The sequence below is a fragment of the Somniosus microcephalus genome, chromosome 3 (assembly GCF_052327205.1).
Source record: "Somniosus microcephalus isolate GS21.2 chromosome 3, FLI_Smic_1.0, whole genome shotgun sequence".
Taxonomy (NCBI): Eukaryota; Metazoa; Chordata; class Chondrichthyes; order Squaliformes; family Somniosidae; genus Somniosus; species Somniosus microcephalus.
The window spans coordinates 3679259-3823437 of NC_140989.1; the positions used below are offsets into that span (position 1 = coordinate 3679259).

Consider the following 144179-nt stretch of genomic DNA (forward strand, 5'->3'; position numbering starts at 1 on the left):
ATAAACATAGTGAGGGAGGAAGTATTAAGGGGTTTAGCATTTTAAAAGTGGATAGTCGTCATGCCCGGATGGCTAACTTGATTGAATTTTTTGAGGAGGTAACAAGGAGGGTCGATGAGGGTAGTGCGTTTGATGCAGTCTATATGGATTTTAGCAAGGCTTTTGATAAGGTCCCGCATGGCAGACTGGTCACGAAAGTAAAAGCCCATGGGATCCAAGGCAAAGTGCAAGTTGGATCCAAAACTGGCTCAAAGACAATCTACTTACACTTCTAGCACCCCTCACAGCACAACTCACTGAAACCATAGCTGCGGGGAATTCACAACCCCTCCCGCCCCCTCAGTCAGGGTTCCTGCTCCTGATCACTGTCCAGTGACCCCTGGGTTAGAGAGAGGGGGAATCAGCCAGGGTTCCTGCCCCGGGGCGGAGTGCGGGGGTCCCCGGGGCGGAGTGCGGGGGTCCCCGGGGCGGAGTGCGGGGGTCCCCGGGGCGGAGTGCGGGGGTCCCCGGGGCGGCGTGCGGGGGTCCCCGTGTCCCAGCCAGGAGGTGGTGTGATCGGGTGTCTTGGCCCCAGTCCTGTCTCTCACTGGCTGGCGGTGTTGGGGTTAAAAATTGAACCCAGCACAGCTTTAACACAGCTGGACAGTGTCACTGAACTCAACCATCCTGCAGCAGCGGAGGGGAAGAAGGGAGGCCGCCTCAGTGCTGGTGAAAGGCGAGCTTTAATGGTGTTGCGGAGGAGGTTTGGGAAGTGTCACAATATGATTCGCAGTCTCCTCTGTCTAAGAGAGAGTATGTTTTGTGTGGTGAGTCAGCAGGGTGAGATTGAGACGTACTTGGACGGCACTATTTGCTGTTGGTGGAGTGGTAGAACCCTGGGCCTGTGCTGTCGAGGCCTGAGAGACGGGTGTATATGGAAGTGGCTCGGTGTGTGCTGCAATCAGCTGGTGGGTGTATGAAGCTGCGGCATCTGCTGTAGCTGGGGGCCTCAGTGTAAACACAGCAGGAGCCTGGGCCTGGCCACACCGTGAGCACTGTGCAGCAGTGTGGGGCCTCACATCACACACGCAGGCACACTCGCTGCTGGCTGCAGTAACTGTGATGAGGTAAGGAGCCTGTGTGTGTCTGCCTTTTTGTATGCGTGTCTGGTCGTGTGCGCCTCCGCCTGTGCCTGGCAGTCCGCGCCTCCGCCTCTGTCTGTCTCTCTCTCTCCCCCCCCTCTGTCTCTCTCTCTCTCCCCCCTCTGTGTCTCTCTCTTCCCCCCTCGGTGTCTCTCTCTCCCCCCTCGGTGTCTCTCCCCCCTCGGTGTCTCTCTCTCCCCCCTCGGTGTCTCTCTCTCCCCCCTCGGTGTCTCTCTCTCCCCCCTCGGTGTCTCTCTCTCCCCCCTCGGTGTCTCTCTCTCCCCCCTCGGTGTCTCTCTCTCCCCCCTCGGTGTCTCTCTCTCCCCCCTCGGTGTCTCTCTCCCCCCTCGGTGTCTCTCTCTCCCCCCTCGGTGTCTCTCTCTCCCCCCTCGGTGTCTCTCTCTCCCCCCTCGGTGTCTCTCTCTCCCCCCTCGGTGTCTCTCTCTCCCCCCTCGGTGTCTCTCTCTCCCCCCTCGGTGTCTCTCTCTCCCCCCTCGGTGTCTCTCTCTCCCCCCTCGGTGTCTCTCTCTCCCCCCTCGGTGTCTCTCTCTCCCCCCTCGGTGTCTCTCTCTCCCCCCTCGGTGTCTCTCTCTCCCCCCTCGGTGTCTCTCTCTCCCCCCTCGGTGTCTCTCTCTCCCCCCTCGGTGTCTCTCTCTCCCCCCTCGGTGTCTCTCTCTCCCCCCTCGGTGTCTCTCTCTCCCCCCTCGGTGTCTCTCTCTCCCCCCTCGGTGTCTCTCTCTCCCCCCTCGGTGTCTCTCTCTCCCCCCTCGGTGTCTCTCTCTCCCCCCTCGGTGTCTCTCTCTCCCCCCTCGGTGTCTCTCTCTCCCCCCTCGGTGTCTCTCTCTCCCCCCTCGGTGTCTCTCTCTCCCCCCTCGGTGTCTCTCTCTCCCCCCTCGGTGTCTCTCTCTCCCCCCTCGGTGTCTCTCTCTCCCCCCTCGGTGTCTCTCTCTCCCCCCTCGGTGTCTCTCTCTCCCCCCTCGGTGTCTCTCTCTCCCCCCTCGGTGTCTCTCTCTCCCCCCTCGGTGTCTCTCTCTCCCCCCTCGGTGTCTCTCTCTCCCCCCTCGGTGTCTCTCTCTCCCCCCTCGGTGTCTCTCTCTCCCCCCCTCGGTGTCTCTCTCTCCCCCCTCGGTGTCTCTCTCTCCCCCCTCGGTGTCTCTCTCTCCCCCCTCGGTGTCTCTCTCTCCCCCCTCGGTGTCTCTCTCTCCCCCCTCGGTGTCTCTCTCTCCCCCCTCGGTGTCTCTCTCTCCCCCCTCGGTGTCTCTCTCTCCCCCCTCGGTGTCTCTCTCTCCCCCCTCGGTGTCTCTCTCTCCCCCCTCGGTGTCTCTCTCTCCCCCCTCGGTGTCTCTCTCTCCCCCCTCGGTGTCTCTCTCTCCCCCCTCGGTGTCTCTCTCTCCCCCCTCGGTGTCTCTCTCTCCCCCCTCGGTGTCTCTCTCTCCCCCCTCGGTGTCTCTCTCTCCCCCCTCGGTGTCTCTCTCTCCCCCCTCGGTGTCTCTCTCTCCCCCCTCGGTGTCTCTCTCTCCCCCCTCGGTGTCTCTCTCTCCCCCCTCGGTGTCTCTCTCTCCCCCCTCGGTGTCTCTCTCTCCCCCCTCGGTGTCTCTCTCTCCCCCCTCGGTGTCTCTCTCTCCCCCCTCGGTGTCTCTCTCTCCCCCCTCGGTGTCTCTCTCTCCCCCCTCGGTGTCTCTCTCTCCCCCCTCGGTGTCTCTCTCTCCCCCCTCGGTGTCTCTCTCTCCCCCCTCGGTGTCTCTCTCTCCCCCCTCGGTGTCTCTCTCTCCCCCCTCGGTGTCTCTCTCTCCCCCCTCGGTGCCTCTCTCTCCCCCCTCGGTGCCTCTCTCTCCCCCCTCGGTGCCTCTCTCTCCCCCCTCGGTGCCTCTCTCTCCCCCCTCGGTGCCTCTCTCTCCCCCCTCGGTGCCTCTCTCTCCCCCCTCGGTGCCTCTCTCTCCCCCCTCGGTGCCTCTCTCTCCCCCCTCGGTGCCTCTCTCTCCCCCCTCGGTGCCTCTCTCTCCCCCCTCGGTGCCTCTCTCTCCCCCCTCGGTGCCTCTCTCTCCCCCCTCGGTGCCTCTCTCTCCCCCCTCGGTGCCTCTCTCTCCCCCCTCGGTGCCTCTCTCTCCCCCCTCGGTGCCTCTCTCTCCCCCCTCGGTGCCTCTCTCTCCCCCCTCGGTGCCTCTCTCTCCCCCCTCGGTGCCTCTCTCGCCCCCCTCGGTGCCTCTCTCTCCCCCCTCGGTGCCTCTCTCGCCCCCCTCGGTGCCTCTCTCGCCCCCCTCGGTGCCTCTCGCCCCCCCCGTCTGTCTCTCTCGCCCCCCCCGTCTGTCTCTCTCGCCCCCCCGTCTGTCTCTCTCGCCCCCCCCGTCTGTCTCTCTCGCCCCCCCCGTCTGTCTCTCTCGCCCCCCCCCGTCTGTCTCTCTCGCCCCCCCCGTCTGTCTCTCTCGCCCCCCCCGTCTGTCTCTCTCGCCCCCCCCGTCTGTCTCTCTCGCCCCCCCCCGTCTGTCTCTCTCGCCCCCCCCGTCTGTCTCTCTCGCCCCCCCCCGTCTCTGTCTCTCGCCCCCCCCGTCTGTCTCTCTCGCCCCCCCCGTCTGTCTCTCTCGCCCCCCCCGTCTGTCTCTCTCGCCCCCCCCCGTCTGTCTCTCTCGCCCCCCCCGTCTGTCTCTCTCGCCCCCCCCCGTCTGTCTCTCTCGCCCCCCCCCCCGTCTGTCTCTCTCGCCCCCCCCCGTCTGTCTCTCTCGCCCCCCCCGTCTGTCTCTCTCGCCCCCCCCCCGTCTGTCTCTCTCGCCCCCCCCCGTCTGCCTCTCTCGCCCCCCCCCCGGCTGGCCCTCTCTCGCCGCGCTCTCGCCCCCTCTGTCTCTCTCTCTCTCTCTGCCTGGCGTGCTCCCGCCCCAGCCTTTCGGTCTCCCGCTCAATCACGGTTTAATTTGAAGCTGTTGCTTCCCGTAATGTGTTTATTCTGCTGGAGAGATAATGGCATCTGCTGGGATCGACCTTGAAAATGCATCGGTGCATATTTGAACTTACTTCGGAACGGCACAGTAGCAGCCTGGCACTGTGCCAGGCACTGGCACACGTTAACTGTTCCAATGTTATGTCATAGTCAAACCTCACCATTAACAACACCATCCTCTACATAAGGGCACTGACTCTCACTGGGGTACAGTTCCACAGACACTGACTCTCACTGGGGTACAGTTCCACAGACACTGACTCTCATTGGGGTACAGTTCCACAGACACTGACTCTCACTGGTGTACAGTTCCACAGACACTGACTCTCACTGGTGTACAGTTCCACAGACACTGACTCTCACTGGGGTACAGTTCCACAGACACTGACTCTCATTGGGGTACAGTTCCACAGACACTGACTCTCACAGGGTACAGTTCCACAGACACTGACTCTCACTGGGGTACAGTTCCACAGGCACTGACTCTCACTGGGGTACAGTTCCACAGGCACTGACTCTCACTGGGGTACAGTTCCACAGGCACTGATTCTCACTGGGGTACAGTTCCACAGACACTGACTCTCACTGGGATACAGTTCCACAGGCACTGACTCTCACTGGGGTACAGTTCCACAGACACTGACTCTCACTGGGGTACAGTTCCACAGACACTGACTCTCACTGGGGTACAGTTCCACAGACACTGACTCTCACTGGGGTACAGTTCCACAGGCACTGACTCTCACTGGGGTACAGTTCCACAGGCACTGACTCTCACTGGGGTACAGTTCCACAGGCACTGACTCTCACTGGGGTACAGTTCCACAGGCACCGACTCTCACTGGGGTACAGTTCCACAGACACTGACTCTCACTGGGGTACAGTTCCACAGGCACTGACTCTCACTGGGGTACAGTTCCACAGACACTGACTCTCACTGGGGTACAGTTCCACAGGCACTGACTCTCACTGGGGTACAGTTCCACAGGCACTGACTCTCACTGGGGTACAGTTCCACAGGCACCGACTCTCACTGGGGTACAGTCTGCAGTCTGGGCCACATACGCAGTTGGTGGACTGTAGATGCAGTGGGAGAAAGCACCAGTTATGGTCAGTGTCTGTGGCCTGTGTCTCACTGCTGCTATCACCTGCTCCTCCTGCGTAACCTGCACTGTGTGCTGCCTCCCATGGGGGATTGTGAGCTTTGTATAGAGCTGGAGTCTGTGGGTCCTGTGAGGAATGAGCCTGTGTGTTATAATCTGCCCTCCCTAATCTCTGCTTTCAGGTGGGAAGTCAGTGACGATGAATGGTCTCGGGGATGGAGCAACAGACCCTGCGAACCCCGACCCTGCGAACCCCGACCCTCGCAAGCGGAAGATGTCTGTGTGTGACACCGCGGGACACAGGTATGGAAGGAGTTGGCGGGGTCAATAATTCAGTGGACCAAGGGAAGCAGCCAGCAGTTTGAAAGAAGCTGGTGGAATGGGCGAAAAGGCTGGTGATGTGGGGGAGCAGAGAAATTAGAGTACGGCACAGAAGGAGGCCATTCGGCCTATCAAGTCCGTGCCGTAGTCAGTCCCATTCCCCCGCTCTATCCCCGGAGCCCTGCAAGTTTATTTCCCTCAAGTGCCTATCCAGTTTCCTTTTGAAATCCTTGATCACCTCCGTTTCCACCACCCTTGTCGGCAGCGAGTTCCAGGTCATCACCACTCGCTGCGTAAAAAAGTTTTTCCTCACATCCCCCCTGTATCTCTTGCCCAAAATCTTAAATCTGTGTCCCCTAGTCCTTGTACCATCAACTAGTGGGAACAGCCTTTCCCCGTCTAGCCTATCCAAACCCGTCATAATCTTGTACACCTCTATCAAATCACCCCGCAACCTCCTTTGCTCTAATGAAAACAAATCCAGCTTCTCCAACCTGTCCTTGTAGTTAAGATCCCCCATCCCTGGAACCATTCTGGTAAATCTCCTCTGCACCCTCTCAAGGGCCTTCACATCCTTCCTAAAGTGTGGTGACCAGAACTGGACGCAATACTCCAGTTGTGGCCTAACCAGCGCTTTATAAAGGGTCAGCATAACTTCTCTACTTTTGTACTGAATACCTCTATTTATGAAGCCCAAGATCCCATATGCTTTGTTAACCACTCTCTCAATATGTCCCGCCACCTTCAGGGACCTATGCACATTAACTCCCGGGTCCCTCTGTCCCTGCACACTCTGTAAAACTGTGCCATTAAGTGTATATTGCCTCTCCCTGTTCCTTCTGACAAAATGCATCACCTCACACTTCTCTGTATTAAATTCCATCTGCCACTTGTCTGCCCATTCTGCTAGCCTTTCTATGACCTGTTGCAGTCGATTGGTATCATCCTCACTGTTTGCCACACCTCCAAGTTTGGTATCATTGGCAAATTTTGAAATTCTACTCTGTATTCCAATATCCAGGTCATTTATATATATCAAAAAAGCAGTGGCCCCAGCACTGACCCTTGGGGAACACCACTGTCTACCATCCTCCAGTCTGAAAATCAACCATTTACCACAACTCGCTGTTTTCTGTCCTGAAGCCAATTCCTTATCCAAGCTGCCACTGACCCACCTATTCCATGAGCCTCAATTTTGTTAACCAGCCATTTGTGGTATTTTGTCAAACGCTTTCTTAAAATCCATGTAGACAACATCCATTGCATTCCCTTCATCAATCCTCTCTGTTACTTCATCAGAAAATTCAGTTAGACAGACACGATCTGCCTTTTACAAATCTCTGCTGGCTTTCTTTAAGTAACTTAAACCTCTCCAAGTGCCTGTTAATTTTTTCTCTGATTATTGTTTCTAAAACCTTACCCACCACTGATGTTAAACTGACCGGCCTGTAGTTACTAGAATTGTTCTTGCACCCTTTCTTGAACAAGGGTGTCACACTTTCCAATGCTCTGGCACTCTTTCCTCCCCCCCCCCCCCCCCCCCCCCACTATTTAGGGAAGATTGGAAAATTATGACAAGCCCTCCCGCTATCTCCACCCCCACTTAGCAACCTGGGATGCAAGCCATCTGGACCAGGCGACTTGTCCACTCTAAGCATACCCAGCCTTTCTAGTACATCCTGTCTATCAATTTTCACCCCTTCCATTACCTCTACAATCTCCGCTTCCACTGATATTTTGTCAGCATCCACCTCCTTAGTAAACACCGATACAAAGTACTCATTGAGTATTCTAGCCTTGCCCTGTGCCTCTAAGCATATATCACCACCGTTGTCTCTAATAGGCCCCACCCCGCCTCTTAGTACCCGCTTACTGTTTACATGCCGGTAGAAGATTTTTGGGTTCCCTTTTATGTTAACTGCCATTCTACTCTCATATTCTCTTTGCCAGATTATTTTCATCTTCACATCCCCTCTCAACTTACTGTATTTGGTCTGGTTCGCCCTTGAAGAATTCACCTGACATTCATCATACACCCTCTTTTTTGTTTCATCATCTTCTCTATCTCCCTCGTCATCCCAGGAGCCCTTGCTTTGGTTCCCTTACCCTTCCCTCTTGTTGGAATGTACCTAGCCTGTACTTGGAACATCTCCTCCTTAAAGATCACCCATTGTTCCATTACAGTTTTTCCTGTCAGTCTTTGGTTCCATTTTACCCTGGCTAGATCCTTTCACATCCCATTGAAGTTAGCCCTTTTCCAATTTATAAGTTCTACTTTAGATTGTTCCTTGCTCTTCTCCATTGCTAATCTAAACCTTGTGATACGAAGATCACTCGTACCCAAGTGTTCTCCCACAGATACCTGGCCCACCTCATTCCCCAGCACCAGATCCAGCAATGCCTCCTTCCTAGTTGGGCCAAGCACATACTGGTCAAGGAAGTTCTCCTGAACACATTTCAGAAAATCCTCCCCCTCCTTTCCCTTTACTCTATTATCCTATTTGGGTAATTAAAGTCCCCCAATATCACCACTCTAAAGCTCTTGCATATCTCTCTGATTTCCCAGCAGATTTACTCCTCTATTGCTCTCAATTTGGAGGCCTGTAGAATACCCCCAATAGCGTGATCAGAGCCTTTTTGCTTCTCCGCTATAACCAAATGAATTCTGTCCTTGTCCCCTCAAGAACATCCTCTCTTTCCAACACCACAATGTCTTCCTTAATCAGCACTGCCACCCCACCTTCTCTGAACACCTTGTATCCGTGGATATTAAGCACCCAGCCCTCACCATTTTTAAGCCACATTTCCGTTTTTGCTACTACATCATATTCTCACACGGCTAATTGTGCTAGTAGCTCACCAACCTTATTCACCACACTTTGTGCGTTTATATATATGCATTCCAAACTTGTCTTTGTATTCCTCGTAGTCCTTCTTAGTCTGCTCCTATCTAATATGGTATTGCTTCCTTCTCTAGTACTATCCAACATTCTCCTTCCTTTATGCACCTTATTCTTCTTTTCTACTTCTGTAAGCGGGTGCCCACCCCCCTGCCAATTTAGTTTAAACCCTCCCCGCGAGGACATTGGTCCCAGTCTTGTTGAGGTACAACCCGTCCCTTTTGAATAGGTGCCTCCTGCCCCAGAACTGGTCCCAATGCCCCAAGAATCTGAAGCCCTCCCTCCTGCCCCATGCCTCAAGCCACACATTGATCCTCTCTATCTTCCTATTTCTACTCTCGCTGGCGCGTGGCACTGGGAGTAATCCAGAGATTACTACCTTTTGAGGTCCTACTTTTTAACTTTCTCGCTAGCTCCTGAGAGTCTGACTGTAAGACCTGAATACCTGCCCTCTCTGTGTCGTTGGTACCGACGTGTACCACAACTCCTGGCTCACTCCCTCCCCCCTGCAGAATATTCTGCACCCTCTCCGTGATGTCCTTTACCCTGGCAGCAGGGAGGCAACACACCATGCGGGTCTGATGGTGACGGTTACAGAAATGCCTGTCTGTCCCCCTAACTATGGAATCTCCTATAACGACTGCATTTCTACGCTTTGCTGTCGTTTCCCCCCCGCCTCGTGCAGGCCCTTGCCCATTGGTGCCACGGTCTGGACTGCACTAAATGTACACTCTCGGGAGCCGCAAGCCTACATTTCGTTGTACTGCACTTGTGCACTAACAATGACAATAAAAGTTGATTTGATTTGATTTGATTCAAGGTGTCGTCACTCCCAGCAGTTTCCAATGCTGCGTTACGGTTTGAGAGTGAGACATACCCCGAAGACTCCGGCACTTCCTGTTCTTCCAGTTGGCCACCCATTGACTATCCTGAACTCTCTGCCTGTGGGTTGCTTTTACTGATCCTGAATTGGGGGTTCAGATCATTAAAAGCAGCACCTCGGGTGGATGAGGCTGTAAAATCGCGAATGGAACCTTACTCGGACTACAGGGAGAGTCTGCGTGCAGTTCTGGGCTCCACTCTACAGGGACGATGTGGAGAGGGGACAGCCGTCACCAGGATGCTGCCTGGTGTCAGGAAATACAAATACTGAAAAATCGAGGCTGTTTTAATTAGAACAGAGATTAAGAGGTGATTTGATAGAGGTGTTTAAAATGATGATGGGCTAGGACATAAATAGACAATGTTTCCAGTGAGGGGTCTGGAACTGGGGGCGTAGATAGATGAGTAAATGTAGGAGATTTAAGAAGAACAGGAGAAACTGTTTGACGTGGAGTTGAGGATGTGGAATTCACTGTGGAGTTACTGAGCTACACAGAGCACCAAAAGCCCAGGCGCCATCGCGGCCTGTGCGGGCCAGGCGGGCACCCTGCCCTGAGCTAGGACAGCAGCTGGGGTTAAAGTGGGCCTGGGGAGGGGGGGGTCAGTGTGGCCAGGACGGCGTTGGACTGTAACATCCTCCTGACAAATCACTGTCCATATTCACTGGCCCGCACCCCAGGCAGGGTGCCCGCCTGGCCCGCACCCCAGGCAGGGTGCCCGCCTGGCCCGCACCCCAGGCAGGGTGCCCGCCTGGCCCGCACCCCAGGCAGGGTGCCCGCCTGGCCCGCACCCCAGGCAGGGTGCCCGCCTGGCCCGCACCCCAGGCAGGGTGCCCGCCTGGCCCGCACCCCAGGCAGGGTGCCCGCCTGGCCCGCACCCCAGGCAGGGCCAGACTCTTCAGGACAGGATGGGAGGCCCAGGGAGGGGTGAGAATTGGTGACGAGTCCGGGAAGAGCCGGGCCTGGCGATGACCCCGGGTTGGGAAGGGCCTGTGACTGGCGGCGGCTGATGATTCGCTTTACTCTACAGTGCTGACAAGCGTCGGCGGGAGCAGGAGACCAAGTACATCGAGGACCTGGCGGAGTTACTGTCCGCCAATCTCAGTCACATCGACAGTCTGAGCGTGAAACCTGACAAATGCAGGATCCTCCGCAAAACTGTCCATAAGATTCAGCTCATCAAACGACTACAACAAGGTAAAAGCTTGCCTGTGGCCCCTGGTGCGGGCGCTCTCTCTTTCTCTCTCTCTGGCCCCTGGTGCGGTCTCTGTCTCTCCGGCCCCCGGTGCGGGCGCTCTCTCTCTCAATTCAATTCAAATTGCTTTATTGGCATGTCAAGATACATCTTATGTTGCCAAAGCGTAGAAAAAGAACATATATAATTGAACACATAAACGCAGAACTAGACGTACAGTGTATAGACAAATATACCCATGTATACATAATTATACACACATATAATATACATATAATCTTTTAGATTCAATGGTCACTGGTTGTCCCTCTGCTTATGGCAAGCTGTAACATAGTTTGCCGCTAAAAAGATTGGTGAAGTCAAGCGTAGGTCCCTTACAGTCAGAATCAGGGGAATTTATAATGGGAAACAAGGATATGGCAGATCAACTAAATACATACTTTAGTTCTGTCTTCACAAAGGAGGACACAAATAACCTCCCAGAGATGCTGGGGAACATAGGGTCTGATGAAAGGGAGGAACTGAAAGAAATCAGTATTTGTAGGGAAATGGTGTTAGGAAAATTGATGGGACTGAAGGCCGATAAATCCCCAGGGCCTGATAATCTACATCCCAGGGTACTTAAGGAAGTGGCCCTAGAGATAGTAGATGCATTGCTGGTCACCTTCCGAACTCGATAGACTCTGGAACGGTACCCATGGATTGGAGGGTAGCTAACGTTACCCCACTATTCAAAAAAGGTGGTAGAGAAAAAGCAGGGAATTATAGACCGGTAAGCCTGACATCGGTAGTGGGGAAAATGCTAGAGTCTATTATAAAAGATGTAATAGCAGAGCACTTGACTTTGTCCGACCCTGTCACTGCTTTCAACATGAATTTACAAAAGGTAAATCACGCTTGACTAATCTACTGGAAATTTTTGAGGATGTAACTGGTAAAATAGATAAGGGAGAACCAGTGGATGTGGTGCATTTGGACTTTCAGAAGGCTTTCGATAAGGTCCCACAAGAGATTAGCGTGCAAAATTAAGGCACATGGGATTGGGGGCAAGGTATTGACTTGGATAGAGAACTGGTTGGCGGACAGAAAGCAAAGAGTTGGAATAAACGGGTCGTTTTCCGAGTGGCAGGCAGTGACCAGTGGGGTACCGCAAGGATCGGTCCTAGGACCCCAGCTGTTCACAATATATATTAATGATCTACCGAGGGAATTGGATGTAATATCTCCAAATTTGCAGACGACACAAAGCTGGGTGGGAGGGTAAGCTGTCAGGAGGATGTCGTGAAACTCCAGTACGATTTGGACAGGTTGGGTGATTGGGCAGAAACATGGCAAATGCACTATGATGTGGATAAATGTGAGGTTATCCACTTTGGTGGCAAAAACAGGAAGGCAGATTATTATTTGAATGGCAATAGATTGGGAGAAGGGGAAGTGCAGAGAGACCTGGGTGTTATTGTGCACTAATCGCTGAAGGTAAGCATGCAGGTGCAGCAGGCGGTTAAGAAGGCAACTGGTATGTTGGCCTTCGTAGCAAGAGGGTTCGAGTACAGGAACAAGGATGTCTTGCTACAGTTGTACAGGGCCTTGGTGAGACCACATCTTGAGTATTGTGTGCAGTTTTGGTCACCTTACCTGAGGAAGGACGTTCTTGCCATGGAGGGAGTGCAGCGAAGATTCACCAGGCTGATACCTGGGATGGCAGGAATGACATATGAGGAGAGATTGTGTCGATTGGGCTTATACTCACTGGAGTTTAGAAGATTGAGAGGGGATCTCATCGAAACCTATAAAATTCTGTCAGGTCTGGACAGACTAGATGCAGGAAGGATGTTTCTGATGGCCGGGGAGTCCAGAATCAGGGGTCACAGTCTAAGGATAAGGGGTAGGCCATTTAGGACTGAAATGAGGAGGAATTTCTTCACCCAGAGAGTGGTGAACCTGTGGAATTCTCTGCCACAGAGGGCGGTGGAGGCCAGTTCATTAAATATATTCAAGAAAGAGTTGGATATATTTCTTGAGGCTAAAGGGATCAAGGGATATGGGGAGAAGGCAGGGACAGGGTACTGAATTTGGATGATCAGCCATGATCTCATTGAATGGCGGAGCAGGCTCGAGGGGCCGAATGGCCTACTCCTGCTCCTATCTTCTATGTTTCTATATTTTCTCTGTTCCCCTAATAGATATGGGAGTTTTTGGTGGTCATTCAAATTTTTGAATTCTGTCTCTCTGTCTCTCCCTGTGTCTCTCTCTCTCTCTCTCTCTCTCTCTCAATTCAATTCAATTCAATTCAAATCGCTTTATTGGCATGACAAGTTACATCTTATGTTGCCAAAGCATCGAAAAACATTCATGTTTGTTCACAAAAATACAGACCTATCCATACAGTGTATAAACAGATATATCCCTGAGTGTATAAATATACTTTCATATAATTTATATATACTCTTTTCTTATATTTAGTGGTTGTCCCTCTGTTTATGGCAAGCTGTAACATAGTGTGCCGCTAGTGTTATACAATTTCTCTCTTCCCCTAGTAGGTATGGGAGTTTTTGGTCGTCATTCAAATTTCTGAATTCCGGGCATATTTTTGTGAATTTTGGGTAGAAATTCTCCCTTATGCCCTGATATTTTCTGCAAGCTGTGAGGAAGTGCATCTCTGTCTCCACCACTCCCTGACTGCAGTGAGAGCATATCCTGTCCTCTCTTGGTAGCCGGGTCTGCCTGTGTCTACCTTTTTCGATCGCCAGGCTATGTTCACTAAGTCTGTACATTGTCAAAGTTTTTCTCAGTTTGCTATCCTTTACCATGGTCAGGTCTGTCTCTGTCTCCGTCTCTGTGTGTCTCTCTCTCTCTCTCTCTGTCTCCCGTGATGCGGGCTCTCGCTCTCTCTCCCCCAGTCTCTCTCTCTCTCTCCCTCCCGTCTCTCGCTCTCTCCCTCCCGTCTCTCGCTCTCCCCCAGTCTCGCTCTCTCTCTCGCTCTCTCTGTGTGGCCCCTGGTGCGGGCTCTCTCTCTCTCTCTCTCTCTCTCTCTCTCTCTCTCTCTCTCTCTCTCTCTCTCTGTGGCCCCTGGTGCGGGCCCTCTCTCTCTCTCTGGCCCCTGGTGCGGGCCCTCTCTCTCTCTGTGGCTCCTGGTGCGGGCTCGCTCTCTCTCTGTGGCCCCTGGTGCGGCCTCTCTCTCTCTCTCTGTGGCCCCTGGTGCGGGTTCTCTCTCTCTCTGGCCCCTGGTGCGGTCTCTCTCTCTCTCTCTCTCTCTCTCTCTCTCTGGCCCCTGGTGCGGGCTCGCTCTCTCTCTATCTGTGGCCCCTGGTGCGGGCTCGCTCTCTCTCTCTCTCTCTGGCCCCTGGTGCGGGCTCTCTCTCTCTCTCTCTCTGGCCCCTGGTGCGGTCTCTCTCTGGCCCCTGGTGCGGGCTCGCTCTCTCTCTGGCCCCTGGTGCGGGCTCTCTCTCTCTCTGGCCCCTGGTGCGGGCGCTCTCTCTCTCTCTCTCTCAATTTCAATTCAAATGCTTTATTGGCATGAAAGTTTACATGGAACCATATTGCCAAAGCTTACATAACAAAAAGTACAGTTTTCCAACATTCTGTAGGTGTCAAACAATTTTGACCTTTGTTGGGTACAGACAATATTAATTTAAACAGTCATTGACCCTCGTTGGGTACATTCAGTATTAATTTTTAAACAGTCGTTGGGTACATTCGGTATTGATTTAAACATTCTTAATGTTTATATATGCTATGGGTGTGCTCGTTAGTCCCTCACTGTTCCTCAGGTTGTGACATGTTGTTACATATTGGGCACCAAGGTATGGTCTGTCTCCTTCTCCCAGGGCTAATCTTAATTTTGACAGGTCATCCAATTCTTTGAAATCTGGGGTTGTTTGGCTGAGCTTGTCAAAATATATGTTTCTTGTTTTGTTGAATTTTTCGCATTTTAGGAGGAAGTGCATCTCTGTCTCAACCTCGCCGGCCAGACATTGATCACATATTCTATTCTCTCTAGGCTGCCAGGATTTCTTGTATCTTCCTTTTTCAATTGCCAGTTGGTGGTCGCTTAGTCTGTACCTGGTGAGGGTCTGGCTCTGTTTTGTGTCTCTGATGGTCGAGAGATAGTCTGCCAGTTTATATTCTCTTTTTAGGGCCCGGTAACATTCTAATCTGCTTTGGCTTTTGGTTATTTTGTTCCAATGTTCCAGGTAGGTTTCTTTGCATTGTTTAATGATTTGGTTCACTCGGATTGGTGTTTGGAAGGCAGTGTTGGTCTGGGACTGGTCAGGGTCCGGCTGAGTAGGAGTACTTAATTTCAGTAGCAGCTGACTCAGGGGACTCATTTCTGGGTTCAGCTCTTGGGTCTGGAGGGCTTTAAAATGAAGGGTGTCTGGGGAACTAGATTTGAGGTGATTTAGAAAGTTTAGTGCTCGTTTTTGGATGTTTATTATCAGTGGGTATCTGCCTAGTTCGGCTCTACATGCATTTGTTGGTGTTTTCCTTTGGGTGCGAAGAATGCTTCGGCAAAATTCTGCATGTAGGGCTTCTATTGTGTGTTTTTCCCATTTAGTGTAGCTATGGTGATTGAGTGGGCCCCATACTTCACTACCGTACAGCGCAATCGGCAGGATTATGCTGTCAAATATTTTGAGCCAGATTTTGATTGGAATTTGGATGTTGTAGAATTTTCTTTTTATTGCATATAGGGCTCTTCGGGCTTTTTCTTTTAGTGCATTCACTGCTATGCTGAAGCTCCCTGATGCTGTGATGGTTAGACCAAGGTAAGTGTAGCTCATAGTGTGTCCTATGATGGTATCACTGAGAGTAAACTGGTATTTGTTTTCCTGACATCTGGGCCTTTTTTGAAAAATCATGATGTTGGTTTTCTTTAGATTTACTGTCAGGGCCCAATTTTGGCAGTATTTGTCGAGTAGGTCTAATTGTTGCTGTAATCCTTGTTCTGTGGGAGACAGCAGAACCAGGTCGTCCGCATAGAACAGGGATTTCACTTCCCCATGTAGGAGAAAGAGACCCGGTGACTCGCTTTGCTCCAGCATGTCTGCTAACTCATTTATGTATATGTTGAACAGGGTCGGGCTCAAATTGCAGCCCTGCCGGACGCCTCTTCTCTGGGTGAAGAAACCGGTGCGTTTGTCTCCAATTTTGACACCGCATTTATTTTTCAGATACATCGATTTAATAAGGTCATAGACTTTGCCCCCTATTCCACATTGAAGAAGTTTGTAATAGAGCCCTTCGTGCCAGATAGTCAAAAGCTTTCTTGAAGTCAATGAAACAAGTGAATATTTTCCCATTTTTTGTTTGGTGTATATGTTTTTCAATGAGAGTGTGAAGGGTATAGATATGGTCGGTGGTGCGGTGTTTTGGAAGAAAGCCTATTTGATTTTTTCTAAGGATATTATGTTTGTTAAGAAAATCCAGCAATCTACTATTTAGAATACTGCAGAATAACTTCCCTAGACAACTGTTGACACAGATGCCACGGTAGTTATTTGGGTCTGATTTGTTTCCACTTTTATATGTGGGAGAGATGAGTCCTTGGCACCAGATATCGGGAAAACAGCCTGAACGTAATATGATGTTGAATAATTTGAGTACAGCACCCTGCATCTCCATATTGCTGAACTTGAGCATTTCATTTTTGATGTTGTCTGGACCACAGGCTTTCTTTAGGTGGAGAGATTTTGTTTTTGTGGCCAGTTCTTTCCAAGTGATTGGGGAGTCTAGAGGGTTTTGGTTGTCTTTAATTGTTGCTTCTAATGTGTGGAGTTTTTCTGTGACATGATGTTGACTTGGGTTTGTTTCGTTTATTGGGATGTCTTTGTAGAGGTTTTCAAAATGTGTTCTCCAGATGTCGCCATCTTGGATTGGTAATGCTTGCAATTGTGTTGTACTCAGGTTATTCCACATATCCCAGAATTGATTTTGATTAATGGAGTTTTCAATTTCTTCGAGTCTTTTGTGGGTATAATTTTGTGTTTTGTTCCTAATGGTGTGTTTATATCTTTTGAGGGTCTCATTGTATCTAATACGTAGGTCTGGATTGTTTGGTTGGCGATGCTTTTGGTTTGATATTTTTCTCAGGTCTTTTCTGGCATTTTTGCATTCGTGATCAAACCATTTCTCTTTTTTTTTGTCTTTTGTAACGTTTCCTCTTCTGTTTCACAAGGTCGGCTTTTACAGCTGCCTCATGGAAGATCATATTTATATCATCTATGGCCATGTTTACACCATCTCTGGTGATCTCATATAGATTTTCTTTAAATTTTGATATTTTACTTGTGAGATCAGGTGAATTTAGTGCTGTGATGAATTTATCTCCACTGTCTGGGGCCCATTTGTATGTCTGGTTTATTTTATGGAGCTTACTGGGTTCCTTTTTTGTGTCTGTAGTTTGGGCAGAAAGTTTAAGGTACACATTTATTTGGTTATGGTCTGAGAGGGGGGATTGCTGCCTGACAGTGAATGCGTTGATATCGCAGGGGTCCAGGTCAGTGATTGTATAATCCACCACACTAGACCCAAGAGTTGAGGAATATGTGAGTCTCCCTAAGGAGTCCCCTCTGAACCTACCATTAACTATGTACAGGCCTAAGGCTCGGCAGAGTTGCACTACCTCCCTACCGCTTTTATTTATTTCACAGTCAAGGTTGTTCCGATTTGCGATGGCTGGTGTGACATATAGAGGGGTCTGGCCAAACACATGGTTGTTGCCCTGTGGGTCTATGAAGTCAGGTTCACATCCGGTCCTTGCATTTAGGTCCCCACATAGTAGCACCTTACCTTGGGCCTGGAAATGGCTGATTTCCATGTGGAGAGTATCAAATAACTCCTCTTCAAAATATGGCGATTCTATTGGAGGTATGTAGATCGCACATAAGTAAACATCTTTTTTTGCTATTCCTATATTTTTATCTAATTTTAGCCATACGTGTGATTTCCCCTGTTTTACCGGTGAGATCTCTCTCTCTCTCTCTCTGGCCCCTGGTGCGGGCTCTCTCTCTCTCTCTCTCTCTCTCTCTCTCTCTCTCTCTCTCTCTCTCTCTCTCTCTCTCTGGCCCCTGGTGCGGGCTCGCTCTCTCTCGCTCTCTCTCTCTCTGGCCCCTGGTGCAGGCTCTCTCTCTCTCTGGCCCCTGGTGCGAGCTCGCGCTCCCTCTCTCTGTGGCCCCTGGTGCAGGCTCTCTGCTGGCCCCAGCCCTTCCTCATTTACTAACGATATGGTTCCTCTCCACAGAGAAGGCAGCAGCACAAGCAGAAGATGAGGTTCAGAAGTCCGACATCTCATCCAGCAGTCAGTCCCTCATCGAAAAGGACTCCCTGGGCCCTCTTCTCCTGGAGGTATGGCCAGATTAGTGAGGTACATAAGGGGAGCCAATTGAGCGGGCGGTTCTCAGCCTGTGCTGAGTGAGCTGATCTCACCCGGTGTGGTACTGAGCCTCACACAGAGCAGGAAAAGCCCAGGCTCCATCCCCGGCCTGTGCTGACCTCACCCCCGTGTGGTACTGAGCCTCACACAGAGAAAAGCCCAGGCTCCATCCCCGGCCTGTGCTGACCTCACCCCCGTGTGGGACTGAGCAGGTCTGGGTGAGAGATTTTCTGAGCGGTGTTACTCTAGCCACCCTACCCCTGATAATGGAAAGCTGATCATGGAATCCAGGCTTCACTATGCTCCAAGTTTGCTGATGATACAAAGCTAGGTGGGAAAGTAAGCTCTGAAGAGGACACAGAGCCTATAAAGAGATAGAAACAGGTTAAGTGAGTGGGCGATAAGGTGGCAGATGTGGGGAAATGTGAGGTTATTCACTTTGGTTGGAAGAATAGAAAAACAGAATATTTATTAAATGGTGAGAAACTTTCAAATGTTGGTGTTCAGAGAGATTTAGGTGTCCTCATACAGGAAACACAAAACGTTAGCATGCAGGTACAGCAAGCAATAAGGAAGGCAAATGGCATGTTGGCCTATATGCAAGGGGGTTGGAATACAAGAGTAAGGAAGTCTTGCTACAATTGTACAGGGCTTTGGTGAGACCACACCTGGAGTACTGGGCACAGTTTTGGTCTCCTTATCTGAGGAAGGACATACTTGTCTTAGAGGCGGTGCAACGAAGGTTCACTAGATTGATTCCTGGGATGAGACGGTTGGAAGGTAGACAAAAGGCTGGAAACTATAGAGCAGCTAGCCTAACATCTGTGGTTGGTAAAATGTTGGAGTCCATTATTAAGGAAGCAGTAACAGGACATTTGGATAAGCATAATTTAATCAGACAGAGTCAGCATGGTTTTATGAAGGGGAAGTCATGTTTGACAAATTTGCTCGAATTCTTTGAGGATGTAACAAACAGGGTGGATAAAGGGGAACCAGTGGATGTGGTGTATTTGGACTTCCAAAAGGCATTTGACAAGGTGCCACACAAAAGATTACTGCACAAGATAAAAAATCACGGGATTGGGGGTAATATACTGGCATGGGTGGAAGATTGGCTATCTAACAGAAAACAGAGAGTTGGGATAAATGGTTCATTCTCGGGTTGGCAATCAGTAACTAGTGGTGTTCCGCAGGGGTCCGTGCTGGGACCCCAACTCTTTACAATCTATATTAACGATTTGGAGGAGGGGACCAAGTGCAACATATCCAAGTTTGCCGACGATACAAAGATGGGAGGGAAAGCAGTGAGTGAGGAGGACATAAATAACCTGCAAAAGGACATAGACAGGCTAAGTGAGTGGGCAGAGATTTGGCAGATGGAATATAATGTTGGAAAGTGTGAGGTTATGCACTTTGGCAGAAAAAATCAAAGAGCAAGTTATTATCTAAATGAAGAGAAACTGCAAAGTACAAAGGGATCTGGGGGTCTGGGTGCATGAAACACAGAAGGTTAGTATGCAGGTGCAGCAGGTGATCAGGAAGGCCAATGGAATCTTGGCTTTTATTGCAAGGGGGATGGAGTATAAAAGCAGGGAAGTCTTGCTTCAGTTATACAGGGTATTGGTGAGGCCACACCTGGAATACTGCGTACAGTTTTGGTTTCCATATTTAAGAAAAGATATACTTGCTCTCGAGGCAGTTCAGAGAAGGTTCACTCGATTGATTCTGGAGATGAGGGGGTTGACGTATGAGGAAAGGTTGAGTAGATTGGGACTCTACTCATTGGAGTTCAGAAGAATGAGAGGCGATCTTATCAAAACATATAAGATTGTGAGGGGGCTTGATCGGGTGGATGCGGGGAGGATGTTTCCACTGATGGGTGAGACTAGAACTAGGGGGCATAGTCTTAGAATAAGGGGCTGCCCTTTCAAAACTGAGATGAGGAGAAACTTCTTCACTCAGAGGGCAGTAAATCTATGGAATTTGCTACAGGAAACTTTGGTTTATCCGGAGGTTAACTGTCCGGAATGCTCGAGCCACCGGCAAAAATCAGGAGTCGGTTCAGTCAGTTTTTTTTCTTTTCATTGCTTTTTTTTCACCAGTCAGGCTCTGCAAGGTCTAGCTAAAGCTGTTGCTTAGCTACAGAGACGCTTGCAAGCTACGGCCGACTGTTTAGAAGCAACAGGGTTTGTTGCTAGATACGGAGCTCAAAAGCTACCGTATGTTTTAACATTAGCGCTGGTTTGTCCGGCAGTTTTGATGGGATGGCACCAGCTCGGTCCCGTCAGTGCCGGATAGCACAAAGTTTCCTGTACCTCAGAGAGCTGCGGAAGCTGCGACATTAAATAAATTTAAAACGGAGATAGACAGTTTCCTAGCTGATAAGGGAATTAGGGGTTACGGGGAGCGGGCAGGGATGTGGACGTGAGTCTAGGTTCGGATCAGCCATGATCCTATTGAATGGCGGAGCAGGCCCGAGGGGCCGTATGGCCTACTCCTGCTCCTACTTCTTATGTTTTTATGATGAGAGATTGAGTAGATTGGGCCTATGCTCTATGGAGTTTAGCAGAATGAGAGGTGATCTCATTGAAACATATAAGATTTTCTGGGGATTGACAGGGTAGACAGGGAGATTGTTTTTACTGGCTGGAGAGCCTCGAACTAGGGGGCATGGTCTCAGGATAACGGGTCGGCCATTTAGGACTGAGATGAGGAGGAATTTGTTCACTGAGGGTTGTGAATCTTTGGAATTCTCTGCCCCAAAGTGCTGTGAATGTGGAGTCGTTGAGTATATTCAAGACCGAGATCGATAGGGTTTTGGATATTAAGGGAATCAAGGGATAGGGGGGCAGGCAGGAAAGTGGAGTTGAGGTCAAAGATTAACCATGACCTTATTGAATGGCGGCGCAGGCTCGAGGGGCTGTATCACCTCCTATTACTTATGTTCTTATGTGCTGATACTCAAAATGGGCAGTGGGTGAGAGACTGGGCTGAAGCAAGACCCCAGAACTAGTCTGTCTTGGAGGGGGAAAGTGTGCGCGGGACAGTCTGTCTCGGTGGATTCGGGGTGGCGGGGATGGGGGGAAAGAGTTAGTGTGGGAAGGTATTTTGCGGCGGGGATGTGGGGGCGGGCTGAGTGTGGGACGGTCTGTGTTTTGGGGGAAGGGGGGGATGGTCTGTCCCTCCAGGAGGGGAATGTGTGAGGGATCCAGCCCTCCTGCCTACTGATGGTTTTGTGCTGTGTGCAGGCCCTGGATGGGTTTTTCTTTGTGGTGAATGGTGAGGGTCGCATCGTGTTCGTGTCGGAGAATGTCACCACTTACCTGGGATACAACCAAGAGGAGCTGATGAACACCAGTGTCTACAGCATCCTGCACCTCGGGGATCATGCTGAGATCGTTCGCAACCTGCTGCCGAAGTCCCTGGGTAAGGGATCCTCCTCCTGCATAATCTGTGCTTCTCTTGGGGAGGCGAGAGGGGTAAGCTAGAATCAGGGCAGCGCCACAGCTCAGTACGAAGCCGTTATTACCAGAGTGTCTATGGGGGGCGTGCTGTGCTCAGTGGTATCACTCTCCTCTCTGAGTGGGACTCCAGAGACTTGGCCCATAATCTAGGCCGACACTCCCTGTGAAGCACTGAGAGCGCCTCTGCTGCACCTTCGGAGGGGCCATACTGAGAGAGTATTGCACTGTCGGAGGGGCCGTACTGAGGGAGTGCTGCCATGTCGGAGGGGCTGCACTGAGAGAGCATTGCACTGTCGGAGGGGCCGTACTGAGGGAGTGCTGCCATGTCGGAGGGGCCATACTGAGAGAGTATTGCACTGTCGGAGGGGCCGTACTGAGGGAGTGCTGCCATGTCGGAGGGGCTGCACTGAGAGAGCATTGCACTGTCGGAGGGGCCGTACTGAGGGAGTGCTGCCATGTCGGAGGGGCCATACTGAGAGAGTATTGCACTGTCGGAGGGGCCGTACTGAGGGAGTGCTGCCATGTCGGTGGGGCTGCACTGAGAGAGCATTGCACTGTCGGAGGGGCCGTACTGAGGGAGTGCTGCCATGTCGGAGGGGCTGCACTGAGAGAGCATTGCACTGTCGGAGGGGCCGTACTGAGGGAGTGCTGCACTGTCGGAGGGGCCGTACTGAGGGAGTGCTGCACTGTCGGAGGGGCCGTACTGAGAGAGCATTGCACTGTTGGAGGGGCCGTACTGAGGGAGTGCTGCACTGTCGGAGGGGTAGTACTGAGGGAGTGCTGCACTGTCGGAGGGGCAGTACTGAGGGAGCGCTGCACTGTCGGAGGGGCAGTACTGAGGGAGCGCTGCACTGTCGGAGGGGCAGTACTGAGGGAGCGCTGCACTGTCGGAGGGGCCGTACTGAGGGAGCGCTGCCATGTCGGAGGGGCAGTACTGAGGGAGTGCTGCACTGTCGGAGGGGCAGTACTGAGGGAGCGCTGCACTGTCGGAGGGGCAGTACTGAGGGAGCGCTGCACTGTCGGAGGGGCCGTACTGAGGGAGCGCTGCCATGTCGGAGGGGCAGTACTGAGGGAGTGCTGCACTGTCGGAGGGGCAGTACTGAGGGAGTGCTGCACTGTCGGAGGGGCAGTACTGAGGGAGTGCTGCACTGTCGGAGGGGCAGTACTGAGGGAGTGCTGCACTGTCGGAGGGGCAGTACGGAGGGGCAGTACTGAGGGAGCGCTACACTATTGGAGGTGCTGTATTTCGAATGAGATGTTAAACTGAGGCCCGTCTGCCCTCTCAGATGGATGTAAAAGATCCCACGGCATTAGTGGAAGAGCAGGAGTCTATCGGCGCCCTGGGCAACATTACTTCCTCAACATGACCTAAAGCAGGTTAACTGCTCATTCATTCCTCACTGTTAGTGGGATCTTACTGTGTGCCAAATTGTGTACAAATGATTCAGGGTCTGTGAAAGCACTGGTCGGAAGTTACCTCGGAGCTGCTCCCACATCCCCGGTACGGTGCTCCCAGTACGATACCCCCGGTACGGTGCCCCCGGTACGATACCCCCCACCCCCAGGTATGTTGCTCCCTGACCGGTTGCTCCTCCTTTCAGTGAACAGCGTCCCGTGGTCGAAGGAGAGCACCAGGCGGAGCAGCCACACCTTCAACTGCCGGATGCTGGCGCGAATGCCGGAGGAGGCGGATGTGGATAGAAGGCAGGCGAGGCAGCGGTACCAGATAATGCAGTGCTTCACCGTGTCGCAGCCCAAGGCTGTTAAGGAAGAGGGAGACGGTAAGTGAGAGTTGGAGCACAGGATGGGACAGTGTGCTGAAGGTGGCTGCTGTCCCTCTTGTTCTATCTCAGGGTGTTGTCATCCACCTTCTCTTCTATTCTCCCCACACCAGCTTCTGCCATTTTCTGCCCAATCGGCTGCTGGGTGCTAGATGAGGCAGCCCCGAGGAGAGGCTGACTCTGAGAAGAGCCTGGGTTTGCAAGGTACATCCTGGGGCACGTGTCTCACCACAGGATACCACTGGGGGACGGAGAGAGAGGTTACCCCCAGGAGAGGGGACGGAGAGAGAGGTTACCCCCAGGAGAGGGGACGGAGAGAGAGGTTACCCCCAGGAGAGGGGACGGAGAGAGAGGTTACCCCCAGGAGAGGGGACGGAGAGAGAGGTTACCCCCAGGAGAGGGGACAGAGAGCGCGGTTACCCCCAGGAGAGGGGACAGAGAGCGCGGTTACCCCCAGGAGAGGGGATGGAGAGAGAGGTTACCCCCAGGAGAGGGGATGGAGAGAGAGGTTACCCCCAGGAGAGGGGACGGAGAGAGAGGTTACCCCAGGAGAGGGGACGGAGAGAGAGGTTACCCCTCAGGAGAGGGGATGGAGAGAGAGGTTACCCCCAGGAGAGGGGATGGAGAGAGAGGTTACCCCTCAGGAGAGGGGATGGAGAGAGAGGTTACCCCCAGGAGAGGGGATGGAGAGAGAGGTTACCCCCAGGAGAGGGGACGGAGAGAGAGGTTACCCCCAGGAGAGGGGATGGAGAGAGAGGTTACCCCCAGGAGAGGGGACGGAGAGAGAGGTTACCCCCCAGGAGAGGGGATGGAGAGAGAGGTTACCCCCAGGAGAGGGGATGGAGAGAGAGGTTACCCCCAGGAGAGGGGACAGAGAGAGAGGTTACCCCCAGGAGAGGGGACGGAGAGAGAGGTTACCCCCAGGAGAGGGGACGGAGAGAGAGGTTACCCCCAGGAGAGGGGACGGAGAGAGAGGTTACCCCCAGGAGAGGGGACGGAGAGAGAGGTTACCCCTCAGGAGAGGGGACAGAGAGAGAGGTTACCCCCAGGAGAGGGGATGGAGAGAGAGGTTACCCCCAGGAGAGGGGACAGAGAGAGAGGTTACCCCTCAGGAGAGGGGATGGAGAGAGAGGTTACCCCCAGGAGAGGGGATGGAGAGAGAGGTTACCCCCAGGAGAGGGGACAGAGAGCGCGGTTACCCTCAGGAGAGGGGACAGAGAGAGAGGTTACCCCTCAGGAGAGGGGATGGAGAGAGAGGTTACCCCCAGGAGAGGGGATGGAGAGAGAGGTTACCCCCAGGAGAGGGGATGGAGAGAGAGGTTACCCCCAGGAGAGGGGACGGAGAGAGAGGTTACCCCCAGGAGAGGGGACGGAGAGAGAGGTTACCCCCAGGAGAGGGGATGGAGAGAGAGGTTACCCCCAGGAGAGGGGACGGAGAGAGAGGTTACCCCCAGGAGAGGGGACGGAGAGCGAGGTTACCCCCAGGAGAGGGGACAGAGAGAGAGGTTACCCCCAGGAGAGGGGATGGAGAGAGAGGTTACCCCCAGGAGAGGGGATGGAGAGAGAGGTTACCCCCAGGAGAGGGGACGGAGAGAGAGGTTACCCCCAGGAGAGGGGATGGAGAGAGAGGTTACCCCCAGGAGAGGGGACGGAGAGAGAGGTTACCCCTCAGGAGAGGGGACGGAGAGAGAGGTTACCCCCAGGAGAGGGGACGGAGAGAGAGGTTACCCCCAGGAGAGGGGATGGAGAGAGAGGTTACCCCAGGAGAGGGGACGGAGAGAGAGGTTACCCCCAGGAGAGGGGACGGAGAGAGAGGTTACCCCCAGGAGAGGGGACGGAGAGAGAGGTTACCTTCAGGAGAGCGGACGGAGAGCGAGGTTACCCCCAGGAGAGGGGACGGAGAGAGAGGTTACCCCCAGGAGAGGGGACGGAGAGAGAGGTTACCCCCAGGAGAGGGGACGGAGAGAGAGGTTACCCCAGGAGAGGGGACGGAGAGAGAGGTTACCCCCAGGAGAGGGGACGGAGAGAGAGGTTACCCCCAGGAGAGGGGATGGAGAGAGAGGTTACCCCCAGGAGAGGGGACGGAGAGAGAGGTTACCCCCAGGAGAGGGGACGGAGAGAGAGGTTACCCCAGGAGAGGGGACGGAGAGAGAGGTTACCCCCAGGAGAGGGGACGGAGAGAGAGGTTACCCCAGGAGAGGGGACGGAGAGAGAGGTTACCCCCAGGAGAGGGGACGGAGAGAGAGGTTACCCCCAGGAGAGGGGACGGAGAGAGAGGTTACCCCAGGAGAGGGGACGGAGAGAGAGGTTACCCCCAGGAGAGGGGACGGAGAGAGAGGTTACCCCAGGAGAGGGGACGGAGAGAGAGGTTACCCCCAGGAGAGGGGGTGGAGAGAGAGGTTACCCCCAGGAGAGGGGACGGAGAGAGAGGTTACCCCAGGAGAGGGGACGGAGAGAGAGGTTACCCCCAGGAGAGGGGGTGGAGAGAGAGGTTACCCCCAGGAGAGGGGATGAAGAGAGAGGTTACCCCCGGGAGAGGGGACGGAGAGACCAGGCTACTCCCCCCCCCCCCCCCCCCCCCCCACAGGAGAACTAGCCTCGCCTCGTCCTGTTCCCTTGCTGCTAACTTCATGAAGTGTTCCTGATTCTAACTGCTCTCTTTAATTGCTCCGCAGACCTGCAGTCTTGTTTGATCTGCATCGCCCGGAGGTTGCCGAGACCCGCAGCTCACTCCCGTTTCTGAGACGTTCATTACCAAACAGGACACCACTGGTAAGGACAGCGAGACTCTGGCAAAGGCTTGGGGCAGTCTTCAGAAGTAAGGGGGAAGGGAGCCTCAACTATTCACTGTATTTAGTAATGACGTGGATGATGGGATAGAAAGCCACATATCCAAATTTGCCAATGACACAAAGATAGACGGCAGTGTAGATGAAAGCATAAAATTACAAAGGGATATTGATAGATTAAGTGAATGGGCAAAACTCTGGCAAATGGATTTCAATGCAGCCAAATGTGAGGTCATCCACTTTGGACCTAAAAAGGATCGAACAGGGCACTTTCTAAATGGTGAAAGGCTAAAAACAGCGACGGGCCAAAGAGACTTGGGGGTCCAGGTACATAGATCATTAAAAATGTCATGGACAGGTACAGAAAATAATCAAAAAGGCTAATGGAATGCTGGCCGTTATATCTAGTATACAAGGGGGTAGAAGTTATGCTGCAGCTGTACAAAACCCTGGTTAGACCACACCTGGAGTACTGTGAGCAGTTCTGGGCACCACACCTTAGGAAGGATATACTGGCCTTGGAGGGAGTGCAGCGTAGGTTTACCAGAATGGTACCCGGAGTCATAGAATGGTTACAACACAGAAGGAGGCCATTCGGCCTGTCGAGTCCATGCCGGCTCTTTGCAAGAGCACTTCAGCCAGTCCCACTCCCCTGCCCTTTCCCCGTAGCCCTGCAATTTTTTTTCCTTCAGGTACTTATCCAACTCTCTTTTGAAAGTCACAATTGATTCTGCCTCCACCGCCCTTTCAGGCAATGCATTCCAGATCCTAACCACTTGCTGCGTAAAAATGTTTTTCTAACGTCGCCTTTGGTTCTTTTGCCAATCACCTTAAATCTGTGTCCTCTGGTTCTCGATCCTTCTGCCAATGGGAACAGTTTCTCTCTATCTACTCTGCCTAGACCCATCATGATTTTGAACAACACTATCAAATCTCCTTTCAACCTTCTCTGCTCCAAGGAGAACAACCCCAGCTTCTCTAGTTTATCAATGTAACTGAAGTCCCTCATCCCTGGAACCATTCTTGTAAATCTCCTCTGCACCCTCTCTAAGGCCTTCACATCCTTCCTAAAGTGCGGTGCCCAGAATTGGACACAATACTCCAGTTGAGGCCGAACCAGTGTTTTATACAGGTTCATCATGACTTCCTTGCTTTTGTACTCTATGCCTCTATTTATGAAGCCCAGGATCCTGTGTGCTTTTTTAACCGCTTTCTCAACCTGCCCTGCCACCTTCAACGATTTGTGCACATACACCCCCAGGTCTCTCTGTTCATGCACCCCCATTTAGATTGTACACTTTAGTTTATATTGCCTCTCCTCGTTCTTCCTACCAAAATGTATCACTTCACATTTTTCTGTGTTAAATTTCATCCGTCCATTCCACCAGCCTGTCTGTCTTCTGTTATGGCCAGTCCCTCCACGATTTCCATCTTAACCTCCCTCAGCATCCTAGGATGCATCCCATCCGATCCTGGTGACTTATCTTCTTTAAGTACAGCCAGCCTTTCTAGTACCTCCTCACTGTTCACTATACTTCCAAGTTTTGTCTCATCTGCAAATTTTGAAATTGTGCCCTGTACACCCAAGTCCAAGTCATTAATATATATCAAGTAAAGCAGTGGTCCTAGTACAACCCCTGGAGAACACCACTGTATACCTTCCTCCAGTCTGAAAAGCAACCGTTCATTACTACAGGTAGACTATCCTTTATCCGAACTTCCGAAAACCTCTAAAAACCGAAAGTTTTTTCGTTCAGCGTAAGTCGTGCGCACGACATGACCAGAGTGGCGCACGACTTACGCTGAGCAGGGCAGAGGGTCACAGAGTTCCCTCCTGGGTAGGAGATTGCAGGCCGAGCCGGGCAGTGTGAAGGAGGTACCGGGAGAGTGAACCCGACAATACAGCGGCCCGTCCGATATTCTTTTCTCCCGCCCCCCACCCCACCCGACCCGACCCGCCCGATATTCTTTTCTCCCCCCTGACCCGACCCGAACCGCGGCCCGTCCGATATTCTTTTCTCCCCCCCCGTCCCCCGCCGACCCCTGACAAATTTCCCAATACCTTCTGAAATCCGAAAACCGAAACTCAGCTGGTCCCAAGGTTTTCGGATAAAGGATAGTCTACCTGTACTATGTTTCGTCACTTAGCCAATGTTGTATACATGCTGCCACTGTTCCTTTTATTCCATGGGCTTCAACTTTGCTGGCAAGCCTATTATGTGGCACTTTATCAAACGCCTTTTGGAAAGTCCATGTACACCACATCAACCACATTGCCCTCATCAACCCTCTCTGTTACCTCATCAAAAAACTCAATCAAGTTAGTTAAACACGATTTGTCTTTAACAAATCCGTGCTGGCTTTCCTTAATTAATCCACACTTGTCCAAGTGATTGTTAATTTTGTCCCTGATTATCGTTTCTAAAAGCTTCCCCACTCCCGAGGTTAAACTGACTGGCCTGTAGTTGCTGGGTTTATCTTTACACCCTTTTTTGAACAAGGGTGTAACATTTGCAATTCTCCAGTCCTCTGGCACCACCCCCGTTTCTAAGGATTGGAAGATTATGGCCAGTACCTCCGCAATTTATACCTTAACTTCCCTAGGCATCCTAGGATGCATCCCATCCGGTCCTGGTGACTTATCTACTTTAAGTACAGACAGCCTTTCTAATACCTCCTCTTTATCAATTTTTATACCATCCAGTATCTCCATTACCACCTCTTTCACTGAGTTTGGCAGCATCTTCCTTGGTGAAGACAGATGCAAAGGACTTCAAGGGTTAAGTTATGAGGGGAGATTACACAAATTAGGATTGTATTCCCTAGAATTGAAACGGTTAAGGGGGTGATCTGATCAAAGTTTTCAGGATATTAAGGGGAACAGATAGGATAAATGGGTCATTTTCAGGTTGGCAAACTATAACTAGTGGGGTGCCACAGGGATCAGTGCTGGGGCCTCAGCTGTTTACAGTCTATATTAATGACTTGGATAAAGGGACCGAGTGTAATGTAGCCAAAATTGCTGATGATACAAAGATAGGTGGGAAAGCAAGTTGTGAACAGGACACACATAATCTGCAAAGGGATATAGATAGGTTAAGTGAGTGGGCAAAAATGTGGCAGATGGAGAATAATGTAGGAAAACGTGAGGTTATCCACTTTGATAGGAAAAAGCAAATTATTATTTAAACGGCGAGAGATTACAAAATGCTGAGGGATCTGGGGGTCCTTGTACATGAAACACAAAAAGTTAGCATGCAGGTACAGCAAGTAATTAGGAAGGCAAATGGAATGTTGGCCTTTATTGTAAAGGGAATGGAGTATAAAAGTAGGGAAGTCCTGTTACAACTGTACAGGGTGTTGGTGAGACCACACCTGGAGTACTGCGTACAGTTCTGGTTTCCTTATTTAAGGAAGGATATACTTGCATTGGAGGCAGTTCAGAGATGGTTCACGAGGTTGATTGAGATGAAGGGGTTGTCTTATGAAGAAAGGTTGAGCAGGTTGGGCCGATACTCATTGGAGTTTAGAAGAATGAGAGGGGATCTTATTGAAACATATAAGATTCTGAGAGGGCTCGACAGGGTAGATGCAGAGAGGATGTTTCCCCTCGTGGGGGAATCTAGAACTAGGGGGCATAATTTCAGAATAAGGGGTCGCCCATTTAAAATGGAGATGAGGAGGAATTTCTTCTCTGAGGGCCGTGAATCTTTGGAATTCTCTACCCCAGAGAGCTGTGGCGGCGGAGTCATTGAATATATTCAAGGCGGAGATAGACAGGTCTTTGAGTCGAGGGTTATGGGGAGAGAGCGGGAAAGTGGAGCTGAAGCCAAGATCAGATCAGCCATGATCTTATTGAATGGCGGAGCAGGCTTGCGGGGCCGAATGGCCGACTCCTGCTCCTATATGTTATGTTCTTATGTAGATAGAGAGAAATTATTTCTGCTGGCTGGGGATTCTAGGACTAGGGGGCATAGTCTAAAAATTAGAGCCAGACCTTTTTAGGAGTGAAATTAGGAAACATTTCTACACACACAGGGTGGTAGAAGTTTGGAACTCTCTTCCGAAACGACAATTGATGCTGGATTATTTGTTAATTTTAAAGCTGAGATTGATAGATTTTTGTTAACCAAAGGTATTAAGGGATATCGGCCAAAGGAGTTAGATCTCAGATCAGCCATGATCCCATTGAATGGTGAAACAGGCTCGAGGGGCTAAATGGCCTCCTTATGTTCCTAAATCCTGGGAGTTAGGAGTAAGGGGGAAATTCGGGGGACCATTTACTTAAAAAGGAATTGAGCGGCGGAATGTTGCCCGAGAAAGACATTGCAGTGGATCGTGTTAAATGGGGTCAGAGAGTATTAAATGTGTCTCTGAAGAGAGAAGGGACTGAGGGAACAGGAGGAGGCCATTCAGCCCCTTGTGCCTGTTCGCCTTTCATGGCTGATCTGTACCTCCATTCCATCTAACCATCTTGGTTCTGCAACCCTTACTAACCTTGCCTAACAAAAAACTATCGCATCAGTTTTGAAATTTTCAATTGACCCCCGGTATCCACAGCTTGTGGGGGGAGGGAGTTCCAGGTTTCCACCACCCTTTGTGTGAAGAAGTGCTTCCTGACATCACCCCTGAACGGCCGGGCTCTAATTTTAAGGTTATGCCCCCTTGTTCTGGACTCCCCAAACCAGAGGAAATAGTTTCTCTCTATCTATCCAATTGAATCCTTTAATCATCTTAAACACCTCGATTAGATCACCCCTCAATCTTCTAAACTCGAGGGAATACAAGCCCAGTCTGTGCAACCTGTCCTCGTAATTTAACCCCTAAACCCCGGTATCATTCTGGTGAATCCGCGCTGCTCCCCCTCCGAGGCCAGGATATCCTCCTGCGGTGAGGGGCCCGGAACTGAAAGCAGTGCTCCGATGCGTTCTAACCAGAGCTTTATATCACTGTAACACAACTTACCCCCCTCTGTATTCCAGCCCCCCTTGAGAGAAAGGCCAACATTCCATCAGCCCTTTTAGTTATTGTGTGTGGAGGTGAGTAGGTGAATGATTCCGAGAATGATTCTTCAGTTACGTGGATAGACTGGAGAAGCTGGGGTTGTTCTCCTTAGAGCAGAGAAGGTTGAGGGGAGATTTGATAGAGGGATTCAAAATCATGAGGGGTCGGCGGAAGGGTCGAGAACCAGAGGACACAGATTTACGGTGATTGGCAAAAGAAGCAAAATCGACATGAGGAAAAACATTTTAAAGCAGCGAGTGGTTATGATCTGGAATGCACTGCCTGAAAAGGTGGTGGAGGCAGACTCAATCGTGGCTTACAAAAGGGAATTGGTTAAGTACCTGAAGGGGAAAAAATTGTAGGGCTGGGGGAAAGGGCAGGGGAGCGGGATTCGCTGAAGTGCTCCTGCAGAGAGCTGGCATGGGCGCGACGGGCCGAATGGCCTCCTTCTGTGCTGTAACCATTCTATGATTCTAGGTGGAGTGGGGGATATGGGGAGAAGGTGGATCAGTGGGGTTGGGGATATGGGGAGAAGGTGGATCAGTGGGGTTGGGGATATGGGGAGAAGGTGGATCAGTGGGGTTGGGGATATGGGGAGAAGGTGGATCAGTGGGGTTGGGGATATGGGGAGAAGGTGGATCAGTGGGGTTGGGGATATGGGGAGAAGGTGGATCAGTGGGGTTGGGGATATGGGGAGAAGGTGGATCAGTGGAATTGGGGATATGGGGAGAAGGTGGATCAGTGGGGTTGGGGATATGGGGAGAAGGTGGATCAGTGGGGTTGGGGATATGGGGAGAAGGTGGATCAGTGGGGTTGGGGATATGGGGAGAAGGTGGATCAGTGGGGTTGGGGATATGGGGAGAAGGTGGATCAGTGGGGTTGGGGATATGGGGAGAAGGTGGATCAGTGGGGTTGGGGATATGGGGAGAAGGTGGGTAGGTGGGGTTGGGGATATGGGGAGAAGGTGGATTAGTGGGGTTGGGGATATGGGGAGAAGGTGGATCAGTGGGGTTGGGGATATGGGGAGAAGGTGGGTAGGTGGGGTTGGGGATATGGGGAGAAGGTGGATCAGTGGGGTTGGGGATATGGGGAGAAGGTGGATCAGTGGGGTTGGGGATATGGGGAGAAGGTGGATCAGTGGGGTTGGGGATATGGGGAGAAGGTGGATCAGTGGGGTTGGGGATATGGGGAGAAGGTGGATCAGTGGGGTTGGGGATATGGGGAGAAGGTGGATCAGTGGGGTTGGGGATATGGGGAGAAGGTGGGTAGGTGGGGTTGGGGATATGGGGAGAAGGTGGGTAGGTGGGGTTGGGGATATGGGGAGAAGGTGGATCAGTGGGGTTGGGGATATGGGGAGAAGGTGGATCAGTGGGGTTGGGGATATGGGGAGAAGGTGGGTCAGTGGGGTTGGGGATATGGGGAGAAGGTGGATCAGTGGGGTTGGGGAAATGGGGAGAAGGTGGATCAGTGGGGTTGGGGATATGGGGAGAAGGTGGATCAGTGGGGTTGGGGATATGGGGAGAAGGTGGATCAGTGGGGTTGGGGATATGGGGAGAAGGTGGATCAGTGGGGTTGGGGATATGGGGAGAAGGTGGATCAGTGGGGTTGGGGATATGGGGAGAAGGTGGATCAGTGGGGTTGGGGATATGGGGAGAAGGTGGATCAGTGGGGTTGGGGATATGGGGAGAAGGTGGGTAGGTGGGGTTGGGGATATGGGGAGAAGGTGGATCAGTGGGGTTGGGGATATGGGGAGAAGGTGGATCAGTGGGGTTGGGGATATGGGGAGAAGGTGGATCAGTGGGGTTGGGGATATGGGGAGAAGGTGGATCAGTGGGGTTGGGGATATGGGGAGAAGGTGGATCAGTGGGGTTGGGGATATGGGGAGAAGGTGGGTAGGTGGGGTTGGGGATATGGGGAGAAGGTGGATCAGTGGGGTTGGGGATATGGGGAGAAGGTGGATCAGTGGGGTTGGGGATATGGGGAGAAGGTGGATCAGTGGGGTTGGGGATATGGGGAGAAGGTGGATCAGTGGGGTTGGGGATATGGGGAGAAGGTGGATCAGTGGGGTTGGGGATATGGGGAGAAGGTGGATCAGTGGGGTTGGGGATATGGGGAGAAGGTGGATCAGTGGGGTTGGGGATATGGGGAGAAGGTGGGTAGGTGGGGTTGGGGATATGGGGAGAAGGTGGATTAGTGGGGTTGGGGATATGGGGAGAAGGTGGATCAGTGGGGTTGGGGATATGGGGAGAAGGTGGGTAGGTGGGGTTGGGGATATGGGGAGAAGGTGGATCAGTGGGGTTGGGGATATGGGGAGAAGGTGGATCAGTGGGGTTGGGGATATGGGGAGAAGGTGGATCAGTGGGGTTGGGGATATGGGGAGAAGGTGGATCAGTGGGGTTGGGGATATGGGGAGAAGGTGGATCAGTGGGGTTGGGGATATGGGGAGAAGGTGGATCAGTGGGTTGGGGATATGGGGAGAAGGTGGATCAGTGGGGTTGGGGATATGGGGAGAAGGTGGGTAGGTGGGGTTGGGGATATGGGGAGAAGGTGGGTAGGTGGGGTTGGGGATATGGGGAGAAGGTGGATCAGTGGGGTTGGGGATATGGGGAGAAGGTGGATCAGTGGGGTTGGGGATATGGGGAGAAGGTGGATCAGTGGGGTTGGGGATATGGGGAGAAGGTGGATCAGTGGGGTTGGGGATATGGGGAGAAGGTGGATCAGTGGGGTTGGGGATATGGGGAGAAGGTGGATCAGTGGGGTTGGGGATATGGGGAGAAGGTGGATCAGTGGGGTTGGGGATATGGGGAGAAGGTGGATCAGTGGAATTGGGGATATGGGGAGAAGGTGGATCAGTGGGGTTGGGGATATGGGGAGAAGGTGGATCAGTGGGGTTGGGGATATGGGGAGAAGGTGGATCAGTGGAATTGGGGATATGGGGAGAAGGTGGATCAGTGGGGTTGGGGATATGGGGAGAAGGTGGATCAGTGGGGTTGGGGATATGGGGAGAAGGTGGATCAGTGGGGTTGGGGATATGGGGAGAAGGTGGATTAGTGGGGTTGGGGATATGGGGAGAAGGTGGATCAGTGGAATTGGGGATATGGGGAGAAGGTGGATCAGTGGGGTTGGGGATATGGGGAGAAGGTGGATCAGTGGAATTGGGGATATGGGGAGAAGGTGGATCAGTGGGGTTGGGGATATGGGGAGAAGGTGGATTAGTGGGGTTGGGGATATGGGGAGAAGGTGGGTAGGTGGGGTTGGGGATATGGGGAGAAGGTGGATCAGTGGGGTTGGGGATATGGGGAGAAGGTGGATCAGTGGGGTTGGGGATATGGGGAGAAGGTGGATCAGTGGAATTGGGGATATGGGGAGAAGGTGGATCAGTGGGGTTGGGGATATGGGGAGAAGGTGGGTAGGTGGGGTTGGGGATATGGGGAGAAGGTGGATCAGTGGGGTTGGGGATATGGGGAGAAGGTGGATCAGTGGGGTTGGGGATATGGGGAGAAGGTGGATCAGTGGGGTTGGGGATATGGGGAGAAGGTGGGTAGGTGGGGTTGGGGATATGGGGAGAAGGTGGATCAGTGGGGTTGGGGATATGGGGAGAAGGTGGATCAGTGGGGTTGGGGATATGGGGAGAAGGTGGATCAGTGGGGTTGGGGATATGGGGAGAAGGTGGATCAGTGGAATTGGGGATATGGGGAGAAGGTGGATCAGTGGGGTTGGGGATATGGGGAGAAGGTGGATCAGTGGGGTTGGGGATATGGGGAGAAGGTGGATCAGTGGGGTTGGGGATATGGGGAGAAGGTGGATCAGTGGGGTTGGGGATATGGGGAGAAGGTGGGTAGGTGTTAAAAGGCGTTTGATAAAGCGCCACATAATAGACTTGTTAGCAAAATTGAAGCTCATGGGATTAAAGGGGCAGTGACCGCATGGATACAAAATTTGCTAAGAGATAGAAAGCAGGGAGTAGTGGTGAATGGTACTTCAGACTGGAGGGAAGTATACAGTGGTGTTCCCCAGGGGTCGGTGTTGGGATCACTGCTCTTTTTGATGTATATCAGTGACCTGAACTTAGGTATAAAGGGCATAATTTCAAAGTTTGCAGATGACTCGAAACTTGGAAATGTAGTAAACAATGCGGAGGATAGTAACAGACTTCAGGAGGACACAGGCAGACTGGTGAAATGGGCAGACACATGGTGGATGCAATTTAAGTGTGAAGTGATTCATTTTGGAAAGAATGAGGAGAGGCAATATAAAGTAAATGGTACAGTTTTAAAGTGGGAGCAGGGAGAGAGAGACCGGGGGGTGGACGTCCACTAATCTGTGAGGTGGCAGGGCAGGTTAGGAAGACTGTTTAAAAAAACGATTTGGGCTTCTTGGCTTTATAAACAAAGGCATAGAACACAAAAGCTAGGAAGTTAGGCTAAACCTTTCTAAAACACTGGTTAGGCCTCAGCTGGAGTATTGTGTTCAATTCTGGGCACCACACTTTAGGAAAGATGTCAAAACCTTGGAGGGGGTGCAGAGGAGATTAACGGAAATGGTATCGGGAATGAGGGACTTCTGTTATGTGGAGAGACTGGAGAAGCTGGGGTTGTTCTCCTTGGAGCAGAGAAAGTTAAGAGGAGATTTGACAGAGGTGTTCAAAATCATGAAGGGTTGTGATAGAGTAAATCAGGAGAAACTGCTTCCACTGGTAGGAGGGTCGGTAACCAGAGGACACAGAGTGAAGATCATCGGCAAAAGAGCCAGAGGGGAGATAAGGAATTTTTTTTTTACGCAGTGATTTGGAACGCGCTGTCTGAAAGGGCGGTGGGAGCCGATGCAATAGGAACATTCAAAAGGGAATTGGATAAACACTTGAAGGGAAAAAATTTGTAGGGCTGCGGGGAAAGAGCAGGGGAGCGGGACTAATCTTTCAAAGAGCCAGCAACGGCACAATGGGCCGAATGAATTCCTTCTGTGTTGTATGAGTGAGAGAATCCCCCTCTTGAAAGGGAGTTATATGTGTGGCGGCCCCTTTGTGTTCTTCCCCAGTTATCCCTCCCCGCTCCGTGCCGGGGTGCAGTGTGATTGGTACTGGGCGCAGTCCAGTGTTTCTTTACCAACTGGCCTCTGCAGCCATTCGCCGAGAGCCAGAGAACGGAATATCTAACCACTGGGGTATCACATCCAACACACGCAGGCAGAGGCGCATGCACGCAGGCAGACATGCGCAAACCAATGTCCCCTTTAAGCTATGCAGCTCTCTGGACCTCCGGCGCAGCCGACTCACCAGCTTTTCAATGTGCGGTATTTTGAATGGGCCGTGCACCAAAAAAATTTAACAAGAACATTGGCACGGACCAGCTCGCACGGACCCGCTCGCGCACACGGACTCACTCGCATGGACCAGCTCGCACACACTGACCCGCTCGCGCACGCGGACTCGCTCGCATGGACCAGCTCGTGCACACTGACCCGCTCGCGCACACGGACTCGCTCGCATGGACCAGCTCGCTCACACTGACCCGCTCACTCACACGGACCCGCTCGCGCACACGGACTCGCTCGCACACACTGACCCGCTCGCTCACACGGACTCGCTCGCTCACGCGGACCCGCTCGCTCACACGGACTCGCTCGCTCACACGGACCCGCTCGCGCACACGGGCCAGCTCGCTCACATGGACCCGCTCACACGGACCCCCTCGCTCACACGGACTCGCTCGAGCGCACGGACCCGCTCGCGCGCACGGACCCGCTCGCGCTCGCACGGACCCGCTCGCGCTCGCACGGACCCGCTCTCGCTCGCACGGACCCGCTCTCGCTCGCACGGACAGAGTTTCCAGCAGGAACAGGATCCCTGGCTGAGGTCAGTTGTAATGGTTCTGATTGGTTTTTAACTTTGTTTCTGATTTGATGTTTTACTAGGAAAGATCATTTCCATCGATGCGAGCGCTCTGCGTGCCTCCGGGAGAGTGGGCTGGGAGGACCTGGTCAGGAAATGTATCTACGCCTTTTTCCAGCCCCAGGAGCGGGAGCCCTCTTACGCTAAACAGCTGCTGCAGGAAGGTAGGTCCTCGCTCCCCATTCCCGCTCCCTTTATTTATCCAATTCCCTCTTGAAAGTTACTATTAAAACTGCTTCCACCACCCTTTCAGGCCATGCATAGAAACATAGAAGATAGGAGCAGGAGTCGGCCATTTGGCCCTTCGAGCCTGCTCCGCCATTCAATGAGATCATGGCTGATCATCCAAATTCAGTACCCTGTCCCTGCTTTCTCCCCATATCCCTTGATCCCTTTAGCCTTACGAAATATATCCAACTCCTTCTTGAATATATTTAATGAATTGGCTTCAACTGCCTTCTGTGGCAGAGAATTCCACAGGTTCACCACTCTCTGGGTGAAGAAATTCCTCCTCATTTCAGTCCTAAATGGCTTACCCCTTATCCTTAGACTGTGACCCCTGGTTCTGGACTCCCCCGCCATCGGGAACATCCTTCCTGCATCTAGTCTTTCCAGTCCTGTTAGAATTTTATAAGTTTCAATGAGATCCCCTCTCATTCTTCTAAACTCTAGCGAATATAAGCCTAATCGACCCAATCTCTCCTCATACGTCATTCCTGCCATCCCAGGTATCAGTCTGGTGAATCTTCGCTGCACACCCTCCATGGCAAGAACATCCTTCCTCAGTTAAGGTGACCGAAACTGCACACAATACTCAAGGTGTGGTCTCACCAAGGTCCTGTACAACTGCAGCAAGACATCCTTGTTCCTGTACTCGAATCCTCTCGCATTCTAGATCACAACTCGCTGCTAAAATAAATTTCTCCTTATCTCCCCTCTGGTTCTTTTGCCAATCACCTTAAATCTGTGTCCTCTGGTTACCGACCCTCCTGCCACTGGAAACAGTTTCTCCTTATTTACTCTATCAAAACCCTTCATCATTTTGCACACCTCTATCAAATCTCCTCTCAACGTTCTCTGCTCTGAGGAGAACGACCCCAGCTTATCCAGTCTCTCCACATAACTGAAGTCCCTCATCCCTGGAATCATTCTTGTAAATCTTTTCTGCTCCCTCTCCAAGGTCTTCACATCCTTCCTAAAGTGCAGTGCCCAGAATTGAACACAATACTCCAGCTGGGGCCTAACCAGTGTTTTATGCAGGTTCATCATACGGAATTGGCTAAGTGACAGGAAACAGAGAGTAGTGCTGAACGATTGTTTTTCGGACTGGAGGAAGGTATACAGTGGTGTTCCCCAAGGGTCGGAACTAGGACCACTGCTTTTCTTAATATATATTAATGACTTGGATGTGGGTGTACAGGGCACAATTTCAAAATTTGCAGTTGACACAAAACTTGGAAGTACAGTGAGGAGGAGAGTGATAGACTTCAGGAAGACACAGACAGGCTGGTGGAATGGGCGGACACGTGGCAGATGAAATTTAACGCAGAAAAGTGCGAAGTGATGCATTTTGGTAGGAAGAATGAGGAGAGGCAATATAAACTAAAGGGTACAATTCTAAAGGGGGTGCATGAACAGAGAGACCTGGGGTATATGTGCACAAATCATTGAAGGTGTCTGAACAGGTTGAGAAAGCAATTTAAAAAAAATTATGGGACCCTGGGCTTCATAAATAGAGGGATAGAGTACAAAAGTATGGAAGTTATGATGAACCTTTATACAACATTGGTTCGGCCCCAACTGGAGTATTGTGTCCAATTCTGGGCACCGCACTTTAGGAAGGATGTGAAGGCCTTAGAGAGGGTGCAGAAAAGATTTACGAGAATGATCCCAGGGATGCGGAACTTCAGTTACGTGGATAGACTGGAGAAGCTGGGGTTGTTCTCCTTGGAGCAGAGAAGATTGAGAGGAGATTTGATAGAGGTGTTCAAAATCATGAGGGGTCTGGACAGAGTAGAGAGAGAGAAACTGTTCCCATTGGCAGAAGGGTCGAGAACCAGAGGACATGAGGAAAAACTTTTTTACTCTGAGTGGTTAGGATCTGGAATGCACGGCCTGAAAGGGGCGGTGGAGGCAGATTCAATCACTGCTTTCAAAAGGGAGTTGGATAAGTACCTGAAAGAAATGTGCAGGGCTACGGGGAAAGGGCGGGGAGTGGGACTAGCTGAAGTGCTCTTGCAGAGAGCCGGCACGGGCTCGACGGGCCGAACGGCCTCCTTCTGTGCTGTAACCGAGTTCTCCCCGGTGTCCTGGCCAATATTTATCCCTCAACCAACATCACTAAAAACAGATTATCTGGTCATTATCACATTGCTGTTTGTGGGAGCTTGCTGTGCGCAAATTGGCTGCCGCGTTTCCCACATTACAACAGTGACTCCACTTCAAAAACTACTTCATTGGCTGCAAAGCGCTTTGAGACGTTTGGTGGTCGTGAAAGGCGCTATATAAATGCTGGTCTTTCAAGTCCTTTAACTATTCTGTGATTCTATGATCATAACTTCCTTGTTTTTGCACTCTCTCCCTCTATTTACAAAGACAAGGATCCCATATGCCTTCTCAACTTGTCCTGCCAGCTTCAAAGACTAGTGTACATCCACCCCCCAGTCTCTCTCTCCCTGCTCCCACCTTAAAATTCTACCATTTACTTTATATTGCCTCTCATCATTCTTTCCAAAATGAATCACTTCACACTTAAATTGCATCTGCCATGTGTCTGCCCATTTCACCAGTCTGCCTGTGTCCTCCTGAAGTCTGTTACTATCCTCCGCATTGTTTACTACATTTCTGAGTTTCGAGTCATCTGCAAACTTTGAAATTATGCCCTACCTAGCTTTGTATCATCAGCAAACTTGGATATATTACATTTGATCTCCTCATCCAAATCATTGATGTAGATTGTGACCCACATTTACTTTTTTGCCTTTAACAAATCCATAGGATTACATAGGATATACAGTACAAAAGCAGGCCATTCGGCCCAACCAGTCCATGCCGGCATTTGTGCTCCACTCGAGCCTCCTCCTGTCTTTCCTCATCTAACTCTTATCAGCGTAACCCACTATTCCCTTCTCCCTCATGTGCCCCTTAAATGCATCTATATTATTCGCTTCATCCACTCTCTGGTAGCGAGTTCCACATTCTCACCACTCTCTGGGGAAAGAAGTTTCTCCTGAATTCCCTATTGGATTTCTTGGTGACTATCTTATATTGATGGCCTCTAGTTATGCTCTTCCCCACAAGTGGAAACATTCTCTCTGTATCCACTCTATCAAAACCTTCCATCATTTTAAAGACCTCTATTAGGTCACCCCCTCAACCTTCTCTGTTCATCCTTTCCTGATAGGTGTACCCTCGCATTTCTGGTATCATCCTTGTAAACCTTCTCTGTACCCTCTCCAGCGCCTCGATATATAGCCATTTTATAATATGGCGACCAGAACTGTAAGCAAGGTTCGATACAAGTTTAGCATAACTTCACTACTTTTCAATTCTCTCCCTCTAGAAATAAACTCTAGTGCTTAAGAACATAACATAAGAAATAGGAGCAGGAGTAGGCCAATCGGCCCCTCGAGCCTGCTCCGCCATTCAATAAGATCATGGCTGATCTGATCCTAACCGCCAATCTACTATCACAGAACCATCTCCTGAATCTAACAGAATTAGACACACGAAATAGGAGCAGGATCAGGCTACACGGCCCCTGGTCCCGCTCCGCTACCCACAGGGCCATGACCGATCCGAACCTAGACTCATGTCCAAATTCCTGCCTGTTCCCCGTAACCCTTTATTCCCTTTACTTCGAGGAAACTGTCTATTTCTGTTTTAAATTTATGTAATGATGTAGCTTCTACAACTTTTTGGGGCAGCATATTCCATGGACCTACCACCCTCTGAGTGAAGTAGTTCCTCCTCATCTCAGTTTTGAAAGAGCAGCCCCTTATTCTAAGACTATGCCCCCTAGTTCTAGTTTCACCCATCATCGGGAACATCCTCCCCGCATCCACCCGATCCAACCCCTTCACAATCTTATATGTTTCAATAAGATCGCCTCTCATTCTTCTGAACTCCAATGAGTAGAGTCCCAATCTACTCAACCTCTCCTCATATGTCCATCCCCTCATCCCGGGATTAATCGAGTGAACCTTCTTTGTACTGTCTCGAGAGCAAGTATGTCTTTTCTTAAGTATGGACACCAAAACTGTATGCAGTATTCCAGGTGCGGTCTCACCAATACCTGTACAACTGAAGCAATACCTCCCTATTTTTATATTCTATCCCCCTAGCAATGAAAGCCAACATTCCATTGGCCTTCTTAATCACTTGCTGCACCTGCATACTAACTTTTGAGTTTCGTGCACCAGGACCCCCAGATCCCTTTGTACTGCAGTACTTTCCAGTTTCTTGCCATTAAGATAATAACTTGCTCTACGATTTTTCCTGCCAAAGTGCATAACCTCACACATTCCAGTATTGTACTCCATCTGCAAAATCTTTGCCCACTTACTTAGCCTGTTTATGTCCCCTGCAGGTTTTTTATGTCCTCCTCACTCACTACTTTCCCTCCCATCTTAGTATCATCTGCAAACTTTGATATGTTACACTCGGTCCCCTCCTCCAAATCGTTAATATAGATTGTAAAGAGTTGGGGACGAGCACTGACCCCTGCGGAACACCGCTAGTTACTGATTGCCAGTCTGAGAATGAACCATTTATCCAACTCTCTGCCTTCTGTTAGATAGCCAATCCTCTATCCATGCCAGAATATTACCCCCAATCCCGTGATTTTTTATCTTAAGCAGTAATCTTTTGTGTGGCACCTTGTCAAATGCCTTTTGGAAGTCTAAATACACTACGTCCACTGGTTCCCTTTTATCCACCCTATACGTTACTTCTCAAAGAACTCCAGCAAATTTGTCAAACATGACTTCCCCCTTCATAAAACCATGCTGACTTTGTCCTATTAAATTATGATTATCCAAATGTCCTGTTACTGTCTCCTTGATAATGGACTCCAAAATTTTACCTACCACAGATGTTAGGCTAACCGGTCTATAGTTTCCAGCCTTCTGTCTACTGCCCTTTTTAAATAAGGGTGTTACATTAGCAGTTTTCCAGTCTGCCGGGACCTTTGCTGAGTCCAGGGAGTTTTGGAAAATTATTACTAATGCATCCACAATCCCTACCGCCACTTCCCTCAAGACCCTAGGATGTAAGCCATCAGGTCCAGGTGATTTGTCCCATTATTTTACCGAGTACCACTTCCTTAGTGATTTTGATCGTGTTTAGCTCCTCCCCCCCTATAGCCCCCTGTTTGTCCAGTGTTGGGATATTCTTAGTGTCCTCTGCTGTAAAGACTGATACAAAATATTCATTCAGTGTTTTTGCCATCTCCATATTTCCCACCATTAATTTCCCGGCCTCATCCTCTAAGGGACCAACATTTACTTTAGCCACCCTTTTTCTTTTTATCTATATATATAAAGCGGCTCTTCTGTCTGTCTGTCTGTCCCGATGTCTGTCTGTCCGTTCTCTATACGTTTGAAAGTTATAGAGCGTACCGACGCGCGCGTTGCCTCAAAAGAAAGCTTGCGATTCCGGACCGGTCATAGGCGTATTTACGTTTCGGCCGGACAAAAATCCCGCCCGCGGTATCCCAAAAACGTTCAGCGTTCCGCTCATTAGCATCTCATTAGCGACCGTGTGACGTCGAGGTCCACCAATCGGACGGCGGGTTCCTCCCTTCAGTTGAGTGTCGAGTGACTCGACGATTGACCAATCCTACGCTTCGGTGACCTGACCGGTCAACCAATCGGTGCGTGTGTGGGCGGGCCTTATCCTTCTGAACCGAGGTGAGTGGCCGCCATCTTGATTTTTCACAATTTTTCCCCCCACACTTTCTGTGTGTTAGGGAACTAAGGTAAATATTTTAATGATGTGTTAGGGAATTAAATAACAATTTAATGGGGGGGGGGGGAGAGCCTCGGGAAATCGCGGGGGGGGTGGAGAGCCTCGGGAAATCGCGGGGGGGGTGGAGAGCCTCGGGAAATCGCGGGGGGGGGGGGAGAGCCTCGGGAAATCGCGGGGGGGGGGGAGAGCCTCGGGAAATCGCGGGGGGGGGTGCGGGGGGGAGAGCCTCGGGAAATCGCGGGGGGGGTGGGGGGGGGGAGAGCCATGGGAAATCGCAGGGGGGGCGAGCCTCGGGAAATCGCGGGGGGCTCGCGCCGACCGCGCATGCGCTGACCGCGCATGCGCCGCCCGCACTGACCACGCATGCGCCGCCCGCGCATGCGCCGCCCGCACTGACCGCGCATGCGCCGCCCGCACTGACCGCGCATGCGCCGCCCGCACTGACCGCGCATGCGCCGCCCGCACTGACCGCGCATGCGCCGCCCGCACTGACCGCGCATGCGCCGCCCGCACTGACCGCGCATGCGCCGCCCGCACTGACCGCGCATGCGCCGCCCGCACTGACCGCGCATGCGCCGCCCGCACTGACCGCGCATGCGCCGCCCGCACTGACCGCGCATGCGCCGCCCGCACTGACCGCGCATGCGCCGCCCGCACTGGCCGCGCATGCGCCGCCCGCACTGACCGCGCATGCGCAGCCCGCACTGACCGCGCATGCGCAGCCCGCACTGACCGCGCATGCGCCGCCCGCACTGACCGCGCATGCGCCGCCCGCACTGACCGCGCATATGCGCCGCCCGCACTGACCGCGCATATGCGCCGCCCGCACTGACCGCGCATATGCGCCGCCCGCACTGACCGCGCATATGCGCCGCCCGCACTGACCGCGCATATGCGCCGCCCGCACTGACCGCGCATATGCGCCGCCCGCACTGACCGCGCATGCGCCGCCCGCACTGACCGCGCATGCGCCGCCCGCACTGACCGCGCATGCGCCGCCCGCACTGACCGCGCATGCGCCGCCCGCACTGACCGCGCATGCGCCGCCCGCACTGCCCGCGCATGCGCCGCCCGCCCGCCCACAGCGGCCGTCCATGAGCCGTGCGATACGCGGGGGACCTCAGCTCCGGACCTCGGGCGCTAGGCAGGGGGAGGGGCCGGAGAGAGGAACAGAGGGGAGTGGGGGAGGGGAGGGGTGGGGGTGGGCGAGGGGAGGGAGGGAGACAGGGGAGGGGAGAGGAGGAGAGCAGGGGAGAGGAGGGGAGGGGAGGGAGGGAGAGGACATGACAGGGAGAGGGGGGACACACGGGCAGGGAGACCAAGCGCCCCAAAATTGCCCTCGCAACGCGGGGCTCCCCAGCTAGTATAACTATATAAAAACTCTTACTATCTGTTTTTATATTTTTTGCTAATTTACTTTCATAATCTATCTTCCCTTTCTTAATCAATCTTTTTGTTATTTTTTGCTGTCTTTTAAAGTTTTCCCAATCCTCTATCCTCCCACTAGATTTGGCTACCTTATATGCCCTTGTTTTTAGTCGAATACTATCCTTAATTTCTTTACTTAGCCATGGTTGGCTGTCTTTTCTTTTACACCCTTTTCTTCTCAGTGGAATATATATTTTTTGGAAGTTGTAAAATAACTCCTTAAATGTACACCACTGATCATGTATCGTCTTACCCTTTAATCTATTTTCCCAATCCACTCTACTCAATTCCGCTCTCATACCTTCATAGTCTCCTTTATTCAAGCTTAGCACTCTTGTTTGAGATCCAACCTTCTCACCCTCTAATTAAATTTGGAATTCAACCATGTTATGGTCACTCATTCCAAGGGGATCCTTTACTAGGACATTTTTAATTAATCCAGTCTCGTTACACAGGATCAGATCTAAGGTTGCTTGCCCCCTGGTCGGTTCAGTTACATACTGCTCAAGAAACCCATCCCTAATACAGTCAATGAACTCATCCTCAAGGCAGCCCTGCCCAATTTGATTTGTCCAATTAATATGATAGTTAAAATCCCCCATAATTATAGCTGTTCCCTTATTACAAGCCTCAACTATTTCCTGATTGATACTCCATCCAACAGAGTTGCAACTGTTCGGAGGCCTATAGACTACGCCCACTAGTGTTTTTTTCCCCTTATTATTCCTTATCTCCACCCAAACTGTTTCATTATCCTGATCTTTTAACCCAATATCATTTCTCTGTATTACAGTGATTCCTTCCTTTATTAACATAGCCACCCCACCTCCCCTTCCTTCCTGCCTGTCCTTCCTGATCGTTAAATAACCTGGTATGTTTAATTCCCAGGCATTGTCACCCTGCAGCCATGTTTCTGTAATGGCCACAAGATCATACCCATATGTAGTTATTTGTGCCATTAACTCGTCTATTTTGTTACGAATGCTACGTGCATTCAGATAGAGAACTTTCAAATATGTTTTGTGACACTAAGTTCCTGCTTTTGCCCTTTTTATTACTTTACCTTTTACTCCATACCTTCTGCCCCTTCCTGACACGCTCTGGTTTTTAATTTCCCCACTGCTACCTAAGTCTATGACCTTCTCTGTTGTCATTTTTATTATTTGCTCTCTAGGAACCTCCCCCCCCACTAGTTAGTTTAAAGCCCTCTCTACAGCCCTAGTCATATGATCCGCCAGGACTCTCGGCCCAGCACTGGCCAAGTGAAGCCCGTCCCAACGGAACAGCTCCCTCCTGCCCCAGTACTGGTGCCAGTGTCCCAGGAAGCAAAACCCATTTCTCCCACACCAGTCTTTGAGCCACGCATTTAACTCTCTAATTTTATTTGTCCTAGCCAAATTCGCTCATGGCTCAGGTAATAACCCAGAGATTATTACCCTTGAGGTTCTGTTTTTTAATTTGACCCCGAGCTGCTCATACTCCTTTAACAGAACCGGCTTCCTAGTCCTATCTACGTCGTTTGTACCAACATGGACCACGACAACTGGATCCACCCCCTCCCACTGCAAGTTTCTTTCCAGCCCAGAGGAGATGTCCTTAACCCTGGCACCGGGTAGGCAACACAGCCTTCGGGACTCTCGCTCTCGGCTGCAGAGAACTCTATCTACCCCCCTAATAATACTATCCCCTACCACTACAACATTTCTATTTACTCCCCCCTCTTGAATGGCCCCCCGTTCCACGGTGCTGTGGCCAGGTTGCTCATCCTCCCTGCAGTCCCTGCTCCTGTCCCCACAGGGAGTAAGAACCTCGAACCTGTTGGACAAGAGCAAGGGCTGCGGCTCCTCCAACACTACCTCCTGGATCCCCGTACCTGCCTCACTCGTAGTCACACCGTCCTGTCCCTGACCATGGGCTACATCTGAATTAATTAACTTCATAGGCGTGACCACCTCCTGCAACACAGAGTCCAGGTACTTCTCCCCCTCCCTGATGTGTCGCAGTGTCTGAAGCTCAGACTCCAGCTCATCAACACGGAGCTGGAGTTCCTGTAGCAGCAGACACTTGTCACAGACGTAATCACCGTGAGCCTCAATGGGGTCCACCGGCTCCCACATCTCGCAACAGTAACACATCACCTGCTCCATTCTATGTAATTAATTAAAATTTTCATTGTTAGTTATGGACACCCTCTGCCCGATTTTAGATGCTAGTATCCCCTTTAATTAATTGGATTTAAATTAAATCAATCCCTCTAATTACACCAGTTAAATGGTTTACCAACAGTCACTCTGCACCAGAAAGGCCTTATTAACTACAACCCACAGAGTTAAAGTTTGAAAAGAGCACCTAACACCCCACTTACCCTAACTCACACTTACCCAAACTCACAGCACTCTCTGCTGACTCGCACTCAGTGCTTGCTCGCACTAGGACTGGTCTTTTTATACTTGGTTTGCTTTTTATGGCCTTATTAACCTGTGTCGATACGTTTAGTGGTTTGTGTATTTGAACTCCTAGCTCCCTTTGTTCCTCTACCCCATTTAGATTTTTATTTTCCAAGTGATACGTGACCTCCCTATTTTTCTTACCAAAATGTCATACCTCACATTTATCTGTGTTGAATTTAACTTGCCAATTATATTCCCATTTTGCAAGTTTATTAATGTTGTCTTGTAATTTGTTGCAGTCCTCCTCAGTATTGACTATCCTCCCCCCCCACCCCCCCCAAAATTTGGTGTCGTCCACAAATTTAGAAATTGTGTTTTTGATTCCAAAGTCTAAATCGTTAATATAAATTGTGAACAGCAGTGGTCCCAGCACTGATCCTTGTGGAACACCACCTCCCACCTTCTGCCACTCTGAATAGCTACCCTTTACCCCTACTCTCTGCTTTCTGTCTTGAAGCCAGACAGCTATTGATTCTGCGACTTGCCCCCTGACTCCGCATTCCCTGACCTTATTCATTAGTCTGTTATGTGGTACCTCATCGAAGGCCTTTTGAAAATCTAGCTAAATTACATCTACTGCATTACCCTTGTCTACTCTCTCTTAGCTCTTCAAAAAATTCAGTTAGGTTGGTCAAGCAAGACTTTCCCTTTTGACTATTTATTATATTTTTGGTTTCTAGATGTTCTTCCATTTTCTCCTTTAGTGTGGATTCCATTATTTTTCCTACCACCGATGTTAAGCTGATTGGTCTATAGTTCCCTGGACATGTTCTATCTCCCTTCTTAAATATAGGTATTATGTTAGTTATCCACCAGTCTTCTGGTATTGCACCTTTTTCTAATGAATTACTAAATATGTGTAGCAATGCCTCTGCTATTTCTTCCCTTGATTCTTTTAAAATGCGCAGATGTAATTCGTCTGGACCAGGGGTTTTATCCTCTGAGTTTCATTAGTTTATTTAATATATCTCCTAGTTTTATTTTAAATGGAGTTATCTCATTACTAATCTCATCATCCGATGTCATCTCCACCTGTTCTATTTCCCTAATAAATACTGAAGTAAAGTAATTATTTAATATCTCTGCCATCTATTGCTGCCTGTGGTATTACCCTCTCCATCCCTTAGTGGCCCGATTCCCATCCCAACCTTTTTTTTAATTTATGTGCCTGTAAAATATTTTACTATTTTTTTATGTTCCTTGATAATTTAATTTCATAGTTCCTCTTTACCTCCCTAATTGTTTTTTGACTTCTCTCCTAATCTCTTCATATTCTCCCTTATCATGCTCTCCCCTGCTGTCCATGTGCTTAATGTATGCCTCTTTCCTCAATTTTTCCCTTTTGGCTTTATTCATCCATGGTGTCTCATTCGTGTTTAGCTTGTTCTTGTTTTTTAGCGGAATATATTTTTCCTGGTCTCTGTTGAACACTGTTTTAAATGTTTCCCATTGCTGTTCTACATCACTGTTTGCCAATATTGTTGTCCATTTTATTTTCCCAAGTTCCCAGAATTGGGCACCACACTTTAGGGAGGATGTGAAGGCCTTAGAGAGGGTGCAGGAAAGATTTACAAGAATGATTCCAGGGATGAGGGACTTCAGTTATGTGACTAGACTGGAGAAGCTGGGGTTGTTCTCCTTGGAGCAGAGAAGATTGAGAGGAGATTTGATAGAAGTGTTCAAAATCGTGAGGGGTCTCGACAGAGCAGATAGAGAGAAACTGTTCCCATTGGCAGAAGGGTCAAGAATCAGAGGACACAGATTTAAGGTGATTGCCAAAAGAACCAAAGGCGACGTAAGAAAAAACTTCTTTACGCAGCGAGTGGTTAGGATCTGGAATTCACTGCCTGTAGGGTGATGGAGGAAGACTCAATCTTATCTTCAAAAGGGAGTTGGATAAGTATCTGAAGGGAAAAAATTTGCAGGGCTACGGGGAAAGGGCGGGGGAGTGGGACTAGCTGAGAGTCGGCACGGGCTCGACGGGCCGAATGGCGGCCTTTCATGCTGTAACCATTTTATGATTCTATTCTCAGCCTCGCAAATCAGCTTTTCTCCAACCTATTACCCTGGTCTTTGTCATACTTACGTCTTTCTGAATTATTATCTTAATGCGTATTGTATTATGGTCACTATTGCCTAGATGTTGCCCTACTTTTACTTCTCTTATCTGCTTTGGTTCATTCCCCATTACTAGATCCAATAGCAAATCCTCCCTTGTTGGGCTTTTTACATATTGGGTTAGAAAGGAGTCTTGTACATATTGTAGGAACTTCATTCCCTTATCCCTTTATCTACCTCTTCTGTCCAATTAATATCTGGGTACTTGAAATCCCCCATGATGATTATTCTATGTTTTTTTACTAATTTCCCTAGTTTGTTTGCGTATTTCTTCCTCCACCTCCCTTCCACTATTAGGTGGTCTGCAGACCACCCCTATTAGTGTGATTGATCCGTTGTTATCTTTTATCTTTTAAATCCGTGCTGGCTTTCATTTATTGGCCCATAATCTTCCAAGTGACAATTAATTTTGTCCTGAATTATTGTCTCTAAAAGTTACCCCACGTTAGGCTGATTGGCCTGTAGTTGCCAGGTTTATCCCTCTCCCCTTTTTTAAACAGGGGTGTAACATTTGCAATCCTCCAGCCCTCTGGTACCACCCCCATAGCCAAGGAGGATTGGAAGATTGTGGCCAGAGCCTCTGCAATTTCCACCCTTACTTCCCTCAGTAACCTGGGATGCATCCGGACCAGGTGCCTTTACTAATTTGAGTGCTACCAATCTTTTAAGTACCTCTTTATTTTTATCAGGGCCTGATAATCTACATCCTAGGGTACTTAAGGAAATGGCCCTAGAAATAGTAGATGCGTTGCTGGTCATCTTCCAAAATTCGATAGACTCTGGAACAGTACCCATGGATTGGCGGGTAGCTAATGTTATCCCACTGTTCAAAAAGGGCGGTAGAGAGAAAACGGGGAATTACAGCCTGACATCGGTAGTGGGGAAAATGCTAGAGTCCATTATAAAGGATGTAATAGCAGAGCACTTGGAAAAAAGTGACCGGATCTGGGATTGGGGGCAAGGTATTGACTTGGATAGAGAACTGGTTGGCAGACAGAAAGCAAAGAGTTGGAATAAACGGCTCTTTTTCCGAGTGGCAGGCAGTGACTAGTGGGGTACCGCAGGGATCGGTCCTTGGACCCCAGCTATTCACAATACATATTAATGATCTGGACGAGGGAACTCGATGTAATATCTCCAAGTTTGCAGACGACACAAAGCTGGGTGGGTGTGTGTGCTGTGAGGAGGATGCCGAGAAACTCCAGTATGATTTGGACAGGTTGGGTGATTGGGCAGAAGCATGGCAGATGCAATATAACGTGGATAAATGTGAGGTTATCCACTTTGGTGTCAAAAACAGGAAGGCAGATTATTATCTGAATAGCAATAGATTGGGAGAAGGGGAAGTGCAACGAGACCTGGGCGTCCTTGTGCACCAGTCGCTGAAAGTAAGCATGCAGGTGCAGCAGGCGGTTAAGAAGGCAAATGGTATGTTGGCCTTTGTAGCGAGAGGGTTTGAGTACAGGAACAAGGATGTCTTGTTGCAGTTGTACAGGGCCTTGGTGAGACCACACCTTGAGTATTGTGTGCAGTTTTGGTTGCCTTATCTGAGGAAGGATGTTCTTGCCATGGAAGGAGTGCAGCGAAGATTCACCAGGCTGATACCTGGGATGGCAGGAATGACGTATGAGGAGAGATTGGGTCGATTGGGCTTGTACTCGCTGGAGTTCAGAAGAATGAGAGGGGATCTCATCGAAACTTATAAAATTCTAACAGGACTAGACAGACTAGATGCTGGAAGGATGTTCCTGAAGGCCGGGGAGTCCAGAACCAGGGGTCACAGTCTAAAGATAAGGGGTAAGCCATTTAGGACAGAAATGAGGAGGAATTTCTTCACCCAGAGAGTGGTGAACCTGTGGAATTCTCTACCAAAGAAGGCAGTAGAGGCCAGTTCATTAAATATATTCAAGAAGGAGTTAGATATATTTCTTGAGGCTAAAGGGAACAAGGGATATGGGGAGAAAGCAGGGACAGGGTACTGAATTTGGATGATCAGCCATGATCTCATTGAATGGCGGAGCAGGCTCGAGGGGCCGAATGGCCTACTCCTGCTCCTATCTTCTATGTTTCTATCCTATCCAACGTCGCTACTGCCGCCCCCTACTGCGACATTGTCAGCATCCTCTTCTCTGGTGAGGACAGATGCAAAGGACTCCTTTAGTACCTCAGACACGCCCTCTGCCTCCACAAGAAGATCTCCTTTTTGGTCCCTAATCAGTCCCACTTCCTTTGAATACCCTGTTACTCTTTATATGGGCCAGAGCGGGTAAGGAGCGCAGGTTTCCTTCCCTCAACGACATTAGTGAACCGCTTGGGTTTTTACGACAATCCCACAGCTGACACCAGATTTATTTCCAGATTTTTTTAAACTGATATTAAATTTTCAGAGTGCCGTGGTGGGATTTGCACTGGCGTTCTCTGGATTACTGGTCCAGTGAGAGAAGCATGACGCCACCGTGGCCCTCTGTGGTCTGGCTACGGTTGGTGTGTTTGCAGTTGTTTAATGAGACTGGTTCTGTTACTTGTTTTGATTCTTCCACAGTTCTGACGAATGGGACAGCAGCAAGTGCGTTTTACCGATTCTCCTTGAGCGATGGGACGGTCCTGAGAGCTCAGACCCAGTGTAAGCTGTGCTACCCCGCCAACACAGACACTCAGCCCATCATCGTGGGCATCTACAGCATGTACAGGTAGGCACTGGGCTACTCGCCAACACAGACACTCAGCCCATCATCGTGGGCATCTACAGCATGTACAGGTAGGCACTGGGCTACCCCGCCAACACTGACACGCAGCCCATCATCGTGGGCATCTACAGCATGTACAGGTAGGCACTGGGCTACCCCGCCAACACAGACACTCAGCCCATCATCGTGGGCATGTACAGCATGTACAGGTAGGCACTGGGCTACCCCGCCAACACTGACACGCAGCCCATCATCGTGGGCATGTACAGCATGTACAGGTAGGCACTGGGCTACCCCGCCAACACTGACACGCAGCCCATCATCGTGGGCATGTACAGCATGTACAGGTAGGCACTGGGCTACTCGCCAACACAGACACTCAGCCCATCATCATGGGCATGTACAGCATGTACAGGTAGGCACTGGGCTACCCCGCCAACACTGACACGCAGCCCATCATCGTGGGCATGTACAGCATGTACAGGTAGGCACTGGGCTACTCGCCAACACTGACACGCAGCCCATCATCATGGGCATGTACAGCATGTACAGGTAGGCACTGGGCTACCCCGCCAACACAGACACGCAGCCCATCATCATGGGCATGTACAGGTAGGCACTGGGCTACCCCGCCAACACTGACACGCAGCCCATCATCATGGGCATGTACAGGTAGGCACTGGGCTACCCCGCCAACACTGACACGCAGCCCATCATCATGGGCATGTACAGGTAGGCACTGGGCTACTCGCCAACACAGACACGCAGCCCATCATCATGGGCATGTACAGCATGTACAGGTAGGCACTGGGCTACCCCGCCAACACTGACACGCAGCCCATCATCATGGGCATGTACAGCATGTACAGGTAGGCACTGGGCTACCCCGCCAACACAGACACGCAGCCCATCATGGGCATGTACAGCATGCACAGGTAGGCACTGGGCTACTCCGCCAACACTGACACGCAGCCCATCATCATGGGCATGTACAGCATGTACAGGTAGGCACTGGGCTACTCGCCAACACAGACACTCAGCCCATCATCATGGGTATGTACAGGTAGGCACTGGGCTACCCCGCCAACACAGGCACGCAGCCCATCATCATGGGCATGTACAGCATGTACAGGTAGGCACTGGGCTACTCGCCAACACTGACATGCAGCCCATCATCATGGGCATGTACAGGTAGGCACTGGGCTACCCCGCCAACACAGACACTCAGCCCATCATCATGGGCATGTACAGGTAGGCACTGGGCTACCCCGCCAACACAGACACGCAGCCCATCATCATGGGCATGTACAGGTAGGCACTGGGCTACCCCGCCAACACAGACACGCAGCCCATCATCATGGGCATGTACAGGTAGGCACTGGGCTACCCCGCCAACACAGACACACAGCCCATCATCATGGGCATGTACAGGTAGGCACTGGGCTACCCCGCCAACACAGACACGCATCCCAACATCATGGGCATGTACAGGTAGGCACTGGGCTACCCCGCCAACACAGACACGCAGCCCATCATCATGGGCATGTACAGGTAGGCACTGGGCTACCCCGCCAACACAGACACGCAGCCCGTCATCATGGGCATGTACAGGTAGGCACTGGGCTACTCGCCAACACAGGCTTGAGTCTCTGGGGAGCAGGCAGAGTGGGGGGTGGAGGAGCAGACAGACTGGGGTGGTGTCTGTGTGGGAGAGGGGAATGGACTGGTTGGGACTGTTTGATTGGCCTGTTCACACTGTGTACTCTGGGTTAAGGGGGTGAGAGAGATGTGGAGCGAGCTGTGAGTGATGGGAGGGCCTCATTAAAAACACTGGCGAAATCCAGCAGGTCGGTCAGTCAGTGTGTTAGGTGGGGGCTGCCTCAGATCCCAGTCCATGAACGTGCCCGTTCCATCTGCTCTGTATTTCCAGCATTCTCCCTTCCCTGGTGCACACACTCTCTTTCTTTCTCTCATTGTCTCCCTCTGTCTAGACTGTTCGCGACCTATTTGACCCAAGATGAGCTTCCAACCCCATATCCTCTCCATCACCAAAACCGCCTACTTCCACCTCCGTAACATCACCCGTCTCCGCCCTTGCCTCAGCCCATCTGCCACTGAAACCCTCACCCAGGCCTTTGTTACCTCCTGTCTCGACTATTCCAACATTCTCCTGGCCAACCTCCCACCCTCCATAAACTTGAGCTCATCCAAAACTCTGCTGTCCGTGTCCTAACTCTCCGTTTTTGTCTCTGTATCTCTGTCCCTCTCTGTCACTTGAGTTGAATCTGCTGTGGGGCGGGTATGGTGTGGGTTTGGGGTGGGGCGGGTTTGATGGAGTTTGGGGTGGGGCGGGTTTGATGGAGTTTGGGGTGGGGCGGGTTTGACTGGGGCGGGTATGGGGCGGGTTTGATGGAGTTTGGGGTGGGGCGGGTTGACTGGGGTGGGGCGGGTTGACTGGGGCGGGTATGGTGTGGGTTTGATGGAGTTTGGGGTGGGGCGGGTTTGATGGAGTTTGGCGGGGGGGCGGGTTTGATGGAGTTTGGCGGAGGGTGGATTTTATATGGGGCGGGTTTGATGTGGGTTTGATGGAGTTTGGGGTGGGGCGGGTTTGATGGAGTTTGGGGTGGGGCGGGTTTGATGGCGTTTGGGGTGGGGCGGGTTTGATGGAGTTTGGGGTGGGGCGGGTTTGATGGAGTTTGGGGTGGGGCGGGTTTGACGGGGGCGGGTATTGGGCGGGTTTGGCGGGGGGGCGGGTTTGATGGAGTTTGGGGTGGGGCGGGTTTGATGGAGTTTGGCGGGGGGTGGGTTTGATGGAGTTTGGGGTGGGGCGGATTTTAAAAGGGGCGGGTTTGATGTGGGTTTGATGGAGTTTGGGGTGGGGCGGGTTTGGTGGGGGGCGGATTTTATATGGGGCGGGTTTGATGTGGGTTCGATGGAGTTTGGCGGGGGCGGGTTTGATGGAGTTTGGCGGGGGGCGGGTTTGATGGAGTTTGGCGGGGGGGCGGGTTTGATGGAGTTTGGCTAGGGGCGGGTTTGATGGAGTTTGGGGTGGGGCGGGTTTGATGGAGTTTGGGGTGGGGCGGATTTTATATGGGGCGGGTTTGATGGAGTTTGGGGTGGGGCGGGTTTGATGGAGTTTGGGGTGGGGCGGGTTTGATGGAGTTTGGCGGGGGCGGGTTTGATGGAGTTTGGGGTGGGGCGGGTTTGATGGAGTTTGGGGTGGGGCGGGTTTGATGGAGTTTGGCGGGGGGCGGGTTTGATGGAGTTTGGGGTGGGGCGGGTTTGATGGAGTTTGGGGCGGGGGGCGGGTTTGATGGAGTTTGGGGCGGGGGGAGGGTTTGATGGAGTTTGGGGTGGGGCGGGTTTGATGGAGTTTGGGGCGGGGGGCGGGTTTGATGGAGTTTGGCGGGGGGCGGGTTTGATGGAGTTTGGGGTGGGGCAGGTTTGATGGGGTTTGGCGGGGGGCGGGTTTGATGGAGTTTGGGGTGGGGAGGGTTTGATGGAGTTTGGGGTGGGGCGGGTTTGATGGAGTTTGGGGTGGGGCGGGTTTGATGGGGTTTGGGGTGGGGCGGGTTTGATGGAGTTTGGGGTGGGGTGGGTTTGGTGGAGTTTGGGGTGGGGCGGGTTTGATGGAGTTTGGGGTGGGGCGGGTTTGATGGAGTTTGGGGTGGGGAGGGTTTGATGGAGTTTGGCGGGGGGCGGGTTTGATGGAGTTTGGGGTGGGGCAGGTTTGATGGGGTTTGGGGTGGGGCGGGTTTGATGGAGTTTGGGGTGGGGTGGGTTTGGTGGAGTTTGATGGAGTTTGGGATGGAGCGCGGGGCGGGTTTGGCGGGGGCGGGGGGCGGGTTTGATGGAGTTTGGCGGGGGGCGGGTTTGGTGGAGTTTGGGGTGGGGCGGGTTTGGTGGAGTTTGATGGAGTTTGGGGTGGGGCAGGTTTGATGGAGTTTGGGGTGGGGCAGGTTTGATGGGGTTTGGCGGGGGCGGGTTTGATGGGGTTTGGCGGGGGCGGGGGGCGGGTTTGATGGAGTTTGGGGTGGGGCGGGTTTGGTGGAGTTTGGCGGGGGGCGGGTTTGATGGAGTTTGGGGTGGGGCGGGTTTGATGGGGTTTGGGGTGGGGCGGGTTTGATGGGGTTTGGCGGGGGCGGGGGGCGGGTTTGATGGAGTTTGGGGTGGGGCGGGTTTGGTGGAGTTTGATGGTGTTTGAGGTGGGGCGGGTTTGGTGGAGTTTGATGGAGTTTGGGGTGGGGCGCGGGGCGGGTTTGGCGGGCGGCAGGGGGCGGGTTTGATGGGGTTTGGCGGGGGGCGGGTTTGATGGGGTTTGGCGGGGGCGGGGGGCGGGTTTGATGGAGTTTGGGGTGGGGCGGGTTTGGTGGAGTTTGATGGAGTTTGGGGTGGGGCGCGGGGCGGGTTTGGCGGGCGGCAGGGGGCGGGTTTTGGGTGTGACTGTTGATAATGTGCTTCTCTCCCTAGGGATCAGAGCCTGGCCACTCCTCAGCAAAACCTCAACTCTGGATCATCAGTGCCTCACTCGGTGAACTGCAATGTCACCCCTGCTCTGGCCTCTCCCTCCCCCAACACCAACAGCAGCATCTCTGGATTGGACTTCAATCTACTGCCTGGCTCCGGCCTACACAACAGTGGTGCTAGCAATCCCTCGAGCTTGGGGTGTTTGTCTGGAGTGCGAGTGGGGGTTCGTGGGCCTGTGAATCAAGGCTTGCCGACCCCTCAGAGTGCCAGCACGAGCAGCCCCAAGCCCAGCGGTACAGGAGTGACCCCGACCGCGCCAGGCTTCACAGCACCCCGAGCACAAGGCAGCCCCAGGAACCCCTTCTCCCCGAGCACTCCCTGTGTCCCATCACCAGCTGGACACCCCAACCTCAACCCATACCCCAAACCCAATCCCTACCCCAATCCCAATCTCAACCCCAACCCGTCCCTTCACCCTCTCCAGGCACTGAGTGAAGGTAGCAGGGTCTCGGTGAGTTTTTCTGGCACCTCAAGTGCTCAGAGCTCGCCCGCACGTCAGCCTCTGGCCAGCGCAGCGGAAGGGGCAGTGTCGGACTGCAAGGAGCTGCTCCAAGGGGGCTTCGAGCACACAGAGAGCAGCTCAGCCCCTGCGTGTGGGAACGAGACCCCAACCGGCACCAACAGCAAAACCTCCCAGGACATCATCAACGACAAACTCATGCAGCTGTTAACCAGCGGCCAGGAGCAGAGCAGGCCGTGTGAGCTGGACACTGGGAGCAAGGGTGGCCTCACTGTCTCTCCTGTAACGCCCGCAACAAGTGCCCCGTGCCACATGTTACACACCAGCTCCCTGACAGAACGCCACAAAATCCTTCACCGCCTGCTGCAGGAGGGCAGTCCCTGCGACATCCCAGCACTGCTGCTTCAGCACGACAGGAAGGAGGCGGCTCGCTGTGGGCTGGAGGGGGAGGGCCCCAGGAGGAAGGATGTGAAGGATCACCAGCTGCTGCGCTACCTGCTCGACAAGGATGAGCCCACGACCCCCGGCCTCAGTCTAGACAACGTGACGGTGAAGTCGGAGAGGGCAGGGAGCCACGGATCCTGCACACTCAGCACCAACAGAGCCCCACAGGACAAGCTGAACCAGGCGAGCCAGAGGGTGGGGGATGAGAGGTGTGGGTGGGACCGGGGGGAGGGATTCGGGGGTGGGGTCGTTGGGGGAGGTGAAGGAGCCAGTTGGGAGGGTTCTGAGGTGGGTGGGAAGGGGTCCGGGGAGGGGGCAAAGCCAGAGTCAGCAACTTGAGGATAGGAAACTGGGAAATGTAATAAACAATGTGGAGGATAGTAACAGACTTCAGGAGGACATCCACAGACTGGTGAAATGGGCAGGCGGGTGGCAGATGAAATTTAATCCAGAGAAGTGTGAAGTGATGCATTTTGGTGGGAAGAATGAGGAGAGGCAATATAAAGTAAATGGTACAATTTTAGAATGCGTGCAGGAACAGAGAGACCTGGGGGTGTACGTACACAAATCTGTGAACGTGGCAGGACACGTTGGGAAGACTGTTAAAAAAAAGCATACGGGATCCTTGGCTTTATTAATAGAGGAATAGAGTATAAAAGCAAGGAAGTTATGCTAAACCTTTATAAAACACTGGTTAGGCCCCAGCTGGAATATTGTGTTCAATTCTTGGCACCGCACTTTAGGAAGGATGTCAAGGCCTTGGAGAGGGTGCAGAGGAGATTTACTGGAATGGTTCCAGGGATGAGGGACTTCAGTTATGTGGAGGGACTGGAGAAGCTGGGGTTGTTCTCCTCAGAGCAGAGAAGATTAAGAGATTTGATCGAGGTGTTCAAAATCATGAAGGGTTTTGATAGAGTAAATAAGGAGAAACTGTTTCCAGTGGCAGGAGGGCCGTTAACCAGAGGACACAGATTTATGGTGATTGGCAAAAGAACCAGAGGGGAAAGAGGCGAAATTGTTTTACGCAGCGAGTTGTTGTGATCTGGAACGCGCTGTCTGAAAGGGCGGTGGAAGCAGATTCAATAGTAACTTTCAAAAGGGAATTGGATAAATACTTGAAGTGCAAAAATTTGCAAGGCTATTGGGGAAAAAGCAGGGGAGTGCGACTAATTGGAGAGCTCTTTCAAAAAACATAACATCAGAAATAGGAGCAGGAGTCGGCCATTCGGCCCCTCGAGCCTGCTCCGCCATTCAATAAGATCATGGCTGATCTTCTACCTCATCTCCACTTTCCTGCACTATCCCCCATATCCCTTGATTCCCTTAATATTCAAAAATCTATCGATCTCTGTCATGAATATACTCAACGACTGAGCCTCCACAGCCCTCTGGGGCAGAGAATTCCAAAGATTCACCGCCTCTGAGTGAAGAAATTTCTCCTCATCTCAGTCCTAAATGGCCGACCCCTTATCCTGAGACTGTGACCCCTGGTTCTAGACTCCCCCGCCAGGGATACATCCTCCCTGCATCGACCCTGTCAAGCCCTGTAAGAATTTTGTATGTTTCAATGAGATCACCTCTCATTTCTTCTAAACTCTAGAGAATATAGGCCTAGTCTACTCAATCTCTCCTCATAGGACAATCCCCCATCCCAGGAATCAGTCTGGTGAACCTTCGTTGCACTCCCTCTATGGCAAGTATATCCTTCCTAGGTAAGGAGACCAAAACTGTGCACAATACTCCAGGTGTGGTCTCACCAGGGGCCCTATATAATTGCTGTAAGACATCTTTACTCTTATACTCAAATCCTCTTGTAATAAAGGCCAACATACCATTTGCTTTCCTAATCGCTTGCTGCACCTGTACATTCACTTTCAGTGACTCATGTACAAGGACACCCAGGTCCCTTTGAGCATCTGCATTCCCCAATCTTTCACCATTTAGGAAATACTCTGCCTTTCTGTTTTTTTCTACCAATGTGGATAACTTCACATTTCTCCACATTATAATCCATCTGCCATGTTCTTGCCCACTCACTGAGCCTGTCGAGATCCCCTTGAAGCCTCTTCACATCCTCTTCACAACTTACATTCCCACCTAGCTTTGTATCAGCAGCAAACTTGGATATATTACATTTGGTCCCCTCATCCAAATCATTGATGTAGATTGTGAATAGCTGAGGCCCAAGCACCGATCCTTGCGGTACCCCACTAGTTACAGCCTGCCAACCTGAAAATGACCCGTTTATTCCTACTCTCTGATTTCTGTCCGTTAACCAATCCTCAATCCATGCTAGTATATTACCCCCAATCCCATGAGCCCTAATTTTGTGCAATAACCTCTTGTATGGCACCTTATTAAATGCCTTCTGAAAATCCAAATACAGGAAACTTTGTGCGATCCGGCACCCATGGGACCAAGCTACTGCCGTTGCCTCAAAACTTCCGGATAGACCAGCGTCAATGTTATCAGATAGGAGCTTTTCACCTCCGTATCTGACAACAAAGACTGTTGCTTAGCAACAGCTTGTCAACACTCGGCCCGTGACTTGGAAGCGTCTCTGAAGCTGTTGCTAAGATAGAGACGCTTTCTAGAGCCTACCATATCTGACCACAAACACTGTTGCTCAGCAACAGCTTGTAAACACTCGGCCCAGTAGCTTGGCAGCGTCTCTGAAGCTGTTGCTAAGCTACAAAGACGCTTTCCAGAGCCTGCCTGTGAAAAGAATGCTAGGAGAAGAAAAAAAACCTAACCAAAACGCTGCTGATTTCTGCCATTAGATCGAAGTTGCCGGACATTCAACCTCCGGATAGCACAAAGTTTCCTGTACACCACCTCCACTGGTTCCCCCTTATCTATTCTGCTAGTTACAACCTCAAGATTTGTCAAACACAATTTCCCTTTCATAAATCCGTGTTGACTCGGTTTAACATCAGTTGTGAGGAAGTGACTGGAATCTCAGACAGAGTGACTGAGCATTTTTATCAGTTATCATAGAATTTACAGCGCAATGGGTGAGTGCGGAGCACCACCTCACACTGATCAAAGAGTCAGTATGGCTTTGTGAGGGTAGTCATTGACTAAGCTAATTGAATTTTTTGAGGATGTCACCAGCATGGTGGATAGGGGTGTCTATCGATGTTGTCTACATGGACTTCCAGAATTACTTTAATAAGGTTCCGCACAAGAGATTATTAGCAAAAATGAGAGCGCATAGAATTGGAGGTAGCTTTGTGACATGGACAGGGAATTTTTTTTTTATATTCGTTCGTGGGATGTGGGCGTCGCTAGCAAGGCCAGCATTTATTGCCCATCCCTAATTGCCCTTGAAAAGGTGGCAGTGAGCCGTCTTCTTGAACCACTGCAGCCTGTGTGGTGAAGGTACTTCCACAGTGCTGTTAGGGAGTGCCAGGATTTTGACCCAGCGACAATGAAGGATCTAAGTCAGGATGGTGTGTGACTTGGAGGGGAACTTGGAGGTGGTGGTGTTCCCATGCGCCTGCTGCCCTTGTCCTTCTAGGTGGTAGAGGTCGCGGGTTTGGGAGGTGCTGCTGAAGAAGCCTTGGCGAGCTGCTGCAGTGCATCTTGTAGATGGTCCACACTGCAGCCACGGTACGCCAGTGGTGGAGGGAGTGAATGTTTAAGGTGGTGGATGGGGTGCCAATCAAATGGGTTGTTTTGTCCTGGATGGTGTCGAGCTTCTTGAGTGTTGTTGGAGCTGCACTCATCCAGGCAAGTGGAGAGTATTCCATCACACTCCTGACTTGTGCCTTGTAGATGGTGGAAAGGCTTTGGGGATGGTGGAATTGGTTAGGGGGCAGGAGACAGAGTAGGGCTAAAGAGAGCGTTCTCTGATTGGCAGGATGTTCCCCTGGGATCTGTACTGGGGCCTTCAAGAGCTGACACAGGCTTGATGGACCAAATAGCCTCCTACTGTGCTACACGATTCTACGACAGGTACACAAAATAATCAAAAAGGCTAGTAGAATGTTGGCTTTTACCTCAAGGGGGCTGGAATACAGAGGGGAGGAAGTGATCTTTAGTTGTATAGAGCCTTGGTCAGCCCCATCTGGAGTACAGCGTTCAGTTTGGGCACATATCAGGAAAGATGAGGAACAAGAGGAGACCATTCAGCCCCTCGAGACTATTCCACCATTCTACTATATCATGGCTTATCTGGCATCTTACAAAGGATTACATCGGATATACGGCACAGAAACAGGCCATTCGGCCCAACCAGTCCATGCCGGTGTTTATGCTCCACTCGAGCCTCCTCCCGTCTTTCCTCATCTAAATCTATCAGCGTAACCCTCTATTCCCTTCTCCCTCATATGCTTATCTAGTTGCTGTTTAAATGCATTTATACTATTCACCTCAACCACTCCCTGTGGTAGCGAGTTCCACATTCTCACCACTCTTGGGGTAAAGAAGTTTCTTCTGAATTCCCTATTGGATTTCTTGGTGACTATCTTATATTGATGGCCTCTAGTTTTGCTCTTCCCCACAAGTGGAAACACTCTCTCTGTATCCACTCTATCAAAACCTTTCATAATTTTAAAGACCTCTATTCGGTCACCCCTCAGCCTTTTTTCAAGAGAAAAGAGACCCAGCCTGTTCATCCTTTCCTGATATGTATACCCTCGCATTTCTGGTATCATCCTTGTAAATCTTCTCTGCACCCTCTCCAGTGCCTCGATATCTTTTTTATAATATGGCGACCAGAATTGTCTGCAGTTAATCTTAACTCCATCTACCCGCCTTGGTTCCGTATCCCTTAATACATAAGAACATAAGAAATAGGAGCAGGAGTCGGCCATTCGGCCCCTCGAGCCTGCTCCGCCATTCAATAAGATCATGGCTGATCTTCCATCTCATCTCCATTTCCTGCACTATCCCCATATCCCTTGATTCCCTTAATATTCAAAAATCTATCGCGCTCAGCCTTGAATATACTCAACGACTGAGCCTCCACAGCCCTCTGGGGGAGAGAATTCCAAAGATTCACCGCCCTCTGAGTGAAGAAATTCCTCCTCATCTCAGTCCTAAATGGCCGACCCCTTTATTCTGAGACTGTGACCCCTGGTTCTAGACTCCCCAGCCAGGGGAAACATCTACCCTGTCAAGCCCTGTAAAAATGTTGTATGTTTCAATGAGACCACCTGTCATTCTACTAGGTGTCAGAGATTTCTAGTGATAGACTGGCCTTGGAGAGGGAGCAGCGCTGATTCACCAGAATGATACCGGGGCTAAAAGGGTTAAATTATGAAGACAGGTTGCACAGACTGGGCTTGTATTCCCTTGAGTTTAGAAGGTTGAGGGGTGATCTAATCGAGGTGTTTATAATAATAAAGGGAGTTGATAGAGAGAAACTATTTCCTCTGGTGGGGGGAGTCCAGAACAAGGGGCATCACCTTAAAATTAGAGATAGGACATTCAGGGGTGATCAGGAAGTACCTTTTTACATAGAAACATAGAAGATAGGAGCAGGAGTAGGCCATTCGGCCCCTCGAACCTGCTCCAAAAATCAATGCAATCATGGCTGATCATCCAAATTCAGTACCCTGTCCCTGCTTTCTCCCCATATCCCTTGATCCCCTTAGCCTTAAGAAATATATCCAACTCCTTCTTGAATATATTTAATGAATTGGCCTCAACTGTCTTCTGTGGTAGAGAATTCCACAGGTTCACCACTCTCTGGGTGAAGAAATTCCTCCTCATCACAGTCCTAAATGGCTTATCCTTAGACTGATAGAGAGAGAAGATAGCTTACGAGAGTAAGCTAGCAAGAAATATAAAAACAGACAGTAAGAGCTTCTACAGGTATATAAAAAGGAAGAGAGTAGCTAAAGTAACCGTTGGTCCCCTAGAGGATGAGTCTGGGGAATTAATAATGGGAAACTGGGAAATGGCGGAGACTATGAACAAATATTTTGTATTTGTCTTCACGGTGGAAGACACTAAAAGCATCCCAATAATGGATAATCAAGGGGCTATTGGGGTGGGGGGGGGGGACTATCACTAGAGAGAAAGTACTAGGCAAACTAATGGGACTAGAAACTTAGAAACATAGAAAAGTAGGAGCAGTAGACCATTCGGCCCTTCGAGACTGCTCCGCCATTCAGTATGATCATGGCTGATCCGCTATCTCAATACCATATTCCCACTCTCTCCCCATACCCCTTGATGCCTTTTGTGTTTAGAAATCTATCTATAGAAACATAGAAGATAGGAGCAGGAGTAGGCCATTCGGCCCTTCGAGCCTGCTCCGCCATTCAATGAGATCATGGCTGATCATCCAAATTCAGTACCCTGTCCCTGCCTTCTCCCCATATCCCTTGATCCCTTTAGCCTCAAGAAATATATCCAACTCTTTCTTGAATATATTTAATGAACTGGCCTCCACCGCCTTCTGTGGCAGAGAATTCCACAGGTTCACCACTCTCTGGGTGAAGAAATTCCTCCTCATTTCAGTCCTAAATGGCTTACCCCTTATCCTTAGACTATGACCCCTGGTTCTGGACTCCCCGGCCATCAGAAACATCCTTTCTGCATCTAGTCTGTCCAGACCTGACAGAATTTTATAGGTTTTGATGAGATCCCCTCTCAATCTTTTAAACCCCAGTGAGTATAAGCCCAATTGACACAATCTCTCCTTGTACGTCATTCCTGCCATCCCAGGTATCAGCCTAGTGAATCTTCGCTGCACTCCCTCCATGGCAGGAACGTCCTTCCTCAGGTAAGGTGACCAAAACTGCACACAATACTCAAGGTGCGGTCTCACCAAGGCCCTGTACAACTGCAGCAAGACATCCTTGTTCTTGTACTCGAACCCTCTTGCTACGAAGGCCAACATACCATTTGCCTTCTTAACCGCCTGCTGCACCTGCATGCTTACCTTCAGCGACTGGTGCACAAGAACACCCAGGTCTCTTTGCACTTCCCCTTCTCCCAATCTATTGCCATTCAAATAATAATCTGCCTTCCTGTTTTTGCCACCAAAGTGGATAACCTCACATTTATCCACATTATAGTGCATTTGCCATGTTTCTGCCCAATCACCCAACCTGTCCAAATCGTACTGGAGTTTCATGACATCCTCCTCACAGCATACCCTCCCACCCAGCTTTGTGTCGTCTGCAAATTTGGAGATATTACATCCAATTCCCTCGTCCAGATCATTAATATATATTGTGAACAGCTGGGGTCCTAGGACCGATCCTTGCGGTACCCCACTAGTCACTGCCTGCCACTCAGAAAACGACCCGTTTATTCCAACTCTTTGCTTTCTGTCCGCCAACCAGTTCTCTATCCAAGTCAATACCTTGCCCCCGATCCCATGTGCCTTAATTTTGCATGCTAATCTCTTATGCGGGACCTTATCGAAAGCCTTCTGAAAGTCCAAATACACCACATCCACTGGTTCTCCCTTATCTATTTTACCACCTTAAATATATTCAGTGACTTGGCCTCCACAGCCTTCTGTGGTAGAGAATTCCACAGGTTCACCACCCTCTGAGTGAAGAAATTTCTCCTCATCTCAGTCCTAAATGTCCTACCCTGTATCCTGAGACTGTGACCCTCGTTCTGGAACCCCCCAGCCAGGGGAAACATCCTCCCTGCATCCAGTCTGTCTAGCCCTGTCAGAATTTTACTAAAGGTGGACAAGTCTCCTGGACCTGATGGCCTGCATCCTAGAGCCTTAAAAGAGGTGGCTGCAGAGATAGTGGTTGCATTGGTTGTAATCTACCAAAATTCCCTGGTTTCTGGAGCGGTCACAGCGGACTGGAAAACTGCAAATGTAACGCCCCTATTTAAGAAAGGAGGGAGACAGAAAGCAGGCAACTATAGACCAGTTAGCCTAACATCTGTCATTGGGAAAATGCTAGAGTCCATCATTAAGGAAGTGGTAGCAGCACATTTAGAAAATCATAATATAGTCAAGCAGAGTCAACATGGTTTTATGAAAGGGAAATCATGTTTGACAAATTTGCTGGAATTCTTTGAGGATGTAACAAGCAGGGTGGATAAAGGGGAAGCAGTGGATGTCGTGTATTTGGATTTCCAGAAGGCATTCGATAAGGTGCCACATAAAAGGTTACTGCACAAGATAAGAGCTCATGGTGTTGGGGGTAATATATTAGCATGGATAGAGGATTGGCTAACTAACAGAAAACAGAGAGTCGGGATAAATGGGTCATTTTCAGGTTGGCAAACTAACTAGTGGATCAGGGATCAGTGCTGGGGTCTCAACTATTTACAATCTATATTAATGACTTGGATGAAGGGACCGAGTGTACTGTAGCCAAATTTGCAGATGATACAAAGATAGGTGGGAAAGCAAATTGTGTGGAGGACACAAAGAATCTCCAAAGGGATATAGATAGGCTAAGTGAGTGGGCAAAAATCTGGCAGAAGGAGCATAATGTGGGAAAATGCAAGGTTATCCACTTTGGAAGGAAAAATAAAAAAGTAAATTATTATTTAAATGGAGAGAAATTACAAAATGCTTGGGTACAGAGGGATCTGGGGGTCCTTGTACATGAATTGCAAAAAGTTAGCTTGCAGGTACAGCAAGTAATTAGGAAGGCAAATGGAATGTTGGTCTTTATTGCAAAGTAAGTGGAGTATAAAAGTAGGGAAGTCCTGTTAAAACTGTACAAGACATTGGTGAGACCACACCTGGAGTACTGCGTACAGTTTTGGTCTCCGTATTTAAGGAAGGATATACTTGCATTGGAGGCAGTTCAGAGAAGGTTCACCAGGTTGATTCCGGAGATGAAAGGGTGTGTCTTATGAAGAAAGGTTGAGCAGGTTGGGCCTATACTCATTGGAGTTTAGAAGAATGAGAGGGGATCTTATTGAAACATATAAGATTCTGAAGGGGCTCGACAGGGTAGATGCAGAGAGGATGTTTCCCCTCGTGGGGGAATCTAGAACTAGGGGGCATAATTTCAGACTAAGGGGGCACCCTTTTAAATCGGAAATGAGGAGGAATTTCTTCTCAGAGGGTCGTGAATCTTTGGAATTCTCTTCTCCAGAGAGCTGTGGAGGCGGGTCATTGAATATATTTAAGGTGGAGATAGACAGATTCTTGAAAGGTAAGGGAGTCGAGGGTTATGGGGAGCGGGCAGGGAAGTGGAGTTGAGGCCAAGATCAGATCAGCCATGATCTTATTGAATGACGGAGCTGTAGTGTCCGTGTGTAGATAAAGACACTGAAGACAGGAGTTGGTTCATAGGTATTTACTAAGCAAGTCTGGGGGGGGGGGGGGGGGGGGTTTCTAAAGGATATACACAATACACAGGCTTATATAGCCCAAGTGGCAATTACCGGCATTACGCACACCTGGGGCTCTTAAAGGCACATACACCACAATTGCTCTTAAAGGCACATACACCACAATTCCTCCCCTTCTAGCTAACTAGTACATCATATTTTAAGTAATTATTAATTACATGTTATATGCAAAATAATATACATTGCTGTATTAATTAATTATAAGTTAGTCTCTCAGGAGGCTTCCTGACTCGGTCCGGATAACGCCTCGGGGGTGTAGTAGTTTCTGGTGGTGTAGTAGGTTCTTCTGGCAAGGCTGATTCGGCTTGAAGGCCAGTGTCGGGTTCATCGGGTTCCAGTATCACCGGATCAGAGGTAGATATGGGTATCTCTACTTCATCGTTAGATGTATAGCGTGGTGGTGTAGGTTGTCCCTTTTCGGATGACTTGATGATTTGGTCAGCATGGCGCCTTATTATGCTGTCTCCGATGTCCACGGTATACATCAATGGTCCTAGTCGTGTGCAGATAGTTCCAGGCTGCCATTTCTCGGTACGGTAGTCCCGGGCCAAAACCGGTTGGCCTATCTGGAAGGCCCTTGTTGGCCTTTCATTCATGCCCTGAAACTGCCGGTTCTCCACGTCCCTTCGGATGTTGGGCTTGACCAAATCCAGCCGGCATCTTAGGTTTCTATTGTAGAACATCATGGCGGGAGTTTGGTTTGTAACCATATGCGTTGCATTCCTATATGCAAATAAGAAGTTATCCACCTTGTGCTGAAGTTTTATGTCTTCATTACCCATGGCCTTTATGGCCTTCTTAAAGGTCTGGACAAACCTTTCAGCCAATCCATTGGTGGCGGGATGGTATGGGGCGGACGTGTAGTGCTTTACCCCATTGTTCTTTAAGAACTTTCTGAATTCTTCGGACACAAATTGCGGTCCATTATCAGAACATATCTGTTCCGGCAGCCCATTCCTGGCAAATATGGTCCTTAATACTGTGATGGTTTTTTCCGTGGTGGTGGAGGACATCTTTATTACCTCCGGCCACTTGGAGTGTGCATCAACTGCGATTAAGAACATTGAATCCATAAATGGACCAGCAAAGTCGATGTGCACCCTTTGCCAGGGAGATGAGGGCCACTCCCATGGATGTAGAGGGGCCTGTGGCGGAGCATTTTGGACCTTCTGGCATCCTAGGCAGCTCTTGGTCATGTCTTCGATGTCTCCATCGATACCTGGCCACCATACAAACGCCCTAGCTAGGTTCTTCATTTTCACTCCACCCAGATGCCCCTCGTGAAGCTCCTTTAGCACTTTATCCTGGAGTTTGGGTGGAATCACCACTCTGGATCCACACATCAAGGTTCCTCGGCACACTGACAGCTGTTCTCTTCTTTGCGAGAATGCTGGCAACAGTGGTTCGCCATGTGCTGGCCATCCCTTCATTGTTAAATCGTAGACCCGTGAGAGAGTAGGGTCATTTCTGGTCTCCCTTTCAATGGCAGAATTTGTCACCGGTAGACATTCCACTATGGTAGAGTGGAATATCTCTACTGGGTCTACTGTAGGTGCCTCTTCTATCGTTGGCAACGGCAGGCGCGATAAACCGTCAGCATTCCCATGCTGTTTTGACCCTTTGTATTCAATGTTGTATTGGTGTGCCCCTAGAAAAAGGGACCACCTCTGTAGTCTTTGTGCCGTCATAATGGGGACACCTTTCTTAGGGTTGAATATGGAGATGAGGGGTTGATGGTCAGTCAGCAAGGTAAATTTTTGCCCGTGTAGGTAATGGTTGAATTTCTTCACTCCCCATACCAGGCTGAGTGCTTCCCTGTCTATCTGGGAATAGTTACGCTCAGCTGAGTTCAATGAGCGTGACGCAAAAGCTATCGGCCGTTCCGAGCCATCGGGGAATCTATGGGACAATACAGCTCCTATGCCGTAAGGGGATGCATCGCACGCCAGTCTGATTGGTAGTGATGGGTTGTAATGAGCCAAAACTTTCTCGGATGTGATTAAGTCTTTACATTTATGGAAGGCACGTTTACAGTCTTCGTTCCATTTCCAAATCACTCCTGTGTGTAGAAGATCATTAAGAGGGTGTAGAATAGTTGATAAGTTCGGTAAAAATTTATGATAGTAATTTATTAATCCCAGGAATGACCTCAATTGTGAAACATTTTCAGGTGCTGGGGCTTTTATAACTGCTTCAATTTTTTCAGGTGACTTATGCAACCCTTCCTTATTAATTATGTGGCCACAATATGATATCTGATTTTGGAAAAATTCGCACTTGGGGCAATTTGCTCGTAGGCCCCGTTCTTTCAGCCTAGTGAGCACCTGCTCCAAATTGGCAAGGTGCTCGTTGTCCTTTTCTCCTGTTATAAGGATGTCGTCTAGGTAGCACTGAGTCCCCGGAATCCCTTGCAGGACTTGCTCCATAGCTCTTTGCCAGATAGCTGGAGCTGATGCTACTCCAAAAACCAGTCGATTGTACTGGTACAGGCCTTTGTGTGTGTTTATTGTGAGATACTTTTTAGAGGTCTCCTCAACCTCCATCTGTAGATATGCCTGTGCCAAGTCAATTTTTGTGAAACGTTTCCCTCCGGATAGTGAGGCGAAAATATCTTCTATCCTCGGAAGAGGATACTGTACCGTGTGAAGGACCGGGTTTACAGTCACCTTAAAGTCCCCACAGATGCGAATTTTTCTCTGTTCCTCAGAGTTATTTTTCAATGTTTTTTTCATGACTGGAACGATGGGTGTTGCCCATTCGCTCCAATCTATTTTGGATAATACGCCTGCCTTTTCCAAATTCTCCAGCTCTGCCTCGACTGCCGGACGTATTGCGTATGGCACCGGTCTTGCCTTAAAAATTTTTGGAATTGCTGCATCTTCCACTTTTATTGAGGCGGTGATGCCTTTCAAGGTTCCTAGTTTCTCTTGAAACACTTCTTTGGCGTTGGCCAAGATGTCTTTTAATCGTTCAGGTATGATGTCATCATTGTTTTTTTCCTTACTGGTCACCGTCAGTGCCTGAATGGAGTGCCAGTCTAAACGTATCTTCCTTATCCATTCACGTCCCAACAACGGTGGACCACCATCTTGTAGAATGTATAAATACAACATTTGTATTTCTTTGCCGTTGTATACCACAGGCACCTTTATTTTTCCTTTGGGGTATACTTTCTGCCCCGTATATGTTTTTAAGATAATGGATGTGTCTTTTAGAGGTATATGCGAAAATAGCCTCTCGTAATCTCGTCGATTTATTACGGTTAGAGCTGATCCTGTATCTAGCTCCATTTTAACTGGGGACCCTGCTATTGTGAGGGTAACCCAAATGGTCTGGTAATCTTCATTGGCAATTACATTATGTAATTTGAGAGAGCTTAGTCTCTTGTTTCCGGAGTCGCTATCGCTCTTCTGGTCTTTGGAGCTACTGTCCGTCATCATTTGTACCTTTCTGTGCTTTTCCTTATTGATTCTTTTCCCGTTAGTGGATTTTTTATTTTCAGATCGGCATACACGTGGAATGTGTCCCATCTTTCCGCATCGCCTGCATGCTTTTTCTTTGAACCAGCAATCCCTCTGGTCATGGTTGGATCTGCCGCAGCGATAACATCTCTCGAAACCCCGTGTCATTTCATGGGTGCCGAAGTCCTGTGGCCTTTGCTGTATCTTTGCCGCTTTGTCCAGTGTTAAATCTTTTCCAGAAGATACCTTTTTTTGTGTTTCTACACTTAGGGGATCGCAGATGAATTTGTCTTGCAGAGAATCTGCCAGTCCTGCCTCGAATTGGCAGTGTAGGGTATCAACAATCTCCTCAAAATTCTTGTCCATCGGTTCGGCTGGAGTGATTAAGTTGTGTAACAGCTTGTATGTTTCTGCGCCCATTAGATCCAGAAGCACTGAAGCTTTTTTTTCATCTTCTATTCCATTTGCGGTGCAAAACACCTCCACTCTTTCTACATATGTGGTCCAATCCTCTATCTTGTTGTCAAAAACATCAATATTGCCAAAGTTAGGCTCTGTTTCGTTATCAAAAGCATCAATATTGCCAGACTTAGGCATTTCACGCTTTTTTTTTCTCTGTAGCAACGATGTGGCGCTTCCTGCGCTTTCCCGCCGCTGCTACCGATAACAACGCTGTTTTACTGTGGTTTCCGTTTATTCACTGTTGGAGACTCGTTCCCGACGGAGGTCTAAACGCTGACCTGCTTGCTGCGCCGGCCGTCTCCCGAGTGCACCCTCCCAGTCCGTTATTGCTTGCCTCCGATTTCGCTGCCTGTCTCGGCTGTAGAGCCCGCCGCTGAAGCCCCAGCCTGACGCCCAGGAAGGATTAGCGCAGTACCTGCCACCAGCTTGGCCAGCTGGTGAAACCACAGTTTCTATTACTTCCTTGAGTCTTCTGGACGCTGGAGGAATCGATGTCCTTGAGGTGCTGCCGAATTGCAGGTAAGTCCGTTTCCACTTCGTCGCCACTGTAGTGTCCGTGTGTAGATAAAGACACTGAAGACAGGAGTTGGTTCATAGGTATTTACTAAACAAGTCTGGGGGGGGTTCTAAAGGATATACACAATACACAGGCTTATATAGCCCAAGTGGCAATTACCGGCATTACGCACACCTGGGGCTCTTAAAGGCACATACACCACAATTGCTCTTAAAGGCACATACACCACAGGAGCAGGCTCGAGGGGCCGAATGGCGGAGCAGGCTCGAGGGGCTGAATGGCGGAGCAGGCTCGAGGGGCCGAGTGGCGGAGCAGGCTCGAGGGGCCGTGTGGCGGAGCAGGCTCGAGGGGCCGAATGGCGGAGCAGGCTGGAGGGGCCATGTGGCGGAGCAGGCTGGAGGGGCCGTGTGGCGGAGCAGGCTGGAGGGGCCGTGTGGCGGAGCAGGCTGGAGGGGCCGTGTGGCGGAGCAGGCTCGAGGGGCCGTGTGGCGGAGCAGGCTCGAGGGGCCGAATGACGGAGCAGGCTCGAGGGGCCGTGTGGCGGAGCAGGCTCGAGGGGCCGTGTGGCGGAGCAGGCTCGAGGGGCCGTGTGGCGGAGCAGGCTCGAGGGGCCGTGTGGCGGAGCAGGCTCGAGGGGCCGTGTGGCGGAGCAGGCTCGAGGGGCCGAATGACCCACTCCTGCTCCTACGTCTTATGTTCTAAATGGTACAATTTTAAAGAGGGTGCAAGAACAGAGAGACCGGGGGGTGTTTGGGCACAAATCTTCGAAAGTGGCAGGACAGGTTAACAAAGCAGTTAATAAAGCAAATGGGATCTTGGGCTTTATAAATAGAGAATACAACAGCCAGGAAGTTGCGATGAACCTTTAGAAAACACTGGTTCAGCCCCAGCTGTGTCCTATTCTGGGCACCGCACTTTGGGAAGGATGTGAAGCCTTTGGAGAGGGTGCAGAAAAGATTTACTGGAATGGTTCCAGGGATGAGGGATTACAGTTACGTGGACAGACTGGAGAAGCTGGAGTTGTTCTCCTGGGAGCAAATAAGGCTGAATATATTTGATAGAGGTGTTTAAAATCATGAAGCTTTTAAGATTTGAATGCACTGCCTGATAGGATGGTGGGCAACACTTCCTCTAAACTGCACAGCCGCACAGCTGTCTGCCGGTCTCGCACAGCCTGGGACCGGCTTTTCAAATGTGAAATTTCACAACCCGTTAAAGGGACCACGCACCCAAATCAAATTAGGGGGAACATTGGTGGTGGGAACATAGTCAATTTTATCCAGGTTCTCATAACCTTATACCTCTCAATCAAGTCTCCCCTCAGCCTCCTCTGTTCCAAAGAAAAAACCCCAGCCTCTCCAATCTTTCCTCATAGCTAAAATTCTCCAGTCTGGAACTCACTGCCTGAAAGGGTGGTAGAGGCAGAAACCCTCATCACATTCAAAATGTTCTTGGATGTGCACTTGAAATGCTGCAACCCACAAGACTACGGACCAAGAGCTGGAAAGTGGGATTAGGCTGGATAGCTCTTTTTTGGCCAGCACAGACACGATGGGCCGAATGGCCTCCTTCTGTGCTGTATTATTCTATGACACTATGAAATCTAAAGTCTCTGTGGTGTAGCGAGGAATGTTTGTAAACCAGGGCCCTTAAATATACCATTTAACTGTAGTGTAATTGGTGGGATTGATTTGATTTAATTTAATTGCAATTAATTAAAGGGTAAGTCATGGCAGGACAGCCCGGTGCCGTGGTATACTCCTCCTGCGCTATGTGGGAACTCGGGGACACTTCCTGTGTCCCTGACAACTACGTGTGCAGGAAGTGTGTCCAGCTGCAGCTACTGGCAGACCGCATTGCGGCACTGGAGCTGCAATTGGATACATACTGGACCATTCGCGAGGCTGAGGACGTTGTGGATATCACGTTTGATCAGTTGGTCACACCGCAGGCAGAGGTTGGACAGGCAGAAAGGGAATGGGTGACCAACAGACAGAGTACTAGGCACAGGCAGGTAGTGCAGGGATCCCCTGTGGACATCCCCCTCTCAAACAGATACACCACTTTGAGTACTGTTGGGGGGGATGGCTTATCAGAGGAAGGCAGCAGCAGCCAACTTCCTGGCACCAGGGGTGGCTCTGCTGCACAGGACGGGAGGAAAAAGAGGGGTAGAGCTATAGTAATAGGGGATTCTATTGTAAGGGGAATAGATAGGCGTTTCTGCGGCTGCAAACGAGACTCCAGGATGGTGTGTTGCCTCCCTGGTGCAAGGGTCAAGGATGTTTAGAGCAGCTGCAGAACATCTTGGAAGGGGAGGGTGAACAGCCAGTTGTCGTGGTGCATATAGGTACCAACGATATAGGTGAAAAACAGGATGAGGTCCTAAAAGCTGAATATAGGGAGTTAGGAGGTAAATTAAAAAATAGGACTTCAAAGGTAGTAATCTCAGGATTGCTACCAGTGCCACGTGCTAGTCAGAGTAGAAATAGAAGGATATTTCAGATGAATACGTGGCTAGAGGAATGGTGCCAGGGGGAGGGATTCAAATTCCTGGGACATTGGAACCGGTTCTGGGGGAGGTGGGACCAGTTCAAACCGGACGGTTTGCACCTGGGCAGGGCCGGGACCGATGTCCTAGGGGGAGTGTTTGCTAGTGCTCTGGGGGAGGGTTTAAACTAAAATGGCAGGGGGCTGGGAACCTGATCAGGGGGACAGAGGAAAGGGAAACAAGGATAAAAGCAAAAGATAGGAAGGAGAAAAACAAAAGTGGCAGTCAGAGAAATCAATGGTTTAAATCAAACATGGCCACAGTAAATAATAATTCTAATAGGTCTAAGAGCGTTAAAAAAACAAGCCTTTGTGTCTTAATGCGAGGAGCATTTGTAATAAGGTGGATGAATTAGCTGCGCAAATAGAAGCAAACAAATATGATTTGATTGGGATTACGGAAACATGGCTCCAGGGTGGCGAAGGCTGGGAAGTCAACATCCAGGGGTATTCAATATTCAGGAAAGATCGATAAAAAGGAAAGGGAGGTGGGGTAGCATTGCTGGTTAAAGAAGGGATTAACACAATTGTAAGGAAGGATATTAGCTCTGATGATGTGGAATCTGTATGGGTAGAACTGAGAAATACCAAGGGGCAGAAAACGTTAGTGGGAGTGGTATATAGACCTCCAAACAGTAATGCGGAGGTTGGGGATGGCATTAAAAGGGAAATTAGGGAAGCGTGCAAAAAGGGCACAGCAGTCATCATGGGTGACTTTAATCTACATATAGATTGGGCTAACCAAATTAGTAACAATAATGTGGAGGAGGAATTCCTGGAGTGTTTACGGGATGGTTTCCTGGACCAATATGTCGAGGAACCAACCAGAGATCAGGCCATCTTAGACTGGGTATTATGTAACGAGAAAGGATTAATTAGCAATCTTGTTGCCCCTTGGGTCGGAGCGATCATAATATGATCGAATTCTTCATTAAGATGGAGAATGAAGTAGTTGACTCAGAGACTAGGGTCCTGAATTTAAATAAAGGAAACTACGATGGTCTGAGGCGCGAATTGGATAGGATTGATTGGGGAATGTCACTCAAAGGGTTAACGGTGGATAGGCAATGGCAAACATTCAAAGACCGCATGGATGAACTACAGAATTTGTTCATCCCAGTTTGGCATAAAAATAAAACAAAAAAGGTGACTCAACCGTGGCTAACGAGGGAAATTAGGGATAGCATAAGATCCAAGGAGAGGACGTATAAATTGGCCAGAAAAAGCAGTAATCCAGAGGATTCGGAGCAGTTTAGGATTCAACAAAGGAGGACAAAGGGATTAATTAAGAAAGGGAAAATAGAATATGAGAGTAAGCTTGCAGGGAACATAAAAACTGACTAAAAGCTTTTATAGATATGTGAAGCGAAAGAGATTGGTGAAGTCAAGCGTAGGTCCCTTGTAGTCAGAATCAGGGGAATTTATAATGGGGAACAAAGAAATGGCAGACCAACTAAATACATATTTTGGTTCTGTCTTCACAACGGAGGACACAAATAACCTCCCAGAGATGTCGGGGAACATAGGGTCTGATGAAAGGGAGGAACTGAAAGAAATCAGTATTTGTAGGGAAATGGTGTTGGGGAAATTGACTGGATTGAAGGCCGATAAATCCCCAGAGCCTGATAATCTTCATCCTAGGGTACTTAAGGAAGTGGCCCTAGAAATAGTAGATGCATTGCTGATCATCTTCCAACATTCGATGGAATCTGGAACAGTACCCATGGATTGGCGGGTAGCTAATGTTACCCCACTATTCAAAAAAGGTGGTCGAGAGAAAGCAGGGAATTATAGCCTGACATCGGTAGTGGGGAAAATGCTAGAGTCCATTATAAAAGATGTAATAGCAGAGCACTTGGAAAACAGTGACAGGATCGGACAAAGTCAACATGGATTTACAAAAGGTAAATCGTGCTTGACTAATCTGGAATTTTTTGAGGATGTAACTAGTAAAATAGATAAGGGAGAACCAGTGGATGTGGTGTATTTGGACTTTCAGAAGGCTTTCGATAAGGTCCCGCATAAGAGATTAGCGTGTAAAGTTAAGGCACATGGGATTGGGGGCAAGGTACTGTCTTGGATAGAGAACTGGTTGGCAGACAGGAAGCAAAGTGTTGGAATAAACGGGTCTTTATCCAAGTGGCAGGCAGTGACTAGTGGGGTACCGCAGGGATCGGTCATTGGACCCCAGCTATTCACAATAGATATTAATGATCTAGACAAGGGAACTAGATGTAATATCTCCAAATTTGCAGACGACACAAAGCTGGGTGGGCGTGTGTGCTGTGAGGAGGATGCCGAGAAACTACAGGATGATTTGGACAGGTTGGGTGATTGGGCAGAAGCATGGCAGATGCAATATAACGTGGATAAATGTGAGGTTATCCACTTTGGTGTCAAAAACAGGAAGGCAGATTATTATCTGAATGGCAATAGATTGGGAGAAGGGGAAGTGCAACGAGACCTGGGTGTCCTTGTGCACCAGTCGCTGAAGGTAAGCATGCAGGTGCAGCAGGCGGTTAAGAAGGCAAATGGTATGTTGGCCTTCATAGCGAGAGGGTTTGAGTACAGGAACAAGGATGTCTTGCTGCAGTTGTACAGGGCCTTGGTGAGACCACATCTGGAGTATTGTGTGCAGTTTTGGTCGCCTTATCTGAGGAAGGATGTTCTTGCCATGGAAGGAGTTCAGCGAAGATTCACCAGACTGATACCTGGGATGGCAGGAATGATGTATGAGGAGAGATTGGGTCGATGGGGCTTGTACTCGCTGGAGTTTAGAAGAATGAGAGGGGATCTCATTGAAACTTATAAAATTCTGGCAGGACTGGACAGACTAGATGCAGGAAGGATGTTCCGAATGGTCAGGGAGTCCAGAACCAGGGGTCACAGTCTAAGGATAAGGGGTAAGCCATTTAGGACAGAAATGAGGAGGAATTTCTTCACCCAGAGAGTGGTAAACCTGTGGAATTCTCTACCACAGAAGGCAGTAGAGGCCAGTTCATTAAATATATTCAAGAAGGAGTTGGATATATTTCTTAAGGCTAAAGGGATCAAGGGGTATGGGGAGAAAGCAGGGACAGGGTACTGAATTTGGATGATCAGCCATGATCGCATTGAATGGCGGAGCAGGCTCGAGGGGCCGAATGGCCTACTCCTGCTCCTATCTTCTATGTTTCTATCTGGAACTCTCCCCCCAAAAGGCTGTGGATGCTGGGGGTCAATTGGAACTTCAAGAGTGCGATTGCTGGATTTTGTGGGTCAGGGTATCGAGGGATATGGAGCTAAGGCGGGTAGATGGAGTTGAGGTACAGATCAGCCATGATGTGATTGAATGGTGGAGCAGGCAGTGGATTGGATGAGGATCCCTATCTCCGGCCCTGCACACCACAATCCGAGGGGGAAACTGCAGTGGCTGCTGGAGGAATGAGCCACATGGTACAGGATGAGGTTAAGAGGTACATTTCCCTTGGATAGGGCTTGAACTGGGGGTAATGTTCTCTTTAAGCTCTGCAGCTCCCCACGCAGCCGGCTCAGCGGCTTTTCAATTTTCATCTTACGGGCAAAATAGTCGATGTTTCAGCGGACTCCTCGCCTGCTCCAGGTGGTCTGTTTAGACGTGCACAAAGTACTGAGGGGGATTGCTGGCTAGGTGTGATGGATCCAGTGATGGTGAGGAGATGCGCTTTGACCCCCGACCTCCTCTCCTTCAGTTCACAGAGCTCGAGCAGCTGTTACCCACCTTGGAGGAAGCAGCCCTGTTGCCTAGCAACTGCCAGCCTAACGGTGCCAATAACAGCCTGGCGTCCAGAGGCGGGAGGAGAGAGCAGCTCTCAGACCCGCTGCACTCCAACACCGTCACGCAGGACTCTTCAACGCCTCAAGAGTAGGTTATAAGTGGCCATCGAGGTATTCTTCACCTTGTCCCCATTTCATCTCCGCACCCCCTCTAACCCTGCCCCGCGAACCCCTCTAACCTGCCCCTCTAACCATGCCCCGCGAACCCCTCTAACCCTTCCCCGCCAATCCTGCCCCTCTAACCCTGCCCTGCCAACCCCGGCCAACTTTCCCCGTGCACGCTCGAACACTCCCTCTAACCCCCCCCGATCCCCCCAACCCTTCTGTCTAACTCCCCCCCCCCCCCCCCCCCCCCCCCCCCAAAGCCTCTGTCTGGATGCTCGAACCCCATAAGGTTCACTCTGTAATCCCGCTCTTATGCTCCCCCTCACTCTCTAATGTTCCTCCTCCTTCACCCCACCCCCTCTAACACTGCCCCTTAACCCTCTCGCACTATGGTGACAAACTATGGGGAGAAGGTGGGGTTGGGGATATGGGAAGTAGGTGGGGTTGGGGATATGGGGGGTAGGTGGGGTTGGGGATATGGGGGGTAGGTGGGGTTGGGGATATGGGAAGTAGGTGGGGTTGGGGATATGGGGAGAAGGTGGGGTTGGGGATATGGGGAGAAGGTGGGGTTGGGGATATGGGAAGTAGGTGGGGTTGGGGATATGGGGAGTAGGTGGGGTTGGGGATATGGGGAGAAGGTGGGGTTGGGGATATGGGAAGTAGGTGGGGTTGGGGATATGGGGGGTGGTTGGGGATATGGGGGGGTAGGTGGGGTTGGGGATATGGGGGGTAGGTGGAGTTGGGGATATGGGGGGTAGGTGGAGTTGGGGATATGGGGGGTAGGTGGGGTTGGGGATATGGGAAGTAGGTGGGGTTGGGGGATATGGGGGGTAGGTGGGGTTGGGGATATGGGAAGTAGGTGGGGTTGGGGATATGGGAAGTAGGTGGGGTTGGGGATATGGGGAGTAGGTGGGGTTGGGGATATGGGAAGTAGGTGGGGTTGGGGATATGGGAAGTAGGTGGGGTTGGGGATATGGGGGGTAGGTGGGGTTGGGGATATGGGAGTAGGTGGGGTTGGGGATATGGGAAGTAGGTGGAGTTGGGGATATGGGAAGTAGGTGGGGTTGGGGATATGGGAAGTAGGTGGAGTTGGGGATATGGGGGGTAGGTGGGGTTGGGGATATGGGAAGTAGGGTGGGGTTGGGGATATGGGGGGTAGGTGGGGTTGGGGATATGGGAAGTAGGTGGGGTTGGGGATATGGGAAGTAGGTGGGGTTGGGGATATGGGAAGTAGGTGGAGTTGGGGATATGGGGGGTAGGTGGAGTTGGGGATATGGGGGGTAGGTGGGGTTGGGGATATGGGGGGTAGGTGGGGTTGGGGATATGGGGGGTAGGTGGGGGTTGGGGATATGGGGGGTAGGTGGAGTTGGGGGATATGGGGGGTAGGTGGGGTTGGGGATATGGGGGGTAGGTGGGGGTTGGGGATATGGGGGGTAGGTGGGGTTGGGGATATTGGGGAGTAGGTGGGGTTGGGGATATGGGAAGTAGGTGGAGTTGGGGGATATGGGAAGTAGGTGGGGTTGGGGATATGGGAAGTAGGTGGGGTTGGGGATATGGGAAGTAGGTGGGGTTGGGGATATGGGAAGTAGGTGGAGTTGGGGATATGGGGGGTAGGTGGGGTTGGGGATATGGGAAGTAGGTGGGGTTGGGGATATGGGAAGTAGGTGGGGTTGGGGATATGGGAAGTAGGTGGAGTTGGGGATATGGGAAGTAGGTGGGGGTTGGGGGATATGGGAAGTAGGTGGGGTTGGGGATATGGGAAGTAGGTGGGGTTGGGGATATGGGAAGTAGGTGGGGTTGGGGATATGGGAAGTAGGTGGAGTTGGGGATATGGGAAGTAGGTGGGGTTGGGGATATGGGGGGGTAGGTGGGGTTGGGGATATGGGAAGTAGGTGGAGTTGGGGATATGGGGGGTAGGTGGGGTTGGGGATATGGGAAGTAGGTGGAGTTGGGGATATGGGGGGTAGGTGGGGGTTGGGGATATGGGGGGTAGGTGGGGTTGGGGGATATGGGGAGTAGGTGGAGTTGGGGATATGGGGGGTAGGTGGGGTTGGGGATATGGGAAGTAGGTGGAGTTGGGGATATGGGGGGTAGGTGGGGTTGGGGATATGGGAAGTAGGTGGGGGTTGGGGATATGGGGGGTAGGTGGGGTTGGGGATATGGGGGGTAGGTGGGGTTGGGGATATGGGGAGTAGGTGGGGTTGGGGATATGGGAAGTAGGTGGAGTTGGGGATATGGGAAGTAGGTGGGGTTGGGGATATGGGGGGTAGGTGGGGTTGGGGATATGGGGGGTAGGTGGGGTTGGGGATATGGGGGGTAGGTGGAGTTGGGGATATGGGAAGTAGGTGGGGTTGGGGATATGGGGGTAGGTGGAGTTGGGGATATGGGGGGTAGGTGGAGTTGGGGATATGGGGGGTAGGTGGAGTTGGGGATATGGGGGGTAGGTGGGGTTGGGGATATGGGGGGTAGGTGGAGTTGGGGATATGGGAGGTAGGTGGAGTTGGGGATATGGGGGGTAGGTGGAGTTGGGGATATGGGGGGTAGGTGGGGTTGGGATTTGGGAAGTAGGTGGAGTTGGGGATATGGGGGGTAGGTGGAGTTGGGGATATGGGGGGGTAGGTGGAGTTGGGGATATGGGAAGTAGGTGGAGTTGGGGATATGGGAAGTAGGTGGAGTTGGGGATATGGGAAGTAGGTGGGGTTGGGGATATGGGAAGTAGGTGGGGTTGGGGATATGGGAAGTAGGTGGGGTTGGGGATATGGGAGGTAGGTGGAGTTGGGGATATGGGGGGTAGGTGGAGTTGGGGATATGGGGGGTAGGTGGGGTTGGGGATATGGGAAGTAGGTGGAGTTGGGGATATGGGGGGTAGGTGGAGTTGGGGAATATGGGGGGTAGGTGGAGTTGGGGATATGGGAAGTAGGTGGGGTTGGGGATATGGGAAGTAGGTGGGGTTGGGGATATGGGGGGTAGGTGGGGTTGGGGATATGGGAAGTAGGTGGGGTTGGGGATATGGGAAGTAGGTTGGGGTTGGGGATATGGGGGGTAGGTGGGGTTGGGGATATGGGAAGTAGGTGGGGTTGGGGATATGGGGGGTAGGTGGGGTTGGGGATATGGGGAGTAGGTGGGGTTGGGGATATGGGAAGTAGGTGGGGTTGGGGATATGGGGGGTAGGTGGGGTTGGGGATATGGGGGGGTAGGTGGGGTTGGGGATATGGGGAGTAGGTGGGGTTGGGGATATGGGGGGTAGGTGGGGTTGGGGATATGGGAAGTAGGTGGGGTTGGGGATATGGGGGGTAGGTGGGGTTGGGGATATGGGAAGTAGGTGGGGTTGGGGATATGGGGGGTAGGTGGGGTTGGGGATATGGGGGGTAGGTGGGGTTGGGGATATGGGGGGTAGGTGGAGTTGGGGATATGGGAAGTAGGTGGGGTTGGGGATATGGGAGGTAGGTGGAGTTGGGGATATGGGAAGTAGGTGGAGTTGGGGATATGGGAAGTAGGTGGGGTTGGGGATATGGGAAGTAGGTGGGGTTGGGGATATGGGGGGTAGGTGGAGTTGGGGATATGGGGGGTAGGTGGGGTTGGGGATATGGGGGGTAGGTGGAGTTGGGGATATGGGGGGTAGGTGGAGTTGGGGATATGGGGGGTAGGTGGGGTTGGGGATATGGGAAGTAGGTGGAGTTGGGGATATGGGAAGTAGGTGGGGTTGGGGATATGGGAAGTAGGTGGGGTTGGGGATTGGAGTTGGGGATATGGGAAGTAGGTGGGGTTGGGGATATGGGGGGGTAGGTGGAGTTGGGGATATGGGGGGTAGGTGGGGTTGGGGATATGGGAAGTAGGTGGAGTTGGGGATATGGGAAGTAGGTGGAGTTGGGGATATGGGGGGTAGGTGGGTTGGGATATGGGGGTAGGTGGGGTTGGGGATATGGGGAGTAGGTGGGGTTGGGGATATGGGGGGTAGGTGGAGTTGGGGATATGGGGAGTAGGTGGGGTTGGGGATATGGGAAGTAGGTGGGTTGGGGATATGGGGGGTAGGTGGAGTTGGGGATATGGGAAGTAGGTGGGGTTGGGGATATGGGGGTAGGTGGGGTTGGGGATATGGGGAGTAGGTGGGGTTGGGGATATGGGAAGTAGGTGGAGTTGGGGATATGGGGGGTAGGTGGGGTTGGGGATATGGGAAGTAGGTGGAGTTGGGATATGGGAAGTAGGTGGGGTTGGGGATATGGAAGTAGGTGGAGTTGGGGATATGGGGGGTAGGTGGGGTTGGGGATATGGGGGGTAGGTGGGTGTTGGGATATGGGGAGGTAGGTGGGGTTGGGGATATGGGAAGTAGGTGGGGTTGGGATATGGGAGTAGGTGGGGTTGGGATATGGGAAGTAGGTGGGGTTGGGATATGGGGGGTAGGTGGGGTTGGGGATATGGGGGGTAGGTGGGGTTGGGGATATGGGAAGTAGGTGGGGTTGGGGATATGGGGGGTAGGTGGGGTTGGGGATATGGGAAGTAGGTGGGGTTGGGGATATGGGGAGTAGGTGGGGTTGGGGATATGGGGAGTAGGTGGGTTGGGGATATGGGAAGTAGGTGGGGTTGGGATATGGGGGGTAGGTGGGGTTGGGGATATGGGAAGTAGGTGGGGTTGGGGATATGGGAAGTAGGTGGGGTTGGGGATATGGGGGGTAGGTGGGGTTGGGGATATGGGAAGTAGGTGGGGTTGGGGATATGGGGGGTAGGTGGGGTTGGGATATGGGGGGTAGGTGGGTTGGGGATATGGGAAGTAGGTGGGGTTGGGGATATGGGGGATAGGTGGGGTTGGGGATATGGGGGGTAGGTGGGGTTGGGATATGGGAAGTAGGTGGGGTTGGGGATATGGGGGGTAGGTGGGGTTGGGATATGGGAGTAGTGGGGTTGGGATATGGGGGGTAGGTGGGTTGGGGATATGGGAGGTAGGTGGGGTTGGGGATATGGGGGGTAGGTGGGGTTGGGGATATGGGAAGTAGGTGGGTTGGGGATATGGGAAGTAGGTGGAGTTGGGGATATGGAGTAGGGGTTGGGGATATGGGAGGTAGGTGGGGTTGGGGATATGGGGAGTAGGTGGGGTTGGGATATGGGGAGAAGGTGGGGTTGGGATATGGGGAGAAGGTGGGTAGGTGGGGTTGGGGAGAAGGTGGGTTTGGGGGATATGTGGAAGGTGGGTAGTTGGGGGATATGGGGAGAAGGTGGGTTTGGGGATATGGGGAGAAGGTGGGGTAGATGGGGCTTGTTTTCAGAGCCTCTGTTGCTGTCGTATTTTGTTTGCCTAAAACGAACCTGCTGTCTACATTTGATCACTCCTTTCTGTTGCTCTGTTTTTATTTCCTGTTGGAAGGTTTACCGGAGCTGGACGTGGGGCTCCGGGGGCAGAAGTTTCCAGCATCCATGACGGGAGACCAGCAGCCCTGGAGCGACACCAGCAGGACAGGCAGGAAGGAGGACGGGTAAGCAGTGACATTCAACCTTGACTTAAGGTCAGGGTGGCACTGAGGGTTATTGTGGAGAAGATGGGCTCGATGGGACAGAGGGAGGTTTGGAGTGCCGCAGTTTTGGCCGTGATGAGTTCTCTCGACTATTTAGTGTGTCTCTTGTATAATAAGCAAGGACTTCAGTTGGGAATGGTCGAGCCACAGAGCAGGACGGTCCTGAGCTCAATCCCTGGTCTGTCTGATAGCTGATGTGAGCTGGGGTAGGAGTGGAGGTTAGACTGTAGGCCCCTGGGGTAAGGAGAGACAAGTCAGCCGGGCTTCCTGCTCCTGTCCGCTGTCCAGAGTCCCCTGCTGGAAGTGTGGGTGTGTGTGGGCTTCAGCTGTGACGATCCCCCTGCCTGAATGTCCTGCTGACAGAGTCTCTGTGGATATTTGTTACAGTGGCATAGCGTGTCTGGCTCTCATAGAGTGTTTCCCAGCAAGAGTGAGGGAGCAACACGCTGACTAAAATGACTCATTGCTTATGGTCACTGACAGGCTGAGTATCCAAATCTCGACTGCTGTTCCTCAGCTCTGTGAGCAGTGCGAGGGGCTGTACCTGCCTGCATAGAATTGAAAAGTAGGGAAGTTATGCTAAACCTGTATTGAACCTTGGTTAGACCACACTTCGAGTACTGCGAGCAGTTCTGGTCGCCATATAAAAAGGATATAGAGGCACTGGAGAAGGTGCAGAGAAGATTTACAAGGATGATACCAGAAATGTGAGGGTATACATATCAGGAAAGGATGGACAGGCTGGGTCTCTTCTCTTGGAAAAAAGGCTAAGGGGTGACCTAATAGAGGTCTTTAAAATTATGGAAGATTTTGATAGAGTGGATAGAGAGAGAATGTTTCCACTTGTGGGGAAGAGCATAACTAGAGGCCGTCAATATAAGATAGTCACCAAGAAATCCAACAGGGAATTCAGAAGAAACTTCTTACCCAGAGAGTGGTGAGAATGTGGAACTCGCTACAGGGAGTGGTTGAAGCGAATAGTATCGATGCATTTAAGGGGAGGCTGGACAAGCATATGAGGGAAAAGAGAATAGAGGGTTACGCTGATCGAGTTAGATGAGGAAAGACGGGAGGAGGCTCGAGTGAGGTATTACAGGCCAGTGAGCCTAACATCTGTGGTAGGGAAATTATTGGAAAAGATTCTGAGGGACAAAATGAGTCTCCACTTGGAGAGGCAAGGATTAATCGGGGATAGTCAGCATGGCTTTGTCAAGGGTAAATCATGTCTGACAAATCTGATTGAATTTTTCGAGGGGTGACTAGGGGGGTGGATGAGGGAAATGCTGTGGATGTGGTTTACATGGATTTCAGTAAAGCTTTTGACAAAGTCCCGCATAGGAGACTGGTCAAGAAGGTAAGAGCCCATGGGATCCAGGGTGCCTTGGCGCGTTGGATCCTAAACTGGCTGAGTGGCAGGAGGCAGAGGGTGATGGTCGAAGGTTGCTTTTGTGACTGGAAGCCTGTGTCCAGTGGGGTACCTCAGGGATCGGTGCTGGGTCCCTTGTTGTTTGTGATCTACATAAATGATTTGGAGGAGAATGTAAAAGGTATGATCAGTAAGTTCGCAGAGGACACGAAAATTGGTGGGGTGGTAAATTGCGAGGAGGAAAGCCTCAGGCTACAGGACGATATAAACGGGTTGGTCAGATGGGCGGAAAAGTGGCAAATGGAATTTAACCCTGAAAAGTGCGAGGTGATGCATTTTGGATGGACAAATAAGGCAAGGGAATACACAATGAGTGGTAGGACCCTAGGAAGTACAGAGGGTCAGAGGGACCTTGGTGTACATGTACATAGATCCCTGAAGGCAGCGGAACAGGTAGATAAGGTGGTTAAAAAGGCATATGGGATACTTGCCTTCATTAGCCGAGGCATAGAATATAAGAGCAGGGAGGTTATGATGGAGCTGTACAAAACGCTGGTAAGGCCACAACTGGAGTACTGTGTGCAGTTCTGGTCGCCTCACTATAGGAAGGATGTGATTGCATTGGAGAGGGTGCAGAGGAGATTCACCAGGATGTTACCTGGGCTGGAGTGCCTCAGCTATGAAGAAAGACTGGACAGGCTGGAGTTGTTTTCCTTGGAGCAAAGAAGGCTGAGGGGGGACCTGATTGAGGTGTACAAAATGATGAGGGGCATAGATAGGGTAGATAAAGAGGAACTTTTCCCCTTAGTAGGGGGGGCGGTCAATAACAAGGGGGCATAGATTCAAGGTAAGGGGCAGGAGGTTTAGAGGGGATTTGAGGAGGAACTTTTTCACCCAGAGGATGGTTGGAGTCTGGAACTCACTGCCTGAAAGGGTGGTGGAGGCAGGAACCCTCACAACATTCAAGAAACATTTGGATGAGCACTTGAAACGCCATAGCATACAAGGCTATGGACCAAATGCTGGAAAATGGGATTAGATTGGACAGGGCTTGATGGACGGCGCAGACACGATGGGCCGAAGGGCCTCTTTCTGTGCTGTATAACTCTATGACTCTGAGTGGAGCATAAACGCCGGCATGGACTGGTTGGGCCGAATGGCCTGTTTCTGTGCCGTTTATCCGATGTAATCCTATGCAGTGTTGGGCAATGCCCTGCTGAGCACTCCCTGCAGGCTTTGTCCAGTTGTGTTGCACGCTCTAGTGGAGCAGCACTGACAGGCTCCCCTGCTCCTTTCTCAGGTCCGGCTTCAGCTCCCAGCTAGATGAGCTGTTGTGCCCTCCGACAAGCAGCGAGGCTCGGAACGATGAGAAGGCGCTCCTCGACCAGCTCGTGTCCTTCCTCAGCGCCAAAGATGAGGTGGAGCTGGTGGAAATCGACAGGGCTCTGGGAATCGACAAGCTCATCCAGGCAAGTCAACGGCAAATAGCAGGAAATAGTGAGCAGGCATGGCCTCTCTTCAGCACACCAGCTCCATCTACAGGATGGTGTGTTGATGGTCTTCTGCAGACATAAGAACATAAGAAATAGGAGCAGGATTCGGCCCTTCGAGCCTGCTCCACCATTCAATGAGATCATGGCTGATCTTCTGCCTCAACTCCATTCACCGGCCCTATCGCCATATCCCTTGATGCCCTTACTAGTCAGAAATCTATCGACTTCTGTTTTGAATATACCCAATGACTGAGCCTCCACAGCCCTCTGGGGTAGAGAATTCCAAAGATTCACCACCCTCTGTGTGAAGAAATTTCTTCTCATCTCAGTCCTGAATGGCCTAACCTTTATCCTGAGGCTGTGGCCCCTGGTTCGAGACTCCCCAGCCAAGGGAAACATTCTCTCAGCATCCAGCCTATCAAGCCCTGTAATAATTTTGTATGCTTCAATGAGATCCCCTCTCATTCTTCTGAATTCAAGAGAATACAGGCCTAGTTTACTCAATCTCTTCTCATACGACAGTCCCGCCATCCCAGGAATCGATCTCGTGAACCTTCGTTGCACTCCCTCTATGGCAAGTATATCCTTCCTTAGGTAAGACTAAAATGTACACACTACTCCAGGTGTGGTCTCACCAATCCCTTGATCCCTTTAGCCTTAAGAAATATATCTAACTCCTTCTTGAATATATTTAATGAATTGGCCTCAACTGCCCTGTGCGGTAGAGAATTCCACAGGTTCACCACTCTCTGGGTGAAGAAATTCTTCCTCATCTCAGTCCTAAATGGCTTACCCCTTATCCTTAGACTGTGACCCCTGGTTCTGGACTCCCCGACCATCGGGAACATCCTTCCTGCATCCAGTTCCTCATTCTTGTCACACCCTTGGTTTTCTCGTATTTCTGGGAGGTTTTTTGTGTCTTGCTTCATGAAGACAGAAACAAAGTATTTATTTAATTTCTCTGCTATTTCCACATTCCCCATTATAAATTCTCCCGTCTCTGACTGTAAAGGACCCACATTTACCTTCGTCAGTCTTTTCCTTTTCACATACCTATAGAAGCTTTTAAAATCTGTTTTTATATTTTTCGCTAGTTTGTGCTCATATTCCATTTTCCCTTTATCAATTCTTGGTCCCCCTTCGCTGATTTCTAAAAAGATCCCAATCCTCAGGCTGACCGCTTTTTCTGCCAACGTTATAAGCTTCCTCCTTTGACTTAAGACTAGCTTTAATTTCTTTTGTTAGCCATAGTTGGATCACTTTTTCTTTTGGGTTTTTATGCCCTAGACAATAGTGTGAACCACAACAGCCTCACATCCCCACAATTCCAGGCACCTGGTCTGCAGCACTTCACATGGCAGGGGTGAGAAGTGCCAACTGTTACTGGGATGTAGTGCGAGACACTTCCGAACTTCTGCTAAACATCTATTACGGGGCATTACTGTGTCTAACCCCCTGTTCCTGCCCTGGGAGTGTTTGATGGGCCATGTAGAGGGAGCTTTACTCTGTATCTAACCCGTGCAATACCTGCCCTGGGAGTGTTTGAAGGGACAGTGTAGAGGGAGCTTTACTCTGTATCTAACCCGTGCTGTACCTGCCCTGGGAGTGTTTGATGGGACAGTGTAGAGGGAGCTTTACTCTGTATCTAACCCGTGCTGTACCTGCCCTGGGAGTGTTTGATGGGACAGTGTAGGGGGAGCTTTACTCTGTATCTAACCCGTGCTGTACCTGCCCTGGGAGTGTTTGATGGGGACAGTGTAGAGGGAGCTTTACTCTGTATCTAACCCGTGCTGTACCTGCCCTGGGAGTGTTTGATGGGACAGTGTAGAGGGAGCTTTACTCTGTATCTAACCCATGCTGTACCTGCCCTGGGAGTGTTTGATGGGACAGTGTAGAGGGAGCTTTACTCTGTATCTAACCCGTGCTGTACCTGCCCTGGGAGTGTTTGATGGGACAGTGTAGAGGGAGCTTTACTCTGTATCTAACCGTGCTGTACCTGCCCTGGGAGTGTTTGATGGGTCAGTGTAGAGGGAGCTTTACTCTGTATCTAACCCGTGCTGTACCTGCCCTGGGAGTGTTTGATGGGACAGTGTAGAGGGAGCTTTACTCTGTATCTAACCGTGCTGTACCTGCCCTGGGAGTGTTTGATGGGACAGTGTCGAAGGAGCTTTACTCTGTATCTAACCCGTGCTGTACCTGCCCTGGGAGTGTTTGATGGGACAGTGTAGAGGGAGCTTTACTCTGTATCTAACCCATGCTGTACCTGCCCTGGGAGTGTTTGATGGGACAGTGTAGAGGGAGCTTTACTCTCTATCTAACCCGTGCTGTACCTGCCCTGGGAGTGTTTGATGGGGCAGTGTAGAGGGAGCTTTACTCTGTATTTAACCGTGCTGTACCTGCCCTGGGAGTGTTTGATGGGACAGTGTAGAGGGAGCTTTACTCTGTATCTAACCCGTGCTGTACCTGCCCTGGGAGTGTTTGATGGGGCAGTGTAGAGGGAGATTTACTCTGTATCTAACCCGTGCTGTACCTGCCCTGGGAGTGTTTGATGGGACAGTGCAGAGGGGGCTTTACTCTGTATCTAACCCGTGCTGTACCTGCCCTGGGAGTGTTTGATGGGACAGTGTAGATGGAGCTTTACTCTGTATCTAACCCGTGGTGTACCTGCCCTGGGAGTGTTTGATGGGACAGTGTAGATGGAGCTTTACTCTGTATCTAACCCGTGCTGTACCTGCCCTGGGAGTATTTGATGGGACAGTGTAGATGGAGCTTTACACTGTATCTAACCCGTGCTGTACCTGTCCTGGGAGTGTTTGATGGGACAGTGTAGAGGGAGCTTTACTCTGTATCTAACCCGTGCTGTACCTGCCCTGGGAGTGTTTGATGGGACAGTGTAGAGGGAGCTTTACTCTGTATCTAACCCGTGCTGTACCTGCCCTGGGAGTGTTTGATGGGACAGTGCTCCGTTCTCCAGCAGGAAGATGGGAGTCTCTGTCAGTCTCTGTCTTTTATTGTGTTTCACTCCCTCTCTTTTGCTCCATCTGATGCAGAGTGGAGAACTGGAGCGGCTTCAGAATCGCGCCCACCCTCAGCCGTACCTGTTGGCGGAGCCGAAGTCTGCGATGTACCAGCAGGGTTACCCGCCTGCCTCTCCAACCTCCAGTGTGCCCAGCCTGTACCTAGCCCCAGTCCGGCGGCAGCAGCAGCTCACGTTTAGCCCCTTGCCTGGCCAACTAGCGTCCCGAGGGGCTTACCCCACCAGCATGGGGCTACATCCGCGGCAGGGCACGGTCCGATCGCCCACTGTTACCAACCAGCTCCGACTACAGCTACAGCAGAGGCTACAGGGACAGCAGGTCAGTGTAACCGCGCCCCCCCCTGAATAAATCTTTCCCCCCCCCGTATAAATCTCCCCTCCCCCCCGTGTAAATCTCCGCTCCCCCCCATATAAACCTCCCCTCCCCCCGTATAAACCTCACCTCCCCTCCCCCCCCGTATAAACCTCCCCTCCCCTCTCCCCCCGTATAAACCTCCCCTCCCCCCCCGTATAAACCTCCCCTCCCCCCATATAAACCTCCCCTCCCCCCCGTATAAACCTCCCCTCCCCCCCCGTATAAACCTCCCCTCCCCCCCGTATAAACCTCCCCTCCCCCCGTATAAAACTCCCCTCCCCCCCTGTATAAACCTCACCTCCCCCCCCCCCCCGTATAAACCTCCCCTCCCCCCCCCCGTATAAACCTCCCCTCCCCCCCCCCGTATAAACCTCCCCTCCCCCCCCGTATAAACCTCCCTCCCCCCCCCGTATAAACCTCCCCTCCCCCCCCCGTATAAACCTCCCCTCCCCCCCCGTATAAACCTCCCCTCCCCCCCCGTATAAACCTCCCCTCCCCCCCCGTATAACCTCACCTCCCCTACCCCCCCCGTATAAACCTCCCCTCGCCCCCCGTATAAACCTCACCTCCCCTCCCCCCCCCCCCGTATAAACCTCCCTGCCCCCCCGTATAAACCTCCCCTGCCCCCCCGTATAAACCTCCCCTCCCCCCCGTATAAACCTCCCCTCCCCCCCGTATAAACCTCCCCTCACCCCCCGTATAAACCTCCCCTCCCCCCCGTATAAACCTCCCCTCCCCCCGTATAAACCTCTCCTCACCCCCCTTATAAACCTCCCCTCCCCCTCCCCCTGTATAAACCTCCCCTCCCCCCCCCCGTATAAACCTCCCCTCCCCCCCCCGTATAAACCTCTCCTCACCCCCCTTATAAACCTCCCCTCCCCCTCCCCCTGTATAAACCTCCCCTCCCCCCCCGTATAAACCTCCCCTCCCCCCCCCCGTATAAACCTCCCCTCACCCCCCGTATAAACCTCTCCTCCCCCCCCCCCGTATAAACCTCCCCTCCCCCCCCCGTATAAACAACCCCAACCCCACCTCACCCCCCAGTATTAACCCAGTATTGACACTCACCCCCCAGTATTGACACTCACCCCCCAGTATTGACACTCACCCCCCAGTATTGACACTCAATACAATACAATACAAATCGCTTTATTGGCATGATAAGGTACATCTTATGTTGCCAAAGCATCAAAATACATTTATGGTTGAACACATAAACGCGGTTCCATTCATACAGTGTATAAACAGGTATATCCCTGAGTTTATAAATATACATTCGCCTTGTTTATATATACTCTTGTCTTAGTTTACTGGTTGTCCCCCTGTTCATGGCAAGCTGTAACATAGTGTGCTGCCAGTGTTACACAGCTTCTCTCCTCCCCCAGTAGGAATGGGAGTTTTTGGTTGTCAGTCAGATTTCTGAATTCAGGGCATATTTGTGAGAATTTTTGGTAGAAATTCTCTCTGATGCCCTGATATTTTCCACAGGCTGTGAGGAAGTGCATCTCTGTCTCAACTACTCCCTGACTGCAGTGAGAGCATATCCTGTCTTCTCTTGGCAGCCTGGTCTGCCTGTGTCTGCCTTTTTCGATCGCTAGGCTATGTTCGCTAAGTCTGTACCTTGTCAAGGTTCTTCTCAGTTTGTTATCCTTTACCATGGTCAGGTAATCAGCTATGTTGTATTGTCTGTTTAGGGCCAAGTAGCAATTGAGTTTGCTTTGGGTTTTTGTTGTTTCTGCCCAATATGACAGATATTTTTCCTTTTGCTTAGCGACGATTGTGTTGGGTCGAATTCTTTGTGTTACCCTGTCACTGTCCTGGGACTGGTTATTGTTAGTATTGTTATTAGTTACTTTATTGAGTCCCAGGACTAGTTGACTGAGGGTATTCTTCTTTATGGTCAGCTCTTGGCATTTCAGGGCGTCGTAGTGATAGCATTGGGGGTTGCTCATTTGTAGGTGATTCCAAAATTTGGTGGCTCTTTTTTGGATAGTGATTATTAATGGGTATTGGCCTAGTTCCGCCCTTCATGCGTTGTTTACTGTTTTCCTTTGAGTCCGGAGGATACCTTTACAGAATTCCGCATGTAGGATCTCAATTGGGTGTTTGTCCCATTTTGCAAAATCTTGTTGTGTTAGTGGTCCCCAGACCTCACTGCCATAGAGTGCAATTGGTTCAATTACTGATTTGAAAATTTTGAGCCAAATGCTAATTGGGATTTCTATTTGGATTGATTTTTTGATGGCATAGAAAGCCCTTCTTGCTTTCTCTTTCAGTTCATTCACAGCCAGTTTGAAGTTTCCCGTAGAACTGATTTTTAAGCCCAAGTATGTGTAGTGAGTGGTTTGTTCAATTTTGGTTGTTCCTACTGTGAAATTTATTGTGGGTCCATGTTGTTTGGATCTTTGCTGGAACACAAGGACTTTGGTTTTTTGGGGATTTATTGTCAGGGCCCAGGTCAGGCAGAACGACTCCAGCAGATCCAGGTTCTGCTGTAGACCCTCCTTAGTTGGTGACAGCAGAACCAGGTCACCTGCATAGAGGAGGAATTTAACCTTGGATTCATATTGGGTGAGGCCGGGTGCTGTAGATTGTTCAAGTAGTTTTGCCAATTCATTTATGTAAATATTAAAGAGTGTTGGTGAGATGGGCGAGCCGTGCGTCACCCCCCGCCCCTGTGGGAAGTATTTTGTTTGTTTGTCTCCAATTTTAACTGCACATTTGTTGTTTGTACTCGCCCCCCAGTATTGACACTCGCCCCCCAGTATTGACACTCGCCCCCCAGTATTGACACTCGCCCCCCAGTATTGACACTCGCCCCCCAGTATTGACACTCGCCCCCCAGTATTGACACTCGCCCCCCAGTATTGACACTCGCCCCCCAGTATTGACACTCGCCCCCCCAGGATTGACACTCGCCCCCCCAGGATTGACACTCGCCCCCCGGTATCGACACTCGCCCCCCCAGTATCGACACTCGCGCCCCCCCAGTATCGACACTCGCGCCCCCCCAGTATCGACACTCGCGCCCCCCCAGTATCGACACTCGCGCCCCCCCAGTATCGACACTCGCGCCCCCCCAGTATCGACACTCGCGCCCCCCCAGTATCGACACTCGCGCCCCCCCAGTATCGACACTCGCGCCCCCCCAGTATCGACACTCGCGCCCCCCCAGTATCGACACTCGCGCCCCCCCAGTATCGACACTCGCGCCCCCCCAGTATCGACACTCGCGCCCCCCCAGTATCGACACTCGCCCCCCCCCCCAGTATCGACACTCGCGCCCCCCCAGTATCGACACTCGCCCCCCCCCAGTATCGACACTCGCCCCCCCCCCAGTATCGACACTCGCCCCCCCCCAGTATCGACACTCGCCCCCCCCCAGTATCGACACTCGCCCCCCCCCCCCAGTATCGACACTCGCCCCCCCCCCCAGTATCGACACTCGCCCCCCCCAGTATCGACACTCGCCCCCCCCCCAGTATCGACACTCGCCCCCCCCAGTATCGACACTCGCCCCCCCCAGTATCGACACTCGCCCCCCCCCAGTATCGACACTCACCCCCCCCCCCCCCCCCAGTATACAGTGTGGGTAGTGTAAAAAGGAAGAGAACAGCAAAAGTAAGCATTGTCCCTTAGAGGCTTGAGACCAGAGAATTATAATGGGGAATAAGGAAATTGCAGAGACTTCAAACAAATATTTTGTACCTGTCTGCACATTAGCAGACACAAAAAGCATACCAAAAATAGTTTGGAACCAAGGGGCTAATAAGAGTGAGGAACTTAACGTAATTATTATCAGTAGAGAAAAAGTACTTGAGAAACGAATGGGACTAAAAGCCGACAGATCCCCTGGACCCTGATGGCCTACAGGTAGTTGCAGAGATAGTGGATGCATTGGTTGTGATCTTCCAAAATTCCTTAGCTTCTTAAAAAAAAATGTTTTATTAGTTTATGGGATGTGGGCGTCGCTGGCAAGGCCAGCATTTATTGCCCATCGCTCATTGCCCTTGCGAAGGTGGTGGTGAGCCGCCGCCTTGAACCGCTGCAGTCCGTGTGGTGAAGGTACTCCCACAGTGCTGTTAGGGAGGGAGTTCCCGGAGTTTGACCCAATGACGATGAAGGATCGGCGATATATTTCCAAGTCAGGATGGTGTGTGACTTGGAGGGGAACTTGGAGGTGTTGATGTTCCCATGCGTCTGCTGCCCTTGTCCTTCTAGGTGGAAGAGGTCGCGGGTTTGGGAGGTGCTGTCGAAGATGCCTTGGCGAGTTGCTGCCGTGCACCTTGTAGATGGTACACACTGCAGCCACGGTGCGCCGGTGGTGGAGGGAGTGAATGTTTAAGGTGGTGGATGGGGTGCTGATCAAGTGGGCTGCTTTGTCCTGGATGGTGTCGAGCTTCTTGAGTGTTGTTGGAGCTGCACTCATCCAGGCAAGTGGAGAGTATTCCATCACACTCCTTACTTGTGCCTTGTAGATGGTGGAAAGGCTTTGGGGAGTCAGGAGGTGAGACACTTGCTGCAGAATCCCCAGCCTCTGGCCTGCTCTTGTTGCCACAGTGTTTATGTGGCTGGTCCAGTTAAGTTTCTGGTCAATGGTGCCCCCCTCCAGGATTCTAGATTGGTCCCTGTGAATTGGAAGGTAGCAAATGTAGCCCTGCTATTCAAGAAAGGAGGGAGAGAGAAAACCGGGAACGACAGGCAAGTTAGCCTGACATCAGTCGTCGGGGAAAATGCTGGAATCCATTGTTAACCTAGATGAAGGGACCGAATGCAATGTATCCAAGTTTACTGACGATACAAAGCTAGGTGGGAAACTAAGCTGTGAGGAGGAGTCAAAGAGCCTGCAAAGGGATATAGACAGGTTAAATGTGTGGGCAGTAAGGTGGCAGATGGAGTAGAATGTGGGGAAATGTGAGGTGATTCACTTTGGTAGGAAGAATAGAAAAACAGAATATTTTTTAAATGGTGAGAAACTACTAAATGTTGGTGTTCAGAGAGATTTGGGTGTCCTCGTACAGGAAACAGAGTTAGCATGCAGGTACAGCAAGCAATAAGGAAGGCAAATGGCATGTTGGCTTAAATTGCAAGGGGGTTGGAGTATAAGAGTAAGGAAATCTTGCTACAATTGTACAGGGCTTTGGTGAGCCCACACCTGGAGTACAGGTAGACTATCCTTTATCCGAACTTCCGAAAACCTCTAAAAACCGAAAGTTTTTTCGTTCAGTGTAAGTCGTGCGCACGACATGACCAGAGTGGCGCACGACTTACGCTGAGCAGGGCAGAGGGTCACAGAGTTCCCTCCTGGGTAGGAGATTGCAGGCCGAGCTGGGCAGTGTGAAGGAGGTACCGGGAGAGTGAACCCGACAATACAGCGGTCCGTCCGATATTCTTTTCTCCCCCCGACCCGAACCGAACCGCGGCCCGTCCGATATTCTTTTCTCCCCCTCCCCCGACCTGACCGATATTCTTTTCTCCCGAACCGCGGCCCGTCCGATATTCTTTTCTCCCGACCCGAACCGCGGCCCGTCCGCTATTCTTTTCTCCCCAACCCGACCCCCGACCTGATTTGCGGGCCAGCTTAGTAGGAGTCAGCCGATATCCGGCTTTCCAGAGAAGCAGGAAGGGGAATGAGACACGGAACAGTCGCAAGAGGTAGCCTGAACTTTTACAATTTATATTAAATACAAATTTCCCAGTCTTATAATAATACCTTCTGAAATCCGAAAAATTCCGAAAACCGAAACTCAGCTGGTCCCAAGGCTTTCGGATAAGGGATAGCGTACCTGTACTGCGCACAGCTTTGGTTTCCTAATTTGAGGAAGGAAATAGTTGCCTTGGAGGCGGTGCAACGAAGGTTCACCAGATTGATTCCTGGGATGAGAGGGCTGTCCTATGAGGAGAGATTGTGTAGAATGGGCCGATACTCTCTGGAGTTTAGAAGAATGAGAGGTGATCTCATTGAAACATACAAGATTCTGAGGGGGATTGACAGGGTAGATGCGGAGAGGTTGTTTCCCCCTGGCTGGAGAGTCTAGAACCAGGGGACACAGTCTCAGGATAAGGGGTCGGCCATTGAAGACTGAGATGAGGAGGAATTTCTTCACTCGGAGGGTTGTGAATCTTTGGAATTCTCTGCCCCAAAGGGCTGTAGATGCTGAATCATTGAGTATATAAATCGAATGGCCGACTCCTGTTCCTATTTCTTATGTTCTTATGAGCAGTGTGAGCATTGTGGGCAGAGTGCGGTTTGAGGCTGCTACAGTTATTACACAGGCCACTCTGCTGTCTCTCTGCAGATGCACCAGAATCGACAGGCTGCGATGGGTCAGTTAGGAGGAGCAGGTTCGATGGTGATCGGACTGTGCGCTGGAATGCAGCAAATCCCTGCCCAGGTACGTAACCAGCACAGAGATCACCTGGGGTTTCCCCCAGGTCCGTAACCACACTCTGAGATCCCATGGGGTTCCAGGTATGTACCAGTATGGTCTGGCACCCTCGGAGATCCCATGGATTACCCCATATAGGTGCCTGACGCTTACAAATACCACGGGGTTTCCCCCCTGGTACATAGTGCAACACTGATAATGGAAGGCCGAATAATACGCTGGGGTTGGAAGAGGTTTGCGAGCTGTGTTGGCTCACACTCAGAACGGTCAGTCTCTGTAATGTTTCTCTCTTCTGTCCCCAGGGCCCCCTCAATGCTCAGATGGTTGCCCAGCGACAACGTGAATACATCAGCCAGCAGCACAGACAGCGGCAGATGATGCAGCAACGCCCCATACTGATGAGACAGCCCATCCCAGCCACCACTGGACCCCGCCTCGCTCGCCCCCCTCCTCCACAGATCCCCTACCCACCCAACTACAGCACCGCCCCTGGGATCCCGCCTTCATCCACCAGCCCCTTCTCACCACTGGTGCCCAGCACCGACTCGCAGCCAAGCCCACGCAGCTCTCTGCATGGATCGACAGGGGCCTTGAACACAGGGATGCTGGGGAACACGGGGCCACAGCCCCGAGATAGTCTGATCCCCCAGATCCAGCAGAATATCTTCCAGTATCCGACCTCAGGTAAGAAACAGGCGGCCTATAGCCCGAGGGGCTGCGTGGATGGTGCCGTGGGCTGGTTGGTGATAGCTCTGAATTAACAGACTGACATAAGCAGGTCCCATAGACCCAGACCTGGTCTTCGAGTCTGTGCCCCACACTATCCCCGGCTCATAGTAATACATCATCTGCACTGAGGGGACAACAGAGGGCGCCAGTGACCCCTGGGTTAGAGAGAGGGGAAACCAGCCAGGGTTCCTGCTCCTGATCACTGTCCAGTGACCCCTGGGTTAGAGAGAGGGGAAATCAGCCAGGGTTCCTGCTCCTGATCACTGCCCAGTGACCCCTGGGATAGAGAGTGAGGAAATCAGCCAGGGTTCCTGCTCCTGATCACTGTCCAGTGACCCCTGGGTTAGAGGTAGGGGGAAATCAGCCAGGGTTCCTGCTCCTGATCACTGTCCAGTGACCCCTGGGTTAGAGAGAGGGGAAATCAGCCAGGGTTCCTGCTCCTGATCACTGCCCAGTGACCCCTGGGTTAGAGAGAGGAGGAATCAGCCAGGGTTCCTGCTCTTGATCACTGTCCAGTGACCCTGGGTTAGAGAGAGGGGAAATCAGCCAGGGTTCCTGCTCCTGATCACTATCCAGTGACCCCTGGGTTAGAGAGAGGAGGAATAGCCAGAGTTCCTGCTCCTGATCACTGTCCAGTGACCCCTGGGTTAGAGAGAGGGGAAATCAGCCAGGGTTCCTGCTCCTGATCACTGTCCAGTGACCCCTGGGTTAGAGAGAGAGGAAATCAGCCAGGGTTCCTGCTCCTGATCACTGTCCAGTGACCCCTGGGTTAGAGAGAGGGGAAATCAGCCAGGGTTCCTGCTCCTGATCACTGCCCAGTGACCCCTGGGTTAGAGGGAGGGGAAATCAGCCAGAGTTCCTGCTCCTGATCACTGTCCAGTGAGCCCTGGCTTAGAGAGAGGGGAAATCAGCCAGGGTTCCTGCTCCTGATCACTGCCCAGTGACCCCTGGGTTAGAGAGGGGGGAAATCAGCCTGGGTTCCTGCTCCTGATCACTGTCCAGTGAGCCCTGGGTTAGAGAGAGGGGAAATCAGCCAGGGTTCCTGCTCCTGATCACTGCCCAGTGACCCCTGGGTTAGAGAGGGGGGAAATCAGCCTGGGTTCCTGCTCCTGATCACTGTCCAGTGACCCCTGGGTTAGAGAGGGGGGAAATCAGCCTGGGTTCCTGCTCCTGATCACTGTCCAGTGACCCCTGGGTTAGAGAGGGGGGAAATCAGCCAGGGTTCCTGCTCCTGATCACTGTCCAGTGACCCCTGGGTTAGAGAGAGAGGGGAAATCAGCCAGGGTTCCTGCTCCTGATCACTGTCCAGTGACCCCTGGGTTAGAGAGGGGGGAAATCAGCCTGGGTTCCTGCTCCTGATCACTGCCCAGTGACCCCTGGGTTAGAGAGGGGGAATCAGCCAGGGTTCCTGCTCCTGATCACTGTCCAGTGCCCCTGGGTTAGAGAGAGGGGGAATCAGCCAGGGTTCCTGCTCCTGATCACTGTCCAGTGACCCCTGGGTTAGAGAGGGGAAATCAGCCAGGGTTCCTGCTCCTGATCACTGTCCAGTGACCCCTGGGTTAGAGAGAGAGGGGGAATCAGCCAGGGTTCCTGCTCTGGTGATTACTCAGAGATGTGTTGCTTTTACTGTGCCGATTTCTAACCTGTGCTGATTATTCCCCAGCTTTGCCCCAACAGGGAGACCCGTCCATGGCTTCGAGACTCAGTCCCAGCAGCCCAACATTGTCTCCACTCGTCCAGCCAGCCCAGAGTCCCATGATGCAACAGGCTCCAGCAACACCGGCATTCGAGCCACCGGAAGGGAAGGTGTGGCAACGAGACCCCCTGGGGACCAGCAGGTACCAGCTGCCCCTCTCCTCTGCCCCGTACCTGTCCGTTTCTCTGCCTCTCTGTGTGTGTGACCCAGACTCTCTTCTTTTCCAGTGTGTACACACGGGCTGGACAGCAGCAGCCAGGCAGTCTGGGGATGTACAACAACATGAGTATCACCGTGTCCATGGACAGTGGGCCTGGCTCCGTCAGTAACCTCAACCAGGTATCGGGACAGATGCACATGCAGCTGCCTTCAATCAGTTCAATGTGCCCGGAGCAGGTAGGCAGTTCAGTGAGGTATCCCGAGTGTGGGCCCCTGGGTCTTGGACAGTCCTGTGTAGGTGTGGAGCAACTGTCCTCTGCTGATCCCCCATGTCCAGGTGTTTACTGATGTTCTCCCTCCCCCGACAGGTACAACAGGTGCAGGTGTTTGCTGACGTCCAGTGTACAGTGAATGTGGTCGGTGGGGACAATTACTTGAACCAGCCGGGCCCTTTGGAGTCGCAGAAAGGCCAGGCCAGCGGGCAGACACCACAGGCCCAGCAAAAGAGCCTTCTTCAGCAACTGCTGACAGAGTGAGTGATGGTGTTGAGGAGGAATGAGCAAACTGCACATCTCGTTGATTCAGACAGTAAACAGGTTCTGCAGTAGTGACAGGCGACTATTGAAAACTGGTCCACATTTCCTCTCTGCCTCTTGTTGGGGTACAGACGGTCTCAGACCTGTACAGGAGCCCTCGCCAGTAGCTCGGCATCTCTCAGCTGGAGGAGAAGGTAAAGAACGTGGCTGAGTAGCAACAGGCCAGCAGGGTGAAGGCGAGAGAGCACCTGCAGCACGAGGCAGGTGTGAGGTGGAAGGATTGGAGCAGACTGTGCGCGGGACAGATCCGCAACACAACACTTGCAGAAACAAAATCTGCTTCAGCATATAGCCAACCATCCGCCATTGTCCCCGGCTGCAGTTTACTAGAGGCACCCCACACCCTCCCTCTGCTGTAATATAGTCCTGGCTTTGTGTAATTCAGGGGTAAGAAAGAGAAAACTAGGAAACAATGGAAGCAATAATTAGCGGGTGGGGATGTGAAGTATTTGTAGATAAGAGCTGTTGATCTTGCAGAGACTGAGAACACTCTGAGCTGTGTTAAACACGGCATTGTATTTAAGATTCTATGGTCCAAAGTAGATTATTTTTGTCTGTAAATATTTCTGGGATGTCGCACTCTTGTTCTGAATGTTTCTCCATTGTGGAAACTCTTGGTTCCGTTGCCCCATTGATGGTCCTTGGACAGTCAGCAAACTGACCCTCCTCCTGCCCACGGAGAGACATAGTCGCAAGTGCAGTGTGATGGGGGTCTGTGGGCTCTCTGAAGGGGGTGAGCACTCCCATTGGTGGAGTGGTGCTTCAGGTGAGCAGGACTGCCCTCGGTGGGGTGGGGTAGTGCTCAGGGAGTGTGTATGCGAGGGGGAGGGTGGAATAGTGCGCTTTGAGGGAATGATGCCCGAGGAGTGGGCTGTGCCCTTTAGTGGAGCAGTGCCCCAGGGAGAGGGGAAACGGGGTCGGTGGGGGGGGCGGGGTGCCCACGTCTTGTCGCCGCGTGACTCTTGGTGAATCAATAAACCTTCTGAGGCGGGAGAGAGACTTGGGGTGGAGGTCAGCAAGCGCCATGAGCCCCATCAACTGGGCCACCTTCTCTGTCCAGGACACCCCCCACCCACCCCACCCCACCCCACCCCAAGTCTGTCCGGTGATGAACTCCACCACCTCCGAGTTCCCCTCCAAGTCACACACCTTCCTGGCTTAGAAATTTATCGCCGTTCCTTCATCATCACTGGGTCAAAACAGCACTGTGGGAGTACCTTCACCACACGGACTGCAGCGGTTCAAGAAGACGGCTCCCCACCACCTTCTCAAAGGCAACTAGGGATGGGCAATAAATGTTGGCCTTGCCAGCGATGCCCACATCCCACGAATGAATTTAAAAAGTCCGATCGGACAGCACGATAATCACAGTAACCCAGTCTGATTGGCTGTGCTGAGCGATGATCATCGCAGTAACCCAATCTGATTGGCTGTGCTGAGCGATGATCATTGCAGTAACCCAGTCTGATTGGCTGTGCTGAGCGATGATCATCGCAGTAACCCAGTCTGATTGGCTGTGCTGAGCGATGATCATTGCAGTAACCCAATCTGATTGGCTGTGCTGAGTGACGATCATTGCAGTAACCCAGTCTGATTGGCTGTGCTGAGCGACGATCATTGCAGTAACCCAATCTGATTGGCTGTGCTGAGTGACGATCATCGCAGTAACCTAGTCTGATTGGCAGTGCTGGGCGACGGTCATCGCAGTAACTCAGTCTGATTGGCTGTGCTGAGCGATGATCATCGCAGTAACCCAGTCTGATTGGCTGTGCTGAGCGATGATCATCGCAGTAACCCAGTCTGATTGGCTGTGCTGAGCGACGATCATTGCAGTAACCCAATCTGATTGGCTGTGCTGAGTGACGATCATCGCAGTAACCCAGTCTGATTGGCAGTGCTGGGCGACGGTCATCGCTGTAACTCAGTCTGATTGGCTGTGCTGAGCGATGATCATCGCAGTAACCCAGTCTGATTGGCTGTGCTGAGCGATGATCATTGCAGTAACCCAATCTGATTGGCTGTGCTGAGTGACGATCATTGCAGTAACCCAGTCTGATTGGCTGTGCTGAGCGACGATCATTGCAGCAACCCAATCTGATTGGCTGTGCTGAGTGACGATCATCGCAGTAACCCAGTCTGATTGGCTGTGCTGGGCGACGGTCATCGCAGTAACTCAGTCTGATTGGCTGTGCTGGGCGATGGTCATCGCAGTAACCCAGTCTGATTGGCTGTGCTGGGCGATGGTCATCGCAGTAACCCAATCTGATTGGCTGTGCTGGGCAATGGTAATCGCAGTAACCCAATCTGATTGGCTGTGCTGGGCGATGGTCATCGCAGTAACCCAGTCTGATTGGCTGTGCTGGGCGATGGTCATCGCAGTAACCCAGTCTGATTGGTTCTTTCAGTTTCTCCTGCGAGATTCCTGAGGTGGGATTTCTCCCTGGTCTCGGACCTTTTAATTAGTTATAGATGACTTAAGACATTTCGCTCAGTGTACAGAGAATGGAGAACCGGGATTGTTAGCGGGTAAAATGGATTTAATTTTTCTATATAAATGTGCAGGAAATCTGCCTCTGCCCAGGCAATGTCTCCAAATTATGAGAGTTTATTAAGATGTTTTTTGCTGTATTTAAAGTGAATCCTCTGAACAAACACCAGCCAGAGGAGTTTAACTAACATTTGCTTCTCTTGTAATCTTACTGTTTATCGAACATTTAATTACCAAGCTGTGAATAAAAGTCTGAGTCTGGTTGTTCACTGTGTGAGTGTCTTTTGCTGAATAATGTCCATTTATACATTGTCACTAGAGGAAACGGGGAGAGGTTAGCACGATCAAATCCAATCCTTTTAACATCTTAAACACCTGGATTAGATCACCCCTCAACCTTCTGTACTCGAGGGAATACAAGCCCAGTCTGTGCAACCTGCCCTCATCATTTAACCCCTTTACCCCCGGTATCATTCAGGTGAATCTGTGCTTCTCCCCCTCCAAGGCCAGTGTATCCTTCCTGAGGGGCAGGGCCCAGAACTGAGCACCGTGCTCGAAATGGGATCTGACCAGAGCTTTATCTAACGGTAACATCACCACCTCCCCTCTGTATTCCAGCCACTTTGAGATAAAGGCCAACATTCCATTAGCTTAGTTAATGATTTTTTGTTCCTGGCCACCAGCTTTTAGTGATTTCTGCACTTGGACCCCTGAATCTCTGCTCCCCCACAGTTCCCAGCTACTCGCTATTTACAAAATACTCTGATCTTGCTTGGATCCAAAGTGGATGGCCTGACACTTCCCCACATCCCTCTCCCTGGCATCTGTCTGAGGTTGAACCAGACCGTTCGCAACCTTGGTGTCGTATCTGATCCCGACATAAGCTTCCAATCACATATCTGTGCCACCACCAAGACCTGCCAACTTCTACCTCTGTAACATCGCCCAACTCCGCCCTGCATCAGCTCATCTGCTGCTGAAACCCTCATCCCTGCCTTTGTTACCTCTAGACTGACTATTCCAACGCACTCCGGGCCGACCTCCCATCTTCCACACTCCATGCAGAACTCTGCGGCCCCCGTGTCCTAACTCACACCCAGTCCCGTTCACCCATCACCCCCTGTGCTCACTGCCCCGTGTCCTAACTCACACCCAGTCCCGTTCACCCATCACCCCCTGTGCTCACTGCCCCGTGTCCTAACTCACACCCAGTCCCGTTCACCCATCACCCCCTGTGCTCACTGCCCCGTGTCCTAACTCACACCCAGTCCCGTTCACCCATCACCCCCTGTGCTCACTGCCCCGTGTCCTAACTCACACCCAGTCCCGTTCACCCATCGCCCCCTGTGCTCACTGCCCCGTGTCCTAAGTCACACCCAGTCCCGTTCACCCATCACCCCCTGTGCTCACTGCCCCGTGTCCTAACTCACACCCAGTCCCGTTCACCCATCACCCCCTGTGCTCACTGCCCCGTGTCCTAACTCACACCCAGTCCCGTTCACCCATCACCCCGTGCTTACTGCCCCGTGTCCTAACTCACACCCAGTCCCGTTCACCCATCACCCCCTGTGCTCACTGCCCCGTGTCCTAACTCACACCAAGTCCCGTTCACCCATCACCCCCTGTGCTCACTGTCCCGTGTCCTAACTCGCACCCAGTCCCGGTCACCCATCACCCCCTGTGCTCACTGCCCCGTGTCCTAACTCACACCCAGTCCCGTTCACCCATCACCCCCTGTGCTCACTGCCCCGTGTCCTAACACACACCCAGTCCCGTTCACCCATCACCCCCTGTGCTCACTGCCCCGTGTCCTAACACACACCCAGTCCCGTTCACCCATCACCCCCTGTGCTCACTGCCCCGTGTCCTAACTCACACCCAGTCCCGTTCACCCATCACCCCCTGTGCTCACTGCCCCGTGTCCTAACACACACCCAGTCCCGTTCACCCATCACCCCCTGTGCTCACTTCCCCGTGTCCTAACACACACCCAGTCCCGTTCACCCATCACCCCATGTGCTCACTGCCCCGTGTCCTAACTCACACCCAGTCCCGTTCACCCATCACCCCCTGTGCTCACTGCCCCGTGTCCAAACTCACACCCAGTCCCGTTCACCCATCACCCCCTGTGCTCACTGCCCCGTGTCCTAACTCACACACAGTCCCGTTCACCCATCACCCCCTGTGCTCACTGCCCCGTGTCCTAACTCACACCCAGTCCCGTTCACCCATCACCCCCTGTGCTCACTGCCCCGTGTCCTAACTCTCACCCAGTCCCGTTCACCCATCACCCCCTGTGCTCACTGCCCCGTGTCCTAACTCACACCCAGTCCCGTTCACCCATCACCCCCTGTGCTCACTGCCCCGTGTCCTAACTCACACCCAGTCCCGTTCACCCATCACCCCCTGTGCTCACTGCCCCGTGTCCTAACTCACACCCAGTCCCGTTCACCCATCACCCCCTGTGCTCACTGCCCCGTGTCCTAACTCACACCCAGTCCCGTTCACCCATCACCCCCTGTGCTCACTGCCCCGTGTCCTAACTCACACCCAGTCCCGTTCACCCATCACCCCCTGTGCTCACTGCCCCGTGTCCTAACTCACACCCAGTCCCGTTCACCCATCACCCCCTGTGCTCACTGCCCCGTGTCCTAACCTGCACCCAGTCCCGTTCACCCATCACCCCCAGTGCTCACTGCCCCGTGTCCTAACTCACACCCAGTCCCGTTCACCCATCACCCCCTGTGCTCACTGCCCCGTGTCCTAACTCACACCCAGTCCCGTTCACCCATCACCCCCTGTGCTCACTGCCCCGTGTCCTAACTCACACCCAGTCCCGTTCACCCATCACCCCCTGTGCTCACTGCCCCGTGTCCTAACTCACACCCAGTCCCGTTCACCCATCACCCCCTGTGCTCACTGCCCCGTGTCCTAACTCACACCCAGTCCCGTCCACCCATCACCCCGTGCTCACTGCCCCGTGTCCTAACTCACACCCAGTCCCGTTCACCCATCACCCCCTGTGCTCACTGCCCCGTGTCCTAACTCACACCCAGTCCCGTTCACCCATCACCCCCTGTGCTCACTGCCCCGTGTCCTAACTCACACCCAGTCCCGTTCACCCATCACCACCTCTGCTCACTGCCCCGTGTCCTAACTCACACCCAGTCCCGTTCACCCATCACCCTCTGTGCTAACTGCCCCGTGTCCTAACTCACACCCAGTCCCGTTCACCCATCACCCCCTGTGCTCACTGCCCCGTGTCCTAACCCACACCCAGTCCCGTTCACCCATCACCCCCTGTGCTCACTGCCCCGTGTCCTAACTCACACCCAGTCCCGTTCACCCATCGCCCCCCTGTGCTCACTGCCCCGTGTCCTAACTCACACCCAGTCCCGTTCACCCATCACCCCCTGTGCTCACTGCCCCGTGTCCTAACTCACACCCAGTCCCGTTCACCCATCACCCCCTGTGCTCACTGCCCCGTGTCCTAACTCACACCCAGTCCCGTTCACCCATTGCCCCCTGTGCTCACTGCCCCGTGTCCTAAGTCACACCCAGTCCCGTTCACCCATCACCCCCTGTGCTCACTGCCCCGTGTCCTAACTCACACCCAGTCCCGTTCACCCATCAGCCCCTGTGCTCACTGCCCCGTGTCCTAACTCACACCCAGTCCCGTTCACCCATCGCCCCCTGTGCTCACTGCCCCGTGTCCTAACTCACACCCAGTCCCGTTCACCCATCACCCCCTGTGCTCACTGCCCCGTGTCCTAACTCACACCCAGTCCCGTTCACCCCTCACCCCCTGTGCTCACTGCCCCGTGTCCTAACTCACACCCAGTCCCGTTCACCCATCAGCCCCTGTGCTCACTGCCCCGTGTCCTAACTCGCACCCACTCCCGTTCACCCATCACCTCCTGTGCTCACTGCCCCGTGTCCTAACCCACACCCAGTCCCGTTCACCCATCACCTCCTGTGCTCACTGCCCCGTGTCCTAACCCACACCCAGTCCCGTTCACCCATCACCCCCTGTGCTCACTGCCCCGTGTCCTAACCCACACCCAGTCCCGTTCACCCATCACTCCGTGCTCACTGCCCCGTGTCCTAACTCGCACCGAGTCCCGTTCACCCATCACCCTCTGTGCTCACTGCCCCGTGTCCTAACTCACACACAGTCCCGTTCACCCATCACCCCCTGTGCTCACTGCCCCGTGTCCTAACTCACACCCAGTCCCGTTCACCCATCACCCCCTGTGCTCACTGCCCCGTGTCCTAACTCACACCCAGTCCCGTTCACCCATCACCCCCTGTGCTCACTGCCCCGTGTCCTAACTCACACCCGGTCCCGTTCACCCATCACCCCCTGTGCTCACTGCCCCGTGTCCTAACTCACACCCAGTCCCGTTCACCCATCGCCCCCTGTGCTCACTGCCCCGTGTCCTAAGTCACACCCAGTCCCGTTCACCCATCACCCCCTGTGCTCACTGCCCCGTGTCCTAACTCACACCCAGTCCCGTTCACCCATCAGCCCCTGTGCTCACTGCCCCGTGTCCTAACTCACACCCAGTCCCGTTCACCCATCGCCCCCTGTGCTCACTGCCCCGTGTCCTAACTCACACCCAGTCCCGTTCACCCCTCACCCCCTGTGCTCACTGCCCCGTGTCCTAACTCACACCCAGTCCCGTTCACCCATCAGCCCCTGTGCTCACTGCCCCGTGTCCTAACTCGCACCCACTCCCGTTCACCCATCACCTCCTGTGCTCACTGCCCCGTGTCCTAACCCACACCCAGTCCCGTTCACCCATCACTCCCTGTGCTCACTGCCCCGTGTCCTAACTCTCACACAGTCCCGTTCACCCATCACCCCATGTGCTCACTGCCCCGTGTCCTAACTCACACCCAGTCCCGTTCACCCATCACCCCCTGTGCTCACTGCCCCGTGTCCAAACTCACACCCAGTCCCGTTCACCCATCACCCCCTGTGCTCACTGCCCCGTGTCCTAACTCACACACAGTCCCGTTCACCCATCACCCCCTGTGCTCACTGCCCCGTGTCCTAACTCACACCCAGTCCCGTTCACCCATCACCCCCTGTGCTCACTGCCCCGTGTCCTAACTCTCACCCAGTCCCGTTCACCCATCACCCCCTGTGCTCACTGCCCCGTGTCCTAACTCACACCCAGTCCCGTTCACCCATCACCCCCTGTGCTCACTGCCCCGTGTCCTAACTCACACCCAGTCCCGTTCACCCATCACCCCCTGTGCTCACTGCCCCGTGTCCTAACTCACACCAAGTTTTGTTCATCCAGTCCGGCAATGCCTCATCCTTGTTTTTAAATCCCTCCATGGCCTCGCCCCTCCCTGTTTCTGTAACCTCCTACAACCCTCCGAGATCTCGTTCCCTCATCCAATTCTGGCCTCTTGCACATCCCCTATTTTATTCGCTCTGTCATTGGTGGCCGTGCTTTCAGCTGCCGAGGCCCTGAGCTCTGGAATTCTCCAATTCAACTTTCTTTCCTCAAAGACGCTTCTTCAAACCTCCCTCTTTGACCGAGCTTTTGGTCACCTGTCCTAGTATGTCCTTCTGTGGCTCGGTGTCAAATTCTGTTTGATAATCGCTCCTGTGAAGCGCCCTGGGATGTTTCACTGTGTTAAAGGCGCTATATAAGTGGAAGTTGTTGCCAGTTCTACCCATTCAATCTGTCGATGTCCTTTTGTAACTTCCTGCCCCTATCTGTACTATTTACTGCCCCTCCTAACTTGGATACATAGCTCCCTATTCCTTCATCCAAGTCATTTATAAACATGGTGAAAAGCTGAGGCCCCAGTACAGATCCCTGGGGAACACCACTAGTCAATTCCTGCCAATTTGAGTACGAAAAAGCCCCAATTTCTCAAATCTGTCTTCAGATTTATATTTCCTTATACCAAGCAGCATCCGAGTGAATCTGCTGTACCCTCTGTAAAGCCTCGATATGCTCCCTATAGTGTGGAGCTCAAAACTGCACACTGCTCCAACTGTGGTGATATTACCGCCTTATATAGGCTCATCATTATCTCTTGGCTTTTCTATTCCATGATGGGATTTGATCACATGACATAGGAGCAGGAGTTGGCCATTCGAGCCTGCTCTGCCATTCAATATGATCATGGCTGATCCTCTATCTCAATACCATATTCCCGCGCTCTCCCATACCCCTTGATGCCTTTTGTGTCTAGAAATCTCTCCTTAAATATATTCAGTGACTTGGCCTCCACAGCCTTCTGTGGTAGAGAATTCCACAGGTTCACCACCCTCTGAGTGAAGAAATGTCTCCTCATCTCAGTCCTAAATGTCCTATCCTGAGACTGTGACCCCTCGTTCTAGACCCCCCAGCCAAGGGAAACATCCTCCCTGCATCCAGTCTGTCTAGCCCTGTCAGAATTTTATACGTTTCAATGAGACCCCCTCTCATTCTTCCAAACTCCAGTGAATACAGGCCTAGTCGACCCAATCTCTCCTCATATGACAGTCCTGCCATCCCAGGAACCAGTCTGGTGAACCTTCGCTGCACTCCCTCTATGGCAAGTATATCCTTTCTTAGGTAAGGAGGCCAAAACTGCACACAGTACTCCAGGTGTGGTCTCACCAAGGCCCTGTATAACTGTAGTAAGACATCCTTGCTCCTGTACTCAAATCCTCTTGCAATGAAGGCTGACATTGGTTGGTGAGTATTTCTCTTTTTTAAACTTTAACTCTGTAGTTTATAGTTACTAGGGTCTTTTCTGGTGTAGCAGGGACTGTTGGTAGACTATACAAGCGCCTTAGAGATATTTTTAATTGGTGATAGTAAATTAATTTAAATTAAGTAAAGGGAAGGTCATGCCAGGTGAGCCCAGCCCCGTGTTATGCTCCTCTTGCTCTATGTGGGAATTCAGGGACACTGCTGGTGCCTCTGATGACCACGTGTGCCAGAGATGCATCCATCTGCAGCTACTAGCAGGCCGCATTGAGGCGCTGGAGCTGCGGGTGGATGGGTTGTTGAGCATTCACGATGCTGAGAGGTTCGTGGATAACACGTTTAGTGAGTTGGTCACACCGCAGGGAAGGGCTGCACAGGAAGATAGGAAATGGGTGACCACCAGGCGGAGCAATAGAAGCAGGCAGGTAGTGCAGGAGACCCCTGTGACCATTCCCCTCTCAAACAGGTATACCGCTTTGGATACTGTTGAGGGGGATGACTCACCAGGGGAAGGCAGCAGCAGCCAACTTCCTGGCACTGGGGGTGCTCCTGCTGCCCAGGAAGGGGGGAAAAGGAGTGGGAGAGCAATAGTGGTAGGGGATTCTATAGTAAGGGGAACAGATAGGCGTTTCTGTGGCCGTAGACGTGAATCCAGGATGGTTTGTTGCCTCCCTGGTGCCAGGGTCAAGGATATCACTGAGCGGCTGCAGGGCATTCTGGAGGGGGAGGGTGAACAGCCAGAGGTCGTGGTCCACATTGGTACCAACGACATAGGTAAAAAGAGGGATGAGGTCCTGCAGCAAGAATTTAGGGAGCTAGGTGAAGGATTAAAGAGCAGGACCTCAAAGGTTGTAATCTCTGGATTACTCCCGGTGCCACGTGCTAGTGGGTATAGGAATAGGAAGATAGAACAGATGAATGCGTGGCTAAAGGGATGGTGCAGGGGGGAGGGCTTTAGTTTCCTGGATCACTGGGTCTGCTTCTGGGAAAGGTGGGACTTGTACAAGTCGGACGGTTTACACCTGAACCAGAGGGGGACCAATATCCTTGCGGGGAGATTTGCTAGCACTGTTGGGGGGGGTTTAAACTAACTTGGCAGGGGGATGGGGTACAGAGTGGAGCTATAGTAGGGGGTGATTTACAGCCAAATACAGAGGAAAAAAACAAGTCAGCTGGGAAGGCAGAGCAAATATGTGAAGGCAAAAGGGAATATGGCAGGGCTGGAAGGCATTTATTTTAATGCAAGGAGTCTTGCAAATAAGGTGGATGAACTGAAAGTGTTGTTGAACACATGGGAGTACGATATTGTTGCTATCATGGAGACATGGTTGAGGGAGGGTCAGGACTGGCAGCTCAATATTCCGGGGTATAGAATCTTCAGGCGAGACAGAGGGGGGTGTAAAAGGGGAGGGGGTGTTGCAATATTAATTAAGGAGTCAATTACTGCTGTAAGGAGGGATGATATATTAGCGGGTTCCTCTAATGAGGCCATATGGGTAGAACTTAAAAACAAAAAGGGGGCAAGCACTTTGCTGGGAGTGTACTATAGGCCCCCAAACAGTCAGGGGGAGATAGAGGAACAGATATGCAGGCAAATCTCAGAAAAGTGCAAAAATAATAGGGTGATAATAGTGGGGGATTTCAACTTCCCCAATATTAATTGGGATAGTCAGAGTGTGAAAGGCTTAGAGGGTGCAGAATTCTTAAAGTGCATCCAGGAGAGCTTTTTGAGTCAACATGTAGAAAGTCCTACAAGAGAGGGGGCGGTACTGGACCTAATTCTGGGGAATGTAGCCGGGCAAGTGGTGGAAGTATCAGTAGGAGAGCATTTTGGCGACAGTGACCATAATTCGGTGAGATTTAAGGTGGTCATGGAAAAGGACAAAGACGGCCCGGAAATAAGGGTTCTAAATTGGGGAAAGGCCGATTTTAATATGATAAGGCAGGATCTGGCCAAAGTGGACTGGGAGCAGCTACTTATAGGAAAATCCACATCAAAACAGTGGGAGACTTTCAGAAGGGAAATAGAGAGAGTACAATGCCAACATGTTCCTGTAAAGGTCAAGGGTGGGACCAACAAGCAAAGGGAACCTTGGATGACAAGGGATATACAAAAATGCATTAGAAATAAAAGGGGGGCTTTTGGCAGTTACAAAAGACTAAAGACGGAAGAAGCCCTAGAGGAGTATAAAAAGTGCAGGGGCATACTTAAAAAAGAAATTAGGAGGGCGAGGAGGGGCCATGAAATAACACTGGCGAGCAAAATAAAGGAAAATCCTAAGATGTTTTATAAGTATATTAAGGGCAAGAGGATAACCAGGGAAAGGGTAGGGCCCATTAGGGACCAAAGTGGCAATCTGTGTGTAGAGCCAGATGATGTAGGCGGGGTTTTAAATGAATTTTTTGCATCTGTGTTCACTATGGAGAAAGACGATGCAGACATAGAAATCGGGCAAGGGGACTGTGACGTACTTGAACATATTAGCATCGAGAGGGAGGAGGTGCTAGCGGTTTTAGCAGGCCAAAAAGTGGATAAATCCCCAGGCCCGGACGAGATGTATCCCAGGCTGCTGTGGGAGGCAAAGGAGGAGATTGCAGGGGCTCTGACACAAATTTTCAGAACCTCTCTGGCCACAGGGGATGTACCAGAGGACTGGAGAACAGCTAATGTAGTACCATTATACAAGAAGGGTAGCAGGGATAAACCAGGGAATTACAGGCCAGTGAGCCTAACATCTGTGGTAGGGAAATTATTGGAAAAAATTCTGAGGGACAAAATTAGTCTCCACTTGGAGCGGCAAGGATTAATCGGGGATAGTCAGCATGGCTTTGTCAATGGTAAATCATGTCTGACAAATCTGATTGAATTTTTCGAGGGGGTGACTAGGGGGGTGGATGAGGGAAATGCTGTGGATGTGGTTTACATGGACTTCAGTAAAGCTTTTGACAAAGTCCCGCATAGGAGACTGGTCAAGAAGGTAAGAGCCCATGGGATCCAGGGTGCCTTGGCGCATTGGATCCTAAACTGGCTGAGTGGCAGGAGGCAGAGGGTGATGGTCGAAGGTTGCTTTTGTGACTGGAAGCCTGTGCCCAGTGGGGTACCTCAGGGATCGGTGCTGGGTCCCTTGTTGTTTGTGATCTACATAAATGATTTGGATGAGAATGTAAAAGGTATGATCAGTAAGTTCGCAGATGACACGAAAATTGGTGGGGTGGTAAATTGCGAGGAGGAAAGCCTCAGGCTACAGGATGATATAAACGGGTTGGTCAGATGGGCGGAAAAGTGGCAAATGGAATTTAACCCTGAAAAGTGCGAGGTGATGCATTTTGGACGGACAAATAAGGCAAGGGAATACACAATGAGTGGTAGGACCCTAGGAAGTACAGAGGGTCAGAGGGACCTTGGTGTACATGTACATAGATCCCTGAAGGCAGCGGAACAGGTAGATAAGGTGGTTAAAAAGGCATATGGGATACTTGCCTTCATTAGCCGAGGCATAGAATATAAGAGCAGGGAGGTTATGATGGAGCTGTACAAAATGCTGGTGAGGCCACAGCTGGAGTACTGTGTGCAGTTCTGGTCGCCTCACCATAGGAAGGAAGTGATTGCTTTGGAGAGGGTGCAGAGAAGATTCACCAGGATGTTACCTGGGATGGAGCGCCTCAGCTATGAAGAAAGACTAAACAGGCTGGGGTTGTTTTCCTTGGAGCAAAGAAGGCTGAGGGGGGACCTGATTGAGGTGTACAAAATGATGAGGGGCATAGATAGGGTGGATAAAGAGGAACTTTTCCCCTTAGTAGGGGGGGTCAATAACAAGGGGGCATAGATTCAGGGTAAGGGGCAGGAGATTTAGAGGGGATTTGAGGAGGAGCTTTTTCACCCAGAGGGTGGTTGGAATCTGGAACTCACTGCCTGAAAGGGTGGTAGAGGCAGGAACCCTCACAACATTAAGGAAACATTTGGATGAGCACTTGAAATGCCATTGCATACAAGGCTATGGACCAAATGCTGGAAAATGGGATTAGACTGGACAGGGATGGATGGGCGGCGCAGACACGATGGGCCGAAGGGCCTCTTTCTGTGCTGTAAAACTCTATGACTCTATACCATTTGCCTGCCTAACTGCTGCACCTGCGTGTTTGCTTTCAGTGACTGGTGTACAAGGACACCCAGGTCCCTCTGTACATCAACATTTCCCAATCTATCACCATTTAAATAATACTCTGCCTTTCTGTTTTTCCTACCGAAGTGGATAACTTCACATTTATCCACATTATACTGCATCTGCCATGTATTTGCCCACTCACTCAACTTGTCTAAATTGCTTTGAAGCCTCTTTGCATCCTCCTCAAAACTCACAATCCCACCTAGTTTCCTGTCGTCAGCAAACTTGGAAATATTACATTTGGTTCTCTCATCCAAATCATTGATATATATCGTGAATAGCTGGGGCCCAAGTACTGATCCCTGCGGTACCCAACTAGTCACCGCCTGCCACCCGGAAAAAGACCCATTTATTCCCGCTCTCTGTTTCCTGTCTGTTAACCAATTTTCAATCCATGCCAGTATATTACCCCCAATTCCATGTGCTTTAATTTTGCACACCAACCTCTCCATCCCCACCGACACCTGGGAATCCCTGGCCCAAGCCCGCACAAAGTGGAGAAGCATCCGGGAAGACGCTGAACACCTCGAGTCTCTTCGCCAGGAGCAAGCGGAAACCAAGCACAAAGTGTGGAAGGAGCGCACGTCAACCCAAGCACCCCACCCGCCCCTTCAACCACCTGTGACAGAGACTGTAGGTCCCGCATTGGACTCATCATTCACCTGAGAACTCATTATTAGTGTGGAAGCAAGTCATCCTCGGTTCCGAGGGACTGCCTAAGACGAGGCCTTGGACAACGTAGACCACTTTCTGTAATGTATATACCTTTAAGGGGGGAACTATCTTTTACAGCTCATGTATACTGCAGTACCGGCAGTGACCACACCTGTATATAGCACTGAGTAGTAATCTGTACAGATCAGTTCCTGTGTGAGCCACGTTGAGTAAACACCTGTTGTACCGTTCTCCTGCAGTCTGTGTCTTATTATACACAGACACAACACTTTCCATACCTCGGGAGCCTGCTATCAACAAAGGCAGACATCGATGACGAAGTCCAACACCACCTTCAGTGTGCCAGTGCAGCCTTCGGTCGCCTTAGGAAGAGAGTGTTTGAAGACCAGGACCTCAAACCCAGCACCAAGCTTGGTCTACAGAGCAGCAGTGATACCAGCCCTCCTGTATGCTTCAGAGACATGGACCATGTACAGCAGGCACCTCAAAGCACTAGAGAGGTACCACCAACGCTGCCTCCGCAAGATTCTGCCAATCCATTGGCAGGATAAGCACACCAATGTCATTGTTCTCGCTCAGGCCAACATCCCCAGCATCGAAGCTTTTACCACGCTCGATCAGCTCTGATAGACGGGCCACATCGTCCGCATGCCCGATACGAGACTCCCAAAGCAAGCGCTCTACTTAGAGCTCCGGCACGGCAAGAGAGCCCCAGGTGGGCAGAGGAAATGCTTCAAGGACACCCTCAAAGCCTCCTTGAAAAAGTGCAGCATCCCCACCGACACCTGGGACTCCCTGGCCCAAGACCGCACAAAGTGGAGGAGAAGCATCCGGGAAGGTGCCGAACTACTTGAGTTTCTTCGCCGGGAGCAAGTGGAAGCCAAGCGCAAGGAGCGCACATCAACCCAAGCACCCCACCCACCCACCCGCCCGTTCAACCACCATCTGCCCCACCTGTGACAGAGACTGTAGGTCCCGCATTGGACTCATCAGTCACCTGAGAACTCATTTTTAGTGTAGAAGCAAGTCATCCTCAGTTCCGAGGGACTGCCTAAGAAGAATTTTGCACACTAACCTCTTATGTGGGACTTTATCAAAGGCCTTCTGAAAATCCAAATACACCACATCCACTGGTTCTCCCTTATCTATTCTACCAGTTACATCCTCAAAAAACTCCAGGAGGTTTGTCAAACACAATTTCCCTTTCATAAATCCATGTTGACTTTGTCTAATCCCGTTGATATTTTCTCAGTGTCCTGTTATCACATTCTTTATAATAGACTCGAGCATTTTCCCTGCTATTGATGTTAGGCTAACCGGTCTCTAGTTCCCTGTTTTCTCTCCCTCCTTTTTTAAATAGCGGGGTTACATTTGCCATCCTCCAATCTGCAGGAACTGTTCCATAATCTATAGAATTGTGGAAGATGACAACCAATGCATCCACTATTTCCATGGCTACCTCTTTTAGTACTCTGGGATGCAGATTATCAGGCCCTGGGGATTTATCAGCTTTCAGTCCCATTAATTTCTCCAGCACTATTTTTTTACTAATACTAATTTCCTTTAATTCCTCCTTCTCACTAGACCCTTGGTTCCCGAGCATTTCTGGGAAGTTATTTGTGTCCTCTTCTGTGAAGACAGAACCAAAGTATTTAGAGTCATAGAATATTGTGTGCAGTTCTGGTCGCCACACTATAGGAAGGATGTGATTGCATTGGAGAGGGTGCAGAGGAGATTCACCAGGATGTTACCTGGGCTGGAGCGCTTCATAGAGTTATACAGCACAGAAAGAGCCCCTTCGGCCCATCGTGTCCGCGCCGGCCATCAAGCCCTGTCTGATCTAATCTCATTTTCCAGCACTTGGTCCGTAGCCTTGTATGCTAGGGCGTTTCAAGTGCTCATCTAAATGCTTCTTGAATGTTGTGAGGGTTCCTGCCTCTACCACCCTTTCAGGCAGTGAGTTCCAGATTCCGACCACCCTCTGGGTGAAAAAGTTTTTCCTCAAATCCCCTCTAAACCTCCTGCCCCTTACCTTGAAACTATGCCCCCTGGTTATTGACCCCTCTACTAAGGGGAAAAGTTCCTTTCTATCTACGCCCCTCATAATTTTGTACACCTCAATCAGGTCCCCTCTCAGCTTTCTCTGCTCTAAGGAAAACAACCCCAGCCTGTCCAGTCTCTCTTCATAGCTGAAGCGCTCCAGCCCAGGTAACATCCTAGTGAATCTCCTCTGCACCCTCTCCAAAGCAATCACATCCTTCCTATAGTGTGGCGACCAGAACTGCACACAGTATTCCAGCTGTGGCCTAACTAGCATTTTGTACAGCTCCATCATAACCTCCCTGCTCTTGCCTTCATGAACCGAGGCATAGTATATGTTAAGTCCGTGAATGATTGAGACACGGACTAGCAGGAGAGAAACAAACAAGTCTTTACTGGTGAAAGGCATAAACGAAACTAACCAACAGAGGCTCTCTAGCGCCTTTTATACAGGGGTGGTCACTGCCGGTACTGCAGTCTGAGACCAGTTATTCTCTTAAAGGTACATACACAACAATTCCTTCCCTTTTAGATAAACAGTACATAACATTCATTTAACAACTAATGATAACGAATTACAATCACAATTACTGTTGCTAGATACATTGGTTAAGTTTAAGCAATTATAAGTTCAGTCTTTGAGGAGGCTTCCTGATTCTGTCTGGATAACGCCTCTTTGGAGTATCAGGTTCTTCTGGCAATGTTGAGTCGGAATCAATGTCGTTGTTTGGTTCATCTGCTTCCAATATTACCGGTTCTGCGGTAGCTGCAATTGGAACGTCGATTTCATTACCAGGTGTATCAGATCGTGGTGTGGAGTTGACGTTTTCCAGTGACTCTAGAATCTGGTCAGCATGGCGTCTTACAATGCTCTCCCCAACGTCCACGGTATACATGAGAGGTCCTTGTCGTGTACAAATCGTTCCTGGCTGCCATTTCTCAGTGCGGTAGTCCCGGGCCAAAACTGGTTGACCTATCTTAAAACTCCTGGTCGGCCTTTCATTCATATTCTGAAACTGCCTGTTCTCCACATCTCTTCGGACGTTTGGCTTAACCAAATCCAAGCGGCATCGTAGTCTTCGATTGAAGAACATCATGGCTGGAGTTTGGTTGGTAACCGCATGTGTCGCATTCCGGTAGGCAAACAAGAAGTTGTCCACCTTGTGTTGTAGGGGTATATCTTCATTACACATTGCCTTGATAGCCTTCTTGAATGTTTGGACAAACCTCTCGGCCAATCCATTAGTGGCTGGATGATATGGGGCAGATGTGTAATGCTTAACACCATTGTTCTTTAAGAACCTCCGGAACTCTTCAGACACAAACTGTGGTCCATTGTCAGAGCAAATCTGTTCAGGCAGCCCATTCCTGGCGAATATGGTTCGTAAAACTGCGATAGTTTTTTCCGTGGTGGTTGAGGACATTTTTATTACCTCTGGCCACTTTGAATGTGCATCCACCGCAATTAAAAACATTGAGTCCATGAAGGGACCAGCAAAATCAATGTGCACCCTTTGCCATGGAGATCAGGGCCACTCCCATGGATGCAGAGGAGCTTGTGGTGGGGCGTTTTGGACCTTCTGGCATCCTGCACAGAACTTGGTCATCTCTTCGATTTCTCTATCGATTCCCGGCCACCACACAAACGCTCTGGCTAAGCTCTTCATTTATACCCCACCCAGATGACCCTCATGAAGCTCATTGAGCACTCTATCCGTCAACTTAGGTGGAATTACTACTCTGGATCCACACATCAAGGTTCCTCTGCACACTGACAGCTGTTCTCTTCTTGGCGAGAATGCTGGCAGCAGTGGTTCGCCATGTGCTGGCCATCCCTTCACCGTTAAATCATAGACCCGTGATAGTGTCGGGTCATTCCGTGTTTCCTTTTCTATGTTTGCATTCGTCACAGGGAGACATTCGACTATGGTCGAGTGGAATAACTCCATTGGATCCACTGCAAGGTCTTCTTCTTCCACCGTCGGCAACGGTAGGCGTGACAATCCATCAGCATTCCCATGCTGTTTAGTTCCTTTGTACTCGGTCATATTGGTGTGCCCCTAGGAAAAGGGACCACCTCTGCAGCCGTTGTGCTGTCATTATCGGTATGCCCTTCTGAGGGTTGAAAATGGAGACAAGAGGTTGATGATCAGTTAGTAGAGTAAATTTTTGACCGTGCAGGTAGTGATTGAACTTCTTCACCCCCCACACTAGGCTGAGGGCCTCTCTGTCAATCTGGGCGTAGTTACGCTCGGCAGAAGTTAATGAGCGTGACACAAAAGCTATCGGCCTCTCCAAACCATCAAGGAATTTATGTGACAGTACCGCCCCAATGCCGTAGGGAGACGCATCACACACCAGCCTGATTGGCAGTGCTGGGTTGTAGTGAGCCAATACTTCCTTCGAAGTGATTAAGTCCTTACTCTTCTGAAAAGCACGTTTACAATCATCGCTCCATTTCCATGCTACCCCCGTTCGTAGCAGGGCGTTCAGTGGATGCAGAATTGTCGACAAATTCGGCAAAAACTTATGATAGTAATTCACCAACCCGAGGAATGACCTCAGTTGCGACACATTTTCAGGCGCTGGGGCCTTAACAACCGCTTCAATTTTGTCAGGGGACTTATGTAACCCCTCTTCATCAATCACGTGGCCACAATACGATATCTGTTTCTTAAAAAATTCACACTTGGGGCGGTTGGCTCGCAGCCCATGTTCCCGTAGTCTAGTGAGCACCTGTTCTAGGTTGTTAAGGTGTTCACTGTCATCTTCACCTGTTACAAGGATGCCGTCCAAGTAACACTGAGTCCCCGGAATCCCTTGCAAGGCTTGTTCCATCGCTCTTTGCCATATCGCCGGAGCCGATGCTACTCCGGATACCAATCGATGATACTGGTAAAGACCTTTGTGAGTGTTTATCGTGAGATACTTCCTAGAGGACTCTTCAACCTCCGTCTGCAAATATGCTTGTGCTAGGTCAATTTTTGTAAAACGCTTCCCTCCAGACAGTGAGGCGAAGATGTCTTCTATCCTTGGAAGAGGATATTGTACTGTGTGAAGGACAGGGTTCACCGTCACCTTGAAATCCCCACAGATGCGAATCTTCCTTGGCTCTCCGGACTTATTGCTTAATGTTTTCTTCATGACAGGAACGATGGGTGTCGCCCACTTGCTCCAGTCGACCTTAGACAACACGCCCGCCTTCTCCAGGTTCTCCAGCTCTGCCTCGACGGCTGGACGAATTGCATATGGTACCGGTCTCGCTTTGAAAAACTTGGGAACTGCATTCTCTTCTATTTTTAATGAGGCGGTTACGCCTTTAAGCGTGCCCAGTTCTTGTTGAAATACCTCTTTGGCGTTAGCTAAGATTGTTGACAATCGTCCAGGAGTGACGTCTTCATCTTTTTTACCGTCCACCGTCATTGCATGAATAGAATGCCAATCTAAGTTTATCTTCCTGATCCATTCCCGTCCCAATAACGGTGGTCCACCATTTGGCAGTATGTAGAGATACAATTTCCGTATTTTCTTGCCATTGTATTCGACAGGCACCCTTATTTTTCCTCTGGGGTATACTTTTTGCCCCGTATACGTCATCAAGACGATGGATGTCTCTCTCAAGGGTATGTGTGAAAATAGCCGCTCATAGTCTCGTCGATTCATGACGGTTAGCGCTGATCCTGTATCCAATTCCATTTTAACTTGGGACCCTGCTATCGTGAGGGTGACCCAAATGGTTCGGTGATCCTCTTTTGCGATTACATTGTGAAGTTTGAGACAGCTTAATCTCCTGTTCTCGGATTCACTATCGCTCATCTGGTCTTCGGAACTACTGTCTGTCATCTTTTTTACTTTCTTGTACGGTTCCTTAGTAGCCTTGTTGTTGTCGCTGGTCTTCTTCCCAGACCTACAAACTCGTGCAATGTGTCCGATCTTCCCGCATTGTCTGCATATTTTGTCTTTGGACCAGCAGTCCTCTGGTCATGGTTAGTTCTGCCGCAGCGATAACATTTTGCAAATCCCCATGTCATTTCGTGGGTGCCATATTCCTGTGGTTTTTGTTGAATTTCTGCAGCTCCCCTGGCTGCTGCTTCATACGATACTGCCACGCTGAAAGCCTTATCTAGCGTCAGCTCTTTTTCTGCGAGTAACTTCTTCTGTGTTCCTTCACTCAGGAGTCCACAGACAAATTTGTCCCGTAGGGTATCTGCCAGTCCTGCTCCGAACTGGCAGTGCTTTGATAGCTTGCGTAGTTCCGTAAGATACTCAGCATTGCTCTCATCTTTGTGCTGAGTTCTCCTGTGGAATTTAAATCTTTCTGCTATCAACAGCGGTGCAGGGTTTAAGTGCTCCTGTAGGACAGCAACAATTTCGTTAAAACTCTTCGCCTTCGGTTTGGCTGGAGTAATCAGATCCTGCAATAGGCCGTACATTCTAGCGCCCATTACGTTTAGCAATATTGATGCCTTTTTCCCCTCCGCTATTTCATTTGCCTCGAAATATACCTCGACTCTTTCCACATACGTGGTCCAGTCCTCTAATGTATTATCAAAAGCAGTGATACAGCCAGTCTTCGGCATCTTGCAAATCTAAAATGGCGCCTCCCGCACTTTGCCTTCTTCTCCGATTTAACAAAATGGCACCTCCCGCGCTTTGCCTTCTTCCCCGCTGTTGTTAGCGCTGCTTTCCACGGTTTCTTGCGCGTATTCTTTTTCTTTTATTATTTTCCCGTCGTGGAGCGGACCCTCTGGAACACTTCCCTCCCTCTTCTGAGGTCCGAACGCTGCCCAGCTTCGAAACACCGGCCGCGCCCTGTGTGCTCCACCCTCTCTCTCTCTCCTTGCTTCCCGACTCGCTGCCCGGTCCCGTTGCAGCCCAGGAAGGATCAGAGCACTACCTGCCACCAGCCCGATTAGCTGGGAAACCACGGACCGAGGAACCCAGCCTGGCTCTGGACAGTCTCTCCTGCAAGTTTTGAAATCGATGATTGACGGTCGACGCCCGTTTCTCGAGTTTCAATGGCCTATTTTTTTTTTCTTCTTTCTTCTGGCTCCGACCTTCAACACGTCGTCAGAGCTGCTGCTGAGTTGCAGGTAAGTTCGTTTCTAACTCGTCGCCAGTGTTAAGTCCGTGAATGATTGAGACACGGACTAGCAGGAGAGAAACAAACAAGTCTTTACTGGTGAAAGGCATAAACAAAACTAACCAACAGAGGCTCTCTAGCGCCTTTTATACAGGGGTGGTCACTGCCGGTACTGCAGTCTGAGACCAGTTATTCTCTTAAAGGTACATACACAACAGTATATAAGTATCCCATATGCCTTTTTAACCACCTTATCTACCTGTCCTGCTGCCTTCCGGGGTCTACGTACATGCACACCAAGGTCCTTCTGATCCTCTGTCCTTCCTAGGGTCCTACCATTCATTGTGTATTCCCTTGCCTTGTTAGTCCTCCCAAAATGCATCACCTCACACTTTTCAGGGTTAAATTCCATTTGCCACTGTTCTGCCCATCTAACCATCCCATCTATATCTTCCTGTAGCCTGAGGCTTCCCTCCTCGCTATTTACCACTCCACCAATTTTTGTGTCATCTGCAAAAATATAATGATAATACCACATACATTTGTTTAATTGCTCCACCATTTCCTTGTTCCCCTTTATAAATTCTCCTGTTTCTGACTGTAAGGGACCTACATTTGTCTTATAGAACCATAGAAAGTTACAGCACGGAAGGAGGCCATTTCGGCCCATTGTGTCCATGCCAGCCAACAAAGAGCTATCCAGCCTAACCCCACTTCCCAGCTCTTGGTCCGTAGCCCTGCAGGTTAGAGCATCCCAAGTGCACATCCAAGTACTTTTTAAATGTGGTTACGGTTCCTGCCTCTACCACCCTTTCAGGCAGTGAGTTCCAGACCCCCACAACCCTCTGGGTGAAGACATTTCCCCTCAAATCCCCTCTAAACCTTCCCCCAATTACTTTAAATCTGTGCTCCCTGGTTTTTGACCCCTCTGCTAAGGGAAATAGGTCCTTTCTATCCACTTTATCTATGTCTCTCATAATTTTATACACCTCAATAAGGTCTCCCCTCAGCCTCCTCTGTTCCAAGGAAAACAAATCCAGCCTATCCAGTCTTTCCTCAGAGCTAAGATTCTCTACTCCTGGCAACATCCTTGTAAATCTGCTCTGTACCCTCTCTAGTGCAATCACATCTTTCCTGTAATGTGGTGACCAGAACTGCACGCAGTACTCTAGCTGAGGCCTAACTAGTGTTTTATACAGTTGAAGCATAACCCCCCTGCTCTTGTATTCTATGCCACGGCTAATAAAGGCAAGCATTCCGTATGCCTTCTTAACCACCTTATCTACCTGGCCTGCTACCTTCAGGGATCTGTGGACATGCACTCCAAGGTCCCTTTGTTCCTCTACACTACTCAGTGTCCTACCATTTAATGTGTATTCCCTTTCCTTGTTAGCCCTCCCCAAATGCATTGCCACACATGGATTTAAAGAATTCCATTTGCCACTGTTCTGCCCACCTGACCAATTTATTGATATATTCCTGCAGTCTACAGCTTCCTTCTTCAGTATCAACCACACAGATGATTTTAGTATCATCTGCAAACTTCTTAATCATACCCCCTATATTCAAGTCTCTCTTCTTCTTAGGCAGTCCCTCGGAAGCGAGGATGACTCGCTTCCACATTAAAAATGAGTTCTCAGGTGACTGATGAGTCCAATGCGGGACCTACAGTCTCTGCCACAGGTGGGGCAGACGGTGGTTGAAGGGGTGGGTGGGTGGGGTGCTTGGGTTGACGTGCGCTGCCTGCGGTTGGCTTCCGCTTGCTCCCGGCGAAGAGACTCGAGGTGTTCGGCACCTTCCTGGATGCTTCTCCTCCACTTTGTGCGGTCTTGGACCAGGGATTCCCAGGTGTCGGTGGGGATGTTACACTTTTTCAAGGAGGTTTTGAGGGTGTCCTTGAAGCGTTTCCTCTGCCCACCTGGGGCTCTCTTGCCATGTCGGAGCTCCGAGTAGAGCGCTTGTTTTGGGAGTCTCAAATCTAGATTATTGATATATACCACAAAAAGCAAGGGACCTAGTACTGAGCCCCGCGGAACCCCACTGGAAACAGCCTTCCAGTCACAAAAACACCCATCACCCATTACCCCCTGCTTCCTGTCTCCGAGACAGTTTTGAATCCAACTTGACACTTTGCCCTGGATCCCATGGGCTTTTAACTTCGTGACCAGTCTGCCATGTGGAACCTTATCAAAAGCCTTGCTAAAGTCCATATACACTACATCAAACACACTCCCTCATCTACCCTCCTTGTTACCCCCTCAAAAAATTCAATCAAGTTTGTCAGACACGACCTTCCCTTAACAAATCCGTGCTGACTATTCTTGATTAATCCGTGTCTTTCTAAATGAAGATTTATCCTGTCCTTCAGAATTCTTTCCAATAATTTTCCCACCACTGAGGTTAGGCTGACTGGCCTGTAATTACTCGGTCTATCCTTTTCTCCCTTTTTAAACAAGGGTACCACATTAGCAGTCCTCCAGTACCACACCTGAAGCCAGAGAGGATTGAAAAATGATGGTCAGGTCCGCTGCTATTTCCTCTTTTGCTTCGCTTAACAGCCTCGGATACATTTCATCCGGGCCTGGGGATTTATCCACTTTTAAAGCTGCTAAACCCCATAATACTTCTTCTCTCACTATGTTTATTTCATCTAATATTTCACACTCCTTCCCCGATAGCAATGTCTGCTTCGCCCCTCTCCTTTGTGAAAACAGACGCAAAGTATTCATTAAGAACCCTACCGACGTCTCCCACCTCCACACACAGATTGCCCTCATGATCTCTAATAGGCCCTACCCTTTCTTTAGTTATCCTCTTACTCTTAATATATTTATAAAACTTGCCAAGAATTTTTCATGCTCTCGCTTTGCTTTCCTAATATCCTTTTTAATTGCACCCCTGCACTTTCTATACTCCTCTAAAGATTCTGCAGTATTTAGCCCTCGGTATCTGTCATACGCCTCCCTTTTTTTCTTTATCCTACCCTGCATGTCTCTAGACATCCAGGGGGCTCTAGATTTGTTAGTCCCACCTTTTTTCTTTAAGGGCACATGTTTGGTCTGAACCCTCCAGATCTCGTCCTTGAATGCCCCCCACTGCTCTGACACTGATTTACCTTCAAGTAGCTGTTTCCAGTCCACTATGTCTAAATCCCCTCTGAGCTTAGCAAAATTTGCTTTTCCCCAATTTACAATTTTTATTCCTGATCTATCCCTGTCCTTTTCCAGAACTACCTTAAATCTAACAGAATTATGGTCACTAGCACCAAAATGCTCCCCCACTGATACGCCTTCTACCTGCCCAGCTTCATTTCCTAAAACTAAGTCCAGAATCGCCCCCTCCCTTGTTGGGCTTGCTACATGCTGGCTAAAAAAGTTCTCCTGGATGCATTTTAGGACTTCCGCACCTTCTATGCCCTTCACACTAATTTTATCCCAGTTAATGTTGGGGTAGTTGAAATCCCCTACTATTACTATTGTTCTTCTATCTCCCTCTCACTGTTTGGGGGTCTGTAGTACACTCCCAGCTGTGTGATCGCCCCTTTTTTGTTTTTCAATTCGACCCATATGGTCTTGTTTGATGATCCCTCCAACATATCATCCCTTCTCACAGCTGTAAGTTTCTTTAATCAATACCGCGACCCCCCCCTCCCTTTTTACCTCCCTCTCTATCCCATCTGAAAATCCTGTAACCAGGAATGTTGAGCTGCCATACCTGCCCCTCTTTCAGCCACGTCTCTGTAATAGCTATAATATCATAGTCCCAAGTATCTACCTGTGCCCTCAGCTCCTCTGCCTTGTTCGCTATACTCCTTGCATTGAAGTTTATACCATTTAGTACAGGCAAACCTCCTTGTTGACTACTATCTAGCCCTTGATTCCTCTGTCCTTCCAATTTACTTTCTACGTTTTTGTTTTCCAATTCCAGTTTTTCTTCCCTCCCTATTGACTCTACACTTAGGTTCCCATCCCCCTGCCAAGCTAGTTTAAACCCTCCCCAACAGCACTAGCAAACCCTCCCGCGAGGATATTGGTCCCGTTGAGGTGCAACCCGTCTGGCTTGTAGAGGTCCCACCTCCCCCAGAAACGGTTCCAATTCCTCAGGAATCTAAAGCCCTCCCTCCTACACCACATCTCCAGCCACGCATTCATCTGCTCTATCTTCCTATTTCTGAACTCACTAGCACGTGGCACTGGGAGTAATCCGGAGATTACTACCTTTGAGGTCCTGCTTTTTAACCTCTTTCCTAGCTCCCTAAACTCTACCTGCAGGACCTCATCCCTCTTCCTACCTGTGTCATTGGTACCGATATGGACCACGACCTCTGGATGTTCACCCTCCCCCCTGCTTTTCAGTTCAGTGACATCCCTGACCCTGGAACCAGGGAGGCAACATACCATCCTGGAGTCACGTCTGCGGCCGCAGAAATGCCTGTCTGCTCCTCTAACTATTGCTCTCCCTTTCCTCTTTCCTACCACCCCCCCCCGCCTGTGCAGCTGAGCCTTCCATGGTGCTGTGGACTTGGCTCTGGCTGCACTCCCCAGAGGAACCATCGCCCTCACCAGTACTCAGCACCAAATACTGGTTGGTGAGCAAGATGGGCTCAGGGGATTCCTGCACTACCTGCCTGGTCCTCCTCTTCTGTCTGACGGTCACCCATTCCCTCTCTGCCTGCACACTCTTAAGCTGCGGGGTGACCACCTCCAGAAACGTTCTATCCATGTAGCTCTCAGCCTCGCGGATGCACAGCAGTGACTGCAGCTGCTGCTCAAGCTCCATAACCTGGTGCTCGAGCTGCTGTAGCTGGCAACACTTCCTGGACATGTGGTCGGCCAGACCACGGGAGGTGTCCAGGACTTCCCACATGGCACAGGATGTGCATTCCACAGGTGTGAGCTGCCCTGCCATACCTCTAATTTACTAAACTAGCTGGAATAAACTTAAAAACTTTAAGAAAGCTAAGTAAAAACACTTACCAGATACTCACTAATCTTTTTCTTTTTACATACTTGTAGAAGGTTTTACAATCCGCTTTTATGTTCCTTGCAAGTTTACTATGATACTCTATTTTTCCCCTCTTAATCAATCTCTCGTTCCTTTTTTGCTGAACTCTAAACTGCTCCTGTAAGAAATCGCTGTTCGATTCTAAGATGGGTTTTAATTCTTAGACCAGGGACTGACAACCTGCAGCCGGGAACAGAGAGCAGAAATGTCAGCAAGGTCGAATATCAAGCATCAAAAGAAAAATAGAAGTGATAAGGGAATCGTAAAATGCAAAACAACACAGGGTGGTGGGATAATGGACAACAATGGAGCCGAAAAGTCATAAAATGCCCTTAGAAACAAAAAACATTCCTCAGGAAGATAAGAGGGAGGTCTTGTCAGCCATGCAGAAAGGGATGGTGAGGGTTGCCTTCCCGCTTCACAATTGGACAATAGGATGGGGATCAAATGATTGACACCAGGTGATTACCAGCCCACCGAAATAACTATAAATATAGACGACCGAGAGAGGGAATCAGGCAGTCAGGGGCGAAGGCTTCCCCGAGGTGGCTACGGCCTAACACCTTGGTCAAGTTTAGCCTCCGAGGTGGCTGACGGCCTAACACCTCCAGCAGCTTGAGAGATGGCCCAACGGAAGTGACCGCTGCCGCAGACTGCAGGAATCCACCCAATCCGAGACCACCCTACTGCCTCCCCGTCCGTCCGGTCGTGTCATTCCGCTTCGGGAGTCGGAGATCGCTTTCTATTGTCACAGGTTGTATGTCTATTATACTCAGCTTAAACCATATGTAATACCTGATTGTGCTTTAAGACTGTAGCTCTTTAATAAAAGCCTTGCAACTTATAAAACCCTTTTGGGTAATCTGTGAGTGGCCTGTGATCCTTTTTTTTAATTCATTGATGGGATGTGGGCGTCGCTGGCTAGGCCTGCATTTAGTGCCCATCCCTAATTGCCCTTGAGAAGATGGTGGTGAGCCGCCTTCTTGAACCGCTGCAGTCCGTGTGGTGTAGGTACACCCACAATGCTGTTAGGAAGGGAGTTCCAGGATTTTGGCCCAGCGACAGTGAAGGAACGGCGATACAGGTCCAAGTCAGGATGGTGTGTGGCTTGGAGGGGAACTTGTAGGTGGTGGTGTTCCCATGCATCTGCTGCCCTTGTCCTTCTAAGTGGTAGAGGTCGTGGGTTTGGAAGGTGCTGTTGAAGGAGCTTTGCCGAGTTGCTGCAGTGCATCTTGTAGATGGTAAACACTGCAGCCACAGTGCGCCGGTGGTGGAGGGAGTGAATGTTGAAGGTGGTGGATGGGGTGCCAATCAAGCGGGCTGCTTTATCCTGAATGGTGTCGAGCTTCTTGAGTGTTGTTGGAGCTGCACTCATCCAGGCAAGTGGAGAGTATTCCATCACACTCCTGACTTGTGCCTTGTAGATGGTGGAAAGGCTTTGGGGAGTCAGGAGGTGAGACACTCGCCGCAGAATTCCCAGCCTATGGCCTGCTCTTGTAGCCACAGTATTTATATGGCTGGTCCAGTTCAGTTTCTGATCAATGGTAACCCCCAGGATGTTGATAGTGGGGGATTCAGCGATGGTAATGCCATTGAATGTCATGGGGAGATGGTTAGAGTCTCGCTTGTTGGAGATGGTCATTGCCTGGCACTTGTGTGGTGCGAATGTTACTTGCCACTTGTCAGCCCAAGTCTGAATGTTGTCCAGGTCTTGCTGCATATGGACACGGACTGCATCAGTACCTGACGAGTCTCGAATGGTGCTGAACAGTGTGCAATCAGTGAACATCCCCACTTCTGACCTTATGATGGAGGGAAGGTTATTGATGAAACAGCTGAAGATGGTTGGGCCTAGGACACTGCCCTGAGGAACTCCTGCAGTGATGTCATGTGATTGAGATGAATGACCTCCAACAACCACAGCCAACTTCCTTTGTGCTAGGTATGATTCCAACCAATGGAGCGCTTTCCCCTTGATTCCCATTGACTTCAGTTTTGCTAGGGCTCCTTGATGCCACACTCGATCAAATTCTGCCTTGATGTCAAGGGCAGTCACTCTCACCTCACAAGTTCAGCTCTTTTGTCCATGTTTGGACCAAGGCTGTAATGAGGTCAGGAGCTGAGTGGCCCTGGCGGAACCCAAACTGGGCGTCAGTTAGCAGGTTATTGCTGAGTAAGTGCCGCTTGATAGCACTGTCGACGACACCTTCCATCACTTTGCTGATGATTGAGAGTAGACTGATGGGACGGTAATTGGCCGGGTCGGATTTGTCCTGCTTTTTGTAGACAGGACATACTTGGGCAATTTTCCACATTGCTGGGTAGATGCCAGTGTTGTAGCTGTACTGGAACAGCTTGGCTAAGGGCGCAGCTAGTTCTGGGGCACAAGTCTTCAGTACTATTGCCGGAATGTTGTCAGGGCCCATAGCCTTTGCAGTATCCAGTGTCTTCAGCCGTTTCTTGACATCACGTGGAGTAAATTGAATGGGCTGAAGACTGGCATCTGTGATGCTGGGGACCTGAGGAGGAGGCCGAGATGGATCATCCACTCGGCACTTCTGGCTGAAGATAGTTGTAAATGCTTCAGCCTTGTCTTTTGCACTCACGTGCTGGGCTCCACCATCATTGAGGATGGGGATATTTTTGGAGCCTCCTCCTCCTGTTAACTGTTTAATTGTCCACCACCACTCACGACTGGATGTGGCAGGACTGCAGAGCTTTGATTTGATCCGATGGTTGTGAGATCGCTTAGCTCTGTCTATTGGATGTTGCTTCCGTTGTTTGGCATGCAAGTAGTCCTGTGTTGTAGCCTCACCAGGTTGACACCTCATTTTTCGGTATGCCTGGTGCTGTTCCCGGCATGCTCTCCTGCACTCTTCGTTAAACCAGGGTTGATCTCCCGACTTGATGGTAATGGTCGAGTGAGGGATATGCCGGGCCATGAGGTTACAGATTGTGGTTGAATACGATTCTGCTGCTGCTGATGGCCCACAGCGCCTCATGGATGCCCAGTTTTGAGTTACCAGAACTGTTCGAAATCTGTCCCATTTACCACGGTGGTAGTGCCACACAACACGGTAGAGGGTATCCTCAACATGAAGACGGGACTTCGTCCTAATCTTACATCTCAATCCTCAGGCTTGCTACTTTTTCTGGCAACTTTATATGACTCCTCTTTGGATCTAATAGTATCCTAATTTCTTTTGTTAGCCATGGTTGGGTCGCTTTTCCGTTTGTGTTTTTGCACCAGAAAGGAATGTATAACTGTTGGAATTCATGCATTTGTTCCTTAAATGTTAGCCATTACCTATCCACCGTCATGCCTTTTAATGAAGCTACCTAATCTATCATAAGAACATAAGAAATAGGAGCAGGAGTAGGCCAATCGGCCCCTCGAGCCTGCTCCGCCATTCAATAAGATCATGGCTGATCTGATCCTAACCTCAAATCTACTTTCACTCTCCATCCCACCCGAACCCATGTGATCTCCCGGGAGAGGCAAAAAACCAAATAAAAAACCCAATGGCCAATTTGGGATAAAAAATCTGGGAAATTCCTCTCCGACCTATCTAGGCGATCGAAACTCGTCCAGATCACTCTGTCCCTGTATTTCCTCAGAATCACAGAAACCCCACAGTGCAGATAGAGGCCATTCGGCCCATCGAGCCTGCACCAACACATATCCCACCCGATCCCCGTAACCCCTACACCAACACATATCCCACTCTATCCCCGTAACCCCATGTATTTAATCACCCTAACACTAAGAGTCAATTTATCATAGCCAATCAACCTAACCCGCACATCTTTGGACAGTGGGAGGAAACCGGAGCACCCGGAGGAAACCCACGCAAACACGGGGAGAATGTGCAAACTCCACACAGACAGTCACCTGAGGCCAGATTCGAACCCGGGTTCCTGGCGCTGTGAGGCAACAGTAAGAGGTGATCTCCACCCCAGCCAGGAACAGGCCCAATTTACGCTTGAAGGACTCCTAGCTGGCAGCCTGTTCCCGAGGTCTCCACTAATCCCTGTGAATAGAACCATCTCCTGAAATCTAACACAGAATTAGAACACAAGAAGTAGGAGCAGGACCAGGCTACACGGCCCCTGGGCCCGCTCCGCCACCCACAGGGCCATGACCGATCCGAACCTAGACTCATGTCCGATTTCCTGCTCGCTCCCCGTAACCCCTAATTCCCTTTACTTCTAGGAAACTGTCTATTTCTGTTTTAAATTTATTTAATGATGTAGCTTCCACAGCTCTCTGGGGCAGCAAATTCCACAGGCCTACCACTCTCTGAGTGAAGATGTTTCTCCTCATCTCAGTTTTGAAAGAGCAGCCCCTTATTCTAAGATTATGCCCCCTAGTTCTAGTTTCACCCATCATTGGGAACATCCTCACCGCATCCACCCGATCAAGCCCCTTCACAATCTTATATGTTTCAATAAGATCGCCTCTCATTCTTCTGAACTCCAATGAGTCCCAATCTACTCAACCTCTCCTCATATATCAACCCCCTCATCCCCGGGATTAACCGAGTGAACCTTCTTTGTACTGCCTCGAGAGCAAGTATGTCTTTTCTTAAGTATGGACACCAAAACTGTATGCAGTATTCCAGGTGCGGTCTCACCAATACCTTGTACAACTGCAGCAATACCTCCCTGTTTTAATATTCCATCCCCCTAGCAATAAAAGCCAACATTCCATTGGCCTTCTTGATCACCTGCTGCACCCGTGATGTGTCTCAATGAATCCGAGACTCAACGTTAACGGAGCAAAGCAAGGCTTTTATTAACTCAGAAAGTAATACACAGTGGAGAAGTGTCTCTCATCCAGAGATCTGCTGTACTGGATGTGAGACACGCTGGGCCTGCTTAAGTAGGGGCCAGGTATGGGCGGAGCCCTACACACAATACAATACAGGTAAGGAAATGAAACTGAAACTACACTCCCCTGCTTGTCACAGCCACAGGCACAATCAAACACAGAGAATACAGAGTGCCTGATGAATGGCATATTTCATCACAGTCACCCCTTCTACAGATTTAGTCTGTTCGGGGGTTGTGGTAAACCACTGTTTGTATTCCACTGTATACATGCCTGGACATGCCTCGGCTGACTCCTCCCACAAGTCCTAGTATAAAGGTGACTGCTCCCCAGCCCTTTGTATTCTGGACCGGTCGACCACTCGAGGCAGACCTTCATTCTTTTGTTAATAAAAGCCTTTAGTTACTCTCTTAACTCTCAGTCTTTTATGAGTAATTGATAGCGCATCAATTTTATTAACAAAATTTTTATAATGGAGAAGATCCTCACACCAGCATGCCTGGACTTAGATCATTGGGAGGCGGACTCATCCAAGTTTACTCACTGGCTTAAGTGTTTCGAAAAATTCCTGACCGCCTCCGCAGCAATCAAATCGGACGAGGACAAACTGGATGTCCTGACCTCCAAAGTGAACCACCGAGTGTACTCGGTCATCCAAGACGCGACCTCGTACGCGGACGCTATCAAGCTCCTCAAGGACCAGTACACGCGCCCAGTGAACGAAGTGTACGCCAGGCACCTTCTGGGGAGTCGTAAACAACAACCTGGGGAATCGACCGTGGAATACCTTCAGGCACTGTCTGTGCTTGGCCGGGCCTGTGGTTGTAAGGATGTAAAGGCCGCCGTGTACACAGAGGAACTTATCCGGGACGCTTTTGTAGCGGGCCACAGATCCAATTACACCCGACAGCGACTGTTGGAGCAGAGTGACCTCGACCTCAACAAGGCCTCTGAACTCGCACTATCATTGAATGCAGCCTACCGGGGCATGGATGCCTACTCCTCTGCACCGTGGATGCCGCGGGGAATGACAGCCTGGGACACGGTAGGACCGCCTCATAGCGCCGTGCCACCCCAGCCACGGCCCAACTACCGCAGCAGTGTCCCAAGGCCAGACAGCAGTGCCCCAAGGCCAGAAATGTTACTTCTGTGGCCAGGCAAAACACCCCAGAGCGCGCTGCCCGGCGAAAAACGCGATCTGCTCGGGCTGCGGGAAGAAGGGACACTACGCTAGCGTCTGCAGGGCCAAAGCCACCCCGAACCCCAGCAGCGCCGCGTGTGGGCCATGCGGGCCACCATCTTGGGCCTCCCCGGCCATGTGCGAATCACCGGTACAGCAGCCATTTTGGACGCCTCCAGCCACATGGGGATCATGGACGCCGCCATCTTGGACGACAGCCGGAACGCAGCAGGCCCCCAACACCGCCTCATCTGATACCCGCAGCGCCACACCGACCCCTACGCTGGCATCCGTTACACTGGACCAAGCGAGACCGCGCCAGCTGGCCAGTTCCACAATGGACATTAAGGTAAATGGTCACGATACAATCTGCCTTTTTGACTCTGGGAGCACGGAGAGCTTCATCCACCCCGACACGGTGCGGCGTTGCTCTCTCCCAGTCCTGCCTGCGCACCAGCGGATTTCTATGGCCTCCGAGTCCCAGTCGGCGGACATCGGCGGCTACTGCGTGGTGACACTCGTAGTAGACGGGACTGTGTACGATCATTTTAAACTTCTGGTCCTGCCCGACCTCTGCGCTGCCGTCCTGCTGGGGTTAGATTTTCAGTGCCACCTTAAAAGTGTTACGATGACGTACAGTGGACCCCTACCCCCACTCACAGTCTGCAGCCAGCAGCTTCCAAATTGCCCGCCGCGCACCAGGTGCAACCTCTCCACACTCAGAGTCACCCCCGTCCCCCACTGTTTGCTAACCTCACCCCCGACTGTAAGCTCATCGCCACAAAGAGCAGGCGATACAGTGCCGGGGACAGGGTTTTCATTAAAACCGAAGTGGAGCGGCTCCTGAAGGAAGGGATTATTGAGGGCAGCACCAGCCCCTGGTGAGCCCAGGTTGTGGTCGTTAAGACCGGCGAGAAGCAGCGCCTGGTCATCGACTACAGCCAGACAATAAATCGCTACACCCTGCTGGACGCCTACCCACTCCCCCGCATAGCTGATATGGTCAACCAGATCGCGCAGTACCGCGTCTTCTCGACCATTGACCTGAAATCAGCGTACCACCAGCTCCCTATCTGCCCTGAGGACCGCCAGTACACTGCCTTTGAGGCAAACGGCCGCCTCTATCACTTCCTTAGGGTTCCCTTTGGCGTCACCAACGGGGTCTCCGTCTTCCAAAGGGAGATGGACCGGATGGTAGATCAAAATGCGTTGCAGGCCACTTTCCCATATCTGGACAATGTGACCATCTGCGGCCGTGACTTGCAGGACCATGACGCAAACCTCGGAAAATTCCTCCGCACCGCCCAACTCCTGAACCTGACATATAACAAGGAGAAGTGCATATTCCGCACAAACCGCCTCGCCATCCTTGGCTGTGTTGTGGAACACGGAGTCATCGGCCCCGACCCCGACCGGATGCATCCCCTTATGGAACTCCCACTGCCTCAAGGCCCTGAAGAGGTGCCTAGGGTTTTTCTCCTATTACGCCCAGTGGGTCCCCTACTATGCGGACAAGGCCCGTCCGCTGATCAAGTCCACCTCTTTTCCCTTGACGGCAGAGGCCCGCCTAGCCTTCCACCATATCAAGGAGGACATTGCCAAAGCCACCATGCACGCAGTGGACGAATCCATCCCCTTCCAGGTGGAAAGCGACGCGTCCGACTTTGCCCTGGCCGCTACCCTCAATCAGGCGGGGAGGCCCGTGGCCTTCTTTTCACGAACCCTCCAAGGCCCGGAGACCAGACACTCCGCTGTTGAGAAGGAGGCCCAGGCGATTGTGGAGGCTGTGCGTCATTGGAGGCACTACCTGGCCGGAAAACGATTTACCCTGCTCACTGACCAGCGTTGAGTTGCTTTCATGTTTAACAACAAGCAGAGGGGCAAAATCAAAAATGACAAGATCTTGAGGTGGAGAATCGAACTTTCCACCTACAATTACGAGATCTTGTACCGGCCCGGGAAGCTCAATGAACCCCCGGATGCGCTATCGCGTGGCACCTGCGCCAGCGCGCAGATCGATAGACTGCGGGCCCTCCACAATGACCTCTGCCACCCGGGGGTCACCAGGTTCTTCCACTTCATCAAGGCTCGCAACCTGCCTTACTCTATTGAGGAGGTCAGGACCATGACCAGGAACTGCCAAGTCTGCGCTGAGTGCAAACCGCACTTATAGACCAGACAGGGCCCACCTGATAAAAGCCACTCGCCCCTTCGAGCGCCTGAGCGTTGATTTTAAAGGGCCTCTCCCCTCCTCCGACCGCAATGTGTACTTCCTCAATATTATTGATGAGTACTCCCGTTTCCCGTTCGCCATCCGCTGCCCGGACATGACCAGTGCCACGGTCATTAAATGTCTGAACGACCTCTTCACCCTGTTCGGTTTCCCCAGCTATATCCATAGCGACCGGGGCTCATCGTTTATGAGCGACGAACTCCGTCAGTACCTGCTAACTAGGGGTATTGCCACAAGCAGGACCACCAGTTACAACCCCCGGGGGAACGGACAGGTGGAAAGAGAAAATGCGACAGTTTGGAAGGCCGCCCTGCTAGCCTTAAAGTCTAGGGGCCTTCCAACCTCCCGCTGGCAGGATGTGCTCCCCGATGCGCTCCACTCTATTCGGTCACTGCTCTGCACTGCCACTAACGCCACCCCTCATGAGAAAATGTTTGTCTTCCCAAGGAAGTCCACATCGGGGACATCGCTACCGCCATGGCTGACGTCCCCAGGGCTGGTCCTACTGAGAAGACACGTGAGGACCCATAAAACGGACCCCCTGGTCGAGAGGGCCAACCCCCAGTATGCTTACATTGCATACCCGGACGGGCGGGAGGACACAGTCTCCATAAGAGACCTTGCACCCTCGGGGGCCGTAGTAACCCACTACTCACTACCACCCCCCCCCACGATCCGATATCCAGCCCCAGCAGACGGCAGGCCTGGGCCCCGCGACCCGCTCGACATCTACGAGGACGACACGCCTGTGCCACAGCCTACGCAGGACTCGACGCCGGAAGCTCCACTACCCCTGCCGTCGCCACGCCGATCACAGCGGCAGACAAGACCTCCGGAGAGACTCCAATACACTAACTTTTAATACACTAACTTTTAATACACTTCACCCCGCCGGACTCAATTTTAAACAAGGGGTGAATGTGGTAAACCACTGTTTGTATTCCACTGTATACATGCCTGGACATGCCTCGGCTGACTCCTCCCACAAGTCCTAGCATAAAGGTGACTGCTCCCCAGCCCTTTGTATTCTGGACCGGTCGACCACTCGAGGCAGACCTTCATTCTTTTGTTAATAAAAGCCTTTAGTTACTCTCTTAACTCTGTCTTTTATGAGTAATTGATAGCGCATCAGGGGTTTGATAGTCCTCTGTGACTGACGTAGCTGTTGTGGTGCCGCGGGTGTCAGCTGGGTGTCCCCGGTGGCCTCCTGAGTCTTTGCCGGTGGCGCCGCCAGGGTTGTTGAAGGGGTAGTTGGTGGGGGCACCATTGGTCGATGTTCTTCCGGGGGCGATGAAAGGATAGTGGGTGGGTAAGAGTTGCTGTGATCGTTGTTGCTGTTGTTGTCATGGTTGTTGTCGTTACCGGCTGGGGCGACGTCTTTTATGGACACGGTGTCCTCCCTTCCGTCGGCGTGCCGGACATACGCGTATTGGGGGTTGGCGTGGAGTAGGTGCACTGACTCCACGAGAGGGTCCGTCTTGTGGCCCCTCACATGCCTTCGTACAAATACCGGACCTGGGGTGGAGAGCCATGACGGCATGGATATGCCTGAGGTGGATTTCCGGGGAAAGACAAACATTCGTTCATGAGGCGTGGCATTAGTGGCAGTACACAATAGCGACCGTATCGAATGGAGCACATCTGGGAGGACTTCCTGCCAGCGGGAGATAGGGAGGCCCTTGGTCCTTAGAGCTAGAGTGACTGCTTTCCATACTGTCCCGTTCTCTCGCTCCACCTGGCCGTTACCCTGGGGGTTGTAGCTGGTGGTACGGCTCGTGGTGATCCCCCTGGACAGCATGTACTGGCGTAGCTCTTCACTCATGAAGGACGCCCCCCTATCCGTATGGATGTAGCTCGGCATACCGAACAGGCAGAACAGGCTGTTGAGGCATTTAATGACCGTGGCACTGGTCATGTCTGGGCAGGGGAAGGCGAATGGGAAACGGGAGTATTCGTCCACAATGTTCAGGAAGTAAACATTGCGGTTGACTGACGGGAGGGGGCCCTTGAAATCTAAGCTGAGCCGCTCAAAGGGCCGTGTAGCTTTGATTAAGTGGGCTCTACTTGGCGGTAGAACCGAGGCTTGCACTCAGCGCAAGTGCGGCAGTTCCTGGTCAGAGACCGAACTTCCTCAATCGAGTAGGGTAAGTTGCGGGACTTTATGAAGTGGAACAGCCGTGTGACCCCTGGGTGGCAGAGGTCGTTGTGGAGGGTCTGTCGCCGATCCCCGGTGGCGCTGGCACACATCCCTCGTGAGAGGGCGTCGGGGGATTCGTTAAGGGCCCCTGGCCGGTAAATGATGTCATACTCGAAGGTGGAGAGCTCGATCCGCCACCTGAGAATCTTATCATTTTTAATCTTCCCCTTCTGTTTATTATTAAACATAAACGCTACCGACCGCTGGTCGGTAAGTAGGGTGAAGTGTTTGCCGGCTAGGTAGTGGCGCCAGTGGTGCACTGCCTCCACGATGGCTTGGGCCTCCTTTTCCATGGAGGAGTGTCTGATCTCGGGCCCTTGGAGGGTCCTCGAGAAGAAAGCTATGGGCCGCCCCGCCTGGTTGAGGGTGGCCGCCAAGGCAAAGTCAGACGCATCACTTTCCACTTGAAAGGGAGTGTTCTCGTCCACTGCCTGTAGCGTGGCCCGCTCAATATCCCGCTTAATGCTTTTGAAGGCGGCGTGGGCCTCAGCAGAGAGCGGAAAAGAGGATGCTTTCAAGAGGGGGCGGGCTTTGTCGGAGTAGTTGGGGACCCATTGGGCATAATAAGAAAATAACCCCAGGCACCTTTTCAGGGCTTTGGGAGTGTTGGGCAGTGGCAGCTCCCGTAGGGGGCGCAGTCGGTCGGGGTCTGGTCAGATTTCCCCATTCTCCACCACGCTGCCTAGTATGCAGAGGCGCGTGGTGTTGAAAATGCACTTGTCCTCGTTGTAAGTGAGGTTGAGTTTTTGTGCGGTTTTCAGGAACCTCTCGAGGTTTGAGTCGTGATCCTGCTGGTTGTGACCGCAGATGGTGACGTTGTCGAGGTAGGGGAAGGTTGCCTGCAAGTGGTGGTCATCGACCATGCGGTCCATCTCCCTCTGGAAGACCGAGACCCCATTCGTCACCCCAAAGGGGACTCTGAGGAATTGGTAGAGGCGTCCGTTCGCCTCAAAGGCGGTGTACGGGCGGTCCTCTGGTCTGATAGGGAGCTGGTGGTACGCTGACTTGAGGTCGATGGTGGAGAACACCCGGTATTGGGCAATTTGGTTCACCATTTCTGATATGCGGGGTAGCGGGTAGGCGTCTAGTTGGGTGTACATGTTGATCGTTTGGCTATAGTCGATCACCATCCGTTTCTTCTCGCTACCACTCACCACCACCACTTGGGCGCGCCACGGGATGTTGCTGCGTTCAATAACGCGCTCCCTCAGCAGCCTGTCCACCTCGGTCGCGATAAACCGCCTGTCCTCCCAGCTGTACCTCCTGCTTTTGGTCGCTATTGGCCGGCAGTTGGGAGTAAGGTTCGCGAATAGCGAAGGCGGCTTTACCTTCAGGATAGCCAGACCGCACACTGTGAGGGGCGGCTGGGACCCACCGTAATTGAGCGTGATGCTTTGGTGGTGGCACTGGAAATCCAGGCCCAAGATCACGCTCGCACATAGACTCTTCATGATTAGTAATTTAAAATTATCGTATACAGTTCCGTTAACGGACAATTGTACCGCGCAGTAACCCATAATGGTCGATGTCTGGGTTTTATCAGCCATAGAGATGGTGCCCCGAGCAGGGACCACCGTTAGAGAGTTGTTGTGCTAGTTCAGGGTGGATAAAACTCTCCGTGCTTCCACTGTCAATTAAACATTTAACCCCGCACCCGTTTACCTCGATGTCCACCATTGATTTGGATAGCAGGTGCGGTCTGGTCTGGTCCACTGTGACCAATGCCACTGTAGGGCCCTGATCGAGACAAGATGGCGTCCACGCTGTCTGCTCACAAGATGGCGGACCCCACGAGGTCGGGCAAGATGGCGTCCAAGATGGCCGCTCCCACGGCGCACACGCGGCGGTGGTGGGTTTTCCAGCGGGGTTCCCTCTGCACACCTTCCCGAAGTGCCCCTTCTTACCGCACTTAAAGCAGGTGGTGCCTTTCGCCGGGCATAGGTTTCTGGTGTGCTTTGGCTGCCCGCAGAAGTAGCAGTTGGGGCCCTGACGCGTCGCGGCTGTCGTAGGGCTTCTGGGGGGAGAGCGGGGCCCCGACGGTGTCGGGCTGCCGGGCGGGGAAGATGCCTTCCAAGATGGCGGCGCCCTTGGTGCACACGTGGCAGCGTGGGCTGAAGAGTAGGCGTCCGAGTTTCTCTGGGCCACATCCAGGGATCGTGCTGTGTCCACAGCCTGTTTCAGGTCCAATCCCATTTTTTCCAGTAGTCTCTGCCGGATGTAAGTGGAGCTGAGGCCTGTGTTAAAGGCATCACGAACAAGCTCGTCAGTGTACACTGCGGCTTTTACATCTTGGCACTTGCAGTCTTTGCCAAGCGTTTTCAGGGTGACTAGGAACTCATCCAGCGATTCCCCAGGTCGCTGTGTGCGAGTAGCGAGGAGATGCCTAGCGTACACCTCGTTCGTAGGCTGCTGGTAATGCGCCTTTAGGATGTCGCAGGTGGCCGGGTACGTGTCGGCGTCTTGGATGAGGGGGTAAACCCGGTGGCTTACCCAATTCTGCAGGATTCCGAGTTTCATACTTTCAGCGTCCGTAGCGTCTGTGATGGCTGCGGAATTGTCCAGGAAGAATTCCATACACTTAAACCAGTGTCCGAATCGTGCCGATGCGTCCGAAGCATGCGGGTCCAAATCCAAATGTTCGGGTTTCAAGAGTTGATCCATTGCGTTGAAAATTGAGTTAATAAAATTGATGTGCCTCAATGAATCCGAGACTCAACGTTAACGGAGCAAAGCAAGGCTTTTATTAACTCAAAAAGTAATACACAGTGGAGAAGTGTCTCTCATCCAGAGATCTGCTGTACTGGATGTGAGACACGCTGGGGCCTGCTTAAGTAGGGGCCAGGTATGGGCGGAGCCCTACACACAACACAATACAGGTAAGGAAATGAAACTGAAACTAAACTCCCCTGCTTGCCACAGTCACAGGCACAATCAAACACAGAGAATACAGAGTGCCTGATGAATGGCATATTTCATCACAACCTGCATACTAACTTTTTGTGTTTCGTGCACCAGGACCCCCAGATCCCTTTGTATTGCAGTACTTTCCAGTTTCTTGCCATTAAGATAATAACTTGCTCTATGATTTTTCCTGCCAAAGTGCATAACCTCACACTTTCCAGTATTATATTCCATCTGCCAAATCTCTGCCCACTTACTTAGCCTGTCTATGTCCCTTTGCAGGTTTTTTATGTCCTCCTCACTCACTACTTTCCCTCCCATCTTTGTATCATCTGCAAACTTTGATATGTTACACTCGGTCCCTTCCACCAAATCGTTAATATAGATTGTGAAGAGTTGGGGTCCCAGCGCTGACCCCTGCGGAACACCACTAGTTACTGATTGCCAGTCTGAGAATGAACCATTTATCCCAACTCTCTGCTTTCTGTTAGATAGCCAATCCTCCACCCATGCCAGAATATTACCCCCAATCCTGTGATTTTTTATCTTGAGCAATAATCTTTTGTGTGGCACCTTGTCAAATGCCTTTTGGAAGTCTAAATACACTACGTCCACTGGTTCCCCTTTATCCACCCTGTATGTTACGTCCTCAAAGAACTCAAGCAAATTTGTCAAACATGACTTCACCTTCGTAAAACCATGCTGACCTTGTCCTATTAAATTATGTTTATCCAAATGTCCCGTTACTGTCTCCTTAATAATGGACTCTAAAATTTTTACCAACCACAGATGTTAGGCTAACTGGTCTATAGTTTCCAGCCTTCTGTCTACTACCCTTTTTAAATAAGGGTGTTACATTAGCAGTTTTCCAATCTGCCGGGACCTTTGCTGAGTCCAGTGAGTTTTGGAAAATTATTACCAATGCATCCACAATCCCGACCGCCACTTCCCTCAAGACCCTAGGATGTACGCCATCAGGTCCAGGGGATTTATCCGCCTTAAGTCCCATTATTTTACCGAGTACCACTTCCTTAGTGATTTTAATCGTATTTAGCTCCTCCCCCCCCTAGAGCCCCCTGTTTGTCCAGTGTTGGGATATTCTTAGTGTCCTCTACTGTAAAGACTGATACAAAATATTTGTTCAGCGTTTTTGCCATCTCCATGTTTCCCACCATTAATTTCCCGGTCTCATCCTCTAAGGGACCAACATTTAATTTAGCCACCCTTTTTCTTTTTATATAACTATAAGAAACTCTTGCTATCTGTTTTTATATTTTTTGCTAATTTACTTTCATAATAATCTATCTTCCCTTTCTTAATCAATCTTTTAGTTATTTTTTGCTGTCTTTTAAAGACTTCCCAATCTTCTATCCTCCCACTAGATTTGGCTACCTTATATGCCCTTGTTTTTAGTCGGATACTATCCTTTATTACTTTACTTAGCCACAGATGGCTCTTTTCTTTTACACCCTTTTTTCCTCAGTGGAATATATTTTTCTTGAAAGTTGTAAAATAACTCCTTGAATGTACACCACTGATCATGTACCGTCTTACCCTTTAATCTATTTTCCCAGTCCACTCTAATCAATTCCGCTCTCATACCTTCATAGTCCCCTTTATTCAAGCTCAGTACGTTTGTTTGAGATCCAACCTTCTCACCCTCTAATTGAATATGGAATTCAACCATGTTATGGTCACTCATTCCAAGGGGATCCTTTACTAGGACATTTTTAATTAATCTTGTCTCATTACACAGGACCAGATCTAAGGTTGCTTGCCCCCTGGTTGGTTCAGTTACATATTGCTCAAGAAACCCATCCCTAATACTCAATGAACTCTTCCTCAAGGCTGCCCTGCCCAATTTGATTTGTCCAGTTAATATGAAAGTTAAAATCCCCCATAATTATAGCTGTTCCCTTATTACAAGCCCCAACTATTTCCTGATTAATACTCCGTCCAAGAGTTGCAACTGTTAGGAGGCCTATAAACTACACCACTAGTGTTTTTTTCCCCTTATTATTCCTTATCTCCACCCAAACTGTTTCACTATCCTGATCCTTTGACCCAATATCATTTCTCTGTATTGCAGTGATTCCTTCCTTTATTAACATAGCCACCCCACCTCCCCGCCTGTCCTTCCTGATTGTTAAATACCCTCGTATGTTTAATTCCCAGTCATGGTCACCCTGCAGCCATGTTTCTGTAATGGCCACAAGATCATACCCATATGTAGTTATTTGTGCCGTCAACTCGTCCATTTTGTTACGAATGCTACGTGCATTCAGATAAAGAAATTTCAAATGTTTTGTGACACTTAATTCCAGCTTTTTTCCCTTTTACTACTTTACCTTTTACTCCATACATACTGTCCCTTCCTGACACGCTCTGGTTTTTAATTTCCCCACTGCTACCTAGGTCTATGACCTTCTCTGTTGTCATTTTTATTATTTGCTCTCTGGAAACCTCCCCCCCACTAGTTAGTTTAAAGCGCTCTCTACAGCCCTAGTTATATGATTCACCAGGACTCTAGTCCCAGCACTGGCCAAGTGAAGCCCGTCCCAACGGAACAGCTCCCTCCCGCCCCAGTACTGGTGCCAGTGTCCCATGAAGCAAAACCCATTTCTCCCACACCAGTCTTTGAGCCACGCATTTAACTCTAATTTTATTTGTCCTAGCCAAATTCGCTCGTGGCTCAGGTAATAATCCAGAGATTACCCTCGAGGTTGTTTTTTAATTTGACCCCTAGCTGCTCATACTCCTTTAACAGAACCTTCTTCCTTGTCCTATCTACGTTGTTGGTACCAACATGGACCACGACAACTGGATCCTCCCCCTCCCACTCCAAGTTTCTCTCCAGCCCAGAAGAGATGTCCTTAACCCTGGCACCGGGCAGGCAACACAGCCTTCGGGACTCTCGCTCTCGGCTGCAGAGAACTCTATCCCCCTGATACTATCCCCTACCACTACAACATTTCTATTTACTCCCCCCTCTTGAATGGCCCCCCGTTCCACGGTGCTGTGGCCAGGTTGCTCATCCTCCCTGCAGTCCCCGCTCCCGCCCCCACAGAGAGTAAGAGCCTCGAACCTGTTGGACAAGAGCAAGGGCTGCGTATCCTCCAACACTACCTCCTGGATCCCCGTAACTGCCTCACTCAGTCACACCCTCCTGTCCCTGACCACGGACTACATCTGAATTAATTAATTTCATCGGTGTGACTACCTCCTGAAACAGAGTGTCCAGGTACTTCTCCCCCTCCCTGATGTGTCACAGTGTCTGAAGCTCGGTCTCAAGCACATCAACACATTTAAATTTTTGAGGCATTGGAACCAGTTTTGTGGTAGGTGTGACCTATACAAAAGGGACGGTCTACACCTGTGCAGAGATGGAACTGATGTTCTCGGGGTAATTTTTGATAAAGCAGTTCGGGAGCATTTAAACTAGTATGGCAGGGGGCTAGAAACCTATGTAGTGAAATAGAGGAAAGTGAAAGGCAGACAGAAATAAATGGTAAAAGGGTGAGGAACAAAAAACAAAGGGCCAAACTAATTCATAAAAAATGTGAGCATAAAAAAAGCCTGAGGGTTTTATACCTTAATGCGAGAAGCATCAGGAACAAGGTAGATGAATTAGCTGTGGAAATAGAGGTTAATAATTATGATCTAATTGGGATTACGGAAACATGGTTGCAGGGTGAGCAGGGCTGGGAGCTTAACATACAGGGGTATTCAGTATTTAGGAAGGATCGACAAAAAAGAAAGGGAGGAGGGGTAGCATTGCTAGTAAAAGAGGGGATAAATGCAATTGAAAGGAAGGATATTAACTCAGTTAATACAGAATCTATATGGGTGGAGCTAAGAAATAGCGAGGGGCGAAAAACATTAATAGGAGTGGTATATAGGCCTCCAAATAGTAAAATAGAGGTTAGGGAGGGCATCACGAGGGAAATTAGAGAAGCGTGCAATAAGAGCACAGCTGTCATCATAGGTGACTTTAACTTACATATAGATTGGACTAGCCTAATCAGTAAAAATAATGAGGAGGAGGAATTCCTTGAGTGTTTGAGGGATGGTTATCTGGATCAATATGTCGAGGAACCAACTCGGGAACAGGCTATATTGGACTGGGTACTGTGCAATGAGAAGGGACTAATCAGTAATCTTGTTGTACGGGGACCCTTGGGTCAGAGCGATCATAACATGATCGATTTCTCACTCGAAATGGAGAGCGAAGAAATTGACTCAGAGACTAAGGTCCTGAATTTAAACAAGGGGAATTATGATGCCATGAGACGGGAACTGAGTAGGTCTGATTGGACAACGTTCCTGAGAGGACTGGAGGTAGATAAACAATGGCAAACATTTAAAGATAGAATGACAAAATTGCAAAAATTGTTTATACCAATCTGGCATAAAAGGAAATCTAAAAAGGTGACTCAACCGTGGATAACAGGGGAAATTAGAGACAGCATAAAATCCAAAGATAGGGCGTATAAAATAGCCAAAAAAAGCGCCAGAGCGGAAGATTGGGAACAGTTTAAGATAGAGCAAAGGAGGGCAAAGGGCATGATCAAGAGGGGCAAAATAGCTTACGAAAACAAGCTGGCGGAAAATATAAAAACTAACTCCAAAAGCTTTTATAAATATATCAAAAGGAAAAGACTGGTGAAAACCAAAGTTGGTCCATTGCAGTCAGATACGGGGGAATATATAATGGGAAATAAGGAAATGGCAGATCAACTAAATGCATACTTTGGGTCAGTCTTTACGAAGGAAGACACAAAAAACCTCCCTGGGATATCGGGAAAAATAGGGACATTGGCAAAGGAGGAACTGACGCAAATCAATATCTCTAAGGATATGGTGTTAAGGAAGCTAAAGGGATTGAAGGTGGACAAATCCCCAGGGCCTGATAACATGCATCCTAGGGTACTGAAGGAGGTGGCCCTAGAGATAGCGGATGCACTAAGGATGATTTTTCAGAATTCATTAGACTCGGGAACAGTGCCGATGGATTGGAGGGTAGCTAACGTTACCCCACTATTCAAAAAGGGGGGTAGGGAAAAAGCAGGTAATTACAGACCTGTAAGCCTTACATCAGTTGTGGGCAAAATGCTGGAGTCCATCATTAAGGATGAAATAGCGGAGCACTTAGCAAATGGGGACAGGATAGGACAGAGTCAACATGGATTTACAAAGGGTAAATCGTGCTTGACTAATCTATTGGAATTTTTTGAGGGAGTAACTGGTAGAATAGATGGGGGAGAGCCAGTAGATGTGGTGTACCTGGACTTCCAAAAGGCCTTCGATAAGGTCCCACATAAAAGATTAGCATGGAAAATTGAGGCTCATGGGATAAAGGGGAAAGTTTTGGCGTGGATAGGGAACTGGCTGTCAGATAGAAAACAGAGAGTTGGAATAAACGGCTCATTTTCTGAATGGCAGGCAGTAACAAGTGGGGTACCACAGGGATCTGTCCTGGGCCCCCAGCTGTTCACAATTTACATTAATGACCTGGATCAGGGAGTCGGATGCAGCATTTCCAAATTTGCAGACGACACTAAACTAGGAGGTGGGGTGGGCTCAGAGGAAGAGACCAGGAAGCTCCAGAGCGATTTGGACAGACTGGGCGATTGGGCGGATAAATGGCAGATGCACTATAATGTGGACAAGTGCGAAGTTATCCACCTTGGGTGCAGGAACGGGAGGGCAAATTATTATTTAAATGGCAATAGATTGGGAGAGGGGGAAGTACAGAGAGACCTGGGTGTTCTTGTACACCAGTCACTGAAGGCGAGCATGCAGGTGCAACAGGCGGTCAAGAAGGCAAACGGTATGCTGGCCTTCATAGCAAAAGGGTTAGAATACAGGAACAGGGATACCTTGCTGCAGCTGTACAGGGCACTGGTGAGACCACACCTCGAGTACTGTGTACAGTTTTGGTCGCCTCATCTGAGGAAGGATGTTCTTGCCATGGAGGGGGTGCAGCGGCGATTCACCAGGCTGATACCAGGAATGGCGGGAATGACCTATGAGGAGAGACTATGTAGTTTAGGGATGTACACACTGGAGTTTAGAAGATTGAGAGGGGACCTCATAGAAGTGTATAAAATTCTGACAGGTCTAGACAGACTGGATGCAGAAGGAATGTTTCCCTTGGCGGGTGAGAACAGAACTAGAGGACATAATTTAAGGATAAGGGCTAAACCATTTAGGACAGAGATGAGGGGGAATTTCTTCACTCAGAGAGTGGTGAACCTGTGGAACTCATTGCCACAGAGGGCAGTGTACGCCAGCTCATTAAATATATTTAAGAG

General features: G+C 50.9%; 1 protein-coding gene across 1 annotated transcript; it reads left to right on the top strand.

Moving 5' to 3' along the window:
• The first annotated feature begins 719 nt into the window (after positions 1-719).
• On the top strand, positions 720-101097 carry ncoa1 (nuclear receptor coactivator 1). The gene is given in 21 exon segments (XM_085978703.1): positions 720-806; positions 5339-5459; positions 10289-10455; positions 17694-17797; positions 21074-21251; positions 22891-23070; positions 25746-25789; positions 25791-25842; positions 36777-36917; positions 51259-51406; positions 55874-57017; positions 76829-76978; positions 76980-77001; positions 82378-82486; positions 85192-85360; positions 88435-88740; positions 95076-95171; positions 95468-95849; positions 97558-97732; positions 97818-97986; positions 98118-101097. Coding segments are annotated over 20 exon segments (4008 nt in total). The 5' UTR covers positions 720-806; positions 5339-5355; the 3' UTR covers positions 98286-101097.
• Positions 101098-144179: the final 43082 nt, after the last annotated feature.